This window comes from Micropterus salmoides, unplaced genomic scaffold (genome assembly GCF_014851395.1).
Source record: "Micropterus salmoides isolate LMB-PRFRI ecotype aquatic unplaced genomic scaffold, ASM1485139v1 Ms_hic_scaffold_1, whole genome shotgun sequence".
NCBI lineage: Eukaryota > Metazoa > Chordata > Actinopteri > Centrarchiformes > Centrarchidae > Micropterus > Micropterus salmoides.
In genome coordinates, this window is record NW_024040040.1 from 63,767,061 (window position 1) to 63,895,503 (window position 128,443).

The window sequence follows — 128,443 nt, forward strand, 5'->3', positions numbered from 1 at the left end:
TAGATTGATAAGTTTTCTCTTTTCTCCTCCAGATGCTCCAAAGCTTCCCTCTGTGTCAGTGAGTCCCTCTGCTGAGATAGTGGAGGGCAGTTCAGTGACTCTGACCTGCAGCAGTGATGCTAACCCAGCAGCTAAATACACCTGGTACAAGGAGAATGAAGACTCACCAAAAGCATCAGGACAGAACTTCACCATCACTGACTTGAGAGCTGAACACAGTGGGAATTATTACTGTGAAGCCCAGAACAGAAGAGGACGTCATAACTCCACCTTACATCTGATTGTTGTGGCAGGTACGTTTCTCCATGACACTACTTGGCTGATTAACAGAAGAGCATCACACATCACAAACTGATTCATGAATCAACTCTACTAATGAGGTCCAGCACAGTTTATCTAATAACTGTCTATCTCCATTTCTAGGTAAATCTACAATGATAATAAATATCATCAGGTTGACTCTGGTGGTTGTGATGCTGATTCCTCTGCTTCTGGTTTGTCTGTGGATGAGGTGAAACTATAAGAATAAATTAGTTCCATCACTGATCTTTCAATATTGACTTTCATAGTTTAGGAGTTATTGACTTTTTATTTATTTGCTTTTGGATTCAATTTAGGAAGAAGAAAACTCTGAGCTCCACCACTGAACCAAATGAACCCATAGAGACATTAGAGGTGAGAAATCTGATGGGCCACAGTGACAGAACTTCCATTAATTCCATTTATGAGGCCGTTGCCTCTCTCTCTCCCCATCAGTTGGAGTCTGATCCTGATTGTAGCAACGCCTCAGCCTTGAACCAAAACTGTAACCAGAGGGACTCACCTGGATGGAAACAGAGAGAAGTACAGCATTGAAGTAGTCAGTGGAGAACAGGGGGCTGTGGAGGATGAGGATACATTTACCTTTAACTGCAAACATTTTCATTTTTTAGTTTTCATTAGCAGCAGCAGGTAGACGTCAGCAGCAGCATGTAGCACAAGATTAGAGTAGAATGTAAGCGTCATTGTTACCTGTGCAGGTACATTACATAAGTTCAGGATTTTACTCAGTATACAAAATGTTATTTCAAAATGTATAAAATAATGTAATGTAATAAATTGCTTTTAAGAAACACTGGTTGTCCTTTCACATCACACCTGTGCTGGTAATGAAAGCCAATAACTTCTGATCAAAACAAACATGTAGAACTGGAAGCTAAGTATTTCACAGCATGTACAGTCTATATTTAAACACTGAAATCAAACAGAAGCCCAGCTCTGTCACACTTTGCTAGTTGTATCATTTTCAATGTGTTGCAGTGGCTGATTGAAATAAACAGCCAGCTTCCACAACAACTCTGCAGTTTGATCATCATTTCAGTTTCCTCTCACTGCTGCAGAGGGCGACAGTGTGCAGAAAGGTTTGGATTTTAGCTTTAAACAAAGTCTTTGTGTTTATTATTCAGAATTAATTTTGTATTTATCAAAATAGACCAATTATTATTATTATTTATTAGAAGACACCAGGAACAAGAGCATATAGAGCGTGTTGGAGAGGTGACTGATGGTGCGTTCATGAATAATTAAAGTTTCATCAATGGTGATAAATGATCCAAACGTCCTGCGAGGTACAGACAGCTCGGCACAACACCGGCGAAGCTGGTGCTCCGTCAATTCAGCAGGTGTTTCTCTGCTACTACACACACACACACATTACGCCCACACATGTGTGCTTCCTTAAGGGTTAGGGTTACAATTTTTGATTTATTCACGCACTTTAAAGACATTTATAAAATGCGTCACATATTTATTTACAGCATTATATGTTGAAGTGTATATTGTAATAGGCAGCATGTTAACTTATTGGGAGAAAACTTGTAGTTCTATTTCAGTCTGATCTGAAATAGAATTGAGGACCCCCATATCACCAAAATGGTATGGTCCTCATTTCATAACGCTCTTTCGAAGCTTCGACTGTGAAACTGACAGTCGATTCAGGCTCCTCCCATCGAAGTATCGAATCTTCGACTATTCGGGATCAGCCCTGGTCTATACATATTTTGCAAACATGTAATTTGTAATATGGTTATAAGGGTTAGTTTGCTGTCCATGTAGAGTGAACTAGATGTCTGCGTGTTGTTTATATGCTCTGATGATGCTAATCCAACACATCTTTGTAGTAGCATCCATGTTGATTCCACATTCAGACTTCAGAGCACATGAACACACTGAAGTTGGAAGAACTACTTCACAACTTGCATGTGAATGCACCGTGAGCCGCTGACTGCAATTTGCAACCCTCACCACTAGATATCACTAAAACTTACACACTGAACCTTTAAACTAAGTATTTGAATCTTGACCACAGTGAAGTAACTAACATTTTGGGAGATTTACTGTGTAGTTTTCAAGAAGAGCATGAACTTTATTTATCTGGAGGGAAATTGTTGTGCAGCAGTTGCAATACAAAGCAGGAATAAATGCAAATATATAGACTGCAAACAGATAATATAAAATATCAAAGGTGCAATTCCAAAATATACACAAAAATAGAAGCAGGTTACCGGTCCATGTCCGTTATGTTACACATTTTGTCCCATAATAATAATAAATAATCTATATTTTTATTGCATATGTTTTTCTGCTCATGTGTCATCAGCATAATTATATCACAGTTTGCATTTCCAAACAAGATCCACCAGTTCATTTAATATGTGTGTGCCTTATCTTAATATAACAGTTAAAACTAGTTTAGTTTAACATCTTGGAAATATGACTGTCACTGTGTATCTATTAGAGTTTGTGGACGTTGACTGTTGTTTCTGTTTCTCACTGAGTCAGGGCTCCGTGTGCAGGAGCTAGTCTCTAAAGTCTCCTTACTGGGGATCATTTAAGTGTGGGGAACACAGCAGGTGTGTACCTCATTGTCCTTCTTACATCTGATACAAGAAAAGGTCAGAAGGAAGAAAAATATCCTTCTTATTCAGAGTATTTTCTTTTTTTACAACATAGATTTGTGTGTGTTGTACATAACTCCATCCAGTGGTGCCTTTTAGTTAATGTGCTGTACCATGACTACAGATATATATAGATATACATATATGTGTGAATGAGTGAGAGTGACCTCACTTCCCCTTTCTGTTTTAGCAACATGCATTAGTCATTGAGCTCTAGAGTAGCACTGTACAAGAGTCATGAACAAGATGTTGGATCCATGGCAGAATCCTTTGATTATTTTAAATCCTGCATGTTTGCACATTGCTGTGTTGCTTTGCAAGTTACTACCAACAACTGTCCATCAGTGGAAATGTGTGTAACCAGCAGCAGATATGTGTAATGCTTTCCTCGTGTGCTGACGTGTTAATGTTTGTCCTTCTCCTGCACGAGACAAACACAACCATTTCTGCATCATGCAAAAAACAGGAAGAATAATAAAGATTATAAGAATAATAATCATTTTTTCATTTCATCCTGAAGACTTGAGATTTCCAGATTTTCATCTGTAGATGAATCCTAATAATGTAAAGAGGAAGGAAGCCAGGGCAGCTTTTATCATACCAACTATACCAACCACAGAGAAACAAACTGGTCAAAGACCACATCCTGCCTTTTTCATTACAGATATTTATAGTGACTAACTGACGTACAGGACTTCTCATATATGTGATCTACCTGCTGATTTAACAGACGTGAGGAGCAGCTATGAGTTTAACAGCAGCAGCGAGTGGATTTATTGTCTTCCTTCTCTCTGTACAAGGTACTGTCCATCTACATTTATAATGTGAGACATTTAGCACATTTGATGTGTGATGTTGTGAACTGTGGCGAGATCTCTGCAACACCAGACATTCACTTCTCTTTCTTTAAACTGACGTCTGTACAAGACGACCAACAGAGAGCTGTTTTTACACCAGTAACATATCTGTACCTTTATAAGTTAACAATGTAAACTTTATAAACTGAAGTTCACAAATTGTATTGTGTCGACTTTTAAAAGCCATCAGGGCCCTGGGGTATGTCTGACAGAAAGGGTTTGGAACCACTAAGTTAGTTCACTGATCACCAAGTCTCCCACTTTATCAGTTTCCTTGTCATAACTTCAATGTGAATTATGTTTACTCAGTATTCAGTATCAATAATTTGCTCAACTGATTATAAATCAATAATTTGTAATCACTGTTGATAAAAGTGCTTTATACAGTATATATATATACAGTGTTTTGTTGTGTTCCTAAGTTATAACCGTTTTTCACAGCAGACATTTCATAGCAGGAAAAACACAGGTGAAACAAATTCCATTAATGGAGACTCAGTTTCATCAAGTGTCTGAGTAATCCCTGCCCTGTGGCCACGATGCACAACGTCAGGATCCTGGAACTAGCTCAACTAAATGGAAGCAGGATTATAGAAAACTACTGTTCTGATTTACACCCTTCAACTTGGTGGAAGGATGTAGCATGGACCAAGGAAGAACCCGTTCAATTTCAGAGGGGATCTGAATCTGATACACAAATTATTTTTCAGAGCCCTGACACCCCCCTTAATGTTCCACCCCTGAGAATGGGGAAGACTATCATGAGAGTCAAAAGAGATGTTTCTTCAGCGAGAACTTTTACTCTAATGATTCTTGTACAAAAAAGAAGTTTATACAATTTTACAGGAAATTCCCAGGTGCAGAGAATGCACACACTTCTTCACTGATACAGTATGTACCTGAGACATAATCCTTACTCAGACAGAATAAATCTATAGTAACAACACAGACTGAAGTCCTGTAAGACTAACATATTGCAACAAAATATGTACACTAGTAGACAGTAATTTAGCATATAGAAAACAATCAGCTGTTAAGTAGCAAGTAAACAGCGTAGTGTATAAACAGGCAACTGTTTCCTAACACATTAGCAAAACTACTTTATACTTCTGTTAGCACTCTTTGTAACAGAGGTGGGGGACTCAAGTCACATGACTTGATTCGAGTCGATGCACGTTTGAAGACTTGAGACTTGCTTGAGTAAAACAGGATTTTCTTAATAAGTACTTGCATTTGCTCTTTCCAACATTTGCGCATAATACTGCAACCATGTGCGCTTCACATAACGTTAGCGGACTGGTTCTCCATAACAGCGGCGTAGAAAAAGACTGTTACGTGTGGTACAACACAGACATTCAAGGGTTCTGTTGTCGATGACGGTAGCTCAAAAATCAGTGACACCACCACAACAACATCCTACTTCATCCGTCAATATGGAACCTATAAAGAAAGGAACATTACGTGACTGTGGCTTTTTTATAGGCTGGTCGAACGCTTAGAGAGCTAACGTTACCTTTTAGCTACACCCAGTTGTTTGGCTACAGTTTGGTGCAGTTTGTAACTTTATGTGAAAACCTCCTAGAGGACGGATTCTCATCACAGAGAACGGTCTAGACCTGCTCTTTTATGAAAAGCGCTGTGAGATAACTGTTGTTGTGATTTGGTGCTATATAAATAAAATTGAAATTGAAATTGAAAATTGAAATTCTGACATAAATGGAAATAAAGGCTCAATGAATAATAAGCATCCAAATAATGCACAAAAAATACAGCAAATAAATAAATGTGGGCAATAATTAAATTATACAATGAAACATAAATATATCGATCTAGTTTTATTGGCTTCTTTATTTATTCACCTTTTGTATATACGTTGTGTTAACACCTCATTCTGAAAACCGGACTTTTGTGTCTTTGTGTCTTTCACAAAGTCTGATGTAATTTGATATATTATGTTGTATGTGGTGCTTGCATCGTGTACTATTGAGATTTGATAGCATCTCTTCAGACTCTCAGACTGCAGCACTTGTCTTTTTAAAGAGAGAAACTGACAGAACAAAGTCTTTAACCCTGCCTGAATGTCACAAGCACATAGAGCACTGTTAAAAGTTTGAGCCGATTCGTTCTTGTTGCTATTGTGCAAAACAGATGCTGCCTGCAGTGCTCCAAGATAATAGCAAGATCTTTTCACCTACAACAATAAGTTCAGAGTCAGGTTTATTGCCAAGCAGGTTTTAACTTGCAAGCAATTTACTTTGGTGCATAAATAAAGCGGAAAGAAAGCGCTCTGACAAAAATGTAACTTGGTACCGACACTGAACGTACAACTCTCAAAAACTGAAAGAGATGAGGACACGGACAAGACTGACAAGTGGACAAAAACCAGAACGACAATGGACCAGGATGAGTAACACAAAACACAAAATACATGTGACTCAAAACTGGAAGAAACTAGTAAACACAACTGAGGACCAAGACAAAGAACTGACACAGAAGCCTGACCACAGAAGAACTAAAACCAGAACACAGAATGAGACGGAACCAAAAACTGAACTAAGTTGAAAATGCAAATAAACATAAACAAGGCTGAACAGAGGAAACACAAGACATGGAACAAAACCCCCTAACACAAGACAGGAAAAGCCAACGCCATAAACATATTGAAACAAGAATCAGAACTCAAAACAGACGAGGCAAAATAACAGACAGATCGAGACCAGGATTGTGACAGACAAGCCAAAATGTCTGCTGTGAAAAAGGTCTGTTGAGTCAGTCCATCCATCCATCGTCAACCGTACAGGGTCACGGGGGGCTGGAGCCAATCCCAGCTGACATCGGGCGAGAGGCGGGGTGCACCCTGGACAGGTGCTCTGCGAAAAACAACCAGTCACGCTCACATTCACACCTAAGGAGAATTTAGGGTCGCCAATCAACCTTGTCCGCATGTCTTTGGACGGTGGGAGGAAGCCAGAGCACCCGGAGTGTTGAGCCAGTTTTAAGTCTAAATTGTCTCAAGCTTTAAAAGGTGAATCATGAAGAACTCTTTGTGACAGCGACTGCATTGAATTAGATTCTGGGCTTTTTGCAGCTGGTCAAGGTTACCTTTCTACAACCACCTTCACACATCTGCCTGTCACAAGTCTGTCTCCTGATGTTGTTGAGTCTGACTGTAGTTTCTGATGTGCTCTGTGTTACAGTGATACAGGCTCAGAATGGCTGGGGAGTGACTTACACCTCTACTCAGATCTGTGCCTTAAAAGGATCAACAGTGGAAATAAGCTGCACCTACACACACCCATCCAGAATAAATGGCCGTGATACTACAGTTGAGGAAACATTCTGGTTTACTCAGATGAATGGAGATGTACCTGTGGATCTGAGAACAGACTCAGAGTACGCAGGTCGTTTGCAGTACAGTTGTTCTGACAACATCTGCACTCTGAGAATCACAGACCTGAGAGAGAGCGACTCAGCTGAGTACAAGTTCATGTTCATAACAAACCAACCAGGTGGAAGATTTACTGGTTCACCTGGAGTCACTTTGTCTGTCGCAGGTAACATTTGTGTACGTTGGCTGTTAATCTCAGTGTGCCAATTATCATATGTGGAAATTGACAGTTCAGTTATTATATTTGTTTTATATCTTTACATATACAGGTTTCCAGGTGCAGATGAGCAGCTCACAATCATGCAAGACTTACATTTGTACATGGTCACAGCTGAAGTGTCTCAGCAGCTGTCGTCTACCTGATCAAACCTCCTACATCTGGTACAAGAATGGACAGAAAATTAAGGAAGAAGCATCTTCTTATTCAGACTACTTTTATCCTGCAGACAGCTATTCATGTGCCCTTAAAGGACATTTTCCTTCTCCATCAGTGTGTGAGTTCACTCCACAAACTTCTACTAATGTGACTAATGTTCTGTACCATGACCAGTGTTGGGCTGAAATTGTAATTGTACTAGTTACTTATTACTCCTTAAAAAGTAATACTTTACTTATTACCAGGTGATAAAAGTAACTATTTACGTTACTCGTTACGTTACTCTATATTTTCTGCGCACAATTTTATTAGAGCACTATTAAGTTATTTTACGAAACACAACGTTGCTTAACGCCACTCCCCACGAGTGGATGCATCACTGACAGTAGCGGCTGGAGTTTATTTCTATAGGCTAAGTTTCATGTTGCTGTGCTGTTCAGCTGATGCTTCAATAGATTAGATGTAGAATTGTTTTGCTGGCCGCACAAAGTTTACAACGCACGACAATGTTCTTTGCATCTTATTCTGTGATACAATAATGGGAGTACTTACTGCTGTAGAAACAACGCCTCTCTCCCTTTTCTTCATTCTGTCTTCAGCTTCTTGGCTGAACAGCTGACTTGAACACGTCGATGCGTTCAGGAACACAGTAACGCAGCGTTATTTGGATTAGTAACTGTAATATTATAACTGTTTTGGAAATCGTAATCCGTTACACTACTAGTTACTGGGAAAAGCAACAATATTACAGTAACGCATTACTGCCCAACACTGACCATGACTTCATGTATCTTTTATGATGAGCAACCCCATCCACAGCAATACAACTAGCTGTGAATTACTGCAGTAAAGACTATAGTTTTTGTAATAATAATAAAAATTATTATTATATTTTTCAGGTGGCCACGGTCATTCATGCAACAGAGTGACTTACACTGACAGAAGCATCTGTGCCTTCAAAGGCTCATCAGTGGACATTTCTTGTACTTACAACAGTTATGAAACTATCAGATCTAAATTCTGGTTCAGTCCTGAACGTAGTCTTCAGTGGCAGAATCCCTCACAGCCTGAGGACCTTAGTGAAGACTCCCAGTATGCAGGTCGTGTTCAGGTCCTTGAAACAGAGAGAGGACGCTCCACTCTGAGAATCACTGACCTGAGAGAGAGCGACTCAGCTGAGTATCACTTCAAATTCAACACATGGAGCTTTGAATGGTGGAGTAGTTTACCTGGTACAACTCTGACTGTCACAGGTACTGATGAACACAAACTGTAACAGCACATTTAAACTATCTGATGACAAGTGAATGTGCTGAATAGTGATCCTGGGAAAGAACTGTATGTGTGATTCAGTGATTAGATGATGGTCACAATATTTTGTTGTTTAAATCTCTGTGTATGTCTGTGTGATTCATTATTACAAAAAGAATATTTCAAATATTTCTGTTTTTTCTCCACAGATTTAGATCTCCAGGTGCAGGTGATCAGATCAACAGTCTACAAGAATTATACTGAGGCAGAGCTGCTTTGTCACAACAGCTGTCGTCTTCCTGATCGTTCTTCCTACGTCTGGTTCAAGAACGGACAGAAAATGGAAAGGGTGGAGACATCTTCTTATAAAGATCAGTTTTATCCTGGAGACATCATCTCCTGTGCTGTAAAAGGACATGAGGATTTCTGCTCTCCTTCAGTGTGTGAGTTTACTCCACTGTGTCAGGAAAAAAACATGCTTATGCACAATACTATTATAATTTCAGACATAACCATATTAGAGTATTCTATACCGTAATAATTCATTTTTCATTGTAAAACTTTATAATGGAGTAAAGTTTCTGAAGATTTATTCCTCACAGACTCGACAGACATCTTAGTAGTAAGAAATCCTAATATTGTCATTCGCTCTGATAAGGTTGTGTGTAAAGCTCCTCTTTTGAAAAGATGTAGTCTATTAAAGAGGTGGTATTCTGCTCATTTTCAGGTTCAAAATCTTACCAGAACAGGTTTACATGGTTTCATTTTCAAAAAACACCATATTTTTCTCATACTGCACATTGCTGCAGCTCCTCTTTTCACCCTGTGTTGTACGCTCCGCTCTTGAGCTACAGAGTGATGCATCTTACTTGTACAAAATCTTTGCTGGGAGTTGCACATGCGTAGTTCCCAGGTAAGGACTACTAGCCAATCAGAAGCAGAGAAGGGCGGGTCGTAAGAAACAAGGTAGTGTGATCCAAATCAAAGTCTTCAGTCTGCGACCGAAACCTAGCAGATGGTAAAAGTTACTCACAAGTCCACAACCACACAACATCATTGTTCCACATCTTACCATAAAGCACTACAAAAATCACCATATTTCAACTCAATTTTACATCAAAATTGGCCAAACAATTTGAACGTTTGCTCAGTAGCTTTCACATCAGGTGTAACATTAGCATTATAGCTATAACTTTAGCTGTGTTGGCCAACGTTTACAACAACTCCGCACTTGAACAGTCTGAAGTTACATTGCCGTGTTTATTTTAAATATAATTCACAACCGATAAAGCATACTTACAGGTTGTGATTGTGAATTTCCAGGCCCAAACAGAGTCGGAGTAGCATCGTCTTTTAGGACTAATCTATGCTGCCTTCACCGAAAAATTCTACCAGAGCGCAAATCGATAGACTCGACTCTACTCGGCCCTGCTCCGTTTTCGTTACAGATAGTACCCAGAGATAGTACGTAGCTTGTCGTCATACGTCGACGTAATGTTCAATGCGACACACACACCAGCGATCCACACAGCTTTCTCTTTCATAAGTTAAAACATTTCAACATTCCTCAGAATGGAAAGACAGATAAGCGGTATGAAAAGCTTCCAGCTGTGTTTTCCTCTGCCGTTGTTGCTGCAGCGGTCTGTGTGACGGCGGGACCAGAGGGCTCTGTGAGCGGGCGGCTGGCCGGCCTCACGCGCTCCTCCCGCTTCTTATGGTGTATAATGAAAGTGCTGCATGGGATGTTAAAGATGATTTGAAAAGAGAAAAACTAAACTGACATTTTTGTCAGAAACACTGTTTTTAACAAAACTTTAATACAGAGAAGAAAATGATTTGCATTAGAAACAAGAGAAAAGAATAATAAATTATTTTTGTCTAAGAAAAAATCCACAATTAAAGCAGCAGGATAAAAACTTTATAGGCCTGTATCATTTTTGTGCACTTTTGGATTGTTTGTTTTGGATCTGCATTTCCTCAGTGCTCTGACTGGATTTGTGTTGATCATCATGAACCTCTGGTACCTCTGAGTAACTGGAGATACTTCCACCCGAAAGGAGTACACAGGTCTTTATTTTAGTGGATTATTCCCATACAAACGCATCTTCTGCTTTCTTATAGCATGAGTACTTAGGCTATAATAAAACATAGAATCAACTCTGGAAAGGCAGCCTAGTTGTGATATGACGATATGATGTGACATAAGGGCAGCCCTGCTAGTAGTTTGTGTTCTTTTTTAAACACCACCATGTCCCTTAATCATCAACATATCTGTAATTTCACAGCATTTAAGGGCTCTTTTCTCCATCTCAGCTCTGCCTTTTCTCTTTCTCTCGTTCTCCTGTGCATTTTTTCTACGCACACTCGCGCACTGACTGACCGCTGTGTTGATGTGTGTATGCATGCAATCAATTGCACGTGATGACAGAGATCATGCCATCAGGTTAAAACAAGAAGGGAGGCCGACGGTCTACGGTCTGAGTGACTGTGGCTGCCCTGTGACAGATTCAACTTTAATGGGCCTAATCTTGTTTGACAAAAGTCTGGATGTCATATTTGACGCGCCTCGAGCGGCGGCACTGCAGGAGAGAGTGAGACGCGCCTGTTGTGTGGATTCTCCTGCTATTAAAAAAGCTTGCTATCGCTGCCGCTGGTCAAGTTGTATTACAAAAAAAAAAACTGGTAATATTAAGTGGGGTTTTTTATAATTCGCCAACACCGAAAAAAAATTTCGGCACCACAAAAACAAATCCATCAGTAAACGAGAAACATTATTTTCTCAGGCAGTATGCAAACTGGTCATTGGTCTATCTTCACGAAGCCATCAGAGAGCTTCATGATAGAGGAGGCCATGAGTTTGTCAGAGAGATCCACCTTGTCCCGCCTCTCAATGGACCACCGGGCTGTTTTCTCTGTATCTTTCTTGTAGTTGGTTGGGGCGTCCATGAAAGGAGGGCTTTTCTTCATGGGCATGTGGAAAGGGTAACTAGCCTCTCCACCCCCAGTGCACTCTTTTCTGCCATCAGTTAGTCTTTCCTGACTGTCCTTCAGTCTTACTCTTATTAATAGAGCGGGTGAATAGATCAAGTTCCTGGGAATCAACGTCACAGAGAACCTGACATGGTCGTCCCACATGCTCCCAGCTTTTACAGAGGAGCAATGGAAACAGAAACACATTTATTTGGTTGTGGTCTGAGAGTGCTGTTTGCTGTCTGACACTGAATGCGTTGAAAGTGGAGGGGTCCATGTCAGTGATTGCATAGTCCACTACATTACACCCAAGAGCAGAAGAGTATGTAAATCTCCCTAAAGAGTCTCCTCTGATCCTACAGTCAAGAAAGTACAGACTTGAGGCTCGACAGAGGTGTAGCAGCCCCTGTACCACTACTGTTTGTCACACTATCAAGGTTGTTTCTGTGAGTGATAATTGGAGATTTACTAAGGGGTCTGGCCAAACACGTGATTATTACATTGTGGGTCAACAATATCCGGTTCAGTACCAGTTCTTGCATTCAGGTCTCTACATAGAAACAGATTTCCCTGGACTTTAAAGTGGGTGATTTCTGTGAGGCGATTGCTAAATATTTCCTCAATATGTCGATTTTATTGGTGGGACATAAATTGCACAAAGATAAATTTCCATGCTGATACTTGAATTTAGTTTTAGCCAGATGTGTGACTTCCCTTCCCTATCTGTCTAATAAACAAACACAGAATGAATGAATCGTCTCTGATTACATATTCTAATATTTAAGTAATTGATGTTCATTCTGTTACAATATACACTTCAACATATAATGCTGTAAATAAACATGTGAAAAGAAAGAAGCTTTTAATAAATGTTTCTAAAGTGCATGAATAAATCCAAAATTGTAACCCTAACCCTAAGGTCGGGGGCGTCAGCGCGCATGTGTGGGCGTAATGTGTATGTGTGTGTAGGTGTAGTGGCAGAGGAACACCTGCTGAAGAGACGGAGCCTCAAGCTTCACCGGTGTTGTGCCGAGCTGTCCGCACCTCGCGGGACGTTTGGATCATTTATCACCGCTGATGAACCTCAGAAAGAATATTATATCGCTTTTAAACAGTACCGCGACGTGCATGTACAGTTAGTTGTGAGGCACGCGCTCCCGCACAGCTCGGTACAAGACCGGTGAACGGCAGGCGAGCAGAGAGAAATAATAAGCCTCAGTTTAGCTCTAAATGTAACAGTGAGTAATAAATAGAGACTGCAGTGCCAACCACATGGACATTGCATGCAGCTCCCCTCTAAGTAAACCAATGTGAATTGTAATGGTACTTGCCAAAATGTGAGGTTCCAGCAACGAACTGAAGAAATAATGTTTTGCCCACAATGTGAGAAGTTTTGAGGTCAGTTTTTATTTTTTATTCATGTAAGAAGCCCCCAAGTTTCTTCATAGAAAAGGGTCGTGAAGAGAAAACCTGTGGCCAAGTTTCATGTACAAGTCTGTTAGTGACTGTTGTAGCCTGCTAGCTAGCTTTGTAGAGGCAACAACAGCCTTACTCATGAAGCAGGATTACTAAACCAGGCAGATAACAAAGTAAGGACATCAAAACAATGACTGAATTATTACTGTATTGCTCCTCCGAGCTTGTGGCAAACCATGCTTAAAACAGACCTGTAAACAAAGATTGATTGAAGTTGTCTTTCTTTTGTCCCTAGATGCTCCAAAGCTTCCCTCTGTGTCAGTGAGTCCCTCTGCTGAGATAGTGGAGGGCAGTTCAGTGACTCTGACCTGCAGCAGTGATGCTAACCCAGCAGCTAAATACACCTGGTACAAGGAGAACCAAACACTGATTCAGGGACCAGAGGACATTTATCATTTCACCTCTATCAGCTCTAAGGACAGCGGGATCTACCACTGCAAGGCTGAGAATGAGTATGGCCAGATCAACTCCACATCTGTATCCATAGATGTCCAGTGTAAGTACAAAACATCAGCAAAGCACTTCGACACACGATGTGTTTAATTACAGATGTAAATTTCTGATGAGCTTAGACTATCAAGTTCTAAAGTAGTATCACAAGGGGTTTAAAGGATCATTTCAGATTTTTTAAATTCTACCTACTATTATATTCACCAGAGCATTATTTGTTACTTGTTGGGTTATGGGCTGTTTTTTTGTAATTCCACAGATGTGCACTGTCTTCTGAGAAAGGTAAAATGATTGCCCGGTGGTGGGCGGGGGCTTTCAGCAAAGGAGAATAGCAGAGCAGAGTGGCATAACCTGAAAAAATATTGGATTTAAACATTGTGTCAGGGTTTGTCATGTGTGCAGGCAGGAGCAGGTTTTAGGACCCAAATGGAGGACAAGCAGACGAGACAGATACAGTCTCTTTGAGAATTTATTAACAAAAAGGGAGTCCCATAAAAATAACAAGGTAATCCATAAACAGAGGTTGTCTGCAGAGCAGCAAAAAGTCCAAAACAAAGAATAATCCACGGTGTAAGAGAACAAAGGGTAAAGCAGACAGACAAGCAAGACACACAGCAGGGGTTGAACATACAACGAACCAGCAAGAGCTGAACAGAAGTGACACACATTTAAGCACCGTGAGGAGGGTGGGAGCACAGACAGGTGATCCTAATAATGACAGCAGACAGACACAGGCAGGCAGGGTGATGGACAGACAGAAACACAGGGTGGTTCTCAAGTCTCTTATTTGTCGTTTCCTCGCTCCTTGATCCTCGCTTGAACTGGAAGTTGTTCCGCTCCGCCATCTTGCAGGCCGCCAAAGCTGTTGGGCCTTTCCGAAACAACACCCTCCCCACTTCCACTCTGAGACGAAGTGAACTCTGGTTGGACGCTCACAACCAAATCGAGTTCCCTAACCCGCGTTAAATGTAGCAGCCAACTTTCGGACAAACTACCCTTTCCCCCCAGCGTAAATAGGATCTGACGTTACCGCTGCCCTCACTGCTATTATATGTGTATCAAATAAACAATTGTATTGAGATTCAGCATTCATGTTGAGGAAAAGTGTGTTTTTTGCAATAACAAAACTCAAAGCATTTTTCAGTAATTTTGTGTTTGTGTTGAATATTTCTTTAAGAACATGACTTTAGATTTACGAAAAAGAAATGTTATAGTCTTTCATGAGAAGACTGATAAAGAAAAGCCTATATATTTGAACCTTTTTATTAGCCTATATCAGGGGTATTCAATTAGAATACAAAGAGGTCTAGTTAGAGAAAATTTCCCGAAGCAAAGGTCCGGAACATCAAAACGACGAACGTTATCATTCAGTACTATAACCTATAGTTGTATCAACACATGTTTTTAGTCAACAACGGACTGTCAAATCAAATAATATTTCAGTCAGTTTTCACATCAAACTGGAAGGATAATAAATAACTATTCAAATAATAAATTCTAAATTTAAGTAAACTAAATCAAAGTGCCTAATTTTTAGAAAAAATGTAATAAAAAGTGTAGCTTGAAGTGATGAAGTGTAGTCTTAACCAATTTTATAATAAACACACAAATGAACAGCTGTAATGCCTCCTCTTCTCTTTCATTTCCTCTTACAGAGCTACCACTTTCCTACTTTCTGTTGTTCAGTGAGAAACGTGAGCTCCAGCTAGCATATTGGAGATCTATGAGATATTCTGCTTTTGAACTGCCCGTGGGAGGAATGTACATGTAAAAATCTGTACATTCTTGATTAAAAGTCATGTGAAATCTCTTTTATCTTTCGTCTCCTCAATTCGGGTGTGTTTACAAAACGTCTCTGGTGAATCTCGCGGACTCGACTCACAAGCATCGGTATGCACAGATTTGATTGGCTGGGCAGCGTCACATGAGACGATTGGAGCACATGCGATTGGTCTGTGAGTTTCCTGGTCCTCTAAACCAGTACAGTAAATGCTAGAAAAGCTGCGCGGGTTAAAATAGAAACGCTCCGTCACGAGGTAGTAAGTCTCAATAATAAATGGGCTGTAGGTCAGCGGTCCGGAGAGGAAGGCGGCTGGGTCCAGATCCGGACCGCGGTCCGCCTATTAGTGACCTCTGGCCTATATGAAAAATATTACATTCACAAATACAACATTTCAATATAAATCATACATTACATTGAAGTATTATATAGTCTGAAGTATTTAACAGTTAAAATGTATAAAGATTTTTATTTAAAGCCTTTGTTGCTTGTTACGTTATCCCCTTGTGGATCATGTTCTATTATTCTGTTGTTTACTGTAGGCTATTTTGTTTTGGCTGAAGATTTTCATATAAGATGAATATGATTCAGTAAAAACAACCTTTGTATTGTCTATCAGAAAAGACTTCCTTCGTGGAAGTCTTTTAATGACCGACACGCCGCCTTTTCGGGTAGCCGTTATATTTATTGGACGCTGCAGCTGATTGGACTGATCTGATATCTCACATAACATTAAACTCAAGTGTATCGCACAAAAAAAAAAAAAAACATTTTAAAAAATCACAAAGAATTCACAGCACTTCAATTTTTCCACATTTTGTTATGTTACAGCGTTACAAACAGTACCTCAAACGAAAACGTGAAAGAAATTTGTTTGAAATATTTTTTTATTTATTATAAATAAAAAACAAAACAGCACATGTACATAAGTATTCACAGCCTTTGGCATGACACTCAAAATTGAGCTCAGGTACATCCTCTTTCCACTGATCATCCTTGAGATGTTTCTATAACTTGATTGGACTCAACAATCCCACAGTTAACAGTGTCAGAGCACAAACCAAGCCATGAAGTCCAAGGATTTGTCTGTAGACCACCGATCTGGGGAAGGATTCAGAAGCATTTCTGCAGCGTTAAAGGTCCCAATGAGCGCAGTAGCCTCCATCATCCGTAAAAGAAGGCAGCTTGGAGCCACCAGGATTCTTCCTAGAGCTGGAGGAAGAAGGGCCATTGTCAGGGAGGTGACCAAGAACCTGCTGGTCACTTTGACCATCTCATCACCTCATCACCTGGCCAATACCATCCATACAATGAAGCATAGTGGTAGCAGCATCATGCTGTGGGGATGTTTTGCAGTGGCAGGACTGTGCGCCGACGATCCCCATCCATCCTGTTGGAGCTTGAGAATTCCTGCAAAGAAGAATGAGAGAAACTGCCCAAAAATAGTTTGTAGCATCATACTCAAAGACTTGAGGCTGTAATTGGTGCCAAAGATGCTTCAACAAAGTCTTAAGCAAGCTGTGAATGCTAATGTACATGTGCTTTTTTTGTTTTTCATTTTAAATCATTTTGCAAAGATTAAAAAAAACATCTTTCACCTTGTCATTAAGGGGTATTGTTTGTACAATTTTGACTTTCATCCATTTTGGAATAAGGCTATGTGAATACACTGTGAATACTCTCTGGATGCACCGGAGGTTTCTTCCCGAGACACAACATTGGCAATAAACCTACAAACAACTACCAGGACAAAGATACCTACTCTGTTAGCCTGACTGAGACTGTGTGGAGAGGAGGAGTGACTGCAGGGACCAGTGTCTCTTTCAACATGCATAATATGGCAATCAAAGTATTATATTTAGAAAAACCTGACAGTCTGAACCTCTAGTCTATTTCATGATAAAGTTTTGTGAAAATATATTGTGTTCTCATTTGTCGATGCTTTTTATGACCTGCTATATTTTTGGTTTAGATCTGTCATGCTTTCTTTTGTAGTTTATCCATTGATATTTTCCTTGTTACAAAGCTACAGCTTTAATAGAGGAGTAATTCACCATGCAAATGCCTCTCTTGTCCATCCTGATGTAGTAAAACGTGTTAATATTGTATTTTTCACTAAATGTTATAGTAAGTTGCTACACAGTTTCTCCCCTACCATGTCATTATCAAGTGGACCGTTAGTAGATAAGGAACCAAATAAATTATGACATATACTGTGTTATTAATGTTTCTCTTTGGTGCCCCTCCCAGTAGGAGGCACTCAAAACAACAACTTTGTTTGACCGGAAACTAATTCATGTTCATCTCTCCTCCAGATGCTCCAAAGCTTCCCTCTGTGTCAGTGAGTCCCTCTGCTGAGATAGTGGAGAACAGTTCAGTGACTCTGACCTGCAGCAGTGATGCTAACCCAGCAGCTAAATACACCTGGTACAAGGAGAATGAAGACTCACCAAAAGCATCAGGACAGAACTTCACCATCACTGACTTCAGAGCTGAACACAGTGGGAATTATTACTGTGAAGCCCAGAACAGAAAAGGACGTCATAACTCCACCTTACATCTGATTGTTTTAGCAGGTACGTTTCTCCATGACACTACTTGGTTGATTAACAGAAGAGCATCACCTGGCAAAGTGATTCATGAATTAAACCCTACTACTTCCTAATGAGGTCCAGAACAGTTTATCTAATAACTGTCTATCTCCATTTCTAGATAAAACAACAATGATAATAAATATCATCAGGTTGACTCTGGTGGTTGTGATGCTGATTCCTCTGCTTCTGGTTTGTCTGTGGATGAGGTGAAACTATAAGAATAAATCAGTTCCATCACTGATCTTTGAATATTTACTTTCATAGTTTTGGAGTTATTGACTTTTTATTTATTTATTTATTTTTTGGGTTCAATTTAGGAAGAAGAAAACTCTGAGCTCCACCACTGAACCAAATGAACCCATAGAGACATTAGAGGTGAGAAATCTGTTGGGCCACAGTGACAGAACTTCCTCTACCAAAGAGTTATAATTTGTTGACTTATACATTCATTTTAATTTAAAAACAAATTGTTCTAATTCCATTTATGAGGCCGTTGCCTCTCATCTTGTTTTCTCTCCCCATCAGTTGGAGTCTGATCCTGATTGTAGCAACGCCTCAGCCTTGAACCAAAACTGTAACCAGAGGGACTCACCTGGATGGAAACAGAGAGAAGTACAGCATTGAAGTAGTCAGTGGAGAACAGGGGGCTGTGGAGGATGAGGATACATTTACCTTTAACTGCAAACATTTTCATTTTTAGTTTTCATTAGCAGCAGCAGGTAGACGTCAGCAGCAGCATGTAGCACAAGATTAGAGTAGAATGTAAGCGTCATTGTTACCTGTGCAGGTACATTACATAAGTTCAGGATTTTACTCAGTATACAAAATGTTATTTCAAAATGGAATGTAATAAATTGCTTTTAAGAAACACTGGTTGTCCTTTCACATCACACCTGTGCTGGTAATGAAAGCCAATAACGTCTGATCAAAACAAACATGTAGAACTGGAAGCTAAGTATTTCACAGCATGTACAGTCTATGTTTAAACACTGAAATCAAACAGAAGCCCAGCTCTGTCACACTTTGCTAGTTGTATCATTTTCAATGTGTTGCAGTGGCTGATTGAAATAAACAGCCAGCTTCCACAACAACTCTGCAGTTTGATCATCATTTCAGTTTCCTCTCACTGCTGCAGAGGGCGACAGTGTGCAGAAAGGTTTGGATTTTAGCTTTAAACAAACTCCCGGTGTTTATTATTCAGAATTAATTTTGTATTTACCCAAATAGACCAATTATTATTATTATTTATTAGAAGACACCAGGAACAAGAGCATATAAAGCGTGTTGGAGAGGTGACTGATGGTGCGTTCATGTGGTGCCAGAATAATTACATTTTTTTCCTCCCTTATATCTTTATTGCAAAAAGAGAAATAAAATGTACATGGGACATAAAGAAGTATACAAAACTTTTTACTACTAATTTGTAGAAAATCATGTATTGTATATACTAGGGCTGTTCCTGACTAAGGATTTACACAGTCGAATCAGAATTGTCAAGTCTTGCCTATAGTCAACTGACAATCGAATCATATGACTGCAGTCTTACTCACTGTTACTTACACTGTACATTTACAGCTGAACTGAAGCTTATTGTTGACCCTTTTCTCTCTGCTCGCCTGCCATTCACCGGTCTTGTGCCGAGTTTTGTGTGAACGCGTGCTTGACAACTAACTGTATATGCACGTTGCGGTTTTAATTCTTTGTGAGGTTCATCAATGGTGATAAATGATCCAAACGTCCTGCAAGGTACAGACAGCTCGGCACAACACCGACGAAGCTGGTGCGCCATCTCTTCTGCAGGTGCTACTCTGCCACTACACACACACACACATTACGCCCACACATGTGTGCTTCCTTAAGGGTTAGGGTTAAAATTGTATTTATTTATTTATTTATTCACGCACTTTAAAGACATTTATAAAATGCGTCACATGTTTATTTACAGCATTATATGTTGAAGTGTATATTGTAATAGGCAGCATGTTAACTTATTGGGAGAAAACTGGTAGTTCTATTTCAGTCTGATCTGAAATAGAATTGAGGACCCCCATATCACCAAAATGGTATGGTCCTCATTTCATAACGCTCTTTCGAAGCTTCGACTGTGAGACTGACAGTCGATTCAGGCTCCTCACATCGAAGTATCGAATCTTCGACTATTCGGGGTCAGCCCTGGTCTATACATAATTTGCTAACATGTAATTTGTAATATGGTTATAAGGGTTAGTTTGCTGTCCATGTAGAGTGAACTAGATGTCTGCGTGTTGTTTATATGCTCTGATGATGCTAATCCAACACATCTTTGTAGTAGCATCCATGTTGATTCCACATTCAGACTTCAGAGCACATGAACACACTGAAGTTGGAAGAACTACTTCACAACTTGCATGTGAATGCACCGTGAGCCGCTGACTGCAATTTGCAACCCTCACCACTAGACATCACTAAAACTTACACACTGAACCTTTAAACTAAGTATTTGAATCTTGACCACAGTGAAGTAACTAACATTTTGGGAGATTTACTGTGTAGTTTTCAAGAAGGGCATGAACTATTTATCTGGAGGGAAATTGTTGTGCAGCAGTTCTAATACAAAGCAGGAATAAATGCAAATATATAGACTGCAAACATAATATAAAATATTAATAAGGTGCAATTCCAAAATATAAACAAAAATAGAAGCAGGTTACCGGTCCATGTCCGTTATGTTACACATTTTGTCCCATAATCTAAATATCTGTATATATTTTTATTGCATGTGTTTTTCTGCTCATGTGTCATCAGCATAATTATATCACAGTTTGCATTTCCAAACAAGACCCACCAGTTCATTTAATATGTGTGTGCCTTATCTTAATATAACAGTTAAAACTAGTTCCAGATGTCACTGTGTATCTATTAGAGTTTGTGGACGTTGACTGTTAGTCAGTGAGTCAGGGCTCCATGTGCAGGAGCTGAGCAGACTGTCTCTAAAGTCTCCTTACTGGGGATCATTTAAGTGTGGGGAACACAGCAGGTGTGTACCTCATTGTCCTTCTTACATCTGATACAAGAAAAGGTCAGAAGGAAGAAAAATATCCTTCTTATTCAGAGTATTTTCTTTTTTACAACATAGATTTGTGTGTGTTGTACATAACTCCATCCAGTGGTGCCTTTTAGTTAATGTGCTGTACCATGACTACAGATATATATAGATATACATATATGTGTGAATGAGTGAGAGTGACCTCACTTCCCCTTTCTGTTTTAGCAACATGCATTAGTCATTGAGCTCTAGAGTAGCACTGTACAAGAGTCATGAACAAGATGTTGGATCCATGGCAGAATCCTTTGATTATTTTAAATCCTGCATGTTTGCACATTGCTGTGTTGCTTTGCAAGTTACGACCAACAACTGGAATCAGTGGAAATGTGTGTAACCAGCAGCAGATATGTGTAATGCTTTCCTCGTGTGCTGACGTGTTAATGTTTGTCCTTCTCCTGCACGAGACAAACACAACCGGGACTCACTCATAAAACATAACTCTTTCTGCATCATGCAAAACAACAGGAAGAATAATAAAGATAATAAGAATAATAATCATTTTTTCATTTCATCTTGCAGACTTGAGATTTACAGATTTTCATCTGTAGATGAATCCTAATAATGTAAAGAGGAAGGAAGCCAGGGCAGCTTTTATCATACCAACTATACCAACCACAGAGAAACAAACTGGTCAAAGACCACATCCTGCCTTTTTCATTACAGATATTTATTGTGACTAACTGACGTACAGGACATCTCATATATGTGATCTACCTGCTGATTTAACAGACGTGAGGAGCAGCTATGAGTTTAACAGCAGCAGCGAGTGGATTTATTGTCTTCCTTCTCTCTGTACAAGGTACTGTCCATCTACATTTATAATGTGAGACATTTAGCACATTTGATGTGTGATGTTATGAACTGTGGCGAGATCTCTGCAACACCAGATATTCACTTCTCTTTCTTTAAACTGACGTCTGTACAAGACGACCAACAGAGAGCTGTTTTTACACCAGTAACATATCTGTACCTTTATAAGTTAAAGATGTAAACTTTATAAACTGAAGTTCACAATATTGTGTTGTGTCGACTTTTAAAAGCCATCAGGGCCCTGGGGTATGTCTGACAGAAAGGGTTTGGAACCACTAAGTTAGTTCACTGATCACCAAGTCTCCCACTTTATCGGTTTCCTTGTCATAACTTCAATGTGAATTATGTTTACTCAGTATTCAGTATCAATAATTTGCTCAACTGATTATAAATCAATAATTTGTAATCACCGTTGATAAAAGTGCTTTATACAGTATATACATTTTGGCCACATGTAGAATTTTCACTAGCATTAACATTATATAACTTTTCTTCCTAAGTTACAACCGTTTTTCACAGCAGACATTTCATAGCAGGAAAAACACAGGTGAAACAAATTCCATTAATGGAGACTCAGTTTCATCAAGTGTCTGAGTAATCCCTGCCCTGTGGCCACGATGCACAACGTCAGGATCCTGGAAGTAGCTCAACTAAACGGAAGCAGGATTATAGAAAACTACTGTTCTGATTTACACCCTTCAACTTGGTGGAAGGATGTAGCATGGACCAAGGAAGAACCCGTTCAATTTCAGAGGGGATCTGAATCTGATACACAAATTATTTTTCAGAGCCCTGACACCCCCCTTAATGTTCCACCCCTGAGAATGGGAAAGACTATCATGAGAGTCAAAAGAGATGTTTCTTCAGCGAGAACTTTTACTCTAATGATTCTTGTACAAAAAAGCAGTTTATACAATTTTACAGGAAATTCCCAGGTGCAGAGAATGCACACACTTCTTCACTGATACAGTATGTACCTGAGACATAATCCTTACTCAGACAGAATAAATCTATAGTAACAACACAGACTGAAGTCCTGTAAGACTAACATATTGTAACAAAATATGTACACTAGTAGACAGTAATTTAACATATAGAAAACAATCAGCTGTTAAGTAGCAAGTAAACAGCGTAGTGTATAAACAGGCAACTGTTTCCTAACACGTTAGCAAAACTACTTTATACTTCTGTTAGCACTCTTTGTAACAGAGGTGGGGGACTCAAGTCACATGACTTGATTCGAGTCGATGCACGTTTGAAGACTTGAGACTTGCTTGAGTAAAACAGACAAAAGACTCGACTTTGACTTGAGACAGATTTTTTTGCATTTGCTCTTTCCAACATTTGCGCATAATACTGCAACCATGTGCGCTTCACATAACGTTAGCGGACTGGTTCTCCATAACAGCGGCGTAGAAAAAGACTGTTACGTGTGGTACAACACAGACATTCAAGGGTTCTGTTGTCGATGACGGTAGCTCAAAAATCAGTGACACCACCACAACAACATCCTACTTCATCCGTCAATATGGAACCTATAAAGAAAGGAACATTACGTGACTGTGGCTTTTTTATAAGCTGGTCGAACGCTTAGAGAGCTAACGTTACGTTTAAGCTACACCCAGTTGTTTGGCTACAGTTTGGTGCAGTTTGTAACTTTATGTGAAAACCTCCTAGAGGACGGATTCTGACATAAAGGGAAATAAATGCTCAATGAATAAATAAGCATACAAATAATGCACAAAACAATGGACAATGGACCAGGATGAGTAAACCAAAACATAAAATACATGTGACTCAAAACTGGAAGAAACTAGTAAACACAACTGAGGACCAAGACAAAGAACTGACACAGAAGCCTGACCACAGAAGAACTAAAACCAGAACACAGAATGAGACGGAACCAAAAACTGAACTAAGTTGAAAATGCAAATAAACATAAACAAGGCTGAACAGAGGAAACACAAGACATGGAACAAAACTCCCTAACACAAGACAGGAAAAGCCAACGCCATAAACATATTGAAACAAGAATCAGAACTCAAAGCAGACGAGGCAAAATAACAGACAGACCGAGACCAGGATTGTGACAGACAAGCCAAAATGTCTGCTGTGAAAAAGGTCTGTTGAGTCAGTCCATCCATCCATCGTCAACCGTACAGGGTCACGGGGGGCTGGAGCCAATCCCAGCTGACATCGGGCGAGAGGCGGGGTGCACCCTGGACAGGTGCTCTGCGAAAAACAACCAGTCACGCTCACATTCACACCTAAGGAGAATTTAGGGTCGCCAATCAACCTTGTCCGCATGTCTTTGGACGGTGGGAGGAAGCCAGAGCACCCGGAGTGTTGAGCCAGTTTTAAGTCAAAATGATCTCAAGCTTTAAAAGGTGAATCATGAAGAACTCTTTGTGACAGCGACTGCATTGAATTAGATTCTGGGCTTTTTGCAGCTGGTCAAGGTTACCTTTCTACAACCACCTTCACACATCTGCCTGTCACAAGTCTGTCTCCGGATGTTGTTGAGTCTGACTGTAGTTTCTGATGTGCTCTGTGTTACAGTGATACAGGCTCAGAATGGCTGGGGAGTGACTTACACCTCTACTCAGATCTGTGCCTTAAAAGGATCAACAGTGGAAATAAGCTGCACCTACACACACCCATCCAGAATAAATGACCGTGATACTACAGTTGAGGAAACATTCTGGTTTACTCAGATGAATGGAGATGTACCTGTGGATCTGAGAACAGACTCAGAGTACGCAGGTCGTTTGCAGTACAGTTGTTCTAACAACATCTGCACTCTGAGAATCACAGACCTGAGAGAGAGCGACTCAGCTGAGTACAAGTTCAGGTTCATAACAAACCAACCAGGTGGAAGCTTTACTGGTTCACCTGGAGTCACTTTGTCTGTCACAGGTAACATTTGTGTACGTTGGCTGTTAATCTCAGTGTGCCAATTATCATACGTGGAAATTGACAGTTCAGTTATTATATTTGTTTTATATCTTTACATATACAGGTTTCCAGGTGCAGATGAGCAGCTCACAATCATGCAAGACTTACATTTGTACATGGTCACAGCTGAAGTGTCTCAGCAGCTGTCGTCTACCTGATCAAACCTCCTACATCTGGTACAAGAATGGACAGAAAATTAAGGAAGAAGCATCTTCTTATTCAGACTACTTTTATCCTGGAGACAGCTATTCATGTGCCCTTAAAGGACATTTTCCTTCTCCATCAGTGTGTGAGTTTACTCCACAAACTTCTACTAATGTGACTAATGTTCTGTACCATGACCAGTGTTGGGCTGAAATTGTAAATGTACTAGTTACTTATTACTCCTTAAAAAGTAATAATATTACTTTACTTATTACTGGGTAACTAGTTACGTTACTATATCTTTCACTCTTGACTTTTGAACTACTGTTTTTCTGCGCACACTTTTATTAGAGCACTATTAAGTGATAACTGGCAGTAGCGGCCAGAGTTTATTTCTATAGGCTAAGTTTCTCGTTGCTGTGCTGTTCAGCTGATGCTTCAATAGATTAGATGTAGAATTGTTTTGCTGGTCGCACAAAGTTTACAACACACGACAATGTTCTTTGCATCTTATTCTGTGATACAATAATGGGAGTACTTACTGCTGTAGAAACAACGCCTCTCTCCCTTTTCTTCATTCTATCTTCAGCTTCTTGGCTGAACAGCTGACTTGAACACGTCGATGCGTTCAGGAACACAGTAACGCAGCGTTATTTGGATTAGTAACTGTAATATTATAACTGTTTTGGAAATCGTAATCCGTTACACTACTAGTTACTGGGAAAAGCAACAATATTACAGTAACGCGTTACTGCCCAACACTGACCATGACTTCATGTATCTTTTATGATGAGCAACCCCATCCACAGCAATACAACTAGCTGTGAATTACTGCAGTAAAGACCATAGTTTTTGTAATAATAATAAAAATTATTATTATATTTTTCAGGTGGCCACGGTCATTCATGCAACAGAGTGACTTACACTGACAGAAGCATCTGTGCCTTCAAAGGCTCATCAGTGGACATTTCTTGTACTTACAACAGTTATGAAACTATCAGATCTAAATTCTGGTTCAGACCTGAACGTAGTCTTCAGTGGCAGAATCCCTCACAGCCTGAGGACCTTAGTAAAGACTCCCAGTATGCAGGTCGTGTTCAGGTCCTTGAAACAGAGAGAGGACGCTCCACTCTGAGAATCACTGACCTGAGAGAGAGCGACTCAGCTGAGTATCACTTCAAATTCACAGCATATACCTTTGAATGGAGGAGTAGTTTACCTGGTACAACTCTGACTGTCACAGGTACTGATGAACACAAACTGTAACAGCACATTTAAACTATCTGATGACAAGTGAACATGCAGAATAGTGATCCTAATGGGAAATAACGTTTGTGTGATTAAGTGATTGGATGATGGTCACAATTTTATTGTTGTTTAAATCTCTGTGTATGTCTGTTTGATTCAGTTTCACAAAAATAATTTTTCAAATATTTCTGTGTTTTCTCCACAGATTTAGATCTCCAGGTGCAGGTGATCAGATCAACAGTCTACCAGAATTATACTGAGGCAGAGCTGCTTTGTCACAGCAGCTGTCGTCTTCCTGATCGTTCTTCCTACGTCTGGTTCAAGAATGGACAGAAAATGGAAAGGGTGGAGACATCTTCTTATAAAGATCAGTTTTATCCTGGAGACATCATCTCCTGTGCTGTAAAAGGACATGAGGATTTCTGCTCTCCTTCAGTGTGTGAGTTTACTCCACTGTGTCAGGAAAAAAACATGCTTATGCACAATACTATTATAATTTCAGACATAACCATATTAGAGTATTCTATACCGTAATAATAAATTTTTCATTGTAAAACTTTATAATGGAGTAAAGTTTCTGAAGATTTATTCCTCACAGACTCGACAGACATCTTAGTAGTAAGAAATCCTAATATTGTCATTCGCTCTGATAAGGTTGTGTGTAAAGCTCCTCTTTTGAAAAGATGTAGTCTATTAAAGAGGTGGTATTCTGCTCATTTTCATTTTCTCTGCCTTTTCTCTTTCTCTCGTTCTCCTGTGCATTTTTTCTACGCACACTCGCGCACTGACTGACCGCTGTGTTGATGTGTGTATGCATGCAATCAATTGCACGTGATGACAGAGATCATGCCATCAGGTTAAAACAAGAAGGGAGGCCGACGGTCTACGGTCTGAGTGACTGTGGCTGCCCTGTGACAGATTCAACTTTAATGGGCCTAATCTCGTTTGACAAAAGTCTGGATGTCAGATTTGACGCGCCTCAAGCAGCGGCACTGCAGGAGAGAGTGAGACGCACCTGTTGTGTGGATTCTCCTGCTATTAAAAAAGCTTGCTATCGCCGCTGGTCAAGTTGTATTACAAAAAAAAAAAAACTGGTAATATTAAGTGGGGTTTTTTATAATTCGCCAACACCGAAAAAAAATTTCAGCACCAGAAAAACAACTCTATCAGTAAATGAGAAACATTATTTTCTCAGGCAGTATGCAAACTGGTCATTGGTCTATCTTCACGAAGCCATCAGAGAGCTTCATGACAGGGGAGGCCATGAGTTTGTCAGAGAGATCCACCTTGTCCCGCCTCTCAATGTTTTCTCTGTATCTTTCTTGTAGTTGGTTGGGGCGTCCATGAAAGGAGGGCTTTTCTTCATGGGCATGTGGAAAGGGTAACTAGCCTCTCCACCCCCAGTGCACTCTTTTCTGCCATCAGTTAGTCTTTCCTGACTGTCCTTCAGTCTTATTCTTATTAATCGAGCGGGTGAATAGATCAAGTTCCTGGGAATCAACGTCACAGAGAACCTGACATGGTCGTCCCACATCTCCATGCTGGTGAAAAAGGCTGGAGCTTAAGAAGGCCAAATTCCCGTGCCAATTCTTATCAGCTTTTACAGAGGAGCAATAGAAACAGAAACACATTTATTTGGTTGTGGTCTGAGAGTGCTGTTTGCTGTCTGACAGTGAATGCGTTGAAAGTGGAGGGGTCCAAGTCAGTGATTGCATAGTCCACTACATTACACCCAAGAGCAGAAGAGTATGTAAATCTCCCTAAAGAGTCTCCTCTGATCCTACAGTCAAGAAAGTACAGACTTGAGGCTCGACAGAGGTGTAGCAGCCCCTGTACCACTACTGTTTGTCACACTATCAAGGTTGTTTCTGTGAGTGATAATTGGAGATTTACTAAGGGGTCTGGCCAAACACGTGATTATTACCTTGTGGGTCAATAATATCCGGTTCAGTACCAGTTCTTGCATTCAGGTCTCCACATAGAAACCCTATATTTCCCTGGACTTGAAAGTGGGTGATTTCTGTGAGGCGATTGCTAAATATTTCCTCAATATGTCGATTTTATTGGTGGGACATAAATTGCACAAAGATAAATTTCCATGCTGATACTTGAATTTAGTTTTAGCCAGATGTGTGACTTCCCTTCCCTATCTGTCTAATAAACAAACACAGAATGAATGAATCGTCCTTGATTACATATTCTAATCTTCAAGTAATTCATTTTCATATCTTCTGCAGATTCTCCAAAGCTTCCCTCTGTGTCAGTGAGTCCCTCTGCTGAGATAGTGGAGGGCAGTTCAGTGACTCTGACCTGCAGCAGTGATGCTAACCCAGCAGCTAAATACACCTGGTACAAGGAGAACCAAACTCTGCTCAGTGAAGAACCACAGCTTGTCTTCAGCTCCATCCAGTCCTCTGACTCTGGAGAGTATTACTGTGCAGCTGAGAACCAGCTGGGGAGGAAGACAACTAATACATCATTAATGTGAAATGTGAGTGAAACAGCTTATTTAAAACTACAAACAGCTCAGTTTTTGCATGAAAAGGATTTTACTAAATCTTTGGTAGGGGTAGAGGCTGAACCCATTATTAGCAGGAGGAACACATAAACAGCAGGTGGAGTTGGAACAAGTCTCAGAAACATCTACTCATCTGTACTTCTCATCCTCTGTTGAGTTGAAGTTGGGTTTCAGATCTCTGTAACGATTGGCTGTCTGTCAGATGCCTAATTACATATATTCAGAGCAATGGACTAGGGCTGACCCTAGTTGAAGCTTTTTGATGCTTCAATGGGAGGAGCCTGATTCGGCTGTCAATCTCACAGTCAAAGCTTGCAACAGCGTTATGAAACAAGGATCGTGTCATTTTGGTGATATGGGGGTGCTCAAACAGAACTCCCAGTTTTCTCCCAATAAGTTAACATGCTGCCTGTTACAATATACACTTCAACATATAGTGCTGTAAATAAACATGTGAAAAGAAAGAAGCTTTTAATAAATGTTTCTAAAGTGCATGAATAAATCCAAAATTGTAACCCTAACCCTTAAGGTCGGGGTGTCAGCGCGCATGTGTGGGCGTAATGTGTATGTGTGTGTAGGTGTAGTGGCAGAGGAACACCTGCTGAAGAGACGGAGCCTCAAGCTTCACCGGTGTTGTGCCGAGCTGTCCGCACCTCGCGGGACGTTTGGATCATTTATCACCGCTGATGAACCTCAGAAAGAATATTATATCGCTTTTAAACAGTACCGCAACGTGCATGTACAGTTAGTTGTGAGGCACGCGCGCCCGCACAGCTCGGTACAAGACCGGTGAAAAGCAGGCGAGCAGAGAGAAACAATAAGCCTCAGTTTAGCTCTAAATGTAACAGTGAGTAATAAATAGAGACTGCAGTACCAACCACATGGACATTGCATGCAGCTCCCCTCTAAGTAACGCCGTGTGAATTGTAATGGTACTTGCCAAAATGTGAGGTTCCAGCAACAAACTGAAGAAATAATGTTTTGCCCACAATGTGAGAAGTTTTGAGGTCAGTTTTTATTTTTTATTCATGTAAGAAGCCCCCAAGTTTCTTCATAGAAAAGGGTCGTGAAGAGAAAACCTGTGGCCAAGTTTCATGTACAAGTCTGTTAGTGACCTGCTAGCTAGCTTTGTAGAGGCAACTACAGCCTTACTCATGAAGCAGGATTACTAAACCAGGCGGATAACAAAGTAACAACTGGGAAATCAAAATAATGAATCAAAATTATCACTGAATTATTACTACATTGCTCCTCCGAGGTTGTGGGACCCCATGCCTATAACAGACCTGTGAACAAAGATTCATAAGTTTTCTCTTTTGTCTCCAGATGCTCCAAAGCTTCCCTCTGTGTCAGTGAGTCCCTCTGCTGAGATAGTGGAGGGCAGTTCAGTGACTCTGACCTGCAGCAGTGATGCTAACCCAGCAGCTAAATACACCTGGTACAAGGAGAACCAAACACTGATTCAGGGACCAGAGGACATTTATCATTTCACCTCTATCAGCTTAGAGGACAGAGGTATATACTACTGCAGGTCTGAGAATGAGTTGGGCCAGATCAACTCCACATCTGTATCCATAGATGTCCAGTGTAAGTACAAAACATCAGCAAAGCACAATGTGTTGAATTATAGATAGTGGATGAGAAGGTCTGATCGGGTTAGGTTTGTAGAAACTAAAGTAGCATCACAAGGGGTTTATGGGATCATTTCAGACATTTTCAAATATATAAATAGTTTTTGTCACTAATCATTCCTCCTGTTCCTCCTTGAAGAGATACCTTGATAGAGCAAAATGTAATCCAATGTTCAGCTGACACTAATCTGAGGGGGGGGAATGCAGTATTTCCACAGACTGGATGTGCTTTTTTTGTTTTTCATTTTAAATAACTTTGTAAAGATTGAAAAATAAAACCCCACATCTTTCACATTGTTATTAAAGGGTATTGTTTGTACAATTTTGAGCAAAATAATGACTTTCATCCATTTTGGAAGAAGGCAATATAGTGAAGCGCTGTGAATACTTTCCAGATGCACTGTGGGTTTCTTCCAGAGACAAACCAGGACAAAGATACCCACTCAGTATTTAACTGCAGTAGTTGATGGTAGATGAACCACATGTGCAGAACGCTGCAGTTGGTGATGAGTCAGGGCCAGACACGCCCACACAAACACACTGACAGGACTAGACATACAAGACTGACAGAAACAGCAGGGAGGGACTGGTCACCACCGGTTTCAACTGGGACACGTGGAAGGTGGGGTGAATCCTCATCGACACAAGGCAATTGGAGTCTGACAGCTGAGGGATTAACAATTCTTTCAATAGAATAGGGACCAATGAACCGAGGTGACAGTTTTCTGGACTCTGAGCTGAGGGGAATATTCTTGGTAGACAACCAGACCTTCTGACCTTGCTTATATTCAGGGGCCGGGACCCTATGTCGGTCTGTCAGGCGGCGGTTGTTCTCCGTAGACTTGAGGAGAGCGGCCCAGGTGTCCCTCCAGAACCTGCGACAGCGGCGGAAGTGGTGTTGGACCGACGGCACTGAGTCACTCTCCTGAGCTGGGAACAGCGGAGATTAGTAGCCCCGAGAGGCCTCGAATGGAGACAGACCCATAGCCGCACTGACAAGGGAGTTGTGGGCGTACTTGACCCAAGCCAGGTGGGAACTCCAACAATCGGCATTCTGGGCAGCGATACATCGGAGGGCTGCCTCCAGGTCTTGGTTGGCCCTCTCAGCTTGTCCATTAGTCTGAGGATGGAAACCAGATGAGAGACTGACAAAACTTGCTCCATACCTTAGAAACAAACTGTGGGCCTCTGTCCGACACTGTGTCTTTGGGAATTCCATGAAGGTGGATCACATGCTGGACAAGGAGATCAGTGGTCTCACGTGCAACAAAGTGGACAGACTTGGAAAAGCGGTCAACTATGGTGAGTATGGTGTCATTACCTTGGGACGGAGGTAGGCCGGTGAGACCATGGACGACCAGGTACAGATAGTGGACGGAGCTCAAAAAAGGGGGGGGGGGGGGGCGATGTGGACGACTTCCCCCGGGCGCAGACTGTGCAGGCTGACACAAACTCCCGTGTGTCTGCCTCCATAGTTGGCCATCAGAAACTTCTCTTGAGCAGGGATAAGGTCCTCCGATACCCAGGGTGGCAGGAAAAGCGTGAGCTGTGGACCCACTGCAGGACCAGTGAATGGACAGGATCAGGCACAAATAAAGGGTTGGCAGGACCGTTACCTGGATCTGGGTGGGCCCTCTGAGCCTCCCTAATGACTGACTGAACCTCCCAGGAAATGGCTGCCACCACGCAGCTGGGAGGGAGGTGTCTGGGCTGGTTTAGTGTTCCTAGAGCCTGGCCTGTAGGTTAGAGACATGTTGAAGCGACCAAAAAACAAAGCCCAATTCTCGATTCCCCACATCATAATTCCTCTCCGCGGGTGTTAGTCGACGTGAGAAGAAGGCACAACGCTGGGACAACACGGCCCCCACCCCACTGTCTGATGCGTCTACCTCGACAATAAACTGCTTGGTGGGATCTGGATGCACTAGGATGGGAGAAGACGTGAACAGGGACTTTAAACTGACAAAGGTAACCTGGGCCTCAGGCTGCCAGGAGAAAGGTGATTTGGTGGAGGTTAGTTTGGTTAAAGGGGCGGCGACCTTACTGTAATCCCTGATAAACCTGTAGTAGAAGTTAGCGAATCCCAAAAATTGTTGTAGCTGTTTACAGGAAACCGGAACCGGCAACTCTACCACTACATAGATCTTGACTGGGTCTGCCTGTATCTGTCCTCGCCCAATGATATAGCCCGAAAATCTCATGGAATTGGAGTGAAATTCACACTTCTCTGCCTTGACATAAAACCGGTTCTCCAGCAGCCGCTGAAGAACCTGGCAGACGTGGGAAACGTGCTTAAATGGGATGTCTGGAAAAAAATCAATATATCATCCAAGTATACAAAAACAAAACGATTCAGGAAGTCACAAAGTACATCGTTCACCAGGTTTTGGAATACTGCAGGCGCATTAGTCAAACCAAAAGGCATTACCTGGCACTCAAAGTGGCCGAGTGGGATGTTGAAAGCAGTCTTCCATTCGTCCCCCTCCTTAATATGCACCAGGTGGTAGGCGTCGCGAAGATCCAGTTTGGAGAAGACTGTGGCTTGCTGCAGGGGTTCGAATGCTGAGTTGATCAGTGGCAAAGGATATTTGTTATGTTGTTTATGTACAACAGTTATGTTGTTCAGGCCACGGTAATCAATACAGGGACGAAGGGATTTATCTTTTTTTGCAGTTTGATCTCACAGTCATAAGATCTTTGAGGTGGGAGAGACAGCGCTAGATCCTTGCTGAACACTCTTCTCAGGTCATGATATTCAGAGGGGACTTTAGATAAGTCAGGGGACTCTAGTGGGGGAGTAGCACCCTCTGCTGGGGGTAATGCAGATTGCAGACAGGAGGATAAGCAGTGAGAACTCCAGCCCAGAGTCTTGCCGGTGGCCCAGTCAATATGAGGATTGCGTAGTTTGAGCCAGGGAAACCCTAAAATGATAGGGGTCTGTGGGGCAGAGATGACTTTAAATGAGATTTTCTTCATGGTGATTTCCAGATAACACTAGTCTAAGGGGTTTCGTAGACTCAACAATATGGGCTGTGTTGGATGTGGCCATCTAGTGCCTGGGCAGTACAGGGCTCAGGAAGTGGTTCCAGAGGGAAACTAGACTGAATGGCCAGACTCCGATTAATAAAATTTCCCTCTGCACTGGAGTCAGTGAGGGCTTGGAGTGGCAGAGAAATCAAAGGCGTGCACAAAGTTGCAGGGATTAGCAGACGAGGGGGATTGTTAGTGGGGCTAAGGTGCTGGCCCCTCAGTACGCCCACGCCTACTGAAGAGCCGGGCCTGTTGGCCGAACCAGGCATGAGGAAACAAAGTGACCCTTGCTGCCACAATAGAGGCACCCTGATTGTGTCTTCGAGAGTGTTCCTCCGGTGTCAACTACATGGGCTCAGGTAGGGAAATGGAAGTTGGCTGCGGCCCAGAGGTAGTGGCAGGGATCATGGGGGCTGCGTAGGTGAGTCGGCGACGTGGCCGAGGATCAGAGGCGGGCCGGTCAGCATGCTCCCTCCGCCGCCGCTCACGCAGACACATTGGTGGATGATCGCAGTGAGGGATTGAACCCGGGTCTCTCACACCAAAGGCAGGCATCTTATCCATTGTGCCATCACCACCCCTTATCCCAAACTGGAAGGGTCATCTCGTGACGCTAATTCATCCTTAATCTCTTCATTTAATCCCTTCCTGAATGCACCCAGTAGCACTGCATCATTCCAGCCCGCGTCGGCGGACAGGGTTCTGAGCTCTAAGTCACCACAGTGATCGGGATGATCAAAAACCTCTCAGAGCATTGCCTCGAATTGGTGCAAAGACAGGGTTGTAATCGGAATATTGACGTTTACTGCTTCTGTCCAGGCTAGTGTTCTCCCTCTTAACAGGCCCAGGATATAGAGTACCTTAGTAGGATCAGAAGCGAAGGTCTGCGGCCGTTGGGTGAACACAATGGCACACTGAAGCAGGAAACCACGGCCTCAGGGTCGGGGGCGTAGGATTCGGTTGAGGAACAGGTCTTAGGGGAGATGGCTGAGTAGAGGAGACTAATTGCAACAGTGCAGTTACTTGATCGGAAAGGCGAGCAATCTGTTCGTGAATACCTTTTTGTGCGTTCATGAGAGTCCGGATGGATTGGTCGTGTTCCCCCAGGAGGATTCCTTGGCTGGCGAGAGCTAACTGACTCCTCGGGGCATCTGCCGTTGTGTCCACCAAATCGATTGTGTCCGCTGATTCAGAAGCGGGTGGCGAGGGAAAAGGGCAGGTAACTCAATGGACGGGCAGGCAAGCAGCGACGGGAGTAACACCGGAGGTAAACTGACAAACTGGCGAAGAGTGGGAGCTGAGCTGGAGTATTTAACTGTAGGAGTTGATAGTAGATGAGCCACAGGTGCGCCCACACACACACTGACAGGACTAGACAGACAAGACTGACAGAAACAGCAGGGAGGGAAAAAACTGAGAAGACACAAGGGAGGGGGAGGAGGCGTAGCCAAATCATGACATCATTTGTCGATGCTTTTTATGATATACTGTATTTTTAATTTAGAGATGTGTCATGTGAAAAATAGACACGTTTTCTGTTCTAGTTAATCTGTTGATATTTTCCTTTTTACAAAGCTTACAGCTTTAGTGGGGGAGAAATTCACCATGCAAATGCCTCTCTTGTCCATCCTGACGTAGTAAATGTTCTATATATGTTAATATTGTATTTTCACTAAATGTTAGTTGGTCACTACACAGTTTCTCCCATGTTGCAGATTATCAAGTGGAGCATTAGTAGATAAGGAACCAAATAAATTATGACATATACTGTTTATGTGTTAATGTTTCTCTTTGGTGCCCCTCCCAGTAGGAGGCACTCAAAACAACAACCTTGTTTGACCGGAAACTAATTCATGTTCATCTCTTCTCCAGATGCTCCAAAGCTTCCCTCTGTGTCAGTGAGTCCCTCTGCTGAGATAGTGGAGGGCAGTTCAGTGACTCTGACCTGCAGCAGTGATGCTAACCCAGCAGCTAAATACACCTGGTACAAGGAGAATGAAGACTCACCAAAAGCATCAGGACAGAACTTCACCATCACTGACTTCAGAGCTGAACACAGTGGGAATTATTACTGTGAAGCCCAGAACAGAAGAGGACGTCATAACTCCACCTTACATCTGATTGTTGTGGCAGGTAAGGTTATACTACATTTAAAGGGGTCCTCATACATCTTTGAGCTGACCTTGGGTTACAGAAGCTCACCTTACTTTAGTTCAGATTATTTTTTAATTTTGACAAAACCGATCCCAAAATAACTTAAACCGTAATTTGTGTCCAGTTATCTTCACTATTGGACCCAAACATTCCTCTAACTTTTCCAGTGTTTGTGCTTGATTGTTGTTTTCCAGGTTCATTGAAATTTCCAGTTGTTCTATCAGTCAGTGCTGTTGTTCTGGTCTTCATACTTCTTCTCTCTGTCTTCATATGGATTAGGTGAGCAGATCAGTTTCTCTGTGATTCAATTTACTATGGATCTTAAAGGACGCGTTCACATTTTTTGGTATCAAGTCAAGTCAGTCTCAAAGCAATAGTCACATTGAAAGTTAGCTGTAATGGTTCCTCATGTTAACACTGGCCCTCAAGAGATCCCCTCTGAAAGCAGTTTCAATGTAAGTGATGCTGGAAATACCATACAAAAAAAGACTAACAGTGATAGATACACAAGAATATGATTTCTGTGTGTATCACTTACATTGAAACTACTTTAGGGAGGGATTTATTTGAGGCCAGTTTGTACAAGAGCAACCAATAACTCTCAATGTACATATGGGCTTTTTAGCATTGTATTAGTGTTTGTTTGAAGAAATGCGTCATGTGTTTAGTTAATAATTTGCTTCTTTTATTTATTCTCCTGTCAGAAAGAGCTCCTTGCAAAAACAACCTGAGGCTGATGAGACACCACACAACAGAGCAGAGGTACAAACAAAAACATGCTGTTCAGTCACCGGTCAGCTGGTCATCTCATTGGTGCATCACTTTCTTCTTTGACTACTTTATCCACCAAATTAACCACATCCTCCTTTATCTATCACCCTCCTACTAGCATCCTTCTCTAGTTACACCTGATAACCTCATGGCCAAACTGAAGATAATGTGCAAGTTTAAGATTCTATCTTAAGTCACGTTTTATAAATGAACGGCATTTATTTTAATAGTTTTTAGACAGGAGAAAAAATCTGACTCACACCTGGTTTACCTGAAAGATTAAAGGAGAGGTTCCACATTCCACATCCAAGTCTGTTTGTTATCCAGGTGTCCATATGAACATTTAAACAGTAATTATTCCTCCTGTTCATTCTACGTTATTAAGAAATCCCTTCCTAATGCACTTTCAGTGTTGTAATGAGGGACAAAATCCAATGTCCTCAATCTGTGTGAAAATTATTTAAAAGTTTATCTGAAGGTAAAATGAGGCTTTAGCCATCCAAGTTACACAAATCAAACGGGTCTCTTACAAAGTCAGTGATTTCATCCCAGCACTATATAAAACATGACTGACTGTTGTTTTAAAACTGACAAACTTTTACTTTAAATACCCACAATGAATTAAGCAGTCTTTCTCCAGACATACTTCTGGCACATGGTTCACCTAAATTGAACAACAAACTTCTTGTACACTATCTGGTTCATGGGGCATTAAGTAAAATGTGAATACTATTATCATCTGCTGCTGGTATTGCAACACAAAGAGAAGCATGTTTCCATCCAATTGTCATGCAAAGTTGAAGCGGACTCTTGAAATGTCGCAAAAAAGAAAAAAAGGGAAATGTGAAATGGCTCATCAGCTGTTTTGGAGTGAATACACCAGTCGCATGGAACTAATGGCCACTGATCTTAGAAAACTGGAGAGAGGTCCTCAGAATTGTGTTTCAAGCGGGCAAGTTGCTACCAGCCATGTCTCCACACGTTATGGGAATATTGGTCAAGATGCCAACAGCGGAAACAGCTGATCAGACGTGAGTTACAAGTTCGCTACATCAGAACTTATTCGGCAAAAGTGTTTCCATCTCCCAAGTAGTGCATTAAGAGTTTTTCGACAAAGGCAAAAAACACCTCAAGCCAGCGTAAAAAGTTTTTTGCGAGATTAAGGATTTTGTGTTTTTAATTTTGCCGTTTTCATCAACCTTTTCTAATGCCACACTTCAAAATGCGCATAAATAACATTGATGGAAACACGGATACAGACTGATATCAAGCCTCAGGATCACAGTTCTTTGGTTTAGCAAATTAGGCTGAACACACTCCACCTTATACCCTGCAGATATTTTACTGAGTGGTCCTGTCATGCTGCAGTTCAGAGTTCTGTTTGTCTTGTAAAGAGTACATGGAAAATGTAATAGTGACTATCTCTGTGACCAGCAGACAGATGAAACTCAGGATGCAACCATACGATTCGTAAGAAACCAGGCAGAGGCTCTCTACTCCAACAACAGCCCAGCTCAGCCCCTCAGAAACGAGGAGGAGGTTGTTTACGCGGCCCCCAACTTCAACAGTGCCGCAGGGTGAGCAGCTCTTCACACAGGACAATCTTTGTTGCTGTTTAATTTAAATAATTTAAATAAAGTAAAATTGAAAGTGTTTAATCCCACATGTTCTATGTTTTTTTAGTGTTTTTATTAAATGTTCTTCTTTTAAATTATTGATTCCTTCACAGAACAAGGCCTCAAGCAGCTGTGGAGGATGTATCTGCCCTGTACAGCAGAGTTAGTAGACGACACTGAGTGTGGTGACAACATGGATCTGTGGTCTGTATTTATGCATGGACTTTCTATGCCTTTTCTTAGCAGGTGGCCCCATTTGATTTTTCCTCAGGACAGACTGGGCCAAGAATGCAGAATCAAGGCAGCAATAATCATTTATACATCGATTATATTAATGAAGGACAGATAGATTAAATATTAGACACTTCTCTGATGGTTTAAACAAAACTGGACATTTAAACCTTTGTGAAGAATTTATTACAGGACTGTTGTGTTAAACTGCATTACTTTAGCTCCGTCTACCATTTTTTCAGGACTTTACAATTTTGATTATTATATGATCACATTTGTCATAATGTTTGTTTTTTTTTTTTTTTTAAAGGGACAGTGCACATCAGTGAACATAAGGACAATGCCCAAATGTAAATGAGCCAGATTTAGCCATACAGACTCATTTTTATCTGGAGTCCCTGGCAGGTTGATGTTATAAGAATAAGTCACATCTATTGTCAGTATTCATATGCTAATTTTCTGAACTTGTATTTTTATTGCATGGTCATGTCCGCTCATTATTGGCTGCCTATATTGCTGTATGTATTTATCTGCTTTGAAAACTCATGTTTGCTTCATCTTGCATGTAAAATAGTGAGTAAGACACAAGATAAGACCTTTTCTTTCTTGCACTCCTTGTCTGCCCTGATGAGAGACTGCTTGGTAACACTTTTTAAAATGTAAATAGATATAAACTGTATTTTTCATTTGCATTTTAAGCCTTTGACATGGAGTTTGTGTTTCAGTCGGATTAAACAGCAACAACGTTTATCGCATCTTTTTGTTGTTGTTACATCTGAAATGAAAGGCACTCAACCATTTTGGTTCACAAGTTTATATGAAATGAATATGAGGCTTAAGCCGTCTGAGTTAGACAAACAAAGTGCTCATCTCCCAAGTTACTGTCCTTTTAGTACCACATGCCCACTTTGTGTTTATTTTGTGTTTCCTGGCTGAGTTTCTGAGTTTCCCAATAAAAAGACTGTACCTACACAGGCTTCTCACTTTATTTGTCTAACCCAGACTGCCTCAGATTAGCCCTCTATGTATCTTTGCACAGACTGAGGACTGATGCTCATTCTGAGTCAGCATTGTTCTTTATTGGGAAATCTCCATGTGGCAGATAAAAGTCTGCTGAGCACCATCTGATTCCTTCAGTCTCCCTTAATAGGATTTATTATAGCAAAGCCCACAAATTAAATTTCATTCAGGCAGTTAGAGGTCTACATCTCAAAGAAAGACTCCTAAATTGCCAATAGTTGTATTAGCACAAACATAAATAATTATACTCCTTCAGAAAGTGCTGAGGTGATCAGTAGCAGTAGCCAGATGCCCAGACAGGTATCAACTGCCTGTAACATCTCTCAAGCTGTTTGTGTCTGTGAGGGAATTTAGGCCATGTTAATGGAGGTGACCTGCTAAACTTAACCTGTCTTCTTATGTCTCATGTCTCTGGACAGGGTGCTGCTGAAAATGACATTACAAATGACAAAGAAAAGTTGACATGATGCGTTTGACTGCATTTCTTAAGTGTTAAATCAGTATTAAGTTTTTGTCACATGATTTTACATAAGATCAATCCAGGTTGTTGAGTGACTTGTTTATTCTTTGTAACGTCACAAAACATTCACAATGACTTTGATGTGTCATTATCACACTGTCTGTTTGAGGCCAAACCATTCTGAGTTACAATACTTTGTATGAGATCATTAGAATAATAATGCTATTGTATGGTCTGGTTTAGTGTTTATGGATGTGACCACCTTTTTGTGAACATGTAGTTCTTATGTGGGGACAAGGCCTGAAGGTTAACCGTATTTCCTCTTCAAACAACTAAAACAACAATAAAAAAAATGAATGTATGAAAAAAAATCCATAAATGTCAAATCAGTTGTCAGTATTTTAAGCACAACCTGGACGGAAACTCCAGTTTTTAAACATTGCACAGTTAATGCCACTCACAGGACAGTGTGAAAAATTGAGGTTTGATTCTTAGATAGTTCCTAAAAAGACTATTAATACTTTCAGAGACAAACCAACAGCATTCACTGCTGCTGTGAGAACAAACAATCACTTCCTGTTCATGTGGTGACTCGTCAGCTTTTCTGTTTGACCTGTGAGATCTCTTAATACAGTCTCCAAACTCTACAGGCATCAATGCAAACTGATTTAGAGCTGCATGTTTTCATCACAAACACTGAGTATTGGGAACATATTCTCTGTGTATGCAATGGACTTTTGTTCTTTTTCATCCAATAGAAACAATATTTTCCATCCATATTCTTCTAACTTGTGGGGTAGTTCAAAGATCCTGCACACCTGTGTGGGTATGTAGGGCCTTCAATGTATGACAAAGTCTCTACTACAGCTGGTAGAGCTGATGATCAGCTGCTTCTCTAAAGACGTATTTCCTCTGTTCTTCTCTCCTTGCATGTTTTCCTTGCAACAACTTCCACCAGCTCTGTGTCAAGGCCTGCCCCCACTCTCCCGCTACGGTGTCTCTGATTGGCTAATATTAACCCTTACTCCACCCTAAACCAAACCTTAACTAAAGTAATAAATAGAGGCAGTGAGAACAATCCAGTGAGTCAAGAGTTGTCAGAAAGCTGGTGGGGGAAAAGATTTGACTTTTCTCGCGTCTCTCCATGCTTCTAAGGTGGGGGGGACTAAGATGCAATGAAAAGATTGAAATGATGACGGGAGGCAAGGTGAGGAGCTGAGGATGTACAAACTGAGACCTGGGTTGTTGTGTAAAGTAAAAAATGCATCATTTGCAAAACAACAGTAAGAATCATGTCTTCATTTCAACTTGGAGATGTACAGTCTGTTCCTGCATACTAATGATGTGAAGAGGAAGAAAGTCAGGGCGGCCTTTAACACTTCAGTATCTGTTTTAACACATGTGTACCAAGCACAGAGACAGACTGTCTTCAAAGACAGCATCCTCCCTTTTTCATTACAAATGTTCATTGGGACTAACTGACATACAGGACTTTTCATGTATCTGATCTACCTGCTGATTTAACAGACGTGAGGAGCAGCTATGAGTTTAACAGCAGCAGCGAGTGGATTTGTCTTCCTTCTCTCTGTACAAGGTACTGTCCATCTTTATGTTGTGGTAGCACACTTCAGAAAATCAGAGGAAGGTGGGTTTCTTAGTAAATAAATAGATTTGATATGTGATGTTATGCAATGTGGTGCGACCCCTGCAACACCAGACACTAACTTCTCTCTTCAAGTTTTTACAAGACGTCCATCAGAGAACAGAGTCAGTGTCATGTCTTTCATTTAATAGGAAATGACTCACCGTAGGAGTTGAAAGGTAGATAATAAAACTTAAAGTCACACTAATGAATATTTTTATATTAACAATGGTTTGAATAATTGTATAATGTTGAAGATGTTGGTTGTAGTAATGAAGCCACAGAGAATAATCACCTGAATCTGCAGTTCCTCTCAGCTCTACAGAGAGTTTCCTGTTTTGTTTCGCTCTCACCAGCCTTGTTTCCAGCAGCTGCAGCTGATTTCAGTGAAAAGGCTCTAAAAACACCCTGTACACTACCTCTCTAGTACTAAATGACTAGCTGGTGACCATAGCTAATGGCTAGCTGCTAACGAGCCAGACGTTTTCCTACTTCCCCACCTACAAACACTGACCAAGCTGCGTGTGTTGCTGCCTGGAAATGAATGACCTCAGTTTGTACATGTGATTCTAACAATAAAGTTAGGGGAATAAATTAGGGGAATGTTTAATTAAATCTATTATAGTATTTCCGATATTCCTGAATATGTCACAGATTCACTGATGCTGCAAATTCAGATATGTTGGTTTGAGAGGTTCACAAACTGAATTATGTATATTTGTGTTGATTTAAACGCAGCTATAACTTTAAATTCCGCCTTTAAAACAGACATGGGAATCAGCCAATGTTGTTATTACTTTCATTAAGTTACAATAATAAGTGTTTGTCTACATACCACAGTAGCTGTCCACACCTCAGTGGTCTGCATTTCTCTACAGTTTCCATTCACACCTGCAGCAGCCGACCACAGACAGGAAAGCAACTCAGCAAAGCAGACTCCTTTTTTCATGTAGCCTATCACACCCCTCTAATATTTAATGTTACGCTTTTTTATCCTGTTCAGTAAATACACAGTTTCAGTACATCGCTGTTCCTTCACTGCACCCTCTGTATGATGTCCTGCTGTCACGTGTTCATCTCTGGTTCCTTTGCGTTTTATATTCTCATGTAAAAGTGAATGATTTGAAGACTTAGATTGATTGATTGAAGGCATAAACCAGAAGTAATTAGAACATTTAAAACATATTAAAACAGACTTTACAAAGTCCCCAACAGAGAAGTAAAACTACAAGAAAAACTTGTGATACAGAATAAATCTAGTATTCAGTTACAGTTAGGAAAATATTCTGAGAACACTGAGATTATTGTTCTCACACTGACTTAAACCTACAGTGCTGAACTTTCAACACTTCTGACATACAGTATATATATATATATATATACAGGCTCTGCCATGCGAAATTGCTGCTGTTGCTACAGTCGCTCCTATGTTCAGTTCTGGCAAACCGATCATTGCTGGTTGACATAAAACACGTAACTATCGATTCACCAGAGCAGTAATGTTGTCATAGACATCGGGATTTAAAAACTCTGGTAAACTGCCAATACAGACAGAGTTACTTGGCAGTTATAGGCTTAATCAGCATTGTGTGAACTTGTTTGGAAATGGTTTGAATGTAATGTTCATTTATATGTAAAAGTCCCACATTCCTGCTGGTTGGATGCAAAGTAGTTTTGGAAAATGTAGCTTCACACGCTGAAGCACCTCCACTACAAATGAAAGTCTGTGTCCTGATGTTGTTGAGTCTGACTGTAGTTTCTGATGTGCTCTGTGTTACAGTGATACAGGCTCAGAATGGCTGGGGAGTGACTTACACCTCTACTCAGATCTGTGCCTTAAAAGGATCAACAGTGGAAATAAGCTGCACCTACACATACCCATCCAGAATAAATGGCCGTGATACTACAGTTGAGGAAACATTCTGGTTTACTCAGATGAATGGAGATGTACCTGTGGATCTGAGAACAGACTCAGAGTACGCAGGTCGTTTGCAGAACAGTTGTTCTAACAACATCTGCACTCTGAGAATCACAGACCTGAGAGAGAGCGACTCAGCTGAGTACAAGTTCAGGTTCATAACAAACCAACCAGGTGGAAGATTTACTGGTTCACCTGGAGTCACTTTGTCTGTCACAGGTAACATTCATCTGATTTTAAATAATTTATAAATATGTTGCATTGCGCATGTGTATTTATGGTCTAAAATAATGTTCCTGTTCCTTCTTCACAAATCCAGATCTCCAGGTGCAGGTTAGCAGACCAAACGTTGGCATGATTACTACTGAGGCAGAGCTGCTTTGTCACAGCAGCTGTCGTCTGCCTGATCGTCCTTCCTACATCTGGTACAAGAATGGACAGAAAATTCAGACAGAAACATCTTCTTCTTATTCAGGCTACTTTGGTTCTCCAGACAGTTATTCCTGTGCTGTGAAAGGACTGGAGGGTTTCCCCTCTCCTTCAGTGTGTGAGTTTACTCCACAATCTTCCACTAACATAACACCATCTGGTGGAGCCGAATCACTACATGTATTTTAAATAAAGAGACCCTCATTGTGACTCCTCACCAGATCTGGTTTAAAGATGGTCTTAAACTGTTTTATCTTTCAGGTATTCGTGGTCAAACCTGCAGCAGAGTGACTTACACTGACAGAAGCATCTGTGCCTTCAAAGGCTCATCAGTGGACATTTCTTGTACTTACAACAGTTATGACACAGATATCAGATCTAAATTCTGGTTCAGTCCTGAACGTAGTCTTCAGTGGCAGAATCCCTCACAGCCTGAGGACCTTAGTGAAGACTCCCAGTATGCAGGTCGTGTTCAGGTCCTTGAAACAGAGAGAGGACGCTCCACTCTGAGAATCACTGACCTGAGAGAGAGCGACTCAGCTGAGTATCACTTCAAATTCACAGCACATACCTTTGAATGGAGGAGTAGTTTACCTGGTACAACTCTGACTGTCACAGGTACTGATGAACACAAACTGTAACAGCACATTTAAACTATCTGATGACAAGTGAATGTGCAGAATAGTGATCCTGATGAGAAATAATGTTTGTGTGATTAAGTGATTGGATGATGGTCACAATGTTTTATTGTTGTTTAAATCTCTGTGTATGTCTGTTTGATTCAGTTTCACAAAAATAATTTTTCAAATATTTCTGTTTTTTCTCCACAGATTTAGATCTCCAGGTGCAGGTGATCAGATCAACAGTCTACCAGAATTATACTGAGGCAGAGCTGCTTTGTCACAGCAGCTGTCGTCTTCCTGATCGTTCTTCCTACATCTGGTTCAAGAATGGACAGAAAATGGAAAGGGTGGAGACATCTTCTTATAAAGATCAGTTTTATCCTGGAGACATCATCTCCTGTGCTGTAAAAGGACATGAGGATTTCTGCTCTCCTTCAGTGTGTGAGTTTACTCCACTGTGTCAGGAAAAAAACATGCTTATGATCCTAATATTGTCATTTGCTCTGATAAGGTTGTGTGTAAAGCTCCTCTTTTGAAAAGATGTAGTCTATTAAAGAGGTGGTATTCTGCTCATTTTCAGGTTCAAAATCTTAATTAGGGGTTGTACCAGAACAGGTTTACATTTCAAAAAACACCATATTTTTCTCATACTGCACATTGCTGCAGCTCCTCTTTTCACCCTGTGTGTTGTACGCTCCGCTCTTGAGCTACAGAGTGATGCATCTTACTTGTACAAAATCTTTGCTGGGAGTTGCACATGCGTAGTTCCCAGGTAAGGACTACTAGCCAATCAGAAGCAGAGAAGGGCGGGTCGTAAGAAACAAGGTAGTGTGATCCAAATCAAAGTCTTCAGACTGCGACCGAAACCTAGCAGATGGTAAAAGTTACTCACAAGTCCACAACCACACAACATCATTGTTCCACATCTTACCATAAACCACTACAAAAATCACAATATTTCAACTCAATTTTACATCAAAATTGGCCAAACAATTTGAACGTTTGCTCAGTAGCTTTCACATCAGGTGTAACATTAGCATTATAGCTATAACTTTATCTGTGTTGGCCAACGTTTACAGCAACTCCGCACTTGAACAGTCTGAAGTTACATTGCCGTGTTTATTTTAAATATAATTCACAACCGATAAAGCATACTTACAGGTTGTGATTGTGAATTTCCAGGCCCAAACAGAGTCGGAGTAGCATCGTCTTTTAGGACTAATCTATGCTGCCTTCACCGAAAAATTCTACCAGAGCGCAAATCGATAGACTCGACTCTACTCGGCCCTGCTCCGTTTTCGTTACAGATAGTACCCAGAGATAGTACGTAGCTTGTCGTCATAGCAACGCCACACACAACTTCCGTAACGTAATGTCTTTAAACACCATCTGTAATTTCACAGCATTTAAGGGCTCTTTTCTCCATCTCAGCTCTGCCTTTTCTCTTTCTCTCGTTCTCCTGTGCATTTTTTCTACGCACACTCGCGCACTGACTGACCGCTGTGTTGATGTGTGTATGCATGCAATCAATTGCACGTGATGACAGAGATCATGCCATCAGGTTAAAACAAGAAGGGAGGCCGACGGTCTACGGTCTGAGTGACTGTGGCTGCCCTGTGACAGATTCAACTTTAATGGGCCTAATCTCGTTTGACAAAAGTCTGGATGTCAGATTTGACGCGCCTCGAGCGGCGGCACTGCAGGAGAGAGTGAGACGCGCCTGTTGTGTGGATTCTCCGCCGCTGGTCAAGTTGTATTACAAAAGAAAAAATACTGGTAATATTAAGTGGGGTTTTTTATAATTCGCCAACACCGAAAAAAATTTCGGCACCACAAAAACAAATCCATCGTAAACGAGAAACATTATTTTCTCAGGCAGTATGCAAACTGGTCATTGGTCTATCTTCACCAAGCCATCAGAGAGCTTCATGACAGGGGAGGCCATGAGTTTGTCAGAGAGATCCACCTTGTCCCGCCTCTCAATGGACCACCGGGCTGTTTTCTCTGTATCTTTCTTGTAGTTGGTTGGGGCGTCCATGAAAGGAGGGCTTTTCTTCATGGGCATGTGGAAAGGGTAACTAGCCTCTCCACCCCCAGTGCACTCTTTTCTTCCATCAGTTAGTCTTTCCTGACTGTCCTTCAGTCTTACTCTTATTAATAGAGCGGGTGAATAGATCAAGTTCCTGGGAATCAACGTCACAGAGAACCTGACATGGTCGTCCCACATGCTCCCAGCTTTTACAGAGGAGCAATGGAAACAGAAACACATTTATTTGGTTGTGGTCTGAGAGTGCTGTTTGCTGTCTGACAATAAATGCGTTGAAAGTGGAGGGGTCCATGTCAGTGATTGCATAGTCCACTACATTACACCCAAGAGCAGAAGAGTATGTAAATCTCCCTAAAGAGTCTCCTCTGATCCTACAGTCAAGAAAGTACAGACTTGAGGCTCGACAGAGGTGTAGCAGCCCCTGTACCACTACTGTTTGTCAAACTATCAAGGTTGTTTCTGTGAGTGATAATTGGAGATTTACTAAGGGGTCTGGCCAAACACGTGATTATTACCTTGTGGGTCAACAATATCCGGTTCAGTACCAGTTCTTGCATTCAGGTCTCCACATAGAAACCCTATATTTCCCTGGACTTGAAAGTGGGTGATTTCTGTGAGGAGATTGCTAAATATTTCCTCAATATGTCGATTTTATTGGTGGGACATAAATTGCACAAAGATAAATTTCCATCCTGATACTTGAATTTAGTTTTAGCCAGATGTGTGACTTCCCTTCCCTATCTGTCTAATAAACAAACACAGAAGTTTTAATGGATCGTCCTTGATTACATATTCTAATATTTAAGTAATTCATGTTCATCTCTTCTCCAGATGCTCCAAAGCTTCCCTCTGTGTCAGTGAGTCCCTCTGCTGAGATAGTGGAGGGCAGTTCAGTGACTCTGACCTGCAGCAGTGATGCTAACCCAGCAGCTAAATACACCTGGTACAAGGAGAATGAAGACTCACCAAAAGCATCAGGACAGAACTTCACCATCACTGACTTCAGAGCTGAACACAGTGGGAATTATTACTGTGAAGCCCAGAACAGAAGAGGACGTCATAACTCCACCTTACATCTGATTGTTGTGGCAGGTAAGGTTATACTACATTTAAAGGGGTCCTCACACATCTTTGAGCTGACCTTGGGTTACAGAAGCTCACCTTACTTTAGTTTGGATTATTTTTTAAACTTTGACAAAACCGATCCCAAAATAACTTAAACCATAATTTGTGTCCAGTTATCTTCACTATTGGACCCAAACATTCCTGTAACTTTTCCAGTGTTTGTGCTTGATTGTTGTTTTCCAGGTTCATTGAAATTTCCAGTTGTTCTATCAGTCAGTGCTGTTGTTCTGGTCTTCATACTTCTTCTCTCTGTCTTCATATGGATTAGGTGAGCAGATCAGTTTCTCTGTGATTCAATTTACTATGGATCTTAAAGGACGCGTTCACATTTTTTGGTATCAAGTCAAGTCAGTCTCAAAGCAATAGTCACATTGAAAGTTAGCTGTAATGGTTCCTCATGTTAACACTGGCCCTCAAGAGATCCCCTCTGAAAGCAGTTTCAATGTAAGTGATGCTGGAAATACCATACAAAAAAAGACTAACAGTGATAGATACACACAGAATATGATTTCTGTGTGTATCTATCACTTACATTGAAACTACTTTAGGGAGGGATTTATTTGAGGCCAGTTTGTACAAGAGCAACCAATAACTCTCAATGTACATATGGGCATTTTAGCATTGTATTAGTGTTTGTTTGAAGAAATGCGTCATGTGTTTAGTTAATAATTTGCTTCTTTTATTTATTCTCCTGTCAGAAAGAGCTCCTTGCAAAAACAACCTGAGGCTGATGAGACACCACACAACAGAGCAGAGGTACAAACAAAAACATGCTGTTCAGTCACCGGTCAGCTGGTCATCTCATAGGTGCATCACTTTCTTCTTTGACTACTTTATTCACCAAATTAACCACATCCTCCTTTATCTATCACCCTCCCTACTAGCATCATTCTCTAGTTACACCTGATAACCTCATGGCCAAACTGAAGATAATGTGCAAGTTTAAGATTCTATCTTAAGTCACGTTTTATAAATGAACGGCATTTATTTTAATAGTTTTTAGACAGGAGAAAAAATCTGACTCACATCTGGTTTACCTGAAAGATTAAAGGAGAGGTTCCACATTCCACATCCAAGTCTGTTTGTTATCCAGGTGTCCATATGAACATTTAAACAGTAATTATTCCTCCTGTTCATTCTACGTTATTAAGAAATCCCTTCCTAATGCACTTTCAGTGTTGTAATGAGGGACAAAATCCAATGTCCTCAATCTGTGTGAAAATTATTTAAAAGTTTATCTGAAGGTAAAATGAGGCTTTAGCCATCCAAGTTACACAAATCAAACGGGTCTCTTACAAAGTCAGTAATTTCATCCCAGCACTATATAAAACATAAGACTGTTGTTTTAAAACTGACAAACTTTTACTTTAAATACCCACAATGAATTAAGTCTTTCTCCAGACATACTTCTGGCACATGGTTCACCTAAATTGAACAACAAACTTCTTGTACACTATCTGGTTCATGGGGCATTAAGTAAAATGTGAATACTATTATCATCTGCTGCTGGTATTGCAACACAAAGAGAAGCATGTTTCCATCCAATGTCATGCAAATTTGAAGCGGACTCTTGAAATGTCGCAAAAAAGAAAAAAAGGGAAATGTGAAATGGCTCATCAGCTGTTTTGGAGTGAATACACCAGTCGCATGGAACTAATGGCCACTGATCTTAGAAAACTGGAGAGAGGTCCTCAGAATTGTGTTTCAAGAGGGCAAGTTGCTACCAGCCATGTCTCCACACGTTATGGGAATATTGGTCAAGATGCCAACAGCAGAAACAGCTGATCAGACGTGAGTTACAAGTTCGCTACATCAGAACTTATTCGGCAAAAGTGTTTCCATCTCCCAAGTAGTGCATTAAGAGTTTTTCGACAAAGGCAAAAAACACCTCAAGCCAGCGTAAAAAGTTTTTTGCGAGATTAAGGATTTTGTTTTTTCTGGGGTTTTTTTTCATCAACCTTTTCTAATGCCACATAAATAACATTGATGGAAACACGGCTACAGACTGATATCAAGCCTCAGGATCACAGTTCTTTGGTTTAGCAAATTAGGCTGAACACACTCCACCTTATACCCTGCAGATATTTTACTGAGTGGTCCTGTCATGCTGCAGTTCAGAGTTCTGTTTGTCTTGTAAAGAGTACATGGAAAATGTAATAGTGACTATCTCTGTGACCAGCAGACAGATGAAACTCAGGATGCAACCATACGATTCGTAAGAAACCAGGCAGAGGCTCTCTACTCCAACTACAGCCCAGCTCAGCCCCTCAGAAACGAGGAGGAGGTTGTTTACGCGGCCCCCAACTTCAACAGTGCCGCAGGGTGAGCAACTCTTCACACAGGACAATCTTTGTTGCTGTTTAATTTAAATAAAGTTAAATAAAAATAGAAAGTGTTTAATCCCACATGTTCTATGTTTTTTTAGTGTTTTTATTAAATGTTCTTCTTTTAAATTATTGATTCCTTCACAGAACAAGGCCTCAAGCAGCTGTGGAGGATGTATCTGCCCTGTACAGCAGAGTTAGTAGACGACACTGAGTGTGGTGACAACATGGATCTGTGGTCTGTATTTATGCATGGACTTTCTATGCCTTTTCTAGCAGGTGGCCCCATTTGATTTTTCCTCAGGACAGACTGGGCCAAGAATGCAGAATCAAGGCAGCAATAATCATTTATACATCGATTATATTAATGAAGGACAGATAGATTAAATATTAGACACTTCTCTGATGGTTTAAACAAAACTGGACATTTAAACCTTCGTGAAGAATTTATTACAGGACTGTTGTGTTAAACTGCATTACTTTAGCTCGTGTACCATTTTTTCAGGACTTTACAATTTTGATTATTATATGATCACATTTGGTCATAATGTTTGGGTTTTTTGTTTGTTTTTTTAAAGGGACAGTGCACATCAGTGAACATAAGGACAATGCCCAAATGTAAATGAGCCAGATTTAGCCATACAGACTCATTTTTATCTGGAGTCCCTGGCAGGTTGATGTTATAAGAATAAGTCACATCTATTGTCAGTATTCATATGCTGATTTTCTGAACTTGTATTTTTATTGCATGGTCATGTCCGCTCATTATTGGCTGCCTATATTGCTGTATGTATTTATCTGCTTTGAAAACTCATGTTTGCTTCATCTTGCATGTAAAATAGTGAGTAAGACACAAGATAAGACCTTTTCTTTCTGGAGAAAGAGAGACTGCTTGGTAACACTTTTTAAAATGTAAATAGATATAAACTGTATTTTTCATTTGCATTTTAAGCCTTTGACATGGAGTTTGTGTTTCAGTCGGATTAAACAGCAACAACGTTTATCGCATCTTTTTGTTGTTGTTACATCTGAAATGAAAGGCACTCAACCATTTTGGGGCATAAATCAACTTTGATAATAATAGTTTTTGGGGTGATATAAATTCTCTAAACCGTGGTTTAACAATCTGTACATATGATGGTGCTAACAGAGCTCAAAGGAAGGAAGTTTGTTGTTTATCCAGTTTGTCTCCTTGTTGCTTGAAACGCTGAAGTGTGTAGTGATTACTGAGAATCGGTGTGTGACCATATCTATTGTCTCAGACCTAAATGTTCTGCACAAATGTTAAAGTTTAACTAGTTAAAGATCTACAAGACAAACGTCTGTATCTGCTGTTATCATTCCACTTGTCCAAACTGGACGTTAAGATATCCTTTGGTAAAAAAGGGGGACAATATGCCGTCCTCTGTGCAAAAATGTATTCACAAGTTTATATGAAATGAATATGAGGCTTAAGCCGTCTGAGTTAGACAAACAAAGTGCTCATCTCCCAAAGTTACTGTCCTTTTAGTACCAAATGCCCACTTTGTGTTTACTTTGTGTTTCCTGGCTGAGTTTCTGAGTTTCCCAATAAAAAAGACTGTACCTACACAGGCTTCTCACTTTATTTGTCTAACCCAGACTGCCTCAGATTAGCCCTCTATGTATCTTTGCACAGACTGAGGACTGATGCTCATTCTGAGTCAGCATTGTTCTTTATTGGGAAATCTCCATGTGGCAGATAAAAGTCTGCTGAGCACCATCTGATTCCTTCAGTCTCCCTTAATAGGATTTATTATAGCAAAGCCCACAAATTAAATTTCATTCAGGCAGTTAGAGGTCTACATCTCAAAGAAAGACTCCTAAATTGCCAATAGTTGTATTAGCACAAACATAAATAATTATACTCCTTCAGAAAGTGCTGAGGTGATCAGTAGCAGTAGCCAGATGCCCAGACAGGTAACAACTGCCTGTAACATCTCTCAAGCTGTTTGTGTCTGTGAGGGAATTTAGGCCATGTTAATGGAGGTGACCTGCTAAACTTAACCTGTCTTCTTATGTCTCATGTCTCTGGACAGGGTGCTGCTGAAAATGACATTACAAATGACAAAGAAAAGTTGACATGATGCGACTGCATTTCTTAAGTGTTAAATCAGTATTAAGTTTTTGTCACATGATTCACAATGACTTTGATGTGTCATTATCACACTGTCTGTTTGAGGCCAAACCATTCTGAGTTACAATACTTTGTATGAGATCATCAGAATAATACATGCAATTGTATGGTCTGGTTTAGTGTTTATGGATGTGACCACCTTTTTGTGAACATGTAGTTCTTATGTGGGGACAAGGCCTGAAGGTTAACCGTATTTCCTCTTCAAACAACTAAAACAACAATAAAAAAATGAATGTATGAAAAAAAATCCATAAATGTCAAATCAGTTGTCAGTATTTTAAGCACAACCTGGACGGAAACTCCAGTTTTTAAACATTGCACAGTTAATGCCACTCACAGGACAGTGTGAAAAATTGAGGTTTGATTCTTAGATAGTTCCTAAAAAGTCTATTAATACTTTCAGAGACAAACCAACAGCATTCACTGCTGCTGTGAGAACAAACAATCACTTCCTGTTCATGTGGTGACTCGTCAGCTTTTCTGTTTGACCTGTGAGATCTCTTAATACAGTCTCCAAACTCTACAGGCATCAATGCAAACTGATTTAGAGCTGCATGTTTTCATCACAAACACTGAGTATTGGGAACATATTCTCTGTGTATGCAATGGACTTTTGTTCTTTTTCATCCAATAGAAACAATATTTTCCATCCATATTCTTCTAACTTGTGGGGTAGTTCAAAGATCCTGCACACCTGTGTGGGTATGTAGGGCCTTCAATGTATGACAAAGTCTCTACTACAGCTGGTAGAGCTGATGATCAGCTGCTTCTCTAAAGACGTATTTCCTCTGTTCTTCTCTCCTTGCATGTTTTCCTTGCAACAACTTCCACCAGCTCTGTGTCAAGGCCTGCCCCCACTCTCCCGCTACGGTGTCTCTGATTAGCTAATATTAACCCTTACTCCACCCTAAACCAAACCTTAACTAAAGTAATAAATAGAGGCAATGAGAACAATCCAGTACGAGTTGTCAGAAAGCTGGTGGGGGAAAAGATTTGACTTTTCTTGTGTCTCCATGCTTCTAAGGTGGGGGGGACTAAGATGCAATGAAAAGATTGAAATGATGACGGGAGGCAAGGTGAGGAGCTGAGGATGTACAAACTGAGACCTGGGTTGTTGTGTAAAGTAAAAAATGCATCATTTGCAAAACAACAGTAAGAATCATGTCTTCATTTCAACTTGGAGATGTACAGTCTGTTCCTGCATACTAATGATGTGAAGAGGAAGAAAGTCAGGGCGGCCTTTAACACTTCAGTGTCTGTTTTAACACAAGAGTACCAAGCACAGAGACAAACTGTCTTCAAAGACAGCGTCCTCCCTTTTTCATTACAAATGTTCATTGGGACTAAGTGACATTTTGGTTATATTAAAACCCCTTGTTGAACTATACCTGCTCCACTCTGTGTCCTGCGTTTGGGTCCTCCAACCTGCCTCCACACCACGATCGTGACAGCGAGTGGATTTGTTGTCTTCCTTCTCTCTGTACAAGGTACTGGACATCTTTATATTGTGTTAGCGCACTTCAGAAAATCAGAGGAAGATGACTTTTATTTTTATATATATATATATATATATATATAATAATAATACGATTTGATGTGTGTTATACAATGTGGTGCGACCCCTGCAACACCAGACATTCACTTCTTTCTTTAAATTGAACTCTTTACAAGACGTCCAACAGAAAACGTGAGTCAGTGTCATGTCTGTCTTTTCACAGGAGATCACTAACTGTAGGAGTTGAAAGGTGGACAACATAACTTAAAGTTAAAAAATCTGCAGTTTCCCTCAAAACATTTGTTACACTCTCACCAGCCTTGTTTCCAGCATCAGCTGCAGCTGATTTCAGTGAAAAGGCTCTAAAAACACCCTGTACACTACCTGCCTAGTACCAAATGACTAGCTGGTGACCATAGCTAATGGCTAGCTGCTAACGAGCCAGACGTTTTCCTACTTCCCCACCTACAAACACTGACCAAGCTGGGTGTGCTGCTGCCTGGAAAGGAACTCATGACCTCGGTCTGTACATTTAATTTTTCAGAACAAGTTAATAAAATTAGGGGAGTGTTTAATCAAATCCATTATAAGATAGTATTCTTGAATATGTCACAGATTCACTGATGCTGCAAATTCAGACATGTTGGTTTGAAAAGTTCACAAACTGAATTGTGTTTATTTGTGTTGACATAAAAATGCATCTGATCCATACGTATCCTAAACACAGCTTTAACTGAAAATTCCACCTTTAAAACACACATGGGAATCAGCCAATGTTGTTATTACTTTCATTAAGTTACAATAATAAGTGTTTGTCTACATACCACAGTAGCTGTCCACACCTCAGTGGTCTGCATTTCTCTACAGTTTCCATTCACACTCTGCAGCAGCCGACCACAGACAGGAAAGCAACTCAGCAAAGCAGACTCCTTTTTGTGTAGCCTATCACACCCCTCTAATATTTAATGTTCCACTTTTTTATCCTGTTCAGTAAATACAGTTTCAGTACATCGCTGTTCCTTCACTGCACCCTCTGTATGATGTCCTGCTGTCACGTGTTCATCTCTGGTTCCTTTGCGTTTTATATTATGTAAAAGTGAATGATTTGAAGACTTCTCAATAGCTCTGTTCACTTTGGCATAAACCAGAAGAACTTAATTTATAACATATTACAACAGACGTTGTAGAAGTCCCCAACAAAGTAGTAAATACATAAAAAAAACTTGATACAGAATAAATCTTATATTCAGTTCTAGTTAATAAAATATTCTGAGAACTGTGGTGGGAGAAGTGTGTTTGAATAAACATCTCAGGCAAACACTTTTCTTTCTGTGAATTTTATTGAAGTCTGCAGAAGGAACTCACAGGGACACATGCACATCAGAGAGTATCGGCCGAGTGAGCTGCAGTGTAACAGCTCATGCAGCTTTTATCTTGTCTCAGGGTCGGAGTACTATCTCATCAAAGGAACATGGTGTCTTTCAGTGTTCCTTAGGGGATCTATAGAAAGACACCCATGTCCAAGGTACATGTGGTGAACCACTTAAAGTCCTGACCCCTCTGGACATACGTTAAAGCATCACACACATTTACCTTCCATTGACCCCATACCCAAGAGGCTGGTGAGATTATTTACATGGCAGTGTTTTAAAGATGGTTCTCATGAAATTTCCATTACAATACTCCCTTTTAGCATTTTATGCTAACACAACATAATGAGAATATAAACACTTCATGTAACTTCAGCAGTACTTGAAGAGAAGGTGATTATGTAAAAATATAAGGAATAAAAATACAATGTAAGGAATATAAAAATGAGAGGACACAAGACACAATACAAACACTTGTAATTATGCAAAATGTGAAATTTCATTACATTTGCAAAGACTGCAATGATTCAAAACTTACAATTTCAAAAAATAACTTAAACTAAAATGTTTCAGATTAAACTTCACTTTTATCCCCACTGAAAGGTGGGATCCAGTCCACTGAATCAGTGGGTGCAGTTGGTAGTTGCATGTACTGACCCATAGATGATTTAATTGCTGTAGCAATCATAGATCTAGCACAAGGGATCACACAGCATGTCAGGAGGGGAAAAACACCAAGAATGACAAACAGTGGGGTCAACATTTTAAACAGCACATTCTTCCATCCGCCTGTTGTCAGCCACGCCTGGCTCCATTATCCCATGTGGTGCTGCAGGTTGCTGTAACCATCTGCTTACATGATGATGTTCCCAGGAAAAGATCTCTTGGTGTGAGACATTGTCTGGTGAAACACACCGTTCCAGTTCGGGCTGTTGGATTTATTGTCATGATGGGCTTGAAGATTTTCTGCTCCGTTATCTGAGACGGGTTGTGGAGCCCCCAAAGTTGACCATGCTGATGTTACACCGTTCAAGTGTCTTGGTCATATCCTTAACTTCTCGGCCAACCCTGGGAAACCCTTGAGTGAAGGTTAACAGGGCTCCTAGTGTCTCTGAAACCTTTAATGGTCTGGGTTTCACTGGTATGGAGTTCCCCACTCTATGAGGGAGCCGTGGACACGCATAACAGCCTCCGTTTTCTCTCGGTCTGTCACCTCTCCAGAGCCATCTGTTGGTTTCTGGCACCATATCTTATCAGTTGTGTCACCTTGCCTACCCCTGTAATCAGTGTGCCCGCGGTGAGTGTTTGGGAGATTAGTGGTTCTAGGTGGTCTCAGAGACCTCCACTCCCCTCCCTCCCTAGGAACACAAGGCAGGGGAAAGCTCAGCTCACTCACTGATCTCCATCTTCACCTGGTCTGAGGCCTTTTGGTTGCTTTGGCACTCGTTTGCAGTGGGTGGCGTGAATCCAAGTTGCTCTTTCAGCCACTTTTTCTGCTGTTTCTGTTAGCAGTATCTGAAATGGCCCAGTCCACCTGCGAGCCCGCCAATTCTTTCTCCCGAAGTCCTTTAACACGATCCAGTCCCCTGGCTCCAGATCGTGCAGTTTCTTTTCTGCGGCCTTTGGGATGGCGTTTTTGACCTGCATATGAATTTCAGAAAGCACAGAGGACAAATTAGCACAATATCTCAACATTTCATCCTCACATTGGCTGGTATCTTTTTACTGGCCCAATCCCCGTGTTTAATGGTCTGCCAAATAGGATTTCAAAAGGACTGAGACCCCCTCTGCCCCTCATCCGGCTTCTCATGTGCATTAAAACGATTGCCCCAGATTAATCCAAATATATCCCCCTACACTCTTCAGTGCTGTGCTAATGAAAGGTGTGCCGTTATCACTGGAGATCTTAACTAGGATTCCCCAGTGAGGAATGATCTGGCTTATCAAAGCTTTTGCAACTGCTGCTGCATCCTGTTTAGATGTTGGAAATGCCTCTACCCATTTAGAAAACATATCTACCATGACAAGACAATATTTCTTCCCCTGTGATGGTGTCAGTTGAATGAAGTCCATTTGCAGGTGCTCAAATGGTTTGTCTGGAGGTGGGTGTGCCACCTGTGAGATCTGAATCGGACGCCCCACATTGTTAGTTGCACAAATCATGCAACTTTGACAAAATTTCTGGGAGAAGTTGTAGAACCCCTTTGTGAACCAGTATCTGTTTATTTCCTGTGTCATACTCCCTTTTGATACATGGTCCTTACCGTGTGTCAACTTAGCATAATAAGGAAACAGATACTTAGGCAGGCACGGCTTCCCCTCAGGCCCATACCACACTTAGTTGGAAAATGTGCAGCCTGCTTTCTTCTTTCCTCTGGGCTGGCTCTCGCCTGTAATTCCTGCAAATCATCTGTAGGAGACATTGGCGGGTCAGTTAAAACAGTGCATTGGGTGGTTAGTGTTTGTTTTGCTGCAGCCTTTGCTGCAAGGTCAGCTCTGGCATTCCCCTGTGAGATAGGATCAAGTTTGTTAGTGTGAGCGTCACATTTACACACAGCAATCATTTTGGGCAACAGCACAACATCAAGTAGGTCAGCAACCAGTTTGTGATGAGCAATAGGTTTCCCTGTGGATGTTAAAAACTTCCTGTCCTTTGCATATTTACATGCTTCTGTCAGTGCAACTAGCTCTGCTGCTTGTGCAGAATAGTTTGAAGGAAGCGTTTTGGCCAAAATAGTCTCATGCAAAGTTGTTACTGCAAAACCTGCTTGATTTTTACAAGTTGCTGGATCACGTGATGCTGAGCCGTCCACAAACAACTCCATGTCTGGGTTTGTTAGAGGAGTCTCCTGCAAGTCTGCCCTCGGAGAGCAGGCTTCTGTTGACTGCAACACAATCATGCGGCTGCCCTTCACCTGGAGTTGGGAGGAGAGTAGCCTGATTTAGTACAGTGCATCTCTGAACAGTGATGTTAGATATATCAAGCAACACGGTGTTGTATCTCAGCCACCTGGCTGTGGAGATATGATGTTTTTTGTTCAAGCAAAATCATCAACACAGCATGCGTGACCAACAATGTCAAGTCTGAATAACCCACAATGTCACGTGATGCCATGGCTGCTTTTTCAGCAGCTGCCACAGCTCTCAGGCAGTTTGGCAGCCCTGCTGCAACAGAGTCCAGTTTGGATGAAAAATAAGCTCCAGGTCCCAGTTGTCCCCCATGGTTTTGTAGTAGTACTGAGGTCATGTCAACAGTCTGGGTGAAAGGTTTGTTACAGTCGACCCAGGGTCGGTGGAGACTGAAGAGCTAGTTTTAAATCAACAAAAAATCTCAGGTCTTCCACATGTGCGGTTTCTGCCCATGGTGCCTTAATGTGAGCACTGTTCAATTCAATTTTATTTATATAGCGCCAAATCACAACAACGGTTATCTCACAGCGCTTTTCATAAAAGAGCAGGTCTAGACCATACTCTATGATGCTATTTACAGAAGCCCAACAGTTCCCACCAAGAGCAGCACTAGGCGACAGAGGCAAGGAAAAACTTCCTTTTAAGAGGCAGAAACCTCGAGCAGAACCATGGCTCAGGGTGGGCGGCCAACTGCCAAAGGGAGAGAGAGAGCCTAGACAATATACACACAGAGGTACAGACAGTAAAGGTGATGTTGCTATAGACTAAATGAAAAATGGTACAGATATTTATAGTAGTGTTAATGATAACAATCGTAATGTTAATGATTTATAATGACAATAATAACAATAGGACTAGTAACAATAGTTGTTGTAGCAGAGGGTGCCGAGCAGGAACACGGGGGCAGCAGGTGACCCGCGGCCACAGATCCAGACTCCACAGCTCCAGAGCCAGAAAACCTGCAGGAAGTGAGAAGTTGTTAGTAACATGCAATAATGGGATGAGGTTGCATACAGAGGGAGAGAAAGTAGGGAGAGAGGAGCTCAGTGCATCATAGGAAATCCCCCGGCAGTCTAGGCCTATAGCAGCATAACTAAGGGATGGTTCAGGACTAACCTGGGCCAGCCCTAACTATAAGCTTTATCAAAGAGGAAAGTCTTAAGCCTACTCTTAAATGTGGAGATGGTGTCTGCCTCCTGAACCCAAACTGGAACCTGGTTCCACAGGAGAGGAGCTTGATAGCTGAACGCTCTGGCTCCTAGTCTACTTTTGGAGACTCTAGGAACCACAAGTAACCCTGCATTCTGGGAGCGAAGTGCTCTGGTGGGGTAGTAAGGTACTATGAGCTCTTTAAGATAAGATGGTGCCTGACCATTAAGAGCTTTGTAGGTAAGAAGAATGATTTTAAATTCTATTCTGGATTTTACTGGAAGCCAATGCAAAGAAGCTAAAACAGGAGAAATGTGATCTCTTTTCCTGGTTCCTGTCAGAACACGTGCTGCCGCATTCTGAATCAGCTGAAGAGTCTTAACGGACTTTTTCGAGCAGCCTGATAATAAGGAATTGCAGTAATCCAGCCTAGAAGTAACAAATGCATGGACTAGTTTTTCTGCATCATTTTTAGACAGGATGTTCCTGATTTTCGCAATATTACGTAGGTGAAAAAAGGCGGTCCTTGAAATTTGCTTAATGTGAGACTTAAACGACATGTCCTGATCAAAGATAACTCCAAGATTCCTCACAGTGGTGCTGGAGGCCAGGGCGATGCCATCCAGGGAAACTATATCTTTAGATAATGCATCACGGAGGTGCTTAGGCCCCAGAGCAATAACTTCAGTTTTATCTGAGTTTAAGGCACATTTGAAGTTTAGCTAACTGAGTTTCATCTGGCTTGATCGATATATATAACTGAGTATCATCTGCATAACAATGAAAGCTTATGGAATGTTTCCCGATAATATTGCCTAAGGGAAGCATATATAAAGTGAAGAGGATTGGTCCGAGGACAGATCCTTGAGGAACTCCATGACTAACTTTGGCATGCATGGAGGACTCATCGTTAACATGTGCAAACTGAAATCGATCTGATAAATAGGACTTAAACCAGCTTAGAGCGGTTCCTTTAATACCAATGAAATATTCCAGTCTCTGCAATAGGATCTGATGGTCAATGGTATCAAATGCAGCACTAAGATCTAATAAAACCAGTACAGAGACAAGTCCTTTGTCTGATGCAATAAGGAGGTCGTTAGTAATTTTCACCAGTGCTGTCTCTGTGCTATGATGAGCTCTAAATCCTGACTGAAAATCCTCAAATAAACTATTCTCTGTAGAAAGTCACACAGCTGTTTAGCAACTGCTTTCTCCAGAACCTTGGAGAGAAATGGAAGGTTAGATATAGGTCTATAGTTGACTAAAACATCCGGATCAAGTTTGGGCTTTTTCAGAAGAGGTTTAATTACAGCTACTTTAAAGTACTGTGGTACATAGCCTGTTGATAGAGATAGATTGATCATATCTAGTATAGAGGTGCTGACTAAGGGTAAAACATCTTTAAGCAACCTAGTCGGGATGGGGTCTAAGAGGCAGGTTGATGGTTTGATGAAGAAATTATTGAAGTTAGTTGGTAAAGATTGAGTGAAGCAAAACAGTCTAAACATGTATCTGGTTCTACAGCTGTTTCTAAGGTTCCTGAGTTAAGAGATAAGTCGGTGCCAATTTTGTCTCTAATAGCTAGAATTTTATCATTAAAGAAGCTCATGAAGTCGTAACTACTGAGAGCTATGGGAATACTTGGCTCAATAGAGCTGTGACTCTCTGTCAGCCTGGCTACAGTGCTGAAAAGAAACTTGGGGTTGTTCCTATTTTCCTCTATTAATGACGAGTAGTACGCTGCTCTAGCATTACGGAGGGCCTTCCTATAAGTTTTAAGACTATCTTGCCAAATCAAACGAGAATTTTCCACTTTGGTGGAACGCCAATTCCTCTCAAGTTTCCGCGATATTTGCTTTAATTTGCGAGTTTCAGTATTATACCATGGAGCTAACAGTCTTTGTTTTAGTATTTTCTTTTTTAGAGGGGCTACAGAGTCCAGTGTCATTCGCAGCGAGCCTGCAGCACTATCAACAAGACGATCGATTTGGGAGGGACTGAAATTAGCATAGGAGTCCTCCGTTACTTTGTGACTTGATAATGTATTTAGAGCTGATGGAATCGCATCCTTAAATTTAGCTCCAGCACTATCAGACAGACGTCTTGTATAGAAATTTTTGCCCAATGGCGTGTAGTTCAGCAATACAAACTCAAAAGTTATCAAACAGTGGTCGGATAAAGAGGGATTCTGTGGGAACATCACTAAATGTTCAATTTCAATACCATACACCAAAACAAGGTCGAGGGTGTGGTTAAAACAGTGAGTCGGTTCATGAACACTCTGAGAAGCCAATGGAATCTAACAGAGATAAACGCAGTACTAAAGCTGTCATTCTCAACGTCCACATGAATATTAAAATCCCCTACAATAATAACTTTGTCCGTTTTAAGGACTAAAGTTGACAAAAACTCTGCAAATTCAGATAAGAATTCAGAGTATGGGCCAGGTGCTCGGTACACTATAACGAAGAGAATTGTTTGCAGTGATTTCCAGCTTGGGTGCGAAAGACTAAGAACAAGGCTTTCAAATGAGTTATAGTTTGGTTTAGGTTTAGAGCTGATTAATAGGTTAGAGTCGAAGATAGCTGCAACTCCACCTCCTCGGCCTGTACCTCGAGGAATGTGAGTATTAATATGATTGGGAGGGGTGGATTCATTTAGGCTAACATATTCTCCATCACCCAGCCAGGTTTCAGTAAGACAAAATAAATCAATATGATAATCTGATATTAGTTCATTTACTAGTACACCTTTAGAAGAGAGAGATCTGATGTTTAAGAGTCCACATTTAACTCTCCTATTCGTTTGCACTATTGCTCTTATGGTTTTAATTTTTATGAGGTTTTTATGCACAGCTCCTCTTCTGTTTACCTTTTTAAATAATTTCAATGGTCGGGGGACAGACACCGTCACTATAGGATTTTCACTAAGTAACTCCTGAAATGGAGGAGCAGAGAAGTGTGTTAGACTGCGACTCTGCGTAGGGTTTTGGGTGGGTAACTGCTGAAAAAGAAGGGCAGAGAAGTGTGTTAGACTGTGACTCTGCCTCCTGGTCTCAACTCTGGGTTGTCATGGATTTGGTCCATTAATAAACTTGGCCAGCACTGTCATCCCTACAAAGTTAATGTACCTGTTTCTTTCTCTCATTTTGTCTGAATTGCTTCAATTTGCTTTGGGGTGAGAGGGCTTTTTCCCTTTTGCAGTGATCACATGACCCAAAACAATATCATTCAGACACAGACTGCAGGTTGGATCTGCTAGCTTCATAGTCATCATCAGGAAGGATTTAAATCTAGAGATGTCTTTCACAAAGAGTTGTTTGTCATGACTTTATTTTTTTCCTCATGGTTATCAAATTTGACATCAGAAAATCTGTTTCTGGAACAGTTCTTCCTTCATTCACTACAATGAAAATATTTTACAATATACCTGTAGTCGACTGTTAAAGTCAACATTTTGATCTGATGTCTTTCCCCACCCACCGGCTTCACTGCATGTTTTTCACCCAGGGTCCCAAATCCTCCCACCTGTCATGTTTAGCTTTGACCAGAGGGGCATGAGGAACTGAGTCAGGGATCTGAAACAGAGCAGTGTGGGTCATTCACTGCAACTGAAACAGCACATGTGTTATTGCTCCAATACAACCAGTTCAGTGTCAGTGTGTTCTTATCTTTATGTTTTCTGAACCATTCCTTTTCAAAGGTCGTATCAGCACCAAGATGTATGTGTGACCTGCAGCCTAGTTCTTGTGGGGACATGAAGTGTCTGTGTTATTGAAAAGTGTCTTGACTTCCGTGATTAAGGAATGATTAACTGAGTTAACTGCTGCCTCTGGCATTTTCCATTGATAATCATATAGCAACTCCCTTTGACTCTGTTTAACAAACTGTGATGCCATCTGAGAAGTTCTGGCCACCACAACCCCATTGTGAGTGGAAATCAGAATTATGCCCAACAAACACATCAAATCTCGAGCGAGGAGAATCACGGGGCAATGGTCTGACCGCAAAAAAGAATGTTTGAAATGCTTTTCAATCTCCTCACTGCAAGTTAAAGGTGCTGTGAACCTTTCTACCAGAGTTTTCCCTGGCCTCGGTTTCCCCCCTGCTAGTCAATCAGCCACCTGTCCTTTGTTAGCCTCTGGGCAGTTTCGGGCCCAATGTCCGTCCTTTTTGCAGATGTAACAAGCATCAGATCAGCCACGGGTTGTCCCCCCTCCCACAGCTGCGGCTGCTGTTGCTAGCTCAAATGTTTTTAACAGCAGGTTTCTCCTCCACTGTCTGTCCTCCTGACAGTGGCTGAGCTGCTGCTGCTGCCGCTCCAGCTGCAGGTTGGTCGGTACGTGGAGCAGGGTTTGACACAGTGAGATGCAGAATTGTTAGAGGGGACGGTCCCTGACTGTAATTTTCTATCCCTGCGGCTCGCCTCTCTCAGCCATGCTGAATATGCAGCCCAGTTTGCTTTAAAGGTTTTTCTCTCCCTCTCCTTTTTCTCTAATTGTAACCTCAGAGTGTCTAACTGTCTCAGGCTGAACCACACTGCTTAGCCCACATGTCCAGCTGGTCAATACTGCCCAAACCATAATTAGCAATCATGTAATTAATATTAGGAGAATTCATTATTGAAGGGTTACTTTCCCTAAGTGATATTCCTGAGCAGCCTGATCGTAAAACTGGCACCTTTGATTCCGGAGCCTGATAACGTGGTGCTTGACTGTTAAACTGACAAAAGGGACATTAACCAGCGATTAGTGTTGAACAGCCCATCAGAACTCTTCTTAAAAGGGGGCAGGAAACCCTAAACTGCCCCCCCCCCCACACACACACACACATAACCGTGGCAACTGTCCTTGCTCTGCGTTTCATTACCTCATCAAAGAGACTCTTTTTCACGCCTAGATGAGGAACTCCAGGACACCAGAGACACAGACCTGAACTCCCTTATGCAAACAAAGATTGACGTGCAAACGTGATAAGCCAGGATATGCAAAAAGGGGACACAACTCCTGCCTTCTTGAGCTAAAACGATGTTTCATTATAAACTGTTCTCTTCAAATAATAATCCTTGCTAAGTTAGTAGTGGCGCTGCCTCTATTTGAGTAGTTATGTCACCATGTTGTTCCTATCTATTATTATTGCTGAAAAGAATCTAAATAAGTTACTTTTGCAGTGTTTTAATTTTCAGCAAGGTTAAGGACACTCCTTAATCAATGCTTGTTCACAATTTTCTCACACAATTCCTTTAGAAATGATGATAAAAGAAATGTCATACTATACGCTATTAATTACCAGCTTGAATTTAAGGCTAAATAAATACATTTTCCAGCTCCTGAGAAGATTGTTTTAGATTAATCTAAGCTGTCGTCATGTAACCTGAGCTCCCCCAAGTGGACGAAATAAGTATTACATGCCATCATTCTGAAACGCTAACCTTTTAAGGTCTATTCACTGACAATTGTTTCCTGTTACCAAATGCTTAAAATTACAACTATTTGATCATTGAGGTTTGATTGTGGGAAAATATTTGATTATAATACGCGCAAATAGATTTTCTTTTCCTTTTATAGACATATTAAAAGTTTAGAAAGACAGTCCCTCGGGAAACTGGAAACGGCCCGCCCTGCGGGAAACAAAGCAGTGCCCTCTGGGGAACCATGCCCCAGACAACAAAAGAACGACACACGACAGACAACAAAAGAATGACACACGACGTCGCTCGCACTCTTCCTCCCTTGCTTTCTGCCACCCTCCTCTGCCGGTTTGTTCTGGGCTCTTCAACGGCACTTCGGCACGCGCCCAGCGTGCTCCTCTCCCGGCAACGCCCTAAGAATTCGACCAGTGCAACAAAGTCTTTGTTTCGCTTGAAGCTACACACACGAAGTGCAGCGACTTCAGTTTCCCTCAGTTCCAGGAACTTTACTTGTTTTATTTTCTTTCTTTTGTTTTGTTAAGTTATTAGTCCGTTAAGTTATACTAGTTTAATTCAAGAACGACAAAGTTCTTTTTAAGCTTTTCCGTTGAGCCAACTTCACTGAGGTCAGACCAAACCACGTGGTCTCGCCAGCAGCAACGAAGGACACCTGAAGAACAGCTGAATTGCCAGACGGAGGACGGCCAACCCTTGAGGGTTTTTCTTCAATCAGACACGGAGAACCCCGGAGAATCCCTAGCAAAAAGCCAGGATCGGGCAGCTAGCGTGGGACAAGCAGTAAGACTGCAGGCTGCCGACAAGCAGTAAGACCAAAACAAAGCATTCTGTGGTCAGGGATGTCCCATAGTGTTAATATTGTCTTTCTAACTCTTAAAACTCATACCTTACTTTAATTAGTTCTCCTCTGCCGTATGAGTCAAATGCTTCCCACAATCAAACCTCCATTCTCATTGTTTATTTCTCTGATGTATTTAACCACCTTTCTATATCACCTTAGTTAGTTAATAAATTCACTGTAACCAAGGAATTGTGTGTGTTGCATATTTCTACGTCCCTGCCAAGAGAATTGACCCTTTAGATATGAGACTGACTGATTGATTTAAGATAATTGAACTGATCACTGGTTAATAATTGTATAATTATTAAAAGCTACCTAGAGGTCCGGAGACTCTAGGTTAATAACAACTCCGGTGTTGCCCCGCGAAACAAGAGATTTATAGATTAATATTTTCTGAATATTAAAATTCATAATTGGGTATTCTCATAAATGTATTAAAATTCAGATGTAGTTTAGACCTGCTACAATCTGTAGTAAACACATTCAGCATCCAACAATACTGTATAATTACTTTGTATTCCACTAGAGTAGCAACCCTAAGAAAAATAATTTTAAAAAAATTATTTAAAAATAAATATATATATATATTTTTTTTTTTCCATCAATTTTATTGGAGTCTTATGACTCACACACCCCTACTTTACTGTGGGTCCCAGACCCAAAAGAACTGATGACCTACAAGAAATCCACTGCCCCCCAGTGATTTCTTGACTATAGTACCTTTAACACAAAGCTTTCCCGATTCACACAACGGCCACAGGCCTGCCCTGCTGACACGTCTGTCACGCTCACCCTGAGAGGTAGCGAGAATCGTTCCACTTGAATAGTCTACTCACCAAAAAGAGAGTGTTGCCAGCCACCAGGTTCGTTGTGGATGACAGCAGTGAGAGCCTCAGACACTCAGGCGTCAGGCCCTCAACGTCTCACCCATATTTTGGAGGGGAGGTTTGAAGTCCCAGAGTCTCAACTCCGGCCGTACAGTTTTTCACCTGCAGCTCCGAGTGTCCGAGTCCTCTCACGCATGTGACGAGCCGACAACGCCAAAATTGTGGTGGGAGAAGTGTGTTTGAATAAACGGCTCAGGCAAACACTTGTCTTTCTGTGGATTTTATTGAAGTCTTCTGCAGAAGGAACTCACAGGGACACATACACATCAGAGAGTATCGTCCGAGTGAGCTGCAGTGTAACAGCTCATGCAGCTTTTATCTTGTCTCAGGGTCGGAGTACTATCTCATCAAAGGAACATGGTGTCTTTCAGTGTTCCCTAGGGGATCTATAGAAAGACACCCATGTCCAAGGTACATGTGGTGAACCACTTAAAGTCCTGACCCCTCTGGACATACGTTAAAGCATCACACACATTTACCTTCCATTGACCCCATACCCAAGAGGCTGGTGAGATTATTTACATGGCAGTGTTTTAAAGATGGTTCTCATGAAATTTCCATTACAGAACATGGAGATTATTTTTCTCACACTGACTTAAAAGTTTTAACACTTCTGACATACAGTAAATACACTCACCTAAAGGATTATTAGTAACACCATACTAATACTGTGTTTGACCCCCTTTCGCCTTCAGAACTGCCTTAATTCTACGTGGCATTGATTCAACAAGGTGCTGAAAGCATTCTTTAGAAATGTTGGCCCATATTGATGGATAGCATCTTGCAGTTGATGGAGATTTGTGGGATGCACATCCAGGGCACGAAGCTCCCGTTCCACCACATCCCAAAGATGCTCTATTGGGTTGAGATCTGGTGACTGTGGGGGCCATTTTAGTTCAGTGAACTCATTGTCATGTTCAAGAAACCAATTTGAAATGATTCGAGCTTTGTGACATGGTGCATTATCCTGCTGGAAGTAGCCATCAGAGGATGGGTACATGGTGGCCATAAAGGGATGGACATGGTCAGAAACAATGCTCAGGTAGGCCGTGGCATTTAAACCATGCCCAATTGGCACTAAGGGGCCTAAAGTGTGCCAAGAAAACATCCCCCACACCATTACACCACCACCAGCAGCCTGCACAGTGGTAACAAGGCATGATGGATCCATGTTCTCATTCTGTTTACGCCAAATTCTGACTCTACCATCTGAATGTCTCAACAGAAATCGAGACTCATCAGACCAGGCAACATTTTTCCTGTCTTCAACTGTCCAATTTTGGTGAGCTCTTGCAAATTGTACCAACAACCATGCCACGCTCAAAATTGCTTAAATCACCTTTCTTTCCCATTCTGACATTCAGTTTGGAGTTCAGGAGATTGTCTTGACCAGGACCACACCCCTAAATGCATTGAAGCAACTGCCATGTGATTGGTTGATTAGATAATTGCATTAATGAGAAATTGAACATGTGTTCCTAATAATCCTTTAGGTGAGTGTATATACAGGCTCTGCCACACTGAGTTGCTGCTGTTGCTCCCACATTCAGCTCTATCAAACCGATCATGGCTGGTTGGCATGAAACGCGTCACTGCCGGTTCCCCAGAGCAGTAATGTTGTCATAGACACCAGATTTATAAAACTCTGGTAAACTGCAAGTGCAGACAGATTTACTTAGCTGTGATAGGCTCAGTCATTGTGTGAACTTCTTCTGAAATGTCTTGAATGTAATGTTCATTTATATGTAAAATTTCCACACTCTTGCTTTAAGGTGGGATGGCATGAGAGTCAAAGTAGTTTTGGGAAATGTAGCCTCACACACTGAAGCACCTCCACTACAAATGAAAGTCTGTGTCCTGGTGTTGTTGAGTCTGACTGCAGTTTCTGATGTGCTCTGTGTTACAGTGATACAGGCTCAGAATGGCTGGGGAGTGACTTACACCTCTACTCAGATCTGTGCCTTAAAAGGATCAACAGTGGAAATAAGCTGCACCTACACATACCCATCCAGAATAAATGACCGTGATACTACAGTTCAGGAAACATTCTGACTGAGAATCTTCATAGACAGGAATCGTTCTGGTTTACTCAGATGAATGGAGATGTACCTGTGGATCTGAGAACAGACTCAGAGTACGCAGGTCGTTTGCAGTACAGTTGTTCTGACAACATCTGCACTCTGAGAATCACAGACCTGAGAGAGAGCGACTCAGCTCAGTACAAGTTCATGTTCATAACAAACCAACCAGGTGGAAGATTTACTGGTTCACCTGGAGTCACTTTGTCTGTCACAGGTAACGTTCATCTGATTTTAAATAATTATATAAATATGTTGCATTGCACATGTGTATTTATGGTCTAAAATAATGTTCCTGTTCCTTCTTCACAAATCCAGATCTCCAGGTGCAGGTTAGCAGACCAAACGTTGGCATGATTACTACTGAGGCAGAGCTGCTTTGTCACAGCAGCTGTCGTCTGCCTGATCGTCCTTCCTACATCTGGTACAAGAATGGACAGAAAATTCAGAAAGAAACATCTTCTTATTCAGGCTACTTTGATTCTGCAGACAGTTATTCCTGTGCTGTGAAAGGACTGGAGGGTTTCCCCTCTCCTTCAGTGTGTGAGTTTACTCCACAATCTTCCACTAACATAACACCATCTGGTGGAGCCGAATCACTACATGTATTTTAAATAAAGAGACCCTCATTGTGACTCCTCACCAGATCTGGTTTAAAGATGGTCTTAAACTGTTTTATCTTTCAGGTATTCGCGGTCAAATCTGCAACAGAGTGACTTACACTGACAGAAGCATCTGTGCCTTCAAAGGATCATCAGTGGACATTTCTTGTACTTACAACAGTTATGAAACTATCAGATCTAAATTCTGGTTCAGTCCTGAACGTAGTCTTCAGTGGCAGAATCCCTCACAGCCTGAGGACCTTAGTGAAGACTCCCAGTATGCAGGTCGTGTTCAGGTCCTTGAAACAGAGAGAGGACGCTCCACTCTGAGAATCACTGACCTGAGAGAGAGCGACTCAGCTGAGTATCACTTCAAATTCACAGCAGGAAGCTTTGAATGGAGGAGTAGTTTACCTGGTACAACTCTGACTGTCACAGGTACTGTGATCCTAACGAAGAGAATTTTGCATGTGATTAACTGATTACATGAACACAATCAGCATCCTGTATATAGAGACAAATGATTAAAGACGTGTTATTGTGCTGTCACTTTCCACCAGCAGGAGTCAAACCTGGACAGCTTAAGGATCAGCACTCTGTGATTCGGTCCCATAGCGTTTCATATGCAAACCATAGAGATAAAACCAAAACATTATTTTTTACATGTTATTTAGCAGAGTGTATCATTTAGATTGCACCAGTAGCCTGTATCCACAGACTGCAAGTTCCAGCAAAGGAGAAGAAAATAGTTATACTATCTGAGAGTGACATGTTCTGATAGTCTGTTGGTTTCTTACTGAGACACAACGCTGGTAATAAACCTACACAACTACCAGGACAAAGATACCCACTCAGTTAGCATGACTGAGACTACTGCAACGTGATATCATGGAATGGCATAAAAATAGCACGCCACCTTTAAAGACATTTTGGCGTGCCATGTCATTTTAAGCTTTTCGTGTGTTATTTTATGCTATTCAGTCCCTATAGACCTAAGCAACACAAAGGAGGTAAACCCTATCTGCGCAGCTGTAGGGTTAACCAGTCGACATGCATATATAATCAATGATGGTTAAGGTTAGCAGTAAAGTACATTGGGGAGGATGTCAATGCTAGCATTGTTAGCTATCTAGCTACTTAAACTTTAACGTATCTAACAGAATAAGTAACTAAGTAACTAACATAAGCAACGATGTATCATTGTAAATTACGTAACATAACGTAACTATCCACCTAACCACCCTGCCACCACCTTAGTGTCAGACTTTCATGGCTATTTATATCCCACACACGCTGATTTTACCTGTGACAGTAGGTATAAAATGACATGCAAATAATGCATTGGAATACCACGCCAAATTACTTATGAAATCGACATGTTATTCATACGCCTTTTCATGATACCAGGCTGGATATAGACTGGCTTTCTGTTCTGTGTTGATGCGTTTTAAATATTTTCATGGTTTCAAAGTTTACAGCTTTAAGGGGTTCTTCACCATGCAAATGCCTGTCTTGCCCATTCTGATCTTGAAAATATGTTAGCTGTAATTTCACTAAATATCACAATTAGTCACTACACATTTTCTCCCTCACTATGTTAGGAACCTGCAGCACAGCTTATCAAGTGGAGCATTAGTAGACAGAGATCAGATAAATTATAACATATCCATTTCATAAGTTATAAATGTTCCTCTTTGGTTGCCTAAAAACTGTTGTATTTCTCTACATGTTCTACTACAGATGATCCAGATCTTCCCTGTGTGTCAATGAGTCCCTCTGGTGAGATTATTTTTACCCTTTGACAAAACCAATCCCAAAAAACACACTTAAACCATTATTTGTGTCCAGTTATCTTCACTATTGGACCCAAACATTCCTGTAACTTTTCCAGTGTTTGTGCTTGATTGTTATTTTCCAGGTTCATTGAATTGAATTTCCGGTTGTTCTATCAGTCATTGCTGTTGTTCTGGTCTTCATACTTCTTCTCTCTGTCTTCATATGGATTAGGTGAGCAGATCAGTTTCTCTGTGATTCAATTTACTATTCATCTTAAAGGAAGGGTTCACATTTGTCAGTATCAAGTCGGTCACAAAGCAATAGTCACATGCTCATACAGTATGTAGGGGAGACCGGGTATGTTTATAACACTTTTTGCTTCAGTAACTATAACTCACAGAATTTTTTAGCTAGAGTTCTCAAATTTCTATACCAAGTACACACATGTTCACTACAAATGTCACCAATTCAATCCTCTACAAGAATATGAAAGACCTCATGAGTTGATGTCAAATGCATTGTTCCCTTGTTACAACCTACCCCATATGCTGGGGTAAGCTGTAACAATCACACAAAAGAATCAAAAATGGATGCTACACTATATGATAAGCTTCAAAAACAGGTAGTGATTTCAAAGAACAATGTTTCACTCTTGCTGTAACAGACTTTGTCTGATGACTCATGTGCATGAACAGTATGTGTATATAAATTTATCTAGAGAATAAACTTACTTAAAAGTATACTTAATAAATACTACTAAAATGTTCCAAATTAAAGAACATATCTGTAAATCCTTATGTCTAACTAAAAATAGGTGTGTGTGTGTGTGTGTCAATGTGCGTATATTCTTATATTCTGAGTCACAGTCAGTGCTTGCAGTGGGCCGGTATTCACCGGTACGTATACCAGCACTTCTATATTTCACTCTTTGGCGTACCAGGACTTTTGCACACAGGCACTTCTCACAAGCTGCCCATACACTTTTCTACCCTTTCCACGGGCGGAGACAGAGTATGGAAAAAGTCGAGTGACGACCACATGTGTACAGCATGTGAATGGGGAGTACTGGTCACAGTGCTGACAAATTAATTCTGGTAACCCTGGAGTGCTGGTTTGGTGGGTCCAGACTGCAAAGGGCACTCTGAAAAATATTAAAATCAAAGAAAGTCCCTAGTTTTTTGTATAGAGGATGGTTGTAACACTTTAAGAAGTGTTACAACCCATCCCACCCCTGTTAGCCAATGTTTAGCTAGCGGTATTACCATAGTGGTAGTCAAACAATTCCATCTGCAATAGTATAGATACTAAACAAAAAATAGTCTTGGTCAAAAAATGTACTTTCTTACCTCAAAATCAGTTTTTTCTCTACATATTCTGAATGCAAACTTGATAACCACCATGCCTGATCTGGGAGGAAGTAGGTAAATAGTGAAATGATCACCTAACCTATCTTATCTGTATTTGGTGGAATTGGTGTTGTTACAACTCTCCCCAGGTTACAACCATACCCGGTCTCCCCTACATTGAAAGTACACTGTAAGTGGTTCCTGGCCCTCAAGAGATCCCCTCTTAAAGCAGTTTCAATGTAAGTGATGCAGGACAAAATCCAGTTTCCATACTAAATTCCAGGCTAATTGTGGAAGATACTCACTTGACTTGTCCAACTCAGAAGTTTATTAACATTGTATTAATGTTTGTTTGAAGAAATGTGTGTGTAGTTCTTTTATTTATTCTCCTGTGAGGAGAGGTCTTTGCAACAACAACCTGAGGCTGATGAGACACCACACAACAGAGCAGAGGTACAAACAAAAACATGCTGTTCAGACTGCAGAGTCACCGGTCAGCTGAAAACTCATCTCAATGGTGCATCACTTCCTTCTTTGACTACTTTATTCACCTTAATTAACCACATCCTCCTTTATCTATCACCCTCCCTACTAGCAGCCTTCTCTATTTACACCTTATAAATTCACTCGTTTCCTCTGGGTCCCCTGAGGTTCAGTCGTTGGTGTAGAGGGAGAAGAGCAGTGGGGAGAGCACACACCCCTGGGGGGCGCCAGTGCTGATAGTCCGGGTGCTGGATGTGATGTTCCCCAGCCTCACCTGCTGACTCCTGTCAGTCAGGAAGTCTGTGATCCACTGTCAGGTGGAGGCACAGTGAGCTGGGTGAGTTTGGTGCTGAGGATGTCCGGGATGATGGTGTCGAACGCCGAGCTGAAGTCCACAAACAGGATCCTTGCATATGTCCCTGGAGAGTCGAGGTGTTGCAGGATGTGATGCAGACCCAAGTTGACAGCATCATCCACTTAACCTGTTAGCCCTTTAGGCAAACTGCAGGGGGTCCAGCAGAGGGCCTGTAATGTCCTCCAGGTGGGCCAACACCAGTCTTTCAAAGAACTTCATGACTACAGATGTCAGGGTGACAGGCCTGTAGTCATTCAGTCCAGAGATGGAGGGTTTTTTTAGGAACCGGGATGACTGTGGAGCGTTTGAAGCAGGAGGGAACTTCACACAGCTCCAGTGATCTGTTGAAGATGGGGGCCAGCTGGTCCGCACAGATTTTCAGGCACGATGGTGAGACACCGTCAGGTCCAGGAGTCTTCCTGATCTTCTGCCTTTGGAAGAGGTGGCTCACGTCCTCTTCACAGATCTTTGTTTTTTTTTTTTTTTTTTTTTTAAACCTGTCCGGCCCAGCAGCCTGGTATAGAGTACAATGACCTGGATACCATATTGTGCCAGACAGATTTTACTTTAACAAGAGAGTATTAAAATACTCCTTTGTCTGTTTTATTATTTGTTTAATTATGTATTGATTTGTCACCGGGCCAGACAGGGGGGCAGACACAGGGATGGGGGGACACAAACAGACAGCACAGAGAAAGGACAAGACCTGTAAGAGAAGGGGGAAAGGGGGATGGAAGGTGGGGACAACAGGGAAAAGCTGCGGGAAACACCAATTGCAGAAAGCAACGAAACCTGCAATAGAACAGAGAGGGGGGCTTGGGGAGGAGAAAAACAACAACAACAAACAAAAACAAACAATAAAAATAATAATAGTAAAAGACAACCAGCCGAACAGCAGCAATAAACAGCTGACATATTAAGACAAGAGAACAATGAAAACAAGAAACAGTCACACACACTAAATAAGCAACACATCACAGCCACGAGAGCTGGAATAATAATTAATTTAAGTAACTGAAAGAAAAGCATCAGGAATAATTCTACCAGGGACAACCTAAGTTTGTTTGTGTCTGTGTGTGTCTGTGTGCGTGTGGGTGAATGTGTCTGTATGTGTGTGCTCATAAGCCTGTTAAAGAATGTAGTTGTTAGTGAGAGTGGGACGCCACGACTGTAACAGCAAGGCAAGAACCCCAGTAGCCAATAGGGGTGGGAGAAAGAAAAAGAATAAATCAAATAAAAAAAAAACAAAGACTCCGTTGACAACGTAATGCCGACGGAATGCAAAAAAGCGTAACCCGCGGAAGAGCAGCGCTCGGACCAACCGTGGCGCGCACACAACATAGACCAGTGCTCCTCCTCCACCCACCACCCCACCGCCGCGCAGCGAACAACCAAAATGCCCAAATGCCATTTAATCATCAACACCAATGCACAAGTGACGAGCACAACGCGCACACTGCGCGAGCACGGCGACACCCAATGCCCAGCAGCCCCCCTCCCGCGTGCGAGGTCGAGCAAACGAGAGAGAGCAAACGGAACAACACGACAGCAAAAGCCAGTGGAGAGAAACACCAGCAGCAAGTCCCAGCCCGGCAGCAAACGCGCCGCACAGGTCACCGTGCACCCGCCAATAAATGTCCGCTGTCCCCCCAACCGCCGGAAAAAACTAAGGCCGCTGGCGCCAGCCGACATCTCCCATGCCCGACACGCCCCCCGGCCGCCGTGCAACACCAGCCAAACCAGCAACGAGGCAAAATCAACTTGCTCAGCTGCATGCCACCAACAAACCACCCACCCGTCAAGGGCCGAGAACTCCAGGCACAAACCCAGAACACACCGGAGCACAGCCCTGCCCCACACCCACACTGCACATCCCGAAAAATAACTATATACCTCAGTATCCAGAGTATCCAAAAACTGGCCAACAGAGAAATGGGGAAGCACGGATCCGAGGCCAACAAAGCAAAACAGGGACGCAAACAGGTCCCTCCAAGCCAACGAGGAATGCCTCCCCCGGACTCCAATGCACAAACTAAACGCCCAGCAGCCATCCAGCGACCCTGCCCAGGGAAAAAGCATAATGCATCAAGATGCATCGACAATCGCCCCACAATCCCACCGCAGCCCACCAAACCGCAATCGGATCAACCCGCGCAGAGACCCCCACCCCAGAAGCCAGGACACCCTGCGACCCCCCAAAGCGAAAAGGACCCCAGACCGCATGTCCCGGGGGAAGCTGTACCCCGCCCCAAGGAAGAACAGCAGAAAGCCGTGCCGGGAAGCTCCCTGCCTCCAGGGAGCGATAACGCGGGAGAACCAGGCCAACGGTCCCCCAGCCCAGCCAGAGGCATCCCTCCCTACAGTGCAGGCAGTGACAGCAGCCCTCTTCACAGATCTTGAGTGCAGGTGAGAGGTCAGAGGGGGAAGGTGACTGTTTGAAGATAGCGTTGGAGTGGGGGAGAGGTATGACTCTGGGCTTTTCAAACCTACAGTAGAAACCATTCAGCTCGTCTGCCAGTCGTTGAGTACCAGCAGTGTTGGGGATGGTCTCTGGTAGTTTGTGAGTGTCCGTAGGCTTCCCCACACTGACGCAGGGTCGTTGGCTGCAAAGCTGTTACTTAGCTTTTCAGCGTAGCTCCTCCTTGCTGCTTTGACCTCCTTAGTCATTGTGTTGCTGGCCTGGTTGTACAAGACTCTGCCCCCCCTTCTGAAGGCCTCCTCCTTGGTCTGACGAAGCTGCCTGAGTTTCGCTGTGAACCAGGGTTTTTGGTGGTTGTATGTGCGGAAACCACCACTACACAAACGCATGGCTCCACACAGAAGGGCCAACTCCTCAGGTCAAGACTCTGCTGTCTACTTACATCTGAAGGACAGAGGACACTCGTTTGAGGACCACCAGGTGCACATTTTAGAAAGAGAAGATGGATGGTTTGAAAGAGGTGTCAAGGAAGCCATCTACACCGGGGTTGAGAAGCCGTCATTGAACAGGGGAGGGGGTCTACGCCACCACTTATCCCCCACTTACAATGCTGTCCTTTCATCACTTCCCAGGAAACTCAACAAACATAACCTATTGGCCTCAGGTGAAGATACCAACGATGGTCGTTCAGTTTTAGTCTCAGGTAGTCTTTTTTTTATTTTATTTTTTTTTTTTTTAAACCTGTCCTGCCCAGCAGCCTGGTATAGAGTATAATGACCTGGATACCATATTGTGCCAGACAGATTTTACTTTAACAAGAGAGTATTAAAATACTCCTTTGTCTGTTTTATTATTTATTTAATTATGTATTGATTTGTCACTGGGCCGGACAGGGGGGCAGACACGGGGATGGGGGGGCACAAACAGACAGCACAGAGAAAGGACAACACCTGCAAGAGAAGGGGGAAAGGGGGATGGAGGGTGGGGACAACAGGGAAAAGCTGTGGGAAACACCAATTGCAGAAAGCAACGAAACCTGCAAGAGAACAGAGAGGGGGGCTTGGGGAGGAGAAAAACAACAACAAACAAACACAAACAAAAAAAACAATAAAAATAATAATAATAGTAAAAGACAACCAGCCGAACAGCAGCAATAAACAGCTGACATATTAATGACATATTAAGACAACTAAAAGAACAATGAAAACAAGAAACAGTCACACACACTAAATAAGCAACACAACACAGCCACGAGAGCTGGAATAATAATTAATTTAAATAAGTAACTGAAAGAAAGGCATCAGGAATAATTCTACCAGGGACAACCTAAGTTTGTTTGTGTCTGTGTGTGTCTGTGTGCGTGTGGGTGAATGTGTCTGTATGTGTGTGTGTACATGTGTGTGCGCATAAGCCTGTTAAAGAATGTAGTTGTTAGAGAGAGTGGGACGCCACGACTGTAACAGGCAGGCAAGAACCCCAGTAGCCAATAGGGGTGGAAGAAAGAAAAAGAATAAATCAAATCAAAAAAAACAAAGACTCCCAGATGCACCGCGATGCAAACGCAGAAGACCCCGACCCAAATGCCAGTTGACAACGTAATGCCGACGGAACGCAAAAGAGGAAGAGCAGCGCCCGGACCGACCGCGGCGCAGACACAACATAGACCAGTGGCCCCCCCATCCAGCACCCCGCCGCCGCGCAGCAAACAACCACAATGCCCAAATGCCACGCAATCATCAACACCAATGCACAAGTGACGAGCCCAACGCGCACACTGCGCGAGCACGGCAACACCCATGCCCAGCAGCCCCCCGCGAATCCCGCGTGCGAGGTCGGGCAAATGAGAGAGAGCAAACGGAACAACACGACAGCGAAAGCCAGCGGAGCGAGACACCAGCAGCAAGTCCCAGCCCGGCAGCAAACGCGCCGCACAGGTCACCGTGCACCCGCCAATAAAAGTCCACCGTCCCCCCAACCGCCGGAAAAAACTAAGGCCGCCGGCACCAGCCGACATCCCCCATGCCCAGCGCGCCCCCCCGGCCGCCATGCACCACCAGCCAAACCAGCAACGAGGCAAAATCAACTAGCTCAGCTGCATGCCACCAACAACCCACCCACCCATCAAGGGCCGAGAACTCCAGGCACAAACCCAGAACAAACCGCACAGCCTGCCCCGCACCCACACTGCACATCCCGAAAACTAACTATATACCTCAGTATCCAGAGGGGTCCAACAACTGGCCGACAGAGAAATGGGGAAGCACGGATCCGAGGCCAACGAAGCAAAACAGGAACGCAAACAGGTCCCTCCAAGCCAACGAGGAGATGCCTCCCCCGGACTCCAACGCACAAACTAAACGCCCAGCAGCCATCCAGAGACCCTGCCCAGGGAAAAAGTATAATGCATCAAGATGCATCGATAATCGCCCCACAATCCCACCGCAGACCCCCACCCCCAGAAGCCAGGACACCCTGCAACCCCCCAAAGCCCAAAGGACCCCAGACCGCATGTCCAGGGGGAAGCTGTACCCCGCCCCAAGGAAGAACAGCAGAAAGCCGTGCCGGGAAGCTCGCTACCGCCAGGGGGTGATAACGCGGGAGAACCAGGCCAACGGTCCCCCAGCCCAGCCAGAGGCATCCCTCCCTACAGTGCAGCCAGTGACAGCAGCTCCCGAGGCCGATCTCATCCCCGGACAGGGGCCCAGCCCCCCCCAGTCAAGCACCCCCAAGGAGGAGCACCAAAACCTACCCCGACAGCACCGGTCATGCGCCCCAGAGACTCCCGAATGCCCCCACCGTGAGAGAGCTGGCAGGGGGAAGCAGCGGGAGCCTCACCTCTGCCGAAGAGGGCCCAGGCGAGGAGAGGAGACAATGGGCCCCCAGGCCCAGGGACACACCACCCGCCCAGAAATGAGCAAAGGCCACAAGCCCGAGTCCGCAGAACCCTAGGCCAAGGGCGGGCCCCCACGCCAGGGGAGCCCCGAACCCCCCCAGCCCACCCCAGATCAGGCAAGGCCGCCACCAACCCCACAGCACCCCCAACGCCCGGGGCTCCAGGGGTAGGACACGAGGCCAATGAGAATCTCTCTCACTCCTTCAACCCCTCTGCCTGCTCTCAGGTAGTCTTAACGACTGTAACGACTGTCGTCACAGCAACAAGGAACACTAACGAACCAGCAGTATCGATGACCCGGGCCAAAGACCCCACTGAGGTTAAATAGCTGAGTTTCCCTGCCAGTCAGTCAGAACTGAAGAAGTCCTTTGGATGAGGGACGAAACGTCTTCCAGTATCTTCAACCAAGTCCAGTTGCCCTTGATTTTAACCTTCGTTGGATATAATCAAAGGGCAAATCTCCACATAACCTACCAGCAGTGTCAGCTTCTTGGGTTACATGACCGTGTTCAAACCTGGCCTATCTGGTATGGTATAATGCTAATACTATACCAATGTTATGCAGTTTGAATGCGGTTAGCATGTTTGCAAGTATAGCATTAGCATTATTAACACCAGCGCAGCTAACTAAGGCTAATGTAAGACCTTTAGTTCAGATTATCTAAAAATACAGACATAGGAAAACGGAGCCTGTGTGCTTATGTACCTTTATCTTCTTGCCTCCTCACTTCTTTGAGGCTCTTCTGTTGTCTTTTTACATGTCCAGACAAATATGATCTTCTCTTGTCAGACATCAAACCTGACGGACCCAGCATAACGAGTGATGTCACAGGGTAAGGAGCTGCTGGGTGGTCCGGCTGACCCATCACGGCAGCTGGTTTTCCATTGTATATAACTAAATTGAAAAACCACGATGCTTATTATGGTGCGTAAAATAGAGAGCTGTCTTTCATTTTATGTTATTATTTTACGTTTTTTTTTTCAGTGATTTTTTTCCAGCACTAGCAAGCAGTGACTGCAGGGGGCCCTCTGTCACTTAGTAGTTGGGCCGGCTTTGTTTGTGAACTACTCAACGACGCATCAAAACAGCTCCCCGACACATTTCTGACACATCGCCGACACCTGCCAGATTTCTAGCATGCCAAATATCTGGAGGAGTCGGTCGACTTGACATCCACATCAACATCCAGCCAATGAGAGCAGGCAGCTGCAAAACACTTTTTACTCCCCTCCAGCTCTCTCTGTAGGTCAGACAATCCCTTCTACCTTCCTCTGCTAATCCATTCTTTCACCCAGATTCTTTGTCTTTATAATTGCTACCGCCCAAACCGAGACCAAATCAAGACCAAGACCAGAGTTTATCGAGACTGAGACAAGAACAAGACTTTTAGGGGCTGAGACCGAGTCAAGACCAAGACCAGTTCCCCACATTACATGACACACAATAAAATGTGCAACGAGATCATAAGTACTTCTCAAACTGATCTGAAAGATCCACATTCCCATAAAAACACCCACATACAAATACTAAGAGCTGAAATCAACGTAAGCATCTTTATTCAACTCTCCTTTTCTTTTGCTTACCATCGCAGGGAGGAGGGACTGTCGTTAACGGGAACAACACATTTTTAATCAGGGTTATTGGTTGAATTTGAAGCAATACATTTTACATCCAATCAAAGTTAGTTAGATGTTAACAAATAAATCAGACAACGCACAAGTAATTTATTGATATTCCCAAAGTTATGACCTTGACTGGTCTTGAAAGAAAATCCCGAGTCCTCAATGTCCTAGACCGAGACAAGACCGGTCTCGAGTACTACAACACTAATAATTGCTATCTTTATAATAACAAACAACCGCTGTTTTGTGCTCAGATTTGCGAAATTTCCCTTTTCACATTTCACATGTGCTTTCTTGACAAAACATGGTTTGGAGACCAGCATCGTTGTCAGCTCGTGTAGTGTGTGACCCCCTGTCACTGATCAGTCCCGTAGTGTGAACACCACAACAACTTCAAGACTCCCATCACCAGACGGCAAGTTGTGTAGTGTGAACGGCACGGCCATCGGCCGACGCTGAAAGTCGTGTAGTTTGCACGAGCCTTAGGTCTACCTAAGTCTAACTCCAGGCTACTCTATCCTCCTGCCCCAGCTTTAGGCAGGGCTTTACCTTCTGCCCTTCATGTAACTGAACTACACCCACACACATCTACACACTCATACCTCTTACAACAGAACTCAGTTGAACTAGTCTGAACTGCTACCTTTTGAGTTGAATGGACTTAACAGCCTGATTCCCCCTGAACACACCTCCTCATCCAACCCGGTCTCACTCCCAAGTCGTCACATATGGACGCTTGGTCAAGAGCCATAATCGTCAGTTTGTGACGCACTAGGGATCCCTTTGACGTCATAGTTTGACGTATTGAGGGAAGCCCTGTTGTGTCAGTTTTTGATGGTAAAGGCAAGTATGATATTTAAGAGAAAAGACGAAGTAAGGAGGTGATTGGGGTGGATAGAGGGCCAGAACCCGGACCTTGAAGCAGGAGAACAGGGTTTGTGTCCCGTGCGAAACAAAACATTAAATGTTTTTATTTAGGCAAGTGAGGTAAATTGACATTAACGTTAGTTAACTTAAGTCTTAATTGACATACATAGCTATTTTAACCCAAACCATGATCTTTTCCTAACCTTAACCAAGTAGTTTTGTTGCCTAAACCCAACCAAGTACTTTCTGTGCCTAAACCTAACGAAACTGCAACGTTTCACGACTTTAATTATGGCAATGTATCGAAACGTTACGTTTTATCTTGAAAGTGTAACCGGATATTGCATATTTATTGTTGCTAAGCGTTGCTAACTTGACTGTGGATCCCTAAACGTCAATAATTGATGCAAAAGGGCTACCCAAGTCTTTAAAAAGCGACGACAAAGGGCCTTGACCATGCGTCAGACATTTGACGAGTAGGGAGTGAGACTGTGTTGCCTCATCAAGGTGGAGGATTATCTGAAGTCTGTTTCTTTAGTATATGAATTGTGGGCATTTAATTTTGTGTATGAATGTTATATTTTTAATGGTTCTTTGTTGCTTTAATGGAAAATGAAAAGATTTTGTGTTTGAGTACTAACCAAATGGTGGATTATTGTTTGATTTGAATATAAGCTTTATTTGGAGTAATTGAATTAGTGTTTGGTGTTTCTCTTATTGGTATAAGTATGTTTGTAGCAAGGGTAGCTAGCGATCTGGCTATCTAATATCCTACTAACTGAACGTTTTTAAGTGACAGGTTAGGATTAAGGTTATTCTCTTGTCTGCCGCCCAATCTGTTTTAGATATTTTGGTAAACCTCCGCTACAATCTCAGTATGAATTTTGCTCTCATATTAGCTTCAGATAAACCTCTGAATACATTTAGCATAAGGACTGCAGATTTTGTCCAGATCACTTAGATTGAAAGCACATCAAATTGAATTTTTAATGGCTGCTCAGATGGAATCATTTCAGAAAGCAAAACCTGTTTTAGTGTAAATGTGGCACGTATAAAAACATAAGACTGTTTTAAGACAGACTTGGAAAAACTTTTACTAATGAATTAAGCAGTGTTTATCCAGCCATACTTCTGGCACAGGGTTCACAACTTAACTGAACACAGGGGGGGCTCTGTGTACAACATCTTGTAAATAATAATGGTGTTAAGTAAATTATCATTACTATTGAGCTCTGCTGGTAAGCAGTAAGTATTGCAACCCAAAACCAGACTGATATCAAGCCTCAGGATCACAGTAAGTATAACTAGGATCTAGAAGTTACACTTTTGTTTGTCTATGTGGCTGGAGACTCGGGATACAACTATACGATTGGCTAAGAACCAGGAAAAGGCTCTCTACTCCAAATACAGCCCAGCTTAGCCCCTCAGAAATGAAGATGAGGGATTTGGAGCCATTAACTTCAACAGCGCCGCAGGGTGAGCAGCTCTTCACACAGGAGAATCTTTGTTGCTCTTCAATAAAAATTTTAAAAAAAAACACATTAAGTTTGAAAGTGTCATATAGTCCTCATTTTTTTCTTTTGCATTTGTCCTTTTTCATGTTTTTAGGTTTTAGGTTCATGTTGTAAGTATTTTACAATTTTTCTTTAAAATCCTTTAATTATTGATTCCTTCACAGAACAAGGCGTCAAGCATCTGTGGAGGATGTATCTACACTCTACAGCAGAGTTTGTAGACGCACTGAGTGTGATGACAACATGGATCTGTGGTCTGTATTTATGCATGGACTTTCTATGTTCCTTTACTCAGCAGGTGGCCCCATTTCATTTTTCCTCAGGACAGACTGGGCCAAGAATGCAGAATTAAGGCAAAAGTATTTCATTTATACCTCAATTATAGTAATGAAGGACAGGTAGATTAAATATTAGACACTTCTCTAAAACAATAATTATTACAGGACTGTTGTTAAACTGCATTAATTTTATCTCAGTGTACCTAATAATAAACTTCCATCTTTTCAGGACATTGCTATATATATTATACAATATTCATATGCCCACTCTGAATTTGTATTTTTTTTGCTTTGTCATCTCAGCTCATTATTGGCTGTCTGTATTGCTGTATATATTTATCTGCTTTGAAAACTTAGTAAGTAAACATTTCTCATGTTTACTTCGTCTTGCATGTAAAAAAAATAGTAAGTAAGAAGTAAGGAAATACTTTTTCTTTCTCGCACTCCTTGTTTGGCTTGATGAGTGACTACTTGGTAACATTAAAAAAAAAAAAAAAAATACCTGTTGTAAATGGATGTAAATCAAATGTATTTTGAAGTTTCATTTTGAGCCTTTACACATGGAGTTTTTATTCCAATCTGATTAAACTGAACATTTCTCATATCTGTAGCTTCTGAAATGAAAAGAACGTTTGTACTTTACAGTACTTTAGCTTTGTTAGTATGATGTCCTTTGTAATTCAAACCAAAAGGAAGCGTGAAAAATATGTTCAATATATTTCCCCTCCAAATCACAAAACGTTTACGGTTGTGAAATAAAAAGGATCTTTGAATGAGTTTGACCAGTGTTCAATGAAGTCCATGAGGCAAAACTGTTGTATCTAATTTTAACCTCTCTCCTATAAAGTAAAATAATCATCAAATTTCTACAAAAGGCTCATCAGGCTACAAAAGGAGTGAACATTGGCCTTCAGAGGAAGTTGGAAGCAAGCGAGAGTTGCTGGCAAAAGAAATTGTGGATGTTGCTTTTGCCCTGGTGGACACATCATTATGTACAACCTCAAAAATGTTGCTAATACCTTTGCAATAGCATAGACAAATAAGTATACATTTGCATATACAAAAACTTCATGAACATCAGTTGCAGCAATTGTTCAGCCAAAGTTCAAGGTCTCTGAAACTAGATGCTTCAAGGAAAGTGTAGAGATAACTTGCCAAGTTAATGGCAGCTATCACTGTTTCCGTTGGTCTGCTTTGAACTTGTTTATACACTAAAACTACATCACACTCAATCTCACAAACCAAACATACCGCCATGCCCACATGATGATGATTAAACACGCAGCACAAGGCCTATTCTGACAAGACAAGCCTGTAAAATTCACAACAAATTCCTACGCTGTCAAAATGTTATGAACAAGGTTGTATTAGGTTTTGTTCAGTTAATAGTCAATATAATCTGCAAATTAAAAGTTTGTGCCATTTACAGTTTTTTCTGAATGCTTAAGCGCTAATCGTGATTCTTGTAGCACAATTTCTGAAACTATTAATATGTATAGCAAAACCACTCACTGAGTTTGCAAAACTAAAAGCACAAACACTGCTTTGCACTCAGTTTACAATTTTGTAACACACACTTTGCAAAACTGTAGGCGCAATTCACTGCACAACACTCTTTTTGCAGAACTTTAAACACAACTCACTGCTATTATTAACACTATTTTGCCAACTGTCTGGCACACTTTCACATGTGAAAACTGTTTTAGATAATTAGTTCACTTTGCAATCAGCCTAAGCACTATAAATAAGCCACAGGTAAGCTGTCTGTGTGGAGTACAATGGAAGGAGCAGTAAGAGTGAGAAGAGTGAGAATCAGAGGACGTGGAGGTGAAGAAGTTGGAGGAAGAGGACGTGGAGGTGAAGAAGTTGGAGGAAGAGGACGTGGAGTTGAAGAAGCTGGAGGAAGAGGAAGAGGACGTGGAGTTGAAGAAGCGAGAGGGTTAGAGGAAGTTAGAGGAAGAGGACAAGGAGGAGCAAGAAGAGGACGAGGAGGGGAAAGAGGAAGGGTAAGAAGAGTAAGAAATAGAATAACTGATGACATCAGAGCTACAATAGTGGACCATGTCATCAACCATGGGATGACCCTGAGGGAAGCTGGCCAACGGGTTCAGCCTAATTTGAGCCGCTACACTGTGGCAAGCATCATTAGGACATTTCGAAATGAGAATCGGTAAGTACTTTGTAGCACTGCCATACTCTAATGAGAAACACAACAGTACCATACATGCAAAAATACTGAAATTGTTACTTTACAGAATTGCTAGATGTCCACATGTTGGGGGCAGAGGAAGAATGTTCACTCCAGAGCAAGAGACCCATATAGTGAACATGGTGATTGCCAATAATGCAATAAGACTGCGCGAAATACAGCAGCACATAATTGATAATGACACCATCTTTCAACTATACACAGTGTAAGCATTTCTGCACTAAGTCGTGTACTTGCGCGCCACAGAATAAGAATGAAGCAAATTTAGTTCCTTTCGAGAGAAACACAGAACGTGTAAAGCAGCTGCGATATGACTATGTGCAGGTAAGCTATAGTGTCATTGGTTCTGAATTTGGAAGTGCATACTGTAGTGCTACGCATGGGCCTGATATGTCATCATATGGGACAATGTTAGTTTCCATAGGGCTGCTTTGGTCCGCAACTGGTTTACAGACCACCCATTCTTCATGGCACTCAACCTCCCTCCATACTCTCCATTCTTAAATCCCATCGAGGAGTTCTTCTCTGCCTGGCGCTGGAAAGTGTACGACCGTCATCCTCATCAACAGGTAGCCCTTTTACAGGCAATGGAGGAGGCATGTGGAGATACTGACCAGGTATCATGTCAGGCCTGGATACGGCATTCAAGGAGATATTTTCCCCGGTGCCTTGGACTGGAGGATATCGCATATATAGCAATTTTCTTTTGTGAAATTACAATTTAGTGTTCTGACTTTGTCTTGGTTTTGATGAGTGTGAATAAACACCAATACTGTTGTGGTGGCAGCCCGGCTGACGGTGAGTGTCCTGGTTTTTTCTACTTTTTATCAGTTTTTCTGCTTTTTTCCTTGGTTTCCTGTTCTCTGCCCGCCTCTCTGTGTTTTCTCCCCCGTGTGCTCTCTCTCCCTCTGCTCCTGAGCCCAGCCAACTACCTGCACCTGCAACTCATCATCCACCTCGTCATCCTGCCACACCTGCCAGTAATCAACCTCATCCCAGCCTGTATTTCAACCCCGGTTCTCCACACCATCCTCGTTTGATCGTCGTTGCTCCATACCTGGTGCCACTTCCGTGTTCAAGCTTCCATGTTTCTTGTTTTTTCACACTTACCCTGTGCCTTGTCGTTGTCTTCCCTAACCTTGTCTCTCTGTCTCCCTCCCAGGTACACTCACCCTCGTCCTCCGTTCGGCTGGGCTCGTCCACTGGCCCACTCCTCTCCGGACTCCCCTCACGGCGTCCTCCCTGTTCCCCCCACCTCTCCTCGCTTCCTCGGCCCCTGTGTTCCCCGGCTCCCTGGCCCCCTGTCTCCTTGGTTCCCCGTGCCTGTACGTCCCTCAATAAACCTCCTGAGTGCAGCATTTGGGTCCTCTCTGTCCACACACCACACCCCGTAACAAATACATGAAGTTTGGATCCTTGTATGTTTACATGACACTATGACAAAAGTATGACCTCAATTGACATCTGTGCACAGAGAAAGCAAACGCCAGATGTGTTTTGTATTCATACCATCAGTGTGTAGTTGGCACATTGTGTGCTTAGTAGATGATGGCTTGTGTTTACTGTTTGATACGAAAACACCATTTTTACTAAGGTGTGAAGAGTTAATCTAACTGTGTTCGCTTTTGCAAGAGAACTACAATGTTTTGATAATTGGGTGAAAGGTTTTCTTATTTGTGTGTAGAGTTTTGCAAAAATAGCCAATAGTTACAAAAAATGTGCTTAAGCAATCAGAAAAAACTAACTACAGCACTTCAAGTTAGTTCAAAACTTCTGCTTATATTCTAGTGTATTTGTTGCACATTACAAAGGCGATGGCTCCTTCTAGTGGATGGAATCTGCAATAGCGTTTCTTTCCAGAAACTTGTCTTTTATTAGGCTGCAAAAACTCAAATTAATTGTGGGGTTTACCTATTTAAATATTACACTGAGTGTGTTTTTACATGTATTTGTTAATAGACTATGGCTAAAACTTCAAAAATATAACTGGTAATATTTGGAACTTAATTGACTAGCCAGTAGGCCATGACATGATGCTACATTTTTGCATTATAGATATAATAGACAACTTGAACTTCAAGTTCAAGCCTTCCATTCTTCAATTGTTAACTGGGATAATATATATTTTCCCCATATTTGATGTTACCATAAATGTTTTGTTTTCAAATGTTAACCATTTTAAAATGACAGTGCAAGGCAAAGGGGTGGCGCTGCAAATTAAAACATGACAACAATCAAAAGCATCACAACAGCATCAAACTTTACGAAACAACTGTAGCTGGAAATGGAAGACATCTCCACATAAAAAAACACGCAAAGCAACAAAATGATTATTCACATATAGCTGAGCTTTTTACAGAAAACATTCAGATGTAATCAAACATTTTCATAAGTGATTTAATTACATATTTTTCCAGTAGTGTAGCATCCCGATGGAAAATGAAGAGCTTCACTGTTTGCCGTCTTGTACAACAACAATGTGCAAACATAGTATGTTATAACTCCTTTAGGATTGCATTGATTAGTAACGCATTAGCATGATCAAAATAATCCAAATCATTATGCAGAAATATGCATTTAAAATAAATTGTTGCCAATAAAATAACCAAATAAAGGCAATAGCCTATAACAAATACCCTACAGTTAATAATGGAAACTGAATAAGCATGAAACAGCTCTAATGCTTTAATGATTCATTTTATAATTAACTGTAGGCCATCAGCATATATTTATACAGGAATTCTAACATATGCTGCCATGACATCGCCTCCAGAAGACGTTCAGTCCACGCACTCACCCGCCAAGTTGCCATCTGACCCACTGGTCAGCAGCCACACAGACTGGCACCACAAGACCAGCCACAGAGTCCCATTGCTGCTCTCTCCTTGTTCTCTTATCCTCCAGGTACTGATTGGGAAATCAGGGGCAGCTGCTGCCAATCACCAATTGGAGCTGCAAGGCAGGAGGGGGAAGGGCTAGAGAACTACAGGGCCCTGTTTCAGAAAGCAGGCTTAACAAACTCTGAGCTTATCCCTGAGCACAGCTGATCAGAATAAGTTCAATCAACTCTGAGTATGTTGAGGCTGATGGACGCGCGTGCATAAGGATGAAAAAAAGCCATCATCAATGGAGCTCCGATACTATGATTCACCATGGCAACGGGTAAATAAAGGCAGATCCTCCATTTTAATCGTGGGAAGCTAGAAATATGAATGCGTGCCAACGCGGACCATGATTGGCTCTAATACGCAGGAGTGGAAGAAGAATCAATGCGTTAACATTATTACTATACAGCGTATAAAGTGCTACAGCCCATTACATTCGATTTTAAATAAGAAGGCTGTTTATTAAGCTGTAACCCGAACTAACTAACTGAACTAAATGCTGGTGGCAATCAGCTACCTGATTAAGAAAATAGGTAGGCTATAGATCAAATATGAGACGCAGTTTACTCATGAACCTTTGATTGTAAAGTCACAGTCACACCCAGCAGGTTAGCCTATTAGCCTAATTATTTTTTGCAGTGGAAAGTGCGTCTATAGGTTAAAGTTTTAGTCGTCTATTTTACATTAATAAAATCTTGCTCACTTCGTATTTTATTAATGTTATCCACAGTAAGTGTTTTCAGTGCAACTGTCCACAGAGTTGCAGCGTTATACCTAAAGATGGACATAGATTTTATTCTGTGCTGAGGATCTGTCCTTACATCGATGACAGATTGATCATAAAAGCGATCATGTTCAAGATTATGTTTGGGTAAAAAACTAATAGCCTATCTAACCGGGATTTTTAAGTTTTTTTGGAAGATGTAAATGCGTTCAGATATGCGCTTTGATATCAACAGAATGATTGAGGAAATAAAACATTCAGACAGCCACCTCAGGCTCCACAGGAGGGGAGGAGTTAGAGAGAAACTGAGGGTTTTTCAATTTATCCTGTGAACACAGGAGTTCCCCTTCGAGGGAACTCAAACTGCGTCTGTGACGACACTATGGGAACGCCTCTGGGTGTGGCAGGGCTGAACTATGAATGAATCTACTCCAATCCTATTGGTGTTCCTAGAACGGTAGTGTGTGATGGCGTAACCGGAGGGGTATATAAGCACGTCGGCACACAGGACACATTAGCTTCTTTCTATTCAGCAGGCACTCTGGCTATGTTTGGAAGCTCCAGCATCCTACCTGAAGTCGAGACGAAGCAGATCATGTCGAAGCGATTCCGACAGTGTGTCTTTCCCTGTCAGCGCTTCATCACGGAAGGTGATACCCATGGGATGTGCGTCTCATGCCTGGGGATGTCGCACACCTGCACACGATGGCTGTCTTGCAGGCATACCAGGCACCACAGAGTTTCCCTCATCTCAGGTTTAACATACTCAGAATTTTCACTAATCCCGTCTATTTATATATATACAGTCTATTTATACTTTCAGAGACAAACCAAAGGCTTTCACTGCTGCTGTGAGAACAAACAATCACTTCCTGCTCTGGTGATTTGAGATCAAACTCTGTTTTTGTATTTGACCTATGTGACCTCTAAGTACAACTCGCTGCGTACAAACTCTACGGATATCAGTGCAACACATATTCTCCTTATTTTTTTCTTCATGTAGATGTTAATTTGTCCAACAAAACAAACTGATGAGAGCTTTTTTTTATCCAAAACACTGAGTATTGGGATCGTAGTCTCTGTGTATGCAAGAGAATTTTTAAAAAAAATCTATATTAACAGTCACATTATATATGCTGCTCCTCTCATTTGCTTAGTTTGAATTGTGCTTTTTTCTCTTGACAAGTCCCGCCCTACTGTGTTGTGATTGACTAGTACTCGTCACTTGTGATTGGATGCTGGCAAAGCATACAAGCAAGCTCATATGAAAGTGACGCTACTAACGAAAGAGCAAAGCACCTGCATGACCGACACACCGTCCTCTATGAAAAACCTGGACAGAAGTATTAAACATGATGGTCCAGTAAACTGTTGTTGATAAGATTGTCCTGTTGTTTGCATAACAGACATTTATAAATCTTAAACCTAAGCTAATCCCCCTCAGAGCCAACAGACCTGAGGAATCTAAGGCCCGCAACCACTGTGCATTTTAAAATGAATATGATCTCCGTCCACGCCAGCATTTTAGTCCAGTGTAGAATGAGGGCCTGTGGTGGATGATGGGAAGTGGATACATTTACCTTCAACTCCAATTTTGGTTTACATTAGCAGCAGCATGTGGCAAAAGATTTAAGTAAAATGTAAGCTTTATTTTCACCTGAAGCTAATTATTTCACAGCATGTAAAGTCTATATTTACACACACTGAAATCAAACAGAAGCCCAGCTCTGTCACACTTTGCTAGTTGTATCATTTTCAATGTGTTGCAGTGGCTGATTGAAATAAACAGCCAGCTTCCACAACAACTTTGCAGTTTGATCATCATTTCAGTTTCCTCTCACTCCTGCAGAGGGCCATTTATTTGGTTATAAAGTGCACCTCAGCCCAAAAACAGGTTCAAATCTTCACAGATCAGCCATAACAGTATGACCACTCACAGGTGATATGAATAACACTGATTATCTTGTTACTATGACCTGTCAGTGGGTGGGATAAATCAGGCAGCAGGTGAACATTGTGTCCTCATAGTTGATGTGCTAAAAGCAGGAAAAATTGGCAGTGTAAGGATCTGAGCGACTTTGACAAGGGCCAAATTGTGACGTCTAGACGATTAGGTCAGACTCTCCAAGACGTTCTGTAGAGGTCAGTACTTATCAGAAGTGGTCCAAGGAAGGAAAAGCTGTGAGTCGGATACAGGGTCATGGACGGCCACAACCAGTGGAGTCAATGCCTCCACTGGTCAGTGCTGTTTTGGTGGCAAGAGGAAGACTTACATTATGACCAGCAGGTGGTCATGTACATCTGCCCCCACCCCCACCAAAGCTTGTTACAAAGGTCGTCAAACATAATCAAGAGTCAAAGAGTTGTACCAAAGAAACACAAGTTTATCAAATAACCATGAAAGAAGTAAAAATTTAACTCAAAATAACACGTCTGATGGACTGACCAAAACAAACAAAAGAAAGGGAAGCCCTGCAGACCAGCCCACAACGGGCCTAAGGATCTGGAGGCTTCCCCTCTCCCCTAAACCAATCTATAAATAAACAAACAGAAATAAAGTCACATGAATTAAAATACCAGTTCCATCAGAAATATTAAAGCTACAAGCGTTGGACGGGCCCTCGCACTTGAAGCGTGTCGGGGTGTGAGGCAGCCGTGTTAATTGAGAAAACCATTAATTGAAAGCTCACAAGTTTGCAACATGGCCTAATCAATGTGTTAAGGGTTTCCTGGGACGGTTTTGAAATGGATATGTCCAACCTGCTAGGAGTAGTACATTACAGCATAAAATGTGTAATTTCCTGTTGCCAGCAGATGTCGCTATGACTTTGAGTGAATATTGGCATATGGATGTGTTCAGGGCGGGACTCTTATAATGTATTCCAAATTTGGTGCAGATGTGAGTATGTACTGTAGTCTGAAGTTACAATAACTTCCTGTTTCATGGCGTCTCATCGATTTTGGACACCACGCCACGGGCACACCGTTCCACGGAAACTCATCGTTTGCACAACTCTTAATCGTCAATGGGTTTAGACTGCGCAGCACAAATCTGAAATCGGTCGGACTAAATCCCTAGGAGGAGTTTGTTAAAGTACGGCATGTGTAAATCGCAAAAAATTTCCATTAAAACCAAAATTTCCTGTTGGGTTTAGAGCATCGCTCCAGGAGGCTTTTTAGTACGCCTGGACATGATACATGTGCCACAGAAATTTCATACATGTAGGTAAAACGTGCAGCAGGGGCTGCTTTGTTAAAGGTAATTTCCTGTTGCCAGCAGGTGGCGCTATGACCATGCGTGAATGTTGGCATGTACATGTGTTCAGGGCGGGATACAGATCTTAGCTTGTACAGTGAAGTTACAACAACTTCCTGTGTCATGGCGAAGCTTGGCACGCCACTGCCAAGTCGTTAACTGAGAATTTGTTCGTAGTACTAATTGTGTAAATTGCCAAAAATGAAAACATTAATATTAAACCTTACTCCACCCTAACCTAAACTTTAACCAACCTAATCAAAAGAGGCAACGAGAACAAACCAATCAGAGTTGTCAGAAAGCTGGCGGGGGAAAAGATTACGCTTACCTCGTGTCTCTCCATGCATCTAAGGTGGGAGGGAGCGAGCTGCAAGGATAAGACGCAAGTGAGAGAAATATGGATGCAATTAAGAGACTTGAGAAGCACCCATAAATGAGGGAAACATGGATGTAGTTAAGAGTGATGAAATGTACCCTATGACAGGAGGCAAGGTAAGGAATCATGGATGCGCAAACTGAAAAATGGGAAAAACCTACAGTCCTCAGCTGTCAGACAACAGTAGCTATTAACAATGTACAGCTTAGCTCTCTTAACACAATGGTAAAAAAAATAGATAAACAAGAGTTTCACTTTCAGTTTACACAATTGAATTATCATCATACTGTGTGTCTTGGGGCTGTAAAGAAACTGCACCTGGGTTGTTGTATAAAGTTAAAAAAGAGGAGTGATTAAAACATGTTATGTAAATTTTTCACCCCTCAAACTGTCTTCTCAGGAAAAGTAAGAATCGTCTTCTTGCAACAATGCATATTAATGATGTAAAGAGGAAGAAAGTCAGGGCGGCTTTTAACACCTCAATGTCTGTTTTAACACAAGTGTACCAAGCACAGAGACAGACTGTCTTCAAAGACAGCGTCCTCCCTTTTTCATTACAAATGTTTTTAGTGACTAACTGACATACAGGACTTCTCATGTATCTGATCTACCTGCTGATTTAACAGACGTGAGGAGCAGCTATGAGTTTAACAGCAGCAGCGAGTGGATTTGTTGTCTTCCTTCTCTCTGTACAAGGTACTGGACATCTTTATATTGTGTTAGCACACTTCAGAAAATCAGAGGAAAGTGGGTTTTTTTGATATAATATGATTTGATGTGTAAGGTTATACAATGTGGTGCGACCCCTGCAACACCAGACATTCAGTTCTCTTTCTTTAAATTGAACTCTTTACAAGACGTCCAACAGAGAGTGTGAGTCAGTGTCATGTCTTTTATGTCAAAGGAAATGAATTACCGTAGGAGTTGAAAGGTGAATAACAAAACTTAAAGTTAAAGAATCTGCAGTTTCCCTCAGCTTTACAGATCTGTTTTGTTTCACTATCATGGTCTCAGCAGCCTTGTTTCCATCATCTACAGCTGATTTCAGTGAAAAGGCTCTAAAAACACCCTGTACACTACCTGCCTAGTACTAAATGACTAGCTGGTGACCATAGCTAATGGCTAGCTGCTAACGAGCCAGATATTTCCCTACTTCCCCACTTACAAACACCGACCAAGCTGGGTGTGCTGCTGCCTGGAAATGAACTCAAGACTTCAGTCTGTACATTTGTTTTTACAGAAGAAGCAAACAATACAATTAGGGGAGTGTTTAATCAAATTTATTATAATATAGCATAATAAAGTATTCCTGATATTCTTGAATATGTCAAAGATCACTGATGTTGCAAATTCAGATATCTTGTTTTGACAAGTTCACAAACTGAATTGTATTTATTTGTGTTGACTTTAAAATGTATTTGATCCATATGTATCTTGAACACAGGTATAACTTTAAATTTTGCCTTTAAATCAACCAAAGTTGATATTACTTTCACCAAGGTACTATTACTCTCTCCAATAATAAGTGTTTTTTTATATTTACATACCACAGTAGCTGTCCACACCTCACTGTTCTGCATTTCTCTACAATTTCCATTCACACTCTGCAGCAGCCGACCACAGACAGGAAAGCAACTCAGCAAAGGGAGACTCCTTTTTTCATGTAGCCTATCACACCCCTCTAATATTTAATGTTCCGCTTTTTTATCCTGTTCAGTAAATACACAGTTTCAGTACATCGCTGTTCCTTCACTGCACCCTCTGTATGATGTCCTGCTGCCACGTGTTCATCTCTGGTTCCTTTGCGTTTTATATTGTTGTCCGAGGTAGGGACCGGCAGGAGTCAGAGTATTAGTGAAACGTAATTGCATGTAAATATTGCTGAAAATATAGTCGATAGCTGCGAGTGCTAAGGCCTAAAATAATAATACTAAGAGTTTGAGTCTTGAAGCCTCATGTTTAAGACCATTAGATAAAAAGGATAAAATAATGATAGTTGAATAACTGATCTAATATTAAACTAATATAAAGGTTAAGGATAATAGATGAATAGAGTTGATATGGCGATATAAAAAGTATAAGAAGTTGATGGAAGGAGTTATAAAGAAAATAGATAAATGAATATATATTGATGAAATAGTTAATGTGGAATAGTATAGTGTGAAAGACGACTTCGATGCAGTCTCAGATTGAATTGTGATATAGCTATGTGCAAAATTAACTTCTGAAGTGGCAGTCCACGCCCGAATAATGAAGACTGGATGAGAAAAAAAGGAGTTTGCTCACGTTAGCAGAGAGAGCAGCATGGGAGAGGCACAGAGAAGGAGCTGAGGTGCAGCTGTGTCTGTGTGAGAGTGAGTGTGTCCATGTGGGGGAGGACAGCAGGCTGAGAGAGAAAAAGAGAGCAGTTCAGCCCTAAACCAAAAGTTATATGAGAGTTTTGTGATCTGTTGCACCTTTATAATGTAACAACAGTACGTTATAGCAAGTTACTCATGAATTAATAGTAACAGAAGTTATGGAATTTTTTTGAACCAATAACAGCCTGACAGTAAGCAGATTAGTAAAAGAACGGCAATGACTGCTGGATACAGTAAAGAAAAGTGTAGTTGAAACAGCCTAATAAAGTATTATGATAATAAAGGGAATTTAGTTCAGAATAACAGGCTGAAGACACTTTTTGGTCGGAACAAAACTAGAAAAATGATGACATCTGTAGTACAGATTGATAGGCAGCAATGTGAGGTGTTATCTGTGAAGGATTTAAGTTAGAGAAGGGATTTAGAGCCATCAATTTTGTTTTGGATGTGAGGAAATTTATTTGATATTTGAATAGTTTTAAGTTTCTCATGTATGGATTCAGTCACTGAAGTTAGTTATTTGTTTTTCAGTTGAATAGCTCCTTGATATAAAAAAGAAGGGGAGCTTCCTGAGTTTTTTCAATAAATTGTTTCGAGGTGTCAAAGCCTTCCAAATTCCAAAGTTTCCAGAGAGTAAGTGTTTGCTCGCAGTGAGTGCAATGGCTGTCCTGGGAGGCCCACAGCAGATGAAATTAAAGGGTAAACACTTATTGGTAATAGTAAGATACAGTTTAATAATCCTTCGCAGCCAGTCAAAGACCAGAGGAGGCCACTCTCCGCTGTGAGGCCTCGTTAGGCAGACGCAGCAGCAGGCAAGATCAAGCGCGACCTGCACCGCCACAGAGACGACTTTGACTATTACCAGCTATGAGTCCAAGTGAACCAGCAAAGGGAAGAACGAGACTGAAACTACAAATTGTACTACAAAGTGCCCTCAAATTGGTACCCAGTCTGTTCCCCAAGAAACCTGTAGTGCCAAAAAGAGTTCCACAGTACAACAGGCAACTTTCAAAATGGACATCATACATGTTTATCGGACATTTTGCACCATTCTGTCACATGATTGATTGTTGAAACACAGTTATGTCTGGTTACTGTATTGTTACACAGAAAGTTCACTATGCACCCTGTGATTGTTTTGATATATGATGTGTGCCTTTCAACACATTAGGTGTTGTTATAATTGTTAGTTTGCTAAAGTATATAAGAAAAGAACAGCTCACTGCATAAGATATTATTTGTTTCACGAGTGTAAACCATTTACAAGATATATCTCACTATATTATAGCACGTATAGGTAGTTTAATATGTTAAGCTCATTTAAAGGGAAACTCATTTAAAGGGTAATAAGGAGAGAGGAGTAATGGAAATCCTTGTCATTGTAACTTGCTCTAATGTGTTAGCAACAGAAACAGCCCACCGCATGATTATTGGTTATTTCACAACGTGTAAACACTAATTTGGGTATTTTCTTGAAGGTATACAAGTCTGAGGAATAGGTTTCAGATCTGCAAATACAATAGGCCGCCTATTTTCAGTGGTCACAGTGTTGGTGTATAAAGTGTGAGGCTTTACAGCCTCAGAGGAGGGAGTGTTGTGAATTATTTTGGAGCATTATAGCCTAAATTGTTATCATTAATTACTAGAGCAATGGTGGTCTACATTTTCATCATTTAAATTATTATTTTATAGTGTAAAGTTAGGATCACAGTGTTAAAACTCTATAGCTCCTTTCTGTATCTAACTGCCCAGGCTCAGCAGTAGCACATGTGTGTGAGTGTGTGTGTGTGAGCAGGCACTTGTGCTTTGGGAGCAGAGGGGGGAGCACAGTGAGACAGCAACACAGCATCAAAAACACTTGCAAAGGAAAATGTAGAAGCAGATTTTGTGGAAATTGTATTACAAAATATACATCAATATAGTCCATCACAGTAAGAATGTCCTGTTTCTAGCACGGCGCACAAACAACACCAGTTTATTCCATAAAAGTCAGGTTATGGTTGAAATGGCATGATCAAGCGGAGTGCATGCAAAGGACACAGAGAGGAGGCAGTCAGGGAATTTCCCAGACCCAGGTGCAGTAAGAAAGAGAGCCAAGAGATCATATGAAGCCAAGAATCAGAGCTATACAAGGAGGTCCAAAAGGAGGTGAAAGTCAGTCGTTACATGGTTTTCATGTCGACTTCGGGTCTCTGTTCTGGTAACAGAATGGGACTCTATTTTGCACCGATCTCTGACACACTCCGGTGGAACTTTTGTGGTCAAATTGGTGTCTGTTTTTGTTGATAATAAAAATGTTGGTAAGAGTTCAAGCTTTCTTATCTGGTCCAAGTCTTGAATTTTTACACGACAATATCCTCATGTAAAAGTGAATGATTTGAAGGCAAGGCAAGTTTATTTGTATAGCACATTTCAGCAACAAGGTAATTCAAAGTGCTTTACATAAAACATAAAAGCAACAGGGAAATATAAAAAAAAAGTTTAAAAGTTAAATAGAAAATAAAAACAGGCAGGTCTCCCACCTTTGCTTATTTTACTCCTTTGATTCCCCATCTCTCACTCTGTCCCCCCTTTAGTTACTTAGGGACTCTAACCCTAAGGGGACTCTAACCATTTAACACTTAGGGACTCTAACCCTTCTTTAGATACAGTCGTCACTGTAAATCCAGATTGTCCACGCTACAAATTCTGGTAAAAGCGGTTGACAGCGGGCCCTGTCAACAAGTTAACAGCAGACAAAACAGGGACTCTAATTTTTGTAATTCTACTTGGCTCTGTTAACTGAGGATTAGCCGTGTGAGATGGTAGAAACAAAAGAGCACTCTAAGCTTTTTAAATAGTGTTAATATCTAAAAACAAAGAAAAAGAAAACAGGACAGTAAAAGTTACAGTGCAGTGTAAGTTATCAATCTACTAGTTAAAGGCAGTGGTAAAAAGAAAAGTCTTAAGTCTTAATTTAAAAGAACTGACAGTTTCAGCAGACCTGCAGTTATCTGGGAGTTTGTTCCAGATATATGGAGCATAATAACTGAACGCTGCTTCTCCTTGTTTAGTTTTGACTCTGGGGACAGAAAGCAGACCTGTCCAAGACAACCTGAGAGGTCTGGATGGTTCATAACAAAGCAGAAGATCAGAAATGTATTTTGGCCCTAAACCATTTAGTGCTTTATAAACTAACAGCAGGATTTTAAAATCAATTATTTGACACACAGGAAGCCAATGTAAAGACCTCAGAACTGGAGTGATGTGATCCACTTTTTTGGTCTTAGTGAGGACTCGAGCAGCTACATTCTGAATCAGCTGCAGCTGTCTGATGGATTTCTTAGGGAGCCCTGTAAAGACACCGTTACAGTAGTCGAGTCGACTGAAGATTAATGCATGGATAAGTTTTTCCAGGTCTTGCTGAGACACAAGTCCTTTAATCCTTGATATATTCTTCAGGTGATAGTAGGCTGACTTTGTAACTGTCTTAATGTGGCTCCTTAAATTTAGGTCTGAGTCCATGACTACACCAAGTTTTCTGGCTTGATTTGTGGTAGAGAGAATTATACATGACATTCCATCAAACTCATTTTTGACAGCTATTTCCGGTCCACCCCCCATACCGGATGTCTGTATGTAACTGATAAGAGGGGTGCGTACATCCTTCCATTGTGTGTTTTTGACTGATAATTGGAGGAGGTTTTTCATTGATTTAAAGACTTTATTAAGTAATAAAACTTGAATGAATTAACTAGTAGGTGTTTATGGCAATAAATTTATCATTAAAAAAGTATAGCAGTGAGTTATAAGTAAAGGAGGAATCTCCGGGGCCAGCAAAGGATCAGTAGGAGGTTTCTTCATTGATTTGGAATCAAGTCAGTCTTTATTATTAAACAAGTGAAGAATAAATTGAAATAATGACAGTAAAGCAGTAAAATGGTATAACGGTGAGTAAAAATTAAACAGCATTATAAATTACCTTCAACAGCATGCAGCAAAATAAGTGTGTTCCAAATAGTGAGTTCCAAAATTAAACTTTGTAAAATCTTTGCTAAAGCTTTGTGTGACAAACTTACCATCATTAAAGAACTAAAGAATAAATTGAAATAATTACAGTAAAATAGTATAACAGTGAGTTAAAATTAAACAGCATTTTAAATTACCTTCAACAGCATGCAGCAAAATAAGAGTGAGTTCCAAAATTAAACTTTGTAAAATCTTTGCTAGTGCTTTGTCTTATATACAATAATCCTCAAGGGTGGGTTCACACCTAAAGGTATTTCTAATCTAGACTGTTGCAGTGCATTCAATTGTTTTCATTTCCCTTTTAGTGGTTTGATTCAGGAACCGGACCTTTAGGTGTGAACCCACCCTTGAGGATTATTGTAGAAATTTGTAAAGTGATGCATATGAAGAATCACAATTAATTAACACCACAAGGAAGTTTTTACCCTCTGTAATATAATATTTGCTGTTTTGCACGTATCAAGTTCCAATAGACTGTATATTGGTGAACCAAAGATTTAAAAAAGTTAAATTAAAACACTTAACTACCACCTTCACTGAAATAGCATTCTAACAGAAGATAAAAGACTATTACTTATTGTGTTTAAAGTCAAGCATTCATGAATGCAACATTTATTTATTAAAATACTCACCTTTACATCTCACACCACGCCACGTAAGAGGGGAAAAGGGTTCACTTCATCTGGCACATTTTCCAAGGCTGGTACTGCTGAGGAGCCCTCCTCAAGTTGACCGTTGTGCTGACAACAGTATTGATTATGAAATTACATTTTCATTAGCAAATTACACTTCTAATTTGGTGAAGAACTTAGAGCTACTCTAGTGCACATGAACATTGAACTCAACATGGATGGCACCAAAATGCACACCAAAGACAGTGTGGACCAAACAGTATCTAGACAAATATTTAACACTTTCAGCAGTCTATTCAACTATCTTAAGTCTTGCAGGTTGCAATCCAACAAGTTTGCAGCAACCATTTTCTTCCGAAACAATCTGAATTACTTTAAACGCATACATCCATATAAAAAGTCAAATTGGCTTCCATGTAAAAACTATACAGTCTCCCATTTAGAAACTTATGTTTGTACCTCTTTGCAAAGTTTTAGTACAAATTTTCTTGATAAATAACAAAGAGACACACAAACATCAATTTGCACCTCAATTAAAGTGAAGTGAAAGATCAACCCAACCGATGAATTGCACATGCTTCAAAACAAACAACCAAATTAAGCATCTAAATGATTATCAGTATAGATTATGCGTGATACAATGAGTTTTGTTATTTACTTTCAACAGCAAAAATCTGTATTTAAGCTTAAACATGTTAATAGTTAGGTAGGCTCGTAAGTCATTGCGGAATTATTCTCAAAGTTATGTACTCACTAAGACCTTTTTAAGCTTTTTTTAAGAACCAAGAAATCAAGGAATCAAGAAAAGAAACGTTGGAATTAGCGTATAACACATGATCAACTATATTGTGGTATACTAGCCTGTACATTCTGCAGGGATGGAGAGAGTCAGGCGATTGATTCATTGCATGTAGGCTAAGCAAAGCGACCATAATTCTATTAAATTATTATGTTAAATATATTCTTAATACATGTTTTTATTTTCCACCCCAATATATTAAAACCGCTCTGGAAGGCACATCTCTACAGGTATGCCCCAATAGAAATGTTTAACTAGCAAGCCGCTTTTAAAGCTATTTTAATGCTAGTCAGTGTCAACATCACCAAACTTTAAATTTAAAATTAGTGTCTTCATTAGTATTTTGTGGGACAGTACAGCTGCTTGTCCCCATATAAACCTATGTCAGTTTGGTCTCTCTGACTCTTGCTCTCCTGCTTTGTTTTTGTCACTCAAGCATTTGCCCTTTTCACTTTAGACTGCTATTTGGTCAGATAAGTGCCCATTACATATAACTTCACTAGAAATTGCCATCACTTTCATGATGTCCCTTTCCAGATGACTTAATACACCTCCTGGCCAGTTGCTGTAGAAAACTCTGAAGCTAATGAAAATGTAATTAACATTGCTTTGAAGTTTTAGATTTATAATATCCTGTAACTGACATAACACTTGTAGTAAAGTTGTAAATATTTATACATATGTATTGTTTTGGTTAAAATGGATAAGATTTTTTCTTTTGCACCGTGTAACAAGAACACAGACGAGAGGGACAAACAGGCGAACATGAGAAGGGAAGGGCATGAACCCCATGGTAAATACACAATACAAATACAAAAGTATGTGTTTTACTATCAGTTCAGAGTCATAGTGAGCCATCAACTCAGTTTTTAGAGCCACAACAACCAGTGGTACATACTAATGTATTTATCATGATATGTAATTCTGTTACTCAAAATGCTTCTTCACAGCAGGGGGCTTCTTTGTGTTCTGCTGTGCAATAACCTAATGTTGACATGTAAAACCACTGCTGATTGTAATTCAATCCTTCCTGCATGTGCTTCACAAAACAGTAAATAGTATGAAGGCGGGGGCAGGATTTTTTAAATGTGAAACTAGAAGTTTTGATGGTGCGATTTGGGCTAGCTTATCACAAGCAAAAACAGACTTCTCCCCAGAACTAGATTTTCACATGCTCTTTTCAGTGATGTAGAAACATTGTGGGGTGAAATAATGTTTTCATGTCTCACAAAGCTTGACAAAAGCAGCTCAGAAAGCAGCTCGGAAAATGAGGACTAATGTTGCGTGTCCTGTACTAACTCTTAGTAGCAAGGGTAAAATTTGCAACATGTTAACTTACACATAGAAGATTGATCCTGATGAGTTTTGCGGTATTAGTTTACACATTTTAAATATGGGGGAGAGAGAGAGCATTGGCATTTGATCACTACATGGTAGGGATCACTAAATTGCTTTGAAGTTGTAGATTTACTACATAACAAATGTAATGAAAATTACGAGTTAACCCCAGAGTTTGGGTTATCAATGGCAATCTGTTTTCCTCTTTTGTAGTGTCTCTGAAAAATGCTATGGAGGGGGACACTAGAAAAATAATAGAAACAGCATGGTCTCAAAAAAGAGGTCGCAGCAGTGACTTTTTACTAAAACCTTATTGTCAAGGGCAAACTAGCCACTATGGTTGAATGCAAGACCTGCAATGAAACAGTGTAAGACTGCTGAACATCCTGTTCTGGCCCCGTGGTAAATCTGGGCATTACATAAAAATAAAAAGCAATATGATAGATATTGTTACAGACTTTTGTTGTTGAAGCTGCTGGTTCCTGTTGAGCTTTGGAACGTGCAATAAGTGTTATTAGCGCAGATCACGGTTGAGCCAAAATAAAGAAGCTGATTTTTATTCTTTTACCTATAGGAGATTTATAACCTTCTGTTTTATTTTCAACAGAAAACTACTGTCCTGTTATGTCAACAAAGTAGTTAACTAGCATTTGAATACTTCATCCCCAAGGAAGGGTTCTGGATTTCATGACCTCTGTAATAGTCTAATAAACCCTAATTAGCAAAAGGCAGCTGGTTCTCAGTAGAAGGATCAAACTTTAGCTCTTGAAGTTTCCAGTTGATGAAGTTGTAAACTATATATTTTTTATAATTCTAGCTTTTTTTACTAAAGGGAAAGAGGAGGCCTGTTAGCATGACTAGTGACTTAGTTATGAGTAAGGCTTTAGTTTAGAATGAGGGACATTGTCTATATGTTACTGAAAGACTACATTTAGAGTTATTTGGACGCTGTTAACACTTGTAGTTTTGGGTTTATTGCTACATAAGAATTGTCCTTATTTTGTAAGTGTAACTAAAACTTAAATATTTAGTTTAGATTACAATATTCTCTTAATAGAAATATCCCATTCTTTTATTCATCCATGCTGGAGTGTCGCTCCATGCTAGCTAAGAAGGAACTAAGAGGGAACTCCGTGTCATTACATGCCAGCCAACAATGGACGTTTCTGTAATGCAGTCAATAAATAAAGTGCAATCCTATAAAATTTAGATGAAGAAACAAGTACATTGCAAAATTGATAGAAATCTTGTCTATAACTGGTCAATTTCATTTCACAATATTTGGGGACAGAATTATTCCAAAGGTTTAGTAAAAGTTGATAAACCTGTTTTAGTGATTACTTACAAAAAAAAAAAAATAGGATCATGCTGCTGAGCATTTTAGTCCTAATTTATAATTATGAAGAGCAAATACAAAATAAGATAAAGATGAAGGCCCTTTAAAAAGGCCTACTTCACCATTCCACAAAGGTCATAAAAATGAACAACCACCACAGACAAACCTGAAGAGAAAGTTTAAATGACTGCACTAGTGTAATAAGACATTTTATATAATTGAACCCTGGATAAAGTACCTTTTGCTGCTAATACTGCAATCTTTGATATTTGTGCATGCATCCAAGTTATTTCTGAATAACAGGTAAAACTGTAAATTCTCAAAAAAGTGGCCCTGAATATTTTTGTATCACAGAGAAATGTTTAAATATTACTAACAATGATGTTAAAATGTCCATTTTGAAAGAAACAAGAAGTCTTTAACAGATACAAACACTCATTAGCTGAAAAAAATTAACCGCATAGAGGTCCCCTCTTTGGTAGGTAGATACTGCTCAAGGATCCAAGTGCCCTCTTGGCAATTGAAGACAATGTTCTCGTTTTATTTTCAGACTCCCATCATTGGCCTATGGTAACCCCTCCTAGTCTCTTATCATTGGCTCACGGGAACTCTGCCCACCCTCTTATTTTGTATGTGACAACATGTGGGAAATAACTGGTGATGGGCTGTGGACCGTTACTTCTGGTACAACCAGATTGTTATATAGTCTGTAGTTCCAAACTCTTGTCTGCGGCTGATAAAAATAGGTTCCTGTTTTGAAAACAAACTCTGTCTGATAAACCCAGACCGTTTTAACAACCGGAGTCTGGGGTTATAGATAACTCTATTCCATAACTGGTCTACAAGATTACCTGAAGATGCTAATGACCGTTACAACACACAACTTGATGTGGCTCATTGAGAAAACAGAGGGAGGGGAGGGATGGAAGGAGGTGCGGGGGTGGAGCACATTCCTCAATTCACCCCACAGCCTATGCTACACCAGAAAGAGAGAGGACAGAGAAGAAGAGACACAGACTCTAGAAGGATTAAAGTTTTAAGACTCACAAGTTAAATACTAGGCTACAGCTTTGGTGTGATAATGATGGCAAGTTTGTAAGACAAAGCAAAGCATAGCAAAGATTTTACAAAGTTTAATTTTGGAACTCTCTTATATTAACTCTTATTTTGCTGCATGCTGTTGAAGGTAATTTAAACTCACTGTTATACTATTTTACTGTAATTATTTCATCTTATTCTTTAGTTCTTTACTGATGGTAAGTTTGTCACACAAAGCTTTAGCAAAGATTTTACAAAGTTTAATTTTGGAACTCGCTCTTATTTTGCTGCATGCTGTTGAAGGTAATTTATAATGCTGTTTAATTTTTACTCACCGTTATACCATTTTACTGCTTTACTGTCATTATTTTAATTTATTCTTCACTTGTTTAATAATAAAGACTGACTTGATTCCAAATCAATGAAGAAACCTCCTACTGATCCTTTGCTGGCCCCGGAGATTCCTCCTTTACTTATAACTCACTGCTATACGTTTTTAATGATAAATTTATTGCCATAAACACCTACTAGTTAATTCATTCAAGTTTTATTACTTAATAAAGTCTTTAAATCAATGAAAAACCTCCTCCAATTATCAGTCAAAAACACACAATGGAAGGATGTACGCACCCCTCTTATCAGTTACATACAGACATCCGGTATGGGGGGTGGACCGGAAATAGCTGTCAAAAATGAGTTTGATGGAATGTCATGTATAATTCTCTCTTGTGGTTCTTGGCATTACAGATTGAAGCTGAGCACTGACTTTCAATCGTTCCTCCCTGGCTCCAAAAACAATAACTTCAGTTTTAACTTTGTTCAACTGAAGAAAATTCTGGCACATCCAGCTGTTGACCTGCTCAATACAGTTACTCAGCACCCGTATGGGATCATAGTCCCCTGGTGAAATGGTTATGTAAATCTGTGTGTCATCTGCATAATTATGGTAACATATTTTTGTTATTTTTCATAATCTGAGCCAGTGGAAGCATGTAAATGTTAAACAAAAGAGGTCCCAGAATGGAGCCTTGGGGAACTCCACATGTCATTTTTGTCAGCTCAGATGTGTGATTACTTATAGACACAAAGTAGTGCCTGTCCTTCTAGTAGGATTCAAACCAGTTTAGTACTGTGCCAGAAAGTCCAACCCAGTTTTTAAGTCTGTCTAGTAATATGTTGTTGAATGCAGCACTGCGATCCAATAATAATAATAATATAAGACTGAAATTCTGCCACTGTCAGTGTTTAAATGGATGTCACTGAAGACCTTAACAAGAGCCGTCTCAGTGCTGTGGTATGGTTGAAAACCTGACTGGAAGACATAAAAACAGTTATTTAGTGCCAAGCACTAAAGAGCCTTTTCAATGAGTGGCTTAATGACTGTAGTTTTCAGGGCCTGTGGGAAAGGATCTGAGAGGAGAGACATGTTGACAATCTGTAGTAGATCTGAGGCCATGCATTTAGAAACATTTTTGAAAAAACCTGTTGGGAGAATATCAAGGCAGCATGAGGAGGATTTCAGATGTTGTAGTATGTCCTTCAGGGTTTTAGGGTTAATAGAATCAAATTGCCTCATGCTATATGAATTGTTTTTAAGTGGACACAGGGACAAGACATATCCTGTTACTGAAATGGAGGCACTGATTGCTTGTCTAATTGTTTGAATTTTGTCTGTGAAGAAGGAGGCAAATTCATTGCAGGCCCTGGTGGATAGAAGGTCAGAGGCTACAGACACAGGAGGGTTGGTTAGCCTGTCGAAAGTAACAGGGCACGTGCATTCTATGTGTTTTTGGTGATAATGTCAGAGAAGAAGGACCGCCTTGCATTTCTCAGTTCTAAATTATAAATGCAAAGTGTCTATAGACTTCGCATATTATGACTTTATAGATGTCATAATGAACCTGGAGATTTGTTTTCCACCACCTGCGTTCAGCTTTTCAACACTCTCTTTTTTGAGTTCTAACCAGCGTGGCATTTCTCCATGGAGATCTTCTCTTACCAGAGACCACCTTCACCTTGGCTGCTGCAATGGCATCAATAACATTTTTAATTTTAGAATTTAAATGATCTACAAGCTCATTGACTGAGACCCGTGAGAGGGCGGGTGTCGAGGAGAAAGCCTCAATAAATTTTTCACTAGTGTTTTTCAGTGATATGCCATTTTGTGATTACCACGCAGATAGCACTCTCAAAGAAAACACAGGAATGATCAGAGAGAGCAACATCAATCACCACAACATTGGAAATGTTCAGACCCTTGGAGATGACCAAGTCCAAAGTGTGCCCCTTATTGTGTGTGGGCTCCATCACATGTTGGGTCAGCCCATAATTATCAAGAACACAACACAGTTCATTAGTCCCTCTGTCCTGGGGGGTTGTCAACATGGATGTTTAAATCACCAACAATAACCACACAGTCAAAGTCAATACAGATTATAGACAGCAGTTCACCAAAGTGATCAAAAAAGTTTGCACAGTATTTAGGGGCCCTTTAGATATTTAGAAAAATAGCTCGAGAAGAGGAATTCAGCTGAAGAGCCACATATTCAAAAGAAGCAAAATTCCCATAAGACATGTTTTTGCATTGGAGGGAGTCATTAAACAAAATGGCAACTCCACCTCCTCTCTTGTGCGCTCTAGCTTCACTTATAAAACTGAAGGTGGGAGGGGTAGACTCGATAAGGACAGCTGCACTGTTATCTTGGTCCAACCAAGTTTCAGTGATTTAAAATGTTTTTCCTGCCAAAGACCTAACGTTTAACAAAGCTAATTTTAGTGTGTTAAAAACATTATCTGGCCCACTTTTTTCGACAGGCTGCGGCTGACGAGGAATTAATACTAAATTTTGCAGGATATGTTGAGTGCTTCCTGTTTCTTAACACATTCACCATGCTTTTTCTGTTACCTGTCAAGACAGGGATGGAGAAGACTACCAGCAGAGTAAATTTGGTCCCAGCTCTAACCAGGTCTTCCATGTGATCAGTGAAGTCCAACAGGGGGGAGAGGGGAGAAAGGGAGTCTGGAGATAAGGGTGACCTGGATGGGGATTGGGGGGGTAGAGATGGGTGAATCCTCACTGTTGGTTTTCAGTGAGGGAGGTGGAGGCTCTTCCTCTTGGCTCAGATGTCTCCCGTGATCAGAGCTCTCTTCCGGCGGGGGCTGAGGTGGCTCTCCTTCAAGGTTTCTGGCGTGTTGTGTTATGTCTTCTTCTTGTTTTGATTCCTCTTGTCCTTGGCAGAGGGAACAGAAGAGTGACACAGAAAGTAAAACAGGCTGGAGCTGAACAATTTTACTCCTGACTTGCGAAGTCCATCTGCCTTAAAGGTCCAGTGTGTAATATTTCTGAGGATCTTTTGATAGAAATGCAATATAAGATCTATAACTATGATTTCATTGGTGTATAAAGACCTTATATAATAAACCATTATGTTTTCATTAACTTAGAGACATTTATATGCACATAACTGCGGGCATCCCCTTCCATGGACGTCGCCACGTTGCATCGTCATATTTCTACAGTAGCTGAAAACAGACAAACAGCGCTGTAAAATGCGTTTTCGTCACTGCATTCTTCTTGTTCTACTTCTTCTCCTACTACTAGAATTCAGGCAGTGCGGACACTCATCACTATTTTGAATATGTACATTAGAAGAAAAAGAAGTAGTACTAATATAGTACTAATATAGTATAATAAGTGTTGAATCTGAGCAATATTTTCAACCATTAGATGGTGTATGAGAATATAAGCCATAACATTACCTCACTTTGGCATGTAGCTCAGTTAGCTCAGTTAATAAGGCGCAGGGTTTATATCCAAAGTATAGTGGTTTTAAATCTACCATGGGACAAGTTTTTTTTTTCTCTCCAACAAATGGATTCTGCAGCAAATGTTTCTGAGATCACGGCATGTGCTGCGCTATTTTTGTTTTGGTGTTTGATCCTCATCCATCAACCTACGGACACTTTTTCCTTTCCCCAGTATCTCCAGGCAGGGGACATTCAGGGGAATCACGTTTTCTGACGGCTCTTTCAGAGGTGTGTCGTTAGTAAGTAAGTAAGTAAAAGCTCAGTTCAACTTCAAATAGGAGATTGCAATCAACAAGCTTTCTCGTGCATTTGTTTTGTAGGCAAAACCACTAAAGAGGAAGTGATTATGTGAGTAACTGTTGCTGTCATGACTGAGATCTATTTTTAAGTAAAGCTATCAAAGCATTTATTTATTTATATTTTTTGCTGCTATTAAAGCACCATAATCTGGCAGTGGGCCAGATATTATTGTTGCCGGGCAGTAAATATAATTTCTTAATAAATCTACCTAAAGAAACCTCATTTCTTGACTGGACACTCTCTGCTGTCTCAGAAGAGACATCTTTTGTGCTGTGTCAGACACCGTAGCTGTCTTACCCTCTTTGAAAGGTTAGGGGGCAGCGGTAGGCTGGACACTAGATGCCAGTATATCTTACACGCTGAACCTTTAAAAAGATTTCTGCGGTCCCACAGAAATTTTCAATGAAATGCACTGAATGGAAAGTACATGCCGTTGAGAGCCACGTGTTCAATGCCATCAATCTGCTGAATCTCCTCTTTGGATTGGCGGTATAGGGCCACTGATAAACACCTCAGCATTCAAAGAGCTAACTGTGATGCCAGTGATGCCGCATCTGGTGGACCGACACTGATGTGGAGTATGATGTTTTTCACAGTAGGATGTTCAGTCACGATATGCAGGATTCTTTCTGCCAAGTCAGACACCGTATCCTTCGGAGAGTATTTTGGTGTTCTTACTGCACATGCTTCTTACATCATTTACAGCAGCGTCACCCACAGTCAGAGTTTGAGGCCCAGTCGTTAGCTTTCCCTGCAGCCTTTTTACTTTTTCTGATTTACTCTCAGTCCTTACCATTCTGTGTGAGGACGGGAGGTTATCCAGGTCATCAGACGGAGATCCAGGGTCCTGCAATAGTGGTGAAAATCTGTTCTGCTGTTGCACAGTCGGTTGTTGGGGAGGTTTGTTGCTAATTCTCCCTTTCGCAGCTTTCCACGGCTGTGTCCTCCTAAGAACAGGGGTTGAAGAGGCGCTCTGCCTGGATGATAATGCAGGCCAGCCAGTTGCATCACAAATCTCAGGGCGCCAGGTTCTGACTGTTACCTGTTCTCCCATTTCCCCCAGGAAATGATTTGCTCTTAGGCTTTTCACCAAGAGCGTTCCAGGGAGGACTCCCAATTTTGGATTTATCACCCAGTACACAGGCCTCCTGCTTCTTGGTAGTCTTGTTGGTGCTAATTAGCCATGTGTTAGCATGCTCTTGTCCACTGTTTTGGGTCCACGGTAAAGTGGTGTCATTCCCACATAGTCCATTCACTTCCACATTCACTTCTAACCTGTGGATCTTGGTTTCCAGCACTGCAATTTTCTGTAGAAGTTTGTAGAGGTTGTCCGTGGAGAAGGGAGGCATCTTGTTGCTAATTAGCATTAGCTATAAAACCAGTCACTGTAGTACAGGCTAGTGCTATTGGTAGGCCGCACTCGCGTAGCACTAAGATCATAAATGTTTTTAAAGAATGGCAAGAGCAACTTTATCTGACAGTCCAGTGATTTAAAAGTATCCAAGAGCCACTGCTCATAATTTCTAGCAGGAAAAAAAGAGAGTTTAAGTCCTCGAAGACTTCTCTGTTCACTTTGGCGTAAACCAGAAGTAATTGGAACTTAATTTAAAACACCCGTTACAAAGTCCCCAAGAAAGAAGTAAAAATATAAGAAAAACATTTGTGATACAAAATAAATCTTTTATTTAGTTGTAATTACGAAAAGATTAATCAGCATTGTGTGAACTTGTTTGGAAATGGCTTGAATGTAATGTTCATTTATATGTAAAAGTTCCACACTCTTGCTTTAAGGTGGGATGGCATGAGAGTCAAAGTAGTTTTGGGAAATGTAGCTTCACACACTGAAGCACCTCCACTACAAATGAAAGTCTGTGTCCTGATGTTTTTGAGTCTGACTGCAGTTTCTGATGTGCTCTGTGTTACAGTGATACAGGCTCAGAATGGCTGGGGAGTGACTTACACCTCTACTCAGATCTGTGCCTTAAAAGGATCAACAGTGGAAATAAACTGCACCTACACATACCCATCCAGAATAAATGACCGTGATACTACAGTTGAGGAAAACTTCTGGTTTACTCAGATGAATGGAGATGTACCTGTGGATCTGAGAACAGACTCAGAGTACGCAGGTCGTTTGCAGTACAGTTGTTCTAACAACATCTGCACTCTGAGAATCACATACCTGAGAGAGAGCGACTCAGCTGAGTACAAGTTCATGTTCATAACAAACCAACCAGGTGGAAGATTTACTGGTTCACCTGGAGTCACTTTGTCTGTCACAGGTAACATTCATCTGATTTTAAATAATTTTATAAATATGTTGCATTGCATGTGTATTTATGGTCTAAAATAATGTTCCTGTTCTTTCTTCACAAATCCAGATCTCCAGGTGCAGGTTAGCAGACCAAACGTTGGCATGATTACTACTGAGGCAGAGCTGCTTTGTCACAGCAGCTGTCGTCTGCCTGATCGTCCTTCCTACATCTGGTACAAGAATGGACAGAAAATTCAGAAAGAAACATCTTCTTATTCAGACTACTTTGTTTCTCCAGACAGTTATTCCTGTGCTGTGAAAGGACTGGAGGGTTTCCCCTCTCCTTCAGTGTGTGAGTTTACTCCACAATCTTCCACTAACATAACACCATCTGGTGGAGCCGAACACATAACTACATGTATTTGTTTAACTACATGCATTGTGACTCCTCACCAGCTCTGGTTTCAAAATGGTCAAGAATTGTTTTTATCTTTCAGGTATTCGCGGTCAAACCTGCCATAGAGTGACTTACACTGACAGAAGCATCTGTGCCTTCAAAGGCTCATCAGTGAACATTTCTTGTACTTACAACAGTTATGAAACTATCAGATCTAAATTCTGGTTCAGACCTGAACGTAGTCTTCAGTGGCAGAATCCCTCACAGCCTGAGGACCTTAGTGAAGACTCCCAGTATGCAGGTCGTGTTCAGGTCCTTGAAACAGAGAGAGGACGCTCCACTCTGAGAATCACTGACCTGAGAGAGAGCGACTCAGCTGAGTATCACTTCAAATTCACAGCAGGAAGCTTTGAATGGAGGAGTAGTTTACCTGGTACAACTCTGACTGTCACAGGTACTGATGAACACAAACTGTAACAGCACATTTAAACTATCTGATGACAACTGAATGTGCTGAATAGTGATCCTAATGGGAAAGAATTGTTATGTCCTGATTAATTGATTACATGATTGTTATAATGTTCTATTGTTTATATCTCTGTGTATGTTGTGATTCAGCACCACATAAAGACAAACATTTCTGTTTTTTCTCCACAGATTTAGATCTCCAGGTTCAGGTGATCAGATCAACAGTCTACAAAGAATTATACTGAGGCAGAGCTGCTTTGTCACAGCAGCTGTCGTCTTCCTGATCGTTCTTCCTACGTCTGGTTCAAGAATGGACAGAAAATGGAAAGGGTGGAGACATCTTCTTATAAAGATCAGTTTTATCCTGGAGACATCATCTCCTGTGCTGTAAAAGGACATGAGGATTTCCGCTCTCCTTCAGTGTGTGAGTTTACTCCACTGTGTCGGGGAAAAAAACAAATGACAATTTCAGACATAACCATATTAGAGTCTTCTAGATCTAAATGTAGATGCAGCTTTCACCGTTTGTCCTGTGTGCAGGCAGGAACAGGTTTAGGACTCAATTGCAGAACTCTAAGGCAAAAAGATCCAATCTTAGTCTGATGTTTAGTTTCTGATGAAGATTCATGTTCAGTGTGTAGATGATGATGCAACAGCTGTTAGTATAAGGAAAATAACTTTTTAAAAGTCTGTTATTTAGACTCAACAGAATTATTTCAAAAACATAAGAAAGGACATGATCTGCCAGCTGGCAACAATTACAACTTACCTGAGAAGACTGTCAGGACTGACTCAGTAAACAGGACCTGTACACAACCAGCATCCTGTATTTTAGAGACAAATGATTAAAGACGTGTTATTGGCTGTCAGTTTCCACCAGCAGGAGTCAAAAATCAGCACTCTGGACAGCTGCTGTGACAAATACTAGAGAGAATCAAAAAGAAACAAACACAGAGAAGTTTTAATGAAAATAGTTAATCGTCTACGGTAACAAATTCTAATCTTGAAGTACTTCATGTTCATCTGTTCTCCAGATGCTCCAAAGCTTCCCTCTGTGTCAGTGAGTCCCTCTGCTGAGATAGTGGAGGACAGTTCAGTGACTCTGACCTGCAGCAGTGATGCTAACCCAGCAGCTAAATACACCTGGTACAAGGAGAACCAAACACTGATTCAGGGACCAGAGGACATTTATAATTTTACCTCTATCAGCTCTAAGGACAGCGGGATCTACCACTGCAAGTCTGAGAATGAGTATGGCCAGATCAACTCCACATCTGTATCCATAGATGTCCAGTGTAAGTACAAAACATCAGCAAAGCGCTTCCACATACAATGTGTTTAATTACAGATGTAAATGTCTGATGAGCTTAGACTATCAAGTTCTAAAGTAGTATAACAAGGGGTTTAAAGGATCATTTAAGATTTCTTTTTTTAATTCTACCTTAATAATATAGTCATTTATACATTAAAATAGTTTTTGGTCACTAATAATTCCTCCTGTTCCTCCTTAAAGAGATACCTTCATAGAGCAACATGCCTTCCAAAGTTCAGCTTAAACTAATTTGAGGCTTCAGCAGTCTGAGTTTCATGAATCAGCTGTAATTTCAGAAATTACAGTTGTTTTAGTCCAAAATTCCCTTTTGGTGTTTGTCCAGACAGTGATTCTTTGCTGAGCTGCAGCAGAAGGTTTTGCTCCATTGTTGTCCTGATGTTACTCTGTCATTCATCACATACAGGTGCTGGTCATATAATTAGAATATCATCAAAAAGTTGATTTATTTCAGTAATTCCATTCAGAAAGTGAAACTTGTATATTATATTCATTCAGTACACACAGACTGATATTTCAAATGTTCATTTAATTTAATTGTGATGATTAAAACTGACAACTAATGAAAATCCCAAATTCAGTATCTCAGAAAATTAGAATATTACTTTAGACCAATACAAAAAAAAGGATTTTTAGAAATGTTGGCCAACTTAAAGGTATGAACATGAAAAGCATTAGTATGTACAGCACTCAATACTTAGTTGGGGCTCCTTTTGCCTGAATTACTGCAGCAATGCGGCGTGGCATGGAGTCGATCAGTCTGTGGCACTGCTCAGGTGTTATGAGAGCCCAGGTTGCTCTGATAGTGGCCTTCAGCTCTTCTGTATTGTTGGGTCTGGCGTATCGCATCTTCCTCTTCACAATACCCCATGGATTTTCTATAGGGTTAAGGTCAGGCGAGTTTGCTGGCCAATTAAGAACAGAGATACCATGGTCCTTAAACCAGGTATTGGTAGCTTTGACACTGTGTGCAGGTGCCAAGTCCTGTTGGAAAATGAAATCTGTATCTCCATAAAGTTGGTCAGCAGCAGGAAGCATGAAGTGCTCTAAAACTTCCTGGTAGACACAAGGAATGCGACAGCTGAAACCCATGTCTTGCATACGTCTGTGTGTGGTGGTTCTTGAAGCACTGACTCCAGCTGCAGCCCACTTTTTTTGAATCTCCCCTACATTTTTGAATGGGTTTTGTTTCACAATCCTCTCCAGGGTGCGGTTATCCCTGTTGCTTGTACACTTTTTTCTACCACATCTTTTCCTTCCTTTCGCCTCTCTATTAATGTGCTTGGACACAGAGCTCTGTGAACAGCCAGCCTCTTTAGCAATGACCTTTTGTGTCTTGTCCTCCTTGTGCAAGGTGTCAGTGGTCATCTTTTGGACAGCTGTCAAGTCAGCAGTCTTCCCCATGATTGTGTAGCCTGCAGAACTAGACTGAGAGACCATTTAAAGGCCTTTGCAGTTAATTAGCTGATCAGAGTGTGGCACCAGGTGTCTTCAATTTTTAACCGTTTCACAATATTCTAATTTTCTGAGATACTGATTTTGGGGTTTTCATTAGTTGTCAGTTATAATCATCAAAATTAAAAAGAAATGAATACTTGAAATATATCAGTCTGTGTGGAATGAATGTATACATTATACAAGTTTCACTTTTTGAATGGAATTACTGAAATAAATCAACTTTTTGATGATATTCTAATTATATGACCAGCACCTATAGTGGTCTGTAAACAAATCTTACCACATCAGAGTTTGTTCAACCAAACTAAACATGTTAGGTGTGAAAGCACCCTCTTCGGGTAGATCACTAACCAAATCACAGAGTGACATGGAGTTTGTTCTCATTTGTCAGTGTATTTTTAGATTATATATGTGTCATGTGAAATATAGACATGCTTTCTGTTCTTGTTTATCCGTTTGATATTTTCATTGTTACAAAACGTATAGCTTTGATGGAGGAGAAATTCACATTCAAATGCCTCTCTTGTCCATTCTGAGGTAGTAAAACATGTTAATAGTGTATTTTTATTAAATGTCATAGTTACTCACTACACAGTTTCTCCCCTACCATGTCAGGTTATAAAGTGGAACATTCTCTTTGTGTTAGTAATGTTTCTCTTTGGTGCCCCTCCCAGTAGGCGGCACTCAAAACAACAAACTTGTTTGCCTGGAAACTGTTGTATTTCTCTACATGTTCTCCTCCAGATGCTCCAAAGCTTCCCTCTGTGTCAGTGAGTCCCTCTGCTGAGATAGTGGAGGGCAGTTCAGTGACTCTGACCTGCAGCAGTGATGCTAACCCAGCAGCTAATTATACCTGGTACAAGGAGAACCAAACACCACTGCAAGAACTACAAGGCATTTATCATTTCAACTCCATCAGCTCTGAGGACAGAGGCATTTACCACTGCAAGTCTGAGAATCAGTATGGACAGATCAACTCGACATCTCTATTTGTAGATGTCCACTGTAAGCATAATAATAATTGAAAATTTACTAGTTTTCATTTTTACAATAATAGATTTTATAAAATGTGTTTGAGATTTCTTTCCTGAAACTGGGCAAAAGCTTAAAACCCAAGTAAAATCTGCCACCACCAAATGTGGCATACTGGTGGCATTAGAGCAATCCTGACACAGCGCTGTCAATGTGGAGAAGAGGCTGAATATATTATTAGCAGGAGGAACACAGAAACAGCAGGTGGAGTTGGAGCAAGACTCAGTTACATCCAATCATCAGTCATCAATCAATAAATAATAACTTGTATTGCTCCTCCTAGCTCGTGGCACCCCATGCCTAAAAACAGGCCTGTAAACAAATATACAGTGGGTACGGAAAGTATTCAGACCCCTTTAAATTTTTCACTCTTTGTTTCATTGCAGCCATTTTCCAAAAATCAAAAAAGTTCATTTTATTTCTCAGTAATGTACACTCAGCACCCCATCTTGACAGAAAAAAACAGAAATGTAGAAATTTTTGCAAATTTATTAAAAAAGAAAAACTGAAATATCACATGGTCATAAGTATTCAGACCCTTTGCCGTGACATTCATATTTAACTCAGGTGCTGTCTATTTCTTCTGATCATCCTTGAGATGGTTCTACACCTTCATTTGAGTCCAGCTGTGTTTGATTATACTGATTGGACTTGATTAGGAAAGCCACACACCTGTCTATATAAGACCTTACAGCTCACAGTGCATGTCAGAGCAAATGAGAATCATGAGGTCAAAGGAACTGCCTGAAGAGCTCAGAGACAGAATTGTGGCAAGGCACAGATCTGGCCAAGGTTACAAAAAAATTTCTGCTGCACTTAAGGTTCCTAAGAGCACAGTGGCCTCCATAATCCTCAAATGGAAGACGTTTGGGACGACCAGAACCCTTCCTAGAGCTGGCCGTCCGGCCAAACTGAGCTATCGGGGGAGAAGAGCCTTGGTGAGAGAGGTAAAGAAGAACCCAAAGGTCACTGTGGCTGAGCTCCAGAGATGCAGTCGGGAGATGGGAGAAAGTTGTAGTAAGTCAACCATCACTGCAGCCCTCCACCAGTCGGGGCTTTATGGCAGAGTGGTCCGACGGAAGCCTCTCCTCAGTGCAAGACACATGAAAGCCCGCATGGAGTTTGCTAAAAAAACACCTGAAGGACTCCAAGATGGTGATAAATAAGATCCTCTGGTCTGATGAGACCAAGATAGAACTTTTTGGCCTTAATTCTAAGCGGTATGTGTGGAGAAAACCAGGCACTGCTCATCACCTGTCCAATACAGTCTCAACAGTGAAGCATGGTGGTGGCAGCATCATGCTGTGGGGTGTTTTTCAGCTGCAGGGACAGGACGACCGGTTGCAATCGAGGGAAAGATGAATGCGGCCAAGTACAGGGATATCCTGGACGAAAACCTTTTCCAGAGTGCTCTGGACCTCAGACTGGGCCGAAGGTTTACCTTCCAACAAGACAATGACCCTAAGCACACCGCTAAAATAACGAAGGAGTGGCTTCACAACAACTCCGTGGCTGTTCTTGAATGGCCCAGCCAGAGCCCTGACTTAAACCCAATTGAGCATCTCTGGAGAGACCTGAAAATGGCTGTCCACCAACGTTTACCATCCAACCTGACAGAACTGGAGAGGATCTGCAAGGAGGAATGGCAGAGGATACCCAAATCCAGATGTGAAAAACTTGTTGCATCTTTCCCAAAGCGACTCATGGCTGTATTAGATCAAAAGGGTGCTTCTACTAAATACTGAGCAAAGGGTCTGAATACTTTTTGACCATGTGATATTTCAGTTTTTTCTTTTTTAATAAATTTGCAAAAATTTCTACATTTCTGTTTTTTTTCTGTCAAGATGGGGTGCTGAGTGTACATTACTGAGAAATAAAATGAACTTTTTTGATTTTTGGAAAATGGCTGCAATGAAACAAAGAGTGAAAAATTTAAAGGGGTCTGAATACTTTCCGTACCCACTGTAAGTTGTCTCTCTTTTGTCCCCAGATGCTCCAAAGCTTCCCTCTGTGTCAGTGAGTCCCTCTGCTGAGATAGTGGAGGGCAGTTCAGTGACTCTGACCTGCAGCAGTGATGCTAACCCAGCAGCTAAATACACCTGGTACAAGGAGAACCAAACACTGATTCAGGGACCAGAGGACATTTATCATTTCACCTCTATCAGCTCTAAGGACAGCGGGATCTACCACTGCAAGTCTGAGAATGAGTTGGGCCAGATCAACTCCACATCTGTATCCATAGATGTCCAGTGTAAGTACAAAACATCAGCAAAGCACTTCGACACACAATGTGTTTAATTACAGATGTAAATGTCTGATGAGCTCAGGCTAGAAACAATGTCATGTTCTAAAGTAGCATCATAAGGGGTTTAAAGGATCATTTCAGATATCTTTTTTTTAATTCTACCTTAATAATATAGTCATTTGTACATTAAAATAGTTTTTGGTCAGTAATTATTCCTTACTCCTGTTCCTCCTTAAAGAGATCCCTTCATAGAGCAACATGCCTTCCAAAGTTCAGCTTAAACTAATTTGAGGCTTCAGCAGTCTGAGTTTCATGAATCAACTGTAATTTCAGAAATTACAGTTGTTTTAGTCCAAAATTCCCTGGTGTTTGTCCAGACAGTGATTCTTTGCTGAGCTGCAGCAGAAGGTTTTGCTCCATTGTTGTCCTGATGTTACTCTGTCGTTCATCACATAGTGGTCTGTAAACAAATCTTACCGCATCAGAGTTTGTTCAACCAAACTAAACATGTTAGGTGTGAAAGCACCCTCTTCGGGTAGATCACTAACCAAATCACAGAGTGACATGGAGTGTGTTCTCATTTGTCAGTGTATTTTTAGATTAGATATGTATCATGTGAAATATAAACAGGCTTTCTGTTCTAGTTTATCCGTTTGATATTTTCATTGTTACAAAGCTTATAGCTTTGATGGAGGAGAAATTCACATTCAAATGCCTCTCTTGTCCATTCTGAGGTAGTAAAACATGTTAATAGTGTATTTTTACTAAATGTCATAGTTACTCACTACACAGTTTCTCCCCTACCATGTCAGGTTATAAAGTGGAACATTCTCTTTGTGTTAGTAATGTTTCTCTTTTGGTGCCCCTCCCAGTAGGCGGCACTCAAAACAACAAACTTGTTTGCCTGGAAACTGTTGTATTTCTATACATGTTCTCCCCCCAGATGCTCCAAAGCTTCCCTCTGTGTCAGTGAGTCCCTCTGCTGAGATAGTGGAGAACAGTACAGTGACTCTGACCTGCAGCAGTGATGCTAACCCAGCAGCTAAATACACCTGGTACAAGGAGAATGAAGACTCACCAAAAGCATCAGGACAGAACTTCACCATCACTGACTTCAGAGCTGAACACAGTGGGAATTATTACTGTGAAGCCCAGAACAGAAAAGGACGTCATAACTCCACCTTACATCTGATTGTTGTGGCAGGTACGTTATAATTTACCTTCACACACCTGTTAACTGCAGAGTTTATTTCCACCTGACAAGGTGCCACCACATTTAAAGGGGTCCTCACGCATCTTTGGGCTGACCTTGGGTTACAGAAGCTAAGTTATTTTTACCCTTTGATTAAACCACTCCCAAGAAAACACACTTAAGCCATCATTTGTGTCCAGTTATCTTCCCTATTGGACCCAAACATTCCTGTAACTTTTCCAGTGTTTGTGCTTGATTGTTGTTTTCCAGGTTCATTGAAATTTCCAGTTGTTCTATCAGTCATTGCTGTTGTTCTGGTCTTCATACTTCTTCTCTCTGTCTTCATATGGATTAGGTGAGCAAATCAGTTTAATATGCATCTTATAGGACAAGTTTTTGGTCTAGTCTGTACCGAGGCAATAATCACTTGCTCATCTGTACATTGAAAGTTAGCTGCAATGGTTCCTCATGTTAACACTGGCCATCAAGAGATCCCCTCTGAAAGTGTACGTAATGCGGGACAAAATCCAGTTTCCATACTAAGACTAACTGTGGAAGATACACACCTAATTTGTCTAATGTTTATTAGCTTATTTTGCACAGAATGAGGATTTTCGATTTTGGCCCCCATCACTTCACATAAAATAACATTAGGGAGGGATTTATATGTGGCCAGTTTGGACAAGAGCAGTGGTGAAAGAAGTACTCAATTTTCAAACTTACGTAAAAGTACAGACGGGAATGAAGAGAAACACCAGACATTTATCCACAGGGACTAACGAGCAGGGCGGGAGCAACACAGGTGACTGGGATCAGGGTTAACGAGGCAGATAGACAGAAGGGAAAAACAGAGTGACTAGATGGCAGGCAGATTACTGGATGTGAGCAGACATCACACAAGTACTGAACACTAAACAAAAGAGTAATATAAACAAGCGGACCGATCACAAATGAACTAACACCAACAAGGAACACAGACAGAGGCTAAGGTAAAACAGAACTCAGACATGGGCAAAACACAGAAGTACACCAACCAGGAGTGAACACTAAGACAGGAACTAAGGTACAGGACTAAGAACTAAGATACGAGGCAAGACAGATACTAAATAAGATGTGGATGAATAATAAAAGGCTAAACAGAGACTAGAGCTGAATGAACAAAATCAGATTACTGAAACTGGCAGAGAACATAAATGACACCTAACCAACAGACGGAACCCAAGCATGGTGGTGGGAAACTAACACAGGAGGGACAGGAACAGAACCAAAGTACTAAGGCAGACACCGAGATAACAGGACAGATCAGAACCACCACACAGAACAAGCAGAAGACAGGATACAAGACCACAGACAGACAGGACTGAAACAGACACAGAGAAACCAAAATCAAAACACCGAGATAATAATATAACACAGACAAGCTCAGGGCAGGATCGTGACAACAATAATAGGATGATGTTATGAAGCGGCAGTTCTGAGCAGGATATTTTTATTATAATTACAGAATATGACAGTAGTTTGATGTCTTATCATTATGCAGCTATTATTTTGAAATGGTCAGGCTACAGCCTACTCCTTATTTCTCTAATAAATACAGAAACAGGAGGGGGGAGGTCACATTAAACTAGAAATAAAATATGTAAAAAGTATTGGTATCTTCTGGAAAAAATAGCTGGTTTTAACAGACCTCTACGCACTAACTCAGTACTCATGCAGTCTGTTGAAGGGGCATTATGGAATTTCCAGCGGCCTCTAGCTGTGCGGTTTTAAGATTTCTACCAGGCGTGTGCTCGTACGCGTGCTCGCTTGAACTCATGAGCGAGCATATTCCAGAACACAACCACTTTCATACAGAAATCCTGCAATAAACGCAGGAACACCAGAATGCAGGCTGGATTTATTTATTTATTTATTTCAAGCAAAATAATGTGACAACAGAAAAGATACACAATAATAATAACTTATACACTTATGCTTGAAATGGAGTGGGAAGAAGTAAAACTTCAAAGGTTTTTATTTGTCACATACTCATGCAAGATGCGCAGTGAAATGTGTTTGTGACATGTACTGTACTTCTGTCTTCAATTGAAATAAAAAATAAAGAGTAAGATAAAAGAATACAATAGAATACAATAAATACAAAACAACAAAGATTTTAACAAAAGTTGTAATTAAGTTATTATAAGTTATAATTAAATTATGGTTATGGATACTTTACATGTGCAATAGTTATGAATGAAGAATGTGTATATATATATATATATATATATATATATATATATATATATATATATATATATATATATATATATATGAGCGAGCAAATGTTAAAGTACAATGGCTGGGATAAAAATGTTAAAAGTGTACTAAAAGTTAAAAAGTGTTCAGAGTGCAGGGCTCTGATTGCCACAGGGAAAAAACTGTTCCTCATCCTCTGTGCGTTACAAACAGTTTATTGCAAGGGTGATGGGGATCCTTGATAATCCTTCTGGCCCTGTTTGTGCAGCATGTAAAGTCATGCAGAGGGGGAAGTGTGGTGCCTATGGTCCACTCCGCGGCTGTGGCTTTTCACTCAGACATGTTCAGGCTCTGTTACTTCAACGTTCCCGTCTCAGAGGCAGATCAACACAGGTTACTTCATTCAGTGCAGCGAGCCGCATATCGGCACAATCCTCCCGAAAAAAGGCAGATTGACACATTTGCTTTTTGCCGTTACATCCATTCTTACAGGCTAAATCAACAGTGGTACACAGGATAGTAACATGGGTCACGTTAGTTGGTGAAGTAATGTGGAAAATGATAAAACTTTGCACCGGATAACATTAGCAACTGCTTGGCATTAGCTGGCAAGCTAACGTGACTTTCTGTGTTTCTCCAGCTTTACTAATGCTCACTTTGTTCTTACTCAACATCATCAGTACATAAACCTTTACTGTTGTTTTTTATCATTACGTGGACCTGTGTTTTGCTGTGAGAACGGAGAAAACAGGCGTGTGCTTCATTTCTAAGTGAGTTTTGAGCCCACTGACAATAAGGCAATGAACATTTGATTAATTTCATTGAAAAACTTACATATAGTCCCTTTAATACTGGGGGCCAATCTGCTGGTTCATTGTGTCCTGTGCTCATACTGGCTGAGGCTGGATGTGGATCAGCTGTTCTTGGTCTGGCTGATGACCCGGTATCTACTCTACTGACAAACTTCAGCACAGCCCCTGTAGATTATAGATATTTTCTATATATTAATGTTATCAGCTCCATCAGGTCCATTCAAACTGGCTCCTCCAAGTTTCCTTCAATACATTTTCAAATATAAAAAAATATTTATAAAAAAACGTTATAGTTATGTTTCATTCAACATTGTTCAGTCACAGTCTGAGAAGTAACCAAGACACAGACGGACAAGAGTAGCGCTGCTGAGCGGAGAGAACACATTTTTACTTGATGTTCACGCAGTTTACTCTCATTGAGTTTTTTTCTTTTCTCGTTCACTCTTCATCCTGTCATCATAGTCGTAAACACTCGCATTCACCTTTGACATGAGAGTGAGGCGAGGCCGTCCATCTCCACGCTAGAGTGACCTGATTTCTGCGGTGTCGCATCAACTGTCACTCTACATATGGGCATTTTAGCATTGTATTTATGTTTGCTTGAAGAAATGTGTCATGTGTTTAGTTTAATTAGCTTCTTTTATTTATTCTCCCGTCAGAAGAAAGAGGTCTTTGCGACAACAACCTGAGGCTGATGAGACACCACACAACAGAGCAGAGGTACAAACAAAAACATGCTGTTCAGACTGCAGAGTCACCGGTCAGCTGAAAACTCATCTCAATGGTGCATCACTTCCTTCTTTGACTACTTTATTCACCTTAATTAACCACATCCTCCTTTATCTATCACCCTCCCTACTAGCAGCCTTCTCTATTTACACCTGATAACCTCATGGCCAATGTTAAGATTAATCTTAAATTCATTTTATAAATGAACAGCCTTTATTTCAGTATTTCTTATAGAGGAAGAAAAAAATCAGACTCGGGTTTACCTGCCAGCTTAAAGAACAGGTTCCCAATTCTCATAAATTTATTAAAATTCATACGTAGTTTAGACCTGCTACAAAATGGTGCCTACCGCCTGAGGCCTTGAGACACACTAGAATAAACAATACACACGGCCTTGATGCAGAGAAATTATTAGTTAGTCCCAGTAAAAATTTAATTTTGCCACTACAATAATTATCGTCCAGTAAGTTGCTCCCTAAGAATGTTCTGTCTTCCTTCCTAAGTTAACGTTAGTGCTGAAAGCTGTGTGTGAATTTTGGCCGTGTTCTTTTGTTATGAAATGAAATGCTTTGTGCAACTTGTTTTGGCCGTCGCGCCATTGTTCCTTGATGTTCAGTGCAGAGCTGTAGTGAGCTGAGCTTTGAGGGTCCAACCGAGCTAATGTTAAACTGAATAAATTCCTGTAACGTTACCATTTGATGAGAAATCTGAGCTACAGCTACATGCAATCGCCGCTGACGAGCGGATGAAATTCCCTTTTGGTTGAGAGAAACTTAACTTGATATTGTGATTTATTGAGATAATTTTAAGGCCTATAAGAGGCAAACAGATTATAGTTGCACTGTGCCAATGACTTTGAATCGAGTAAATTAAACCAGACTCTGGTGATCGATTTTGTTAACTTGATTGAGACACATAAACCATTGTGTTGACTCTCAGGTTAAATTAATAAGGAGTGTTACTCCTTGAGTGTAGGATTGAGCACGGGCTCTCCTTTTCCCCCTTGAATACCTGCTAACACATTTAAAGATCTATTGGGTGTTTGCTTGTAACAAAGGTACATAGCCAATTTTATACCCTAACCTAGGATTACACTGAGTAGTTCTATTCATTTTGATGCAATCTTTTATTCAAAGATTTGCTTATCTAATTTTTGATCTAGCTGTGTTTGAATAAAAAGCTTTATTCTCATTACTGCTGCAATATCCCAGATTTTGACTTTGTCATTTTGAAGCCTTTTCTGTAGTGCTATTATTTTTGATCCTTGCAGGAATAAGATAAATACAGAATAACATCTTGATTGGAATTTTGTTAACCTTTTGTTGTTTGGACTGATTGGAATTCTGAAACCCACATTTAGCTTGATAATTTGAATTGATTGTTTTCCAACTCAGGTTTTCTTTAATCCCTACCTTGTAAATGTAACTTGGACTCTGACTTTTTATAGCAATTAAAAGTTTGATAACGTTGATAATTACCAAAGGGTAATTAAGATTCAGTTTAATCATTTTTGATTTTTATCTTTAATTTGATCCACTTTAATCAACTTGGGATTTTTTTTCATTTAACTTTGAACTTTGAGTTTATTAGGGCCCGAGCACCGTGCGAGGTCCCTATTGAAATTGCTCGGATTATTAGGGCCCGAGCACGACCGTGCGAGGTCCCTATTGAATCTGCTCGGATTATATATTTTTTTTTTTTTTTTTTTTTTTTTCTGCAAAGTAGGCCCAAATGACATGGCCTAAACATACTCGAAAACTCACCAAAATTTGCAGACATGTCAGAACCGGTGAAAAATTTCGTATTCTACAAGTTTCGCACATGGGCGTGGCAAAATGACTCGCTAGCGCCACCTTGAAAATTGGAAATGATTAGCCCCTCGTTCACGTTCAACCTACATGTACGAAATTTTCTGGGGACATGTATCGTATCAAGACGCACAAAAAAGCCTCAAGAACCCATAGCCTAAAGTCAACAGGAAGTCGGCCATTTTGAATTTTATGGCCATTTTTGGATGATTTACACACTTCGTACTTTAACGAACTCCTCCTAGGGATTTAGTCGGATCGACCTCAAATTTCTGCTGTGCCTTCTAAAGGCATTGACGATGAAAAGTTGTGCTATTTGCGCGTTTTCGTCAATGGGCGTGTCCGTGGCGTCGATGATTCGCAATGAAACAGGAAGTTGTTGTAACTTCAGTGTACATGCTCACATCGGACCAAACTGTACATGTAGGATGAGAGTCCCGCCCTGAACACATGTACATGCCGACATTCACCCACAGTCATAGCGCCACCTGCTGGCAACAGAAAGTGACCTTTAACGAAGCAGCCCCCGCCGCACGTTTCACCTACGTGCACGAATTTTCTGTGGTACGTGTATCTTGTCCAGACGCACAAAAAAGTCTCTTGGAGCCGATAGCCTAAAATCAACAGGAAGTCGGCCATTTTGAATTTTACGTCAAATTTTGGATGATTTACACACTTCGTACTTTAACGAACTCCTCCTAGGGATTTAGTCCGACCGACCTCAAATTTGTGCTGTGCCTTCTAAAGGCATTGAAGATGAAAAGTTGTGCTATTTGCAAGTTTTCGTCAATGGGCGTGTCCGTGGCGTGGCGTCAAAGATCAGCTCTTCGCCATGACACGGAAGTTGTCGTAACTTCAGTGTACATGCTCACATCTGGACCAAACTGTACATGTAGGATGAGAGTCCCGCCCTGAACACATGTACATGCGACATTCACACAGTCATAGCGCCACCTGCTGGCAACAGGAAGTGACTTTTAACGAAGCAGCCCCCGCCGCACGTTTTACCTACGTGCACGAATTTTCTGTGGTACGTGTATCTTGTCCAGACGCACAAAAAAGCCTCTTGGAGCGATGCCCTAAAATCAACAGGAAGTCGGCCATTTTGAATTTTACGTCAAATTTTGGATGATTTACACACTTCGTACTTTAACGAACTCCTCCTAGGGATTTAGTCCGACCGACCTCAAATTTGTGCTGTGCCTTCTAAAGGCATTGAAGATGAAAAGTTGTGCTATTTGCAAGTTTTCGTCAATGGGCGTGTCCGTGGCGTGGCGTCAAAGATCAGCTCTTCGCCATGACACGGAAGTTGTCGTAACTTCAGTGTACATGCTCACATCTGGACCAAACTGTACATGTAGGATGAGAGTCCCGCCCTGAACACATGTACATGCTGACATTCACAGACAGTCATAGCGCCACCTACTGGCAACAGGAAGTGACTTTTAACGAAGCAGCCCCCGCCGCACGTTTACCTACGTGCACGAATTTTCTGTGGTACGTGTATCTTGTCCAGACGCACAAAAAAGCCTCTTGGAGCGATGCCCTAAAATCAACAGGAAGTCGGCCATTTTGAATTTTACGTCAAATTTTGGATGATTTACACACTTCGTACTTTAACGAACTCCTCCTAGGGATTTAGTCCGACCGACTTCAAATTTGTGCTGTGCCTTCTAAAGGCATTGAAGATGAAAAGTTGTGCTATTTGCGAGTTTTCGTCAATGGGTGTGTCCGTGGCGTGGCGTCAGAGATCAAGTCTTCGCCATGACACAGGAAGTTGTTGTAACTTCAGTGTACATGCTCACATCTGAACCAAACTTTACGTGCTTGATAACTCTCCCACCCCGCTATGGAGGACCGATCCTGACACAGTCAGAAATAAATACAGAAATAAATAAATGCTCAATAAATAAATAAGCATCCAATTAAATACACAAAAAAATAAGTAAATAAATAAATGTAGGTAGTAATTAAATTATACAAGGAGACATAAATGTATATTTTAATTAGTGCCTTTACTTATTCACCTTTGTTATAATTACCTTATTTGTTTATTCAACTTTATTTATTACTAATTTTTTTAATGTATTTATTTATGTGTGTGTTTTAATATTTTTGTCTGTTTTATTCTTCCTTTGTATTTATTACCTTATTTATTTTCACCCATGGTATTATTTCTGCCTGTCTTAAATTTTTGTATGCATTTCTGCCTCATTATGCAAATGAGGAGGGGCTGTGTCTCAAGGGGTCATCTTCTCTGCTATTGGTGGACCAGTCAGACAGGAGAGCTCCTACTCTGCCTGCAGACATCAACGATCTTGCCCCTCACACAGTCAGATGGCTTCCTTCAGTGCGCTGAGGTGTTTAACAACTCTGAAGACAATACTACCAGCAATGTCTTCCTTCTCTTTTCACGTAGACGCTCCGACAGACAGTGCTTTCAGTTTGCTGCATGCATGGACACAGAACTGCGGTATAGGGAGAAGCACACGGTCAGCTGGCTGCAGCTAAATCTGGAGTGCACTCGTATTCAATTCTGTATGGTAAATTCAGTTTTAACGGAGCAGAGCGAGCTGACAGGCAGAGTTAGAGACTTTTTCTGTCCGTTTCTCTCTTTACAAAGACGCATGTTGCAGTCAGAGTCTTCTCTGAGATGCGAGCACGACATACAACACAATTTATCAAATTACACAACGGATATACAGTATGAAAATAAGATTGATTGGATTATACTCACAGGAAGTATAAAACCTCTTACATGGTCTATTAAAAGTAAGTAACACAAAAATGTCAGGGAAATTACTTTACTTAGATTTAAGTACTGCAGTTGTACATTTGAAATACCTTCCTACCTTTCTGATAGGAAGCCTTCTTGAGGTGGTATAAAACATTTCTTCTTATATTCTGATTTGAGTTGTGGACAACTATGACCACATGAATTAAAAATTAAACATTTCACTGCCCAAGTCAGCTATAACACAAGTCTTGTTCATCAGACTACATGCTGTACAGTATTTGTGGACAGATTTTGTCCCAGGATTTTTATGCATTTCTTCTTCTTCGTTGCATGATTTAGAATAATAAGGTGAGAAATGGGTCTATTCTGAGTTCATCCTGCACTGCAGCAGCTAATAAAGTCCATTTAATCCCAAAAACGCTTTTCTTTTAGGCAGGCTGGAGCAGAAAACAACTCACCTTTCTCAAGTTGTACAGTAATGTCACATGTGTATGAAGGTGGATCAAACAAGCTAATCTTAAATGTCAAAGTAGAGAGGAGCCTAGTAGGCCTATTTATTTTCATTCATTACACAATATGAATAAGCTATGCAGACAGTTGTAAAGAAAGAACATCTTTTTCTTCTGTCTCTACTTGTTATAGTTACACAGTATTAGGGGTGTGGGCTGTATTAAAAGTATCCACTGTTCTCCCATGCTAACACACAGTAACGATGAAATGTGTGCTGTTCTCACATTCTTCCTCTGTATGTACACATAAACAACAAGGCAAGGAATTTATTTTATTGTTTGGGTACATTATTGTTCAGTGTACATGTCACATCTGAAACAAACTTTACGTGCTTGATAACTCTCCCCCCCGCAGACATCTACACGCCAATACCATTTATATTCATAGCGGCAAGTGCTATGTAGCTCCACATAGGGGACACAGGAAGGACATATAGCACCTTCATGCGGCGTCGGAACCGCGTAGGAAATTCACAGCCGCACCGGCAGAGCTCCAGAATGTGCAACTCGGCCGGCTCACGCGCGGACGCGCTTACAAGTGCGAGGGCCCGCCCAACGCTGCTTGCAGCTTTATATTTTTTTTTTTTATTTTTTTTTTCTGCAAAGTAGGCCCAAATGACATGGCCTAAACATACTCGAAAACTCACCAAATTTGCAACATGTCAGAACCGGTGAAAAATTTCGTATTCTACAAGTTTCGCACATGGGCGTGGCAAAATGACTCGCTAGCGCCACCTAGAAAATTGGAATGATTAGCCCCTCGTTCACGTTCAACCTACATGTACGAAATTTTCTGGGGACATGTATCGTATCAAGACGCACAAAAAAGCCTCAAGAACCCTAGCCTAAAGTCAACAGGAAGTCGGCCATTTTGAATTTTATGGCCATTTTTGGATGATTTACATACTTCGTACTTTAACGAACTCCTCCTAGGGATTTAGTCGGATCGACGTCAAATTTCTGCTGTGCCTTCTAAAGGCATTGACGATGAAAAGTTGTGCTATTTGCGCGTTTTCGTCATGGGCGTGTCCGTGGCGTCGATGATTCGCAATGAAAGGAAGTTGTTGTAACTTCAGTGTACATGCTCACATCTGGACCAAACTGTACATGGGATGAGAGTCCCGCCCTGACACATGTACATGCCGACATTCACCACAGTCATAGCGCCACCTGCTGGCAACAGAAAGTGACCTTTAACGAAGCAGCCCCCGCCGCACGTTTCACCTACGTGCACGAATTTTCTGTGGTACGTGTATCTGTCCAGACGCACAAAAAAGTCTCTTGGAGCCATAGCCTAAACCCAACAGGAAGTCGGCCATTTTGAATTTTACGTCAAATTTTGGATGATTTACACACTTCGTACTTTAACGAACTCCTCCTAGGGATTTAGTCCGACCGACCTCAAATTTGTGCTGTGCCTTCTAAAGGCATTGAAGATGAAAAGTTGTGCTATTTGCAAGTTTTCGTCAATGGGCGTGTCCGTGGCGTGGCGTCAAAGATCACTCTTCGCCATGACACGGAAGTTGTCGTAACTTCAGTGTACATGCTCACATCTGGACCAAACTGTACATGTAGGATGAGAGTCCCGCCCTGAAACATGTACATGCTGACATTCACCCACAGTCATAGCGCCACCTGCTGGCAACAGGAAGTGACTTTTAACGAAGCAGCCCCCGCCGCACGTTTTACCTACGTGCACGAATTTTCTGTGGTACGTGTATCTTGTCCAGACGCACAAAAAAGCCTCTTGGAGCGATGCCCTAAAATCAACAGGAAGGCATTTGAATTTTACGTCAAATTTTGGATGATTTACACACTTCGTACTTTAACGAACTC

General features: G+C 41.1%; 3 protein-coding genes and 4 long non-coding RNA genes across 9 annotated transcripts in view; all 7 read left to right on the plus strand.

The window, feature by feature from the left end:
* Positions 1 to 38,538, plus strand: part of LOC119898138 (B-cell receptor CD22-like) — a 509,835-nt gene extending 471,297 nt beyond the window's left edge. Inside the window, exons 4-11 of the mRNA XM_038712314.1 lie at positions 13,490 to 13,750; positions 28,558 to 28,781; positions 30,395 to 30,425; positions 35,372 to 35,632; positions 35,848 to 35,932; positions 36,358 to 36,415; positions 37,859 to 38,001; positions 38,154 to 38,538. Coding sequence (XP_038568242.1) covers positions 13,490 to 13,750; positions 28,558 to 28,781; positions 30,395 to 30,425; positions 35,372 to 35,632; positions 35,848 to 35,932; positions 36,358 to 36,415; positions 37,859 to 38,001; positions 38,154 to 38,220 — 1,130 coding nt within the window. The 3' untranslated portion in view covers positions 38,221 to 38,538. The remainder of the gene's footprint in view (positions 1 to 13,489; positions 13,751 to 28,557; positions 28,782 to 30,394; positions 30,426 to 35,371; positions 35,633 to 35,847; positions 35,933 to 36,357; positions 36,416 to 37,858; positions 38,002 to 38,153) is intronic.
* LOC119899289 lies at positions 423 to 918 on the plus strand. Its single transcript, XR_005443784.1, has 3 exons — positions 423 to 511; positions 618 to 675; positions 757 to 918. It is a non-coding gene; the product is annotated as an uncharacterized LOC119899289 (long non-coding RNA).
* Positions 18,011 to 19,169, plus strand: LOC119899204. The gene is made up of 4 exons (XR_005443746.1): positions 18,011 to 18,060; positions 18,197 to 18,284; positions 18,396 to 18,453; positions 18,604 to 19,169. It is a non-coding gene; the product is annotated as an uncharacterized LOC119899204 (long non-coding RNA).
* Positions 38,539 to 47,432: 8,894 nt separating the features above from the next.
* Positions 47,433 to 51,449, plus strand: LOC119899035. Of its 2 annotated transcripts, none has more exons than XR_005443691.1 (5): positions 47,433 to 47,502; positions 47,719 to 47,803; positions 48,234 to 48,291; positions 49,715 to 49,857; positions 50,007 to 51,449. It is a non-coding gene; the product is annotated as an uncharacterized LOC119899035 (long non-coding RNA). The 2 variants fall into 2 exon arrangements; XR_005443693.1 differs by having other exon boundaries at positions 49,718 to 49,857.
* A 17,078-nt stretch (positions 51,450 to 68,527) lies between these two features.
* On the plus strand, positions 68,528 to 110,434 carry LOC119890656. Its single transcript, XM_038702049.1, has 3 exons — positions 68,528 to 68,713; positions 68,821 to 69,214; positions 109,780 to 110,434. Exons 1-3 carry the CDS (start codon positions 68,528 to 68,530, stop codon positions 110,172 to 110,174), a joined length of 975 nt encoding a protein of 324 aa, XP_038557977.1. The 3' UTR covers positions 110,175 to 110,434.
* On the plus strand, positions 84,267 to 85,332 carry LOC119899222. 2 transcript variants are annotated; one of them, XR_005443752.1, is made up of 3 exons: positions 84,271 to 84,500; positions 84,586 to 84,863; positions 84,955 to 85,332. It is a non-coding gene; the product is annotated as an uncharacterized LOC119899222 (long non-coding RNA). The 2 variants fall into 2 exon arrangements; XR_005443751.1 differs by having other exon boundaries at positions 84,267 to 84,500; positions 84,586 to 85,332.
* Positions 110,435 to 110,755: 321 nt separating the features above from the next.
* On the plus strand, positions 110,756 to 121,683 carry LOC119898208 (B-cell receptor CD22-like). The gene is made up of 6 exons (XM_038712399.1): positions 110,756 to 110,941; positions 111,552 to 111,812; positions 114,050 to 114,310; positions 116,328 to 116,588; positions 117,526 to 118,129; positions 121,484 to 121,683. The coding sequence occupies exons 1-5, from the start codon at positions 110,839 to 110,841 to the stop codon at positions 117,795 to 117,797; spliced, it is 1,158 nt and encodes a 385-aa protein (XP_038568327.1). The 5' UTR covers positions 110,756 to 110,838; the 3' UTR covers positions 117,798 to 118,129; positions 121,484 to 121,683.
* The last annotated feature ends 6,760 nt before the right edge of the window (positions 121,684 to 128,443 follow it).

Coding starts and splice junctions, on each gene's coding strand:
- LOC119890656 (XM_038702049.1), top strand. CDS start 68,528: ATGATTACTACTGAGGCAGAGCTGCTTTGTCACAGCAGCTGTCGTCTG. Junction 68,714..68,820: donor AGGGTTTCCCCTCTCCTTCA/GTGTGTGAGTTT, acceptor ACTCCTCACCAG/ATCTGGTTTAAAGATGGTCT. Junction 69,215..109,779: donor TACAACTCTGACTGTCACAG/GTACTGTGATCC, acceptor TCACAAATCCAG/ATCTCCAGGTGCAGGTTAGC.
- LOC119898208 (XM_038712399.1), top strand. CDS start 110,839: ATGGAAAGGGTGGAGACATCTTCTTATAAAGATCAGTTTTATCCTGGA. Junction 111,813..114,049: donor TGTATCCATAGATGTCCAGT/GTAAGTACAAAA, acceptor GTTCTCCTCCAG/ATGCTCCAAAGCTTCCCTCT. Junction 114,311..116,327: donor TCTATTTGTAGATGTCCACT/GTAAGCATAATA, acceptor TTTTGTCCCCAG/ATGCTCCAAAGCTTCCCTCT.